Source organism: Giraffa tippelskirchi, chromosome X (genome assembly GCF_054371585.1).
Source record: "Giraffa tippelskirchi isolate mGirTip1 chromosome X, T2T-mGirTip1v1.2.pri, whole genome shotgun sequence".
NCBI classification, from domain to species: Eukaryota; Metazoa; Chordata; class Mammalia; order Artiodactyla; family Giraffidae; genus Giraffa; species Giraffa tippelskirchi.
The window spans coordinates 45,712,545-45,856,723 of NC_137289.1; the positions used below are offsets into that span (position 1 = coordinate 45,712,545).

At 42.1% G+C, this 144,179-nt stretch overlaps 1 protein-coding gene across 11 annotated transcripts; it reads left to right on the top strand.

Moving 5' to 3' along the window:
• Positions 1-38,861: 38,861 nt before the first annotated feature.
• AMOT (angiomotin) lies at positions 38,862-103,006 on the top strand. 11 transcript variants are annotated; one of them, XM_081566402.1, is made up of 14 exons: positions 38,862-39,293; positions 46,988-47,063; positions 54,225-54,373; positions 56,013-56,946; positions 63,662-64,160; positions 69,135-69,279; positions 70,202-70,294; positions 72,951-73,096; positions 87,071-87,220; positions 87,963-88,153; positions 95,590-95,712; positions 96,607-96,839; positions 97,956-98,639; positions 99,207-103,006. In XM_081566402.1, the coding sequence occupies exons 4-14, from the start codon at positions 56,075-56,077 to the stop codon at positions 99,302-99,304; spliced, it is 3,234 nt and encodes a 1,077-aa protein (XP_081422528.1). In that variant the 5' UTR covers positions 38,862-39,293; positions 46,988-47,063; positions 54,225-54,373; positions 56,013-56,074; the 3' UTR covers positions 99,305-103,006. The 11 variants fall into 11 exon arrangements, with proteins under 11 accessions (XP_081422528.1, XP_081422536.1, XP_081422530.1 ...); XM_081566410.1 differs by having other exon boundaries at positions 56,057-56,946; XM_081566404.1 differs by having other exon boundaries at positions 38,862-39,175.
• Positions 103,007-144,179: the final 41,173 nt, after the last annotated feature.

Consider the following 144,179-nt stretch of genomic DNA (forward strand, 5'->3'; position numbering starts at 1 on the left):
ATTTCAATAATTCATTCCTTCAACAAACATTTATCAGATTCCTACTTTGTGCTGGGCACTATGCTAGACATTAGAAACAAAACTGTTTGCAGAAACATACAGTGCCTTCCTTACTTGGGGCTTGCTCTGCCACCAACACAGAACACTATAAATTGGCCAGGCTCCACTTTATTGGTTCTTATCAGATTTGTCCCTTCCAACTCTGGCTCCTGTTTGCTTTTGTTCAGACTTGGAGACACAGTTTCTTGACATGGGTATCAGAGTTTGGCTCATCAATAACTCTACTTTTACACTACAGCCAGTCTTTGGTATCCTGTCTATAATATTCATGGAATCTGCCAGTCTGGCTTTGCTCTTTCTACCTGGCAGTAACAGTTCAACTGGTCTGCAAGTCAATTATTGAAACTAAGATACAATCCATCCCTCCTTTCTCTGAATTCCTCCTCTTACATCTCTCTTTTGTTTTATTATCCTGTCATCCATACTGGTTTTGTTTTCCCATTCCATCCCTCTTGCTTCACGCTCTTTGTCCTTTAAAACCCTGGTAATCTCTCAAGTCACTCTATGAAAAGGCCTGGAAACCCATAACACATTTCTTAATGGACTGTGTATATTTTTCAGACCTCCTGGATCCCAAGGCTAAGATAACTATGATGGAGTCCAGCTTGCCCAACCAAAGAAACCTCCTTTAGTAAAGTTGTCAGAGTCTCTCGAAGCCAAGTGATCTTCTCTGGAATGTGGGGATCGTCTTCTGTAACCAGCTTTTCTACAAACATCATCATTTGGGTCATTTGCTCTTCATGGTCACCACTATCATTGGGCAAATATCCAAGCGTCTTGAATTGGTAGAAGTAAGGCTTTGGAATTTGGTCCTCTCCAAGAGGTTGTGAACAACTACCTCTCAAACTTCATGGCATAAGAAGATGTCCTTATTGCCTCCATCAACATTTAGGGTCTCTAATACTTAAACATCCCCTGGAAAAATGTAATGTAGTGAAATGAATACAGATTGGATGGCAGAAAATCTAGTTTCTCCTCCCAGCTACACCACTGGTTTGCTTAGAGACTTTGGACAAGTCCTTCGCTGTAGGCTTCTGGTAATTCACACACAGACCGTAGAGGCCATTTGAGGTCATATTATGGTTGTTTTCAGCTCATCATGTCCACAAATCTATTTCTGTAGTCTCTGTAAACAATAAGAATTTCTGTAGCCATTTTATTCTGTTTGAAAAGCCACATAATGGTTATGGTTTCCTAGACCATTGTGACTGTGCTGGGTAGAGATACATTAAAAACAAACAAATAAATAAAAACACAGGATAAAACACGGGCTGCAGGTGCTTCTGTTATACATTCAGACACAACTTAATTCCAGAATAGCAGAGTTCACAGTGATCAGTGTCATGGAAACCGCCACTTAGGAGTGTCAAAAAAAGCACCAGTAAACTGAAAGCATCTTTGCTGGTTGATGAGCTAGAAGTGGAGAGGCCTCTGTGCAGACGACTTTCTTCTTTTAATTGACCCACCCCCACAGCAATAGCAGGAACCAAACTGCAACTCCCTTAAACATTTAAATGATGTTCATATTTTAGCCCTTGAACATCAGCTCTGTGAATACCTAAAATGGGGCTAAATGAAAATTGGATAACCATTTGCCTGACATTGTCCTTGGCCTTTCTCTAATGTCAAAGATGGATTTGCATAATTATGCTGAAAGCTAGGAAACTGCACACAGCAGGAGGCTTCCTGGCTGGTGTTAGGTTTTAGTCATGCTCCAGCTGTGACTCTCAAGATGAAGAAAATTCTCCTTTCAGAAATGAACAGACAGAGTGCACACTTTCTAAGACAGTATAGTAACAGCTTAACGACAATTTAACTTGCACACTGATTTCCAAGGTATAGTTAAGATAGGCCTGATAAGCAACTGATCAACTGAACAAACTTTTCCTAATTAGCCTCCAATTAAAATAAATACTTTTTTTTAAAAAGGGCTTCAGAGAGGAGAGTCCACATGATGTTATCTTGTAAACCTTGTCTTGACCGAAATTCTTTCAAGTTGGCCAGATGCCTGATAGAAGCAAACTTCTCAAGACTGTGCCATTGTAACAGGTGAGTGTAATTGTGCAATCCTGTCTTTCCAAGGTCACAGCAACCATAAAATGTCTCTTCTGAATATGTCTACAAGGGGAAAATATTGATGCTGAAATAGGTGAGACTTCCCAAATTTCACCCATTCCATGAGTGAAATTGCCTCAGGCTCTGTTTCCCCAAATGCTTTTTCATGATCCAACCTTGCTCTCATGAAAGGATTTACAGCCCCTTAGACTAGAGGATCTGGAGAAGGCAATGGCAACCCACTCCAGTGTTCTTGCCTGGAGAATCCCAGGGACGGGGGAGCCTGGTGGGCTGCCGTCTATGGGGTCGCACAGAGTCGGACACAACTGAAGCGACTTAGCAGCAGCAGCAGCAGCAGACTAGAGGATCACTTCTTTTCATTTAAATTGTCAGGAGATCATCTTTTTTACTTTCAGTTGTAAATAACAGTTCCATTTTCTATAATCTTGAATAAGACACAAGTACTTGGAATACATTAATAAGAAAAATTTATTGTGTGTGTGTGTACTCAGTCACTCTGTTGTGTTCAAGTCTTTGAGACCCTCATGGACTGTACCCCACCAGGCTCCTCTGTCTATGGGATTTCCCAGGCAAGAATATTGGAGTGGGTTGCCATTTCCTTCTCCAGGGGATCTTCCCAACCCAGGGATTGAAGAGTATTAACAAAGTTCTTAAGATCCTAGAATGAAGCTTCAACTAAAAGGGAACATCCAGACTTTCTGTCAACTAGGGGACGGGAACATTTCTGAGGTCAGCAGGCTCACTTGGCAACCTGGGAAATCATAACATCTGGCTAAACAATAAGATCAGCTTTCCAAAGGAATAGTTTCATGCAGACCTAACAATATGTTGCAAGTTGAGATTTCATGGGTTGCAGAGTCTTAAGTGCTTTTTGGGCTTCCTTTGTGGTTCAGCTGGTAAAGAATCTACCTGCAATGCGGGAGACCTAGGTTCGATCTCTGGGTTGGGAAGATCCCCTGGAGAAGGTTTATAACACAATCTATATTTGTCATTATCCCATTGACTAACAGGATTTCTGTGATGTGGTTTTCATTATGGAATTGATAAATATCTAGGATTATTTCATGAGGAAAAGCAAAGGTGACAAGTTACCCTTTTTCATTTACTGGCACTACTTATTAGGTTCAAAACATGATTTGCTTCTTTGGTTATTCTGCTTATGTGGCACATTGAGTAGAATCTACATATGAAATTCTGCTCTAACCACATTATCCTGTCCTGTACAGAAAGAAATTTTATCAGACTTCAAATGCCACAGAGCACACCTTCCAACTTATTTCTGGTTTGAACTGGTGGTTGCAGCTTATGCAATTTGCTAAACGGCAATTCACCTTGGAACAACCTCATAAACACAGAGTAGGCAGATAGATGGCTTCAGAATTTCTGATTTTTTAAAGGGCAAGAGGGCAAATGTCTAGCTTCTCTAAGGCAAAAAGGCTGCAGCAGAAACAAAGGCCACCACCATTTTTTAACAGATTGTTATTATTAAAACATCGCACTTTTACAACACTGTACAATTTGCAAAGCCTTTTTATGACCATTATCTCATTCGATAGGCACACCAACCCTGTGGAACAGGTGCTCATTAATACAGGCATTTGACAGAGGAAGAAATTCAGGCACACAGAGGTTAAGCGACTTACCCAACCAAGGTTGCACTGTGAGTTGGTATGCATAAGAATCAGTTCCCTTTTGTGCAAGGTAAATGAGGAATGGAGGTGTGTGAAGAACTCACAGTTCTACTCCCTATGAGCCTTGATTATGAAGAAAATCTCACCGCAGTGTGTGGCATGCTCATCTGTATTTCAACTAGGGTTTTCAGCATGTTAAATGCTGTGCAGAAGCAGCAGACAGGCAGGTGGCTCGGTGAAATTGGCAGGTGTGAGAGCTAATGCTCAGTAGTGAGCTGGGGCTCCGCGTTACGTGCCAAATAATCAATGTGCAGTGTGACCGAAACACCACAAAATACCCTGATCAAGGTGGGACTTTGTTTGGATTTCATGATTGTTTAGTTCCTGGTACTTGGTAAAGTAAAATCTACCCCTCAAGCAAGTCAGGGAGTAATTTTCTTTATGGCTTTAGTTTTATTAACCATCAGCCAACCCACATAACAAAACGTCAAACATTAGCCTGTTGTTGCATATTCAGTGTGAGAGACTCATGTCACAACAGAGATAGTCTATGAGCGCTTTGGCGATTAATGTCCAGCATCTAAAATAGGCACGTTCCCCAGTCTCTCTGGAGTCTTACACCAAATGCCAATTAATGAAAATGTGAGGCTACTTCCTGCTCCTCATCCGGCTGATTTTTTTTTCCAAAAAGAAAAAAAAAAAAAAAAGAAAGGGAGATTCTAGCATATTCTATAAAGGCAGGCTTTCAAAAATAAGAAATAGGAAGTTTGCCATATTTGTAGCAAACCACTTTCCTTAGAGATGTTTCTAAGGTAACTTGATATTCTGTATTTTAAAGGCTATTTCTACAAGAGACAATGAGGTTTATTTACTAAATTTTAGTTTTGAAAAATAACTACTAAACCTACCAGCTGAAATGTGTTTATGTGAAAAGCTGCACTTGGAAGAAGCTAATTACTACTTTAATGTTTGCATTGCCACTGCTCAATTCTCATTTTCATAGATTAAAAAGAAAAACAGGTTTAAATAATGCAATGCTTATTAGCGTATGAATATGGACCGAATTGTCCCTTTTTGACTCTCAGAAGTAATTGGCAATGTCTTCTATGTAAGTGGGTTAAGGAATGTGCTACATATGCAATTATAACTAAAAACTTTCATTTGGAAAATTGCAACCTTATCTTTATTGTCTTTTATTAATAGTAGCACAATAGCTGCCTGTCACTCTGCACTTTCCTTAGAAGATCTGTTGTAAGAATATGTGCAGAACTGTAAAAATGAGTAGACCCAGTGTATTGAATTATAGCAGAATCAATCAATGCCTGTGGCACACCGTAATACCTCACATACTCAGGTTGCATCAAACAAAGCCAAAAGGATAGTTGAAAAATAAAAGCAAAATAGTTGTTTGGCATGAAGTAGACCCTGAGATAACCCCCAGTTTTGTTTTGTTTCATTTCTTTTGGATTCAGTTTCGTTTTCAACTGGACATACCGATTCAGGAAGTAGCATAGCCTGAATGTTCTAGAAGTTTCTCAGAAATCTTTCCAGTGATCTTTTCTAAGACTCAACAAAAAACATTTCCGCCTAACCCTGCAAGTTTTTCTTTCCTACCAGGTTAGAAAATGCCTGTCATATTTCAACACATGTGCTAGAGATTGATGAGATTTCAGTTAAATTTGCTTGAGGATTATAAACAAACATTTTAAAAACATTAAGTTCATTTTCTATATATGATTGCTCAACGTGTAAAAGTGGGAAAGTCTCTCAACTAAATTTTTTTGGTTACATATTGCCAAATATTAGTTCAGCTAATTGTGTTTGCATGGTTGGTTGGATTTTCATCCAGAATGACTAATCACGAGTGCAATTTTATAGACCCCATATATGTGAATTTCAAAACATCTTTGCTATGCACACTTTATACTCCATGAACCACTTTTCAGTATATTTGTTTTATGTTATACTGACATCTATGGACTTCATAAAAGAAATTCAGCTTTTTAGAAAAATTCTGTTGGCTGCTTACAAGCAACTTAAAATGTGACTCAATTATGTAGAATAAGGGTCTTCACATCCACTGAGAGTAAGCCACGGGTTGATCATTGAAACTCATCATTTAGATCAAAATCATTACAAATTTCTACCTACCTACAGTCAAAACTTAAGGGAGAAGCACTGAGTCTCTATTAGTCAAGAATTAGCAACTTCTCTTTCATTAAGAGTGATTCTTATTAGTGAGACAATAAGGAGGAATGCTGTCAGTTCATATACACTTGTTTATTATATTATTATATTCTTACAATATATCCATTATTGTAATTATTAACCCTGCACTAAATCCTGGGGATACAATAATGAATAAATAGACACCAGCCCTGACCTCCAGGAACTTACAGTCTTAATGGAGGAGAGAGAGAAATAAAACAGGCAATTTATAATAGTATATGATAAGTACAATGATAGGATGAATTTGTCAGGATAGGCTAAATACTGTAACAAACCTCAAGATATCGGTGGCTTAACTCAGTAAAGTTTTTGTTTTTTTTTTTCATTCAAGTCAAAATCCAATGTGATCAGGAGGAGGCAGATGAGCCTCTATTCTAACCAACCATTCGGGGACCCACACTCTTTCAATCTTACACCACCACCATCTTTAACACATGGTCTCTAAGATCATCATGGAGAGGAAAGAAAGAGTGTGGAGAAAACATATCCACTGCTACCTGTTTCTGCTCAGAAGAAACACATCACTTCTGCTCACATTGCCTAGGGAAGGACCAATCAGGTGGCTCCACTTATACAAAAGAAGACTGGAAAAGATAGTTTACGTCCTAAGAAAAGTAAATGAGCTTGGTGAGCAAATATTGATAAGTAGATACAGCCAGTGGCAACTTGGTAATTTGTTAGCTAGAGGTGACTAGAGATAATTAGATGAAGCCAAGAAACTAAGGAGAAAAACCCTCTTAAATATAATTTCATATTTCTTGTTAGAATAAGTGAGAACTATTTAAAACTAGAAAAAAAGAGGAGGAAATTAGCCAGTAACTAACTAGGTAACTATAACTGGGAGTAATACAAGAGGCTCAGAATGATACTTTATTTTCTCAACTCTAAATTCTCATTCTTGCTGGAATAACTATTGGTAACTAGATGTAACTAGTGTTCATTAGCAATAACTAGAGTAAACCAAGAAGCCAAAAAAACTCATTCCTCTTCATTCTTTTTGTTTATTAGAACAACGAGTGAAAACTTTTCGAAAACTAGAGACAGAGACATTATATAATTAGTCAACTAGTAACAAGCTAACTAATAGCTATATATTACAGACAACTAGAGTGAGCCAGAGGATCAGAAATACACATTCCACTCAATTCTAATGTCTCAGTTCTCATTTGAATAACTATGGGTTACTAGGTACAACTAGAGTAAGTAGGTAAATAGTTAAAGCTAGGATAACTACAGGACATAAAAAAACCTGAAAATCGTCTTTCTCTCAACATTAACTTCTTATCTTTGTGTTTTGAGTATTGCCCATCTCTGAATTTCCTCATTATTGTAATATGTTCCCTATTAGAATGACCCATTGTCTCATCATAAACACTATTTGATTCTACTTCACACTACCCTGATGTTAAAAAGCAATTTATTGACTAGATAGCTACTTCCAAAGTGTCTGCTCAGTTACCAGTGGAGTCTAATACTGCTGGACTGGTACCCGGTGGCAGAGCCAGATACAGTCTGGCATCCTGTTTACACAAAAGGAGAAGGAGTTGCTGGAACACAGAATATATCTGAAGTGTGGAGAGAGCCAGGCAACCAGACAGACAATGGAAGTTATGAGAAAGTACATTTGCAAATGACATAACCCCAAATCGACGTCACTTGAAGAGAAAAAGAAAATTATTGGCTCATATAACTGGGAAATCTTAGGTAGAGCTAGAATATCTGGACCAGACACTCAAATGACACCATCAGGGATATCTCTATCTTTTGCTTCTCTTTATTTCTTGGCCTCATTCTCTTCTAATGAGGGAAGTTTTTAACCTCATGATAAGTATGATAATGGCTTATAGCTTCCTTTCTTCTTCTAGATTTATGACCTAAAAAGCAAAACCATTTTTCTCTAGCTCAAAATTGAAAACCTAAAGGAAAGACTTAAATTGGCTAAGCTTGGTCACATGCTCAACTCAGAACAGTTGGTGTGGTGAGAGGAATGGAGCTTTGTTTGGAAGGGCCTGGATCAGAAGCCAACCTTGGGGCCAGTGAGATAGGGCACTAGCCTTCCTAGCAACTCCTTCACAAGAAGCACATAATCACATGATTGGAGAGCAAGAGGAGCAATTTCTCAAAGGAAGTGTGAGTGCCAGGTAGAAAAATCAAGATGTAACCATTACTGTGTCCAAGCACTTAAAATCTAATTTTCTGAGTCCAGATTCAGACCTCTATTCAGATGCTCTCCAGGAATTTGACACAAATTGGAACTGTTTATTCTAGAATGTTGCTTGCTGAAGAACATTTGTGCTGTTACAATATTTGTCAGGTAGTCATGTCTAATGAAGACAGCAGTGGATATAGTTGGAATTGAAAGATACAAAGGTGAAAACCAGTCTGGTGCAGAATGGAATATTCTTGATAGAGATGTAATCTGTGAAATATATATCTCATTAGAAGTCCAATGAAGGTAGTAAGGCAACCTTACTACCTAGTATATTTTGCTATAACAGGATTAGAAATGGAATCATTTCTCAAAGATCTGGTGATAGTGAACAGAAGTGTGATGTCATGAGTAAGATGTCAAAGATGAGCCCTCCAGATCCAGGAGATGAACTTGGGTTGCAACTGGAGTTTTAATAGTCAAGGAAAGATAGGGAGCAGGACATTTGCCTAAGGGTGCATATATGTGTGTATATTTTTGAGAGAATCCAGTTTCAAGACAATAAATGGCATCACAACTCCAAAGTTGTGATACATCCATTTTCACACCCAGAATTATGAAGGATCATGAACAAAATGATGTTAGATATATTAATTTATATAATGCATATAAAGTACTTAGTACAATGAGCCCATATTAACTGTTCAGTTAATGGTTCTATTATTATTATTACTATGCACATGGTATTATGCCAGGTGTTTTTATATACATTATGTGACAATAACCCTATTGAGATAGGTATTGCTACTCTATTTAAAATAATTGGCTAAGATATCAGAAGCATTCATTTTCAGAGTTGGAATTTAAATCTAGTTTATCCAGCTCCAAGGTTTGTGTTCTTACCATTATGCCACAGACTTCCCAAGGAATGCTGGTAATATACCATGAAACCTGAAAAGAACAGGAAATTTGTGGTATATTTTTAATGCTTAGAGTATAATATAGACCTTGGTAGTTAGTATCTTCATTTGTTATAGGATGAGAAACCTGACATTAGAAGGTTGAATTGACATTTCCAGAGTTTTGTGGGTTTTTTTTTTTAATAGAATTGATGCTGTCATTAAGTCTATCCAGAATGAGGTGTTCCAGTCACTCAAGCAAGGGCATTGGGATACATCCCATTTTTGCTAAAGTAGACTGATAATCCCATGCTATTCCCGTCCCTGATGAAATACAATGTTCACAGATCTCTGGGAGACCTCAGGGCTATTTCACAGAGAAAAGTGAAATTGTATTCACATTGACTGTATTCAGTTGGAAAGTGGTTTTTTCCTCATCTTCCTTCAAAATTCATATCAATTTGTATGCTTTTCAGAGATCTAAGTAAGAGAAAATGTAGCCTAGGAAGGTGTGGCTTATTGAAGCTTCAGCAATAGTTATGGAACTGGAGTGGGAAGTAGAAAGTGGTAAGCTGGCTCTGTGTAAGCAGTTTAAAGAACTTATGGATTTGCAAACAATGTGATACACCACATTAACAAATTGAAAGATAAAAACCATATGATTATCTCAATAGATGCAGAGAAAGCCTTTGACAAAATTCAACATCCATTTATGATGAAAAGCCTCCAGAAAACAGGCACAGAAGAAACATACCTCAACATAATAAAAGCCATATATTATAAAACCCACAGCAAACATTATCCTCAATGGTGAAAAACTGAAAGTATTTCCCCTAAAGTCACGAATAAGACAAGGGTGCCCATTCTCACCACTACTATTCAACATAGTTTTGGAAGTTTTAGCCACAGCAATCAGAGAAGAAAAAGAAATAAAAGGAATCCAGATTGGAAAAGAAGTCAAACTCTCACTGTTTGCAGATGACATGATCCTCTACATAGAACACCCTAAAGACACCACCAGAAAATTATTAGAGCTAATCAATGAATACAGTAAAGTTGCAGGATATAAAATTAACACACAGAAATCCCTTGCATTCCTATACACTAACAATGAGAAAACAAAAAGAGAAATTAAGGAAACAATTCCATTCACCATTGTGACAAAAAGAATAAAATACTTAGGAATAAATCTACCTAAAGAAACAAAAGACCTATATATAGAAAACTATAAAACACTGATGAAAGAAATCAAAGAGGACACAAATAAATGAAGAAATATACCATGTTCATGGATCAGAAGAATCAATATAGTGAAAATGAGTATACTACCCAAAGCAATCTATAGATTCAATGCAATCCCTATCAAGCTACCAATGGTATTTTTCACAGAACTAGAACAAATCATCTCACAATTTGTATGGAAATACAAAAAACCTTGAATAGCCAAAGCAATCTTGAGAAAGAAGAATGGAACTGGAGGAATCAACCTGCCCGACTTCAGGCAATACTACAAAGCTACAGTCATCAGGACAGTATGGTACTGGCACAAAGACAGAAATATAGATCAATAGAACAAAATAGAAAGCCCAGAGACAAATCCACGCACATATGGACACCTTATCATTGACAAAGGAGGCAAGAATATACAGTGGAGAAAAGACAATCTCTTTAACAAGTGGTGCTGGGAAAACTGGTCAACCACTTGTGAAAGAATGAAACTAGAACACTTTCTAACACCATACACAAAAATAAACTCAAAATGGATTAAAGATCTAAATGTAAGACCAGAAACTATAAAACTCTTAGAGGAAAACATAGGCAGAACACTCTCTGACATAAATCACAGGAGGATCCTCTATGACCAATCTCCCAGAGTAATGGTAATAAAAGCAAAAATAAACAAATGGGACCTAATTAAACTTGCTTTTGCACAACAAAGGTAACTATAAGCAAGGTGAAAAGACAGCCTTCAGAATGGGAGAAAATAGTAGCAAATGAAGCAACTGACAAAGAATTAATCTCAAAAATATACAAGCAGCTCATGCAGCTCAATTTCAGAAAAATAAATGACCCAATAAAAAAAATGGACCAAAGAACTAAACAGACATTTCTCCAAAGAAGACATACAGATGGCTAACAAACACATGAAAAGATGCTCAGGATCACTCATTATCAGAGAAATGCAAATCAAACCACAATGAGGTACTGTCTCACACCCCTTAGAATGGCCACTATCCAAAATTCTACAACCAATAAATGCTGGAGAGGGTGTGGAGAAAAGGGAACCCTCTTACACTGTTGGTAGGAATGGAAACTAGTACAGCCACTATGGAGAACAGTGTGGAGATTCCTTAAAAAACTGGAAATAGAACTGCCATACCACCTAGCAATCCCACTGCTGGGCATACACACCGAGAAAACTAGAATTGAAAGAGACACATGTAACCCAATGTTCATCGCAGCACTGTTTTCAATAGCCAGGACATGGAAACAATCTAGATGTCCATCGGCAGATGAATGGATAAGATAGCTGTGGTACATACACACAATGGAATATTACTCAGCCATTGAAAAAATGCATTTGAATCCGTTCTAATGAGGTGGATGAAACTGGAGCCTATTCTACAGAGTGAAGTAAGTCAGAAAGAAAAACACCAATACAGTATATTAACGCATATATATGGAATTTAGAAAGATGGTAACGATGACCTTATATGCGAGACAGCAAAAAAGATACAGATATAATGAACAGACTTTTGGACTCTGTGGGTGAAGGTGAGAGTGGGATGATTTGAGAGAATGACATTGAAACATGTATATTACTATATGTGAAATAGATCACCAGTCCAAGTTCGATGCATGAAACAGCGTGCTCAAATCCGGTGCCCTGGGACAACCCTGAGGGATGGGATGGGGAGAGAGGTGGAAGGGGGGTTCAGGACAGGGAGACACATGCACACCTGTGGCTGACTCATGTCAGTGTATGGCAATACTGCTACAATATTGTAATTAGCCTCCAATTAAAAGAAATTAATTAATTTTTTAAAAAAAGAACTTATGGATTTGAAATTTAGTGAAAACTTTTAGAAGAAGCCATCACTCCAGCATTTTGGAGATAGTCTAATCACACTTGAAGTTGAGGACATCTCTTTGACCTTTTGCTTATTGAGCCTAGTTCAGAATCCTGTATATCTGAGTGCTGCCTCAGGACAGCCTTTGTCAATCCCTGGATGGTTGATATAGCCTGGCCAAGATGCTGCCTAATTACTGTGTTTCTGGGTTCAATAGAATACTAGGGTCACAACCACATATATATTCATGTTGCTAAAGAGAAAAGAAAACAGAGTATGGTGGTCAAAATGTTTGGGAAATGGTGGTTTAAAAGTTTAACAGGTTTATTATTTATTACAGGACTTCCCAGAGGTCTTAATAAGCTGACATGTCTTATGACTCTTTAGAAGAAGCATCTAGCGAACTGTTTTCCAAGTGTATTTGACTAGGGTTTTTTGTTTGTTTGTTGTTGATAACTACATATTAACATCCCAGAGAAAACCAGTATGTTTCCATGAAGTACAGTTAAGAATACTAGTTTAGGCTAGTGTAAGTGACAGGTATGACATAGATTAATTGATGTCTATACTGGAGGACCGAGACACTGTCAGAAGTTTCTGGCAGCCAACCTAAAAGTTCTTAATTCAACCCAGAGAAAGCTCGAATAAGAACATCAATCCAGGATTTCACTGGTGGTCCCGTAGTAAAGACTCTGTGCTTCCACAGTGCGGGGGCTCAGCTTCCATCCCTGGAAGTTCCACATTGCCTCACTGCGGCCCAAACAAATCAAAACAAACGAAAAACCATCAACCTCACCATGGACCATGTCTGACCTGATAAGTCTTTAAAACTCAAGAATCAGTGTGACTGAGAAGGGTCCTGTGAACTCCAGGCCCACCTGGGCAAACAACTCTCCCCCTGCCTTGCTCTGTCATATTCAGTGTTGGAGGCTGGGCTTCGTTGGTTCCCAGAGTGTATTCCAGTGCCCTCACCAGCATAGAAGCTCTTCTCTTCTCTACATGCTAGTCCATATGGCACTCACCCTGACTGCTTGCCTAGTTCTTGTCAGACCCCTGTCCCTAGGGACTGAAGATGCTGAAATGATAAAGTATGATGAGTAAATGAAATCACATATGTTTTAAGGGGCAACTTACATTACACATGTAAAGCATGCAACACAGTGTCATATGGCATACACTTAGCAAATGTTAGTTCCCAAATTGGCATTGAAAATCTCCCTAACAAAATCTACCAGCTGTTTCGTCCTTTTACTTTGCATTTTGCAGATTTTGATATTATTTGGAATTTTTTTAAAGCCACAGACAACCATCTCCCTTACTTTAAAATGAATATAACTAAATAAGCCAGTTACCAAAGGACCAATATTCTATGATTCCACTTAGGTGAGGTCCCTAGCGTAGTCAAATTCATGAACAGAAAGAAGAATGGTGATTGTCAGGGGATAGGGAAAGAAGGTGAATGAGGAGTTGTTATTTAGTGGGTAAGGAGTTTCAGTTTGGGAAGATAAAAATTTCTAGAAATCAATGGTGTTGACAGTTGCACCACCATGTAAATGTACTTAATGTCACTGAATTGTATACTTAAAAATGGTTAAGAGGGTCGATTTTGTATTAGATGTATTTTACCACAGTTCAAAAAAATTTTAATTAAAATTTGAAAGATTAAAAATAAGTAAATGAGGGACTTCCCTGTTGGTCTAGTGATGAAGACTCTACGCTTCCTATACAGGGGGAGTGGGTTCGATCCCTGGTTGGGGAACTAACATCCCACAAGCCCCAAGGAGCAGCCAAAAATTTAAAAAATAAAAAATAACTAAACTAAAATGTTTCTCTTCCTTCTTCTTGTCCTTCTTAAAAGGCCTCTGCCTCCCTTTATCTCCCACTTAATCTGTTTTTCACATTGTCACTCAAATGGTGCATCTGATCACAACACCCCCCATTAACCACTATAGAATAAAATGCAGTTTTCAGCCTGACATGCAGGACTCTTCACCTAAAGCTCTTGTCTAGTCCCATCTCCAAACACTGCCCTATGTTTTGTATCTCTGGCCAAATCATACCAAGTTGCTCTTACTTTTTCAAACATGGGGTATTTCACGACTTGTTTCTGCCTAAAATGCCTTCTCAGAGTCTCTTATGTCCCTGACCAACACCTCATCCTTCAAGACTAGCCTCAGTGTCTGCCCTGTGGAGTCTTCTTTGACAACCTCCCCCGCCCTCAAGCCAGCAGAACACTGCCCCTTTTGTCCAACCACTTTACCTAGTCTAGCCCTCTATTGCTGCAGGTAGCATGCTGCATGGCAATGGTTTGTTTGTGTCTCTGTATTCCTCGTTAGACTGGTGTGGGGGCTCAAGGGCTCATTCATGTTTGTATCCCCAGGGTTTAGACTGAACTGGAATGCTACCTAGGAACTGATTAATGCATTGCTGAGTGAGTGAATGAATGTAGAGGAGAAGCACAGATTTGTTCATTTGTATCCCTGTTGCCACCACTACTATCAACAAAAGTCCTAAAAGAAAAAATTCTTAAAGAGACTGTGTTGTGAGGGCAGTAGGCAATCCAATACCCGATGATAGAGAAGAAAAGGGGTAGCGAGCCTCCATTGCCTGCTCATTCCTTCTTTCCTGCCCCTAAGGAAATCATATCAATCTTGGAGCCAACTGCCCTGAGTGATAAAGGATTCAGAATTGGGATAGGGGGCAGCACTAGAGGGAAGGTCACTGAAGAAATGGGAAATATGTTCTGGTCTTCTCATGTTGGAACTGGACTTTTTTTTTCATTGACATGTGGTACACACACTACTTTGCTGCAAGCACATTATGGGTTAAATAGCCTTAGGTAGACTAGTTTGGGAATATGCCCATAATTTATAACATTGTTTATATGGGAAAATTGTTTCTGAGTTAAAAAAAAACCAAACTTTTGGAACTTAACTTGGGGACTTCCTGAATTCTTTTTGGAAGTACAGTGAGTGTATCAATAGGAATCTAGAGATGTATGAAAATGAAGAGTTTTAATCAGGGAGGGGGAGTGATCATGGCTATATTTAACTGTAACATTATAGGTATTATACCAATCCTGTACTGTAGTTCACAAATGACCCATTACTGCAACTAGTATTATATTCTATAACAAAGTAATTGAAATAAAGTTGAAAAAATGCAAGTTTCCATTTTAACCCAGTCTCATAAAGGTCCTTCATCCTATATAACCTATGTGTGTCCTACACAATACCTGAAACTTTGCTTCAGGACACAGCAAGCCTGTAAAAGTAACGTACCCTCTCTCAAGCACTTTTACAGCAAAATGTCAGACCATGAAAATGACTCACTGACTTACAGTTTGTCATCCGGGTAAAATATCCCCTGAAATAAAACAGTCTTCTGTAGGGACCCTCTGCGCATAAACAGATGCATTTGAAAGCCCATATGACCTAAATGGTTATTTCTGGCCATTCCCTGCCCACATCCAAATGTTTGTGATATATTACCAAGCAGTTGAAGGCTGCAAGGCAATATGCATGATTTGAGAGGAAACAGTTCATTTACTGACACTACACAGAAAAGTTGAAGAAAGAGGCTTTCTTCTTAAAAAAAAAAAAAAAAAAAGAAGCAGGAATCTAAAACTGCTTTTAAAAATCACCATTTTCCTGTTAGAAAAAACAATCATGGATATCTGTCAAATATTAATGACAGTCTGTCAATCACACCCCAAGCCCGCCCCTCTCTGTTTTCAAGAACTTGTCTTCTTATTGTAAAACTAGCTTTTAACTCTTTCCAAAGCAACAGAATTATATTGCTGTTATGTGTGACTGAAATGTGTGACAGGTTGTTTGGATTGCAATTCCAAGGCCCCAGTTATGACCCTACCAGTGAACACACTTTCCTCATTCAATAGAGCCTTGTGGCTACATAATGTCAAACAAATGGTAGGGCACTAAACAAATAATGAGCTGATTCAGTAACCTGGGGAGCGTCTCAGGTCGTGCCTATACTGTAGGCAACTTGAAATTATTCTGAGAGGCACAGTCAAGCCTGCCCCACGGCAACACTGTGAAGTGGAGGAATTGTCTGGGCCACCCTCCCATGTCTTGTCTTGATACACCATCCTGAACACGTACAACACATTCATGCACTAAATACTTAACGAATGAACCTTAAGGAAAAATTCAGGTCGTTATGAAATGGACTAAAGTTGCCCATGCAGTATTTTAAGTATTTCCCCCAGGGACATCTTAAGCTAAGGCAAATTAAGCAGACTGCTCTGGTTGTCTACTGACTCAGGACACAGTGGGATTGAGAGGAAGCGATATATTAAGGGTGGGGCCTATGGAGGATAGAAGATGTAGGCAATGGGCTGAAGTGTACAGGTAAGGTGACAGAGAAGATATTGGGCCTTGGACCCTGTTTTTTAAGAGGTAAACTTCTCCTGTCTACCTTTATTTTTATGAATTCATCTTTTCATCTTTCCTGCCAATCTCAAAAATCCCACTACTGGGCATATACCCCGAGAAAACCACAATTCAAAAAGACACACGAACCCCAATGTACACTGCAGCACTATTTACAATAGCCACCACATGGAAGCAACCTGCCGAAATGTCCATCATCAGATGAATGGATAAAGATGTGGTACATACATACAATGGAATATTAGCCATAAAAAGGAACAAAATTGGGTCATTTACGGAGATGTGGGTGGACCTAGAGTCTGTTACACAGAGTGAAGTAAGTCAGAAAGAGAAAAACAAATATCGTACATTAATGCATATATGTGGAATCTAGAAAAATGATATAAATGATCTTATTTGTTGGGCAGGAACAGAGATACAGATGTAGAGAATGGATGTGTGGACATGAGGAGGGAAGGAGAGGGTGGGATGAATTGGGAGATTGGGATTGACATATATACACTATGTTTGTAAAATAGGTAGCTAGTGGGAATCCTGTATAGCACAGGGAGCTCAGCTTGGTGCTCTGTGATGAATTACATGGGTGGAATGGGGTGTAGTGTGAGAGGAAGGTCCAAGAGGGAGGGCATATGTGTATACATATAGCTGATTCACTTCGTTGTACAACAGAAAGAAACACATCATTGTAAAGCAAATATACCCCCCCCTCCAAAAAAGATGTGTGCCCAATCATTGTTCAAGCTCCATCTTCCTGCCTTTCCTGTGATCATTTCAAGCACTTATCATCACATTTGGTAAAGGCAGCTCTACTGACTATACAACCAGCACTATGGCTTGTCTGTACAACTAGATTATAATCTACCTGAAGACAAGGACCTTGACTTCTAATTCTCAGGATAGCTATAGAATGCTGGGCATCTCTTCTCTCCCTACTCCAGTTAGATGTTTTAACTTGCTCTTCTCCACTTACTTACATGCACAGGACCTTCTAACTGGTAAAAGCAATAATAAAAACTTGATTCTGCCTTCCCTAAGCTTTTATAACCAAACTGTTTCTCTTCTTACTCGATTCTTTTCCCTAGGTGATATCATCTCTCAGGATTTCAACTATCAGTTATGAAGCTGGCTTCTTAAGTGGTGGTCTCCAGCTCTGATTTTGCCTCAGAATCCTAGGCCCACCTCTCAAAAGTGACTGATGACTCATTGCCATCTCATACTTGGCTAAGGAACAAAATCCCCTCCATCCTCCCAAACTGAATTTTTCCTCCCTGATTTCTGATAAGGGAGCACAACTCTCCAAATTATTCTATTAAGCTCAGTTTATTTCAACAAATAGTAATGGGCTGGTTACCAGGAAGAAGACATTGAGCCCAGAAATAATGCTGACATCTTTAAATATTCTCTCTCATTCTGTCTTCAGTCTATCCCAAAGCTCATTAAGTTCTTCCTTTGAAATGTCAGCCATATCCAAACCTCCCTCTCTAGTCTCTTTTTCAAGGATTCCAGCAGTCCCAGAACTCATGGTCTTAAGCTTGCATTTTGGGCTTCTCTGGTGGCTCAGCTGGTAAAGAATCCACCTGCAATGTGAGAGACCTGGGTTTGATCCCTGGGTTGGGAAGATCCCCTGGAGAAGGGAACAGCTACCCACTCCAGTATTCTGGCCTGGAGAATTCCATGGACTGTATAGTCCATGGGGTTACAAAGAGTAGGACAAGACTGAGCAACTTTCACATAATAGCCTTCTAACTGATGTCCATGCCCGTATCTCTCCTTCCTCCATTACTGTGCTCTCAAACTTTGTTGCCTATTAGGAATACCTGGAGATCTTTTTAAAATCCTAAGGCCCAGGCTACATCCCACACCATTAAATCAGAATCTTGGGGTTAGCAACAAGGACGTACTATATAGCACATGGAACTCTGCTCAATGTTATGTGGCAGCCTGGATGGCTGGAGGGGTGTTTGGGGGAGAATGGATACATGTATAGATATGGCTGAGTCCGTTCACTGTTCATCTGAAACTATCACAACATTGTTTGTTAACTGGCTATACCCCTATACAAAATAGAAAGTTAAAAAAAACAAACACAGAATCTTGGGGTTAGGATGGAGGCATCCAACAGTGCGAACCAATGCTTATTCCATTCTACTCACTACTGCCAGGACTTCTACAAGCACTGCTCTCATTATGCAACTTTCTGGTTCAAAACCTTTAATAAGCCTCCATTGAGCAACTTCAAGGCTCCTTGAAATCTGATTCAATTCTATCTCATGAAACCTAGGCCCTCTCACCCTCATGACTATATGCTGGAATGCCTTTCTTCTGCCTATCCAAATCTTTCTCATTCTTCAAAGTCCAGTTCATCTAAGAAACATCCCCTAAGGAATTCAGACCATAGTGATTATTTACCTTCGGGGCACCTATAGAACTTTTGGCCTATGTAGTCATAACCCAAGCATTGGCTTGTATTGTAGTAATATTTTCTGTTTCCATGTCTCATTTTCCTATTTAGTTTAAGCCCTGGGGACCTAGTCTATGTCTACCATATATTCCCACTGTACCGTGTTCAGTGCTGTAAATATTGTAGGCATTCAATAAATATGTTGATTGGTTTATGTCCCTCCCATCATCAAGTATCCTTGCCTGGAAGATCTCACGGACAGAGGAGCCTGATGGGCTGCAGTCCATGGGGTCGCAAACAGTCGGGCCGACCAAGTGACTAACACTTACTTACTTATTTACATCATCAAGGATGTTTCAATCAACCTGTAACTAACTTTCTATGTTTATGCTGTGTGTAATATTGAAAATTAAGCAGTATATTTAATCTCTACTCTTGTCAGTACACAGACTGATAGAAAACAGGACAGCATTACTTTCAGGTGGGAGTACTTGTCTTGAATACTTCCTAGGTATAGCTAAGGCATGTAGATATTGAGCCTCCCTTTTTGGCTCTTGGGGCTCAAGGCTATAATCACTAGCAGCCAGAGAAGGGAGAAAACCCTCCCACTGACCTTCTGACCACTGGATCTGAAAGTCAGGCTGATAGCAGTTAAAGATGTCTATGTTCAGAAAAGTTGAACTGGGCCATATGTAATTGGAGGTAGCTGTAGCATAGTGTAAAAAGACTTAGTCCTGGGGTCAGAGAAGCCGAATTCACATCCCAGCTCTGTCACACAATTGTCCTGAACTTTAAGCAAATCACCAGGCCTCTATTGATATTAGTTTCTTTATCAGTAAAATAGGATTAGAAATAAATAGCATAGTGTTTGGGGGAATCATTAAATAATTTTTATAACTCTTTGTAGTACAATAAACGTTAGCATCTTTGAATAATGTTAGTCGATCAGTCATGTCTGACTCTTCGCAACCCCATGGACTGTAGCTCACCAGGCTCCTTTGTCCATGGGATTCTCCAGGCAAGAATACTGTAGTGACTACCATTCCCTTCTCCAGGAGACCTTCCTGACCAAGGGATTGAACCTGTATCTCCTGCATTGCAGGCAGATTCTTTACTGTTTGAGCCACCAGGGAATATGTTACTTGCTTATTTAGCATAAAATGCAAATATTTTAAAAAAGGGGAGTCATCCAGTTCCCCTGTAAATGTTCTATACATTTAAAAAATGTATTTGGGGATAATTTTGAACTTAGAAAAGTTGCCAGAATAAAATGGCACAGAGAATTCCCTGGCAGTCCAGTGGTTAGGACTCAGCACTTTCCCTGCCATGACCAAGGTCTGATCCTTGGCAAGGAAACTAAGATCCTGCAAACCATGCAGCACAGCCAAAAAAAAAAAAAAAGAGAGAGAGAGAGAAAAGGCACAAAGGATACCCACATACCCTTGATCTAGATGCACTTTTTGTTAGCATTTTACCCCATCTACTTATCTCTTTAATCTAAGGACATTCCTGAATCGTTTGAGAGTAAGTTGCATCCGCCATGACCCTCTGTCCCCAAATGCTTTGGTGTATGTTTCCTAGGTATAAGAATATTCTCTTACACACCACAGTACAGGTAACAGCTTCAGTGATATTAACATTGATACAATGTTTTATCCAATCTACCATCTGTTTTCTAGTTTTGTCAAGTAGCCCAATAATGTCCTCTCTAGCATACTGTCCCAATCCCAAATAAAGGACCTAGTCTAAGATGGGATATTTTAACTAGAAGTAATGTTTTTTTAGCCTCATTTAACCTGGAATATTTCCACAGCTGTTCTTTATCTTTTACGATGTTGGATGCTCCACTTAGAATAGCAGTGAGTACATGCTAAGTGCTCAATAATGTTAGATATATCAGTATTTCTAAAATTCCAATGTCAAATCAAATGTACAAAGTTTTACCGAGTCCTTCTTACAAGCAAGGTGTTTTACTAAGGCCAAGTAACATTTACCTCACCAGTTACAGAACCACAGAATGGTGGACTTCAAAAAGCTTTAAGCATCATTGGTTCTAAAGCTTTCTCTATATCACAGATATTTGAGAATCTGGTAAGCTAAAAAAAAAAAAAGAGAGAGAGAGGAAGAATCTGGTAAACTCTTTGGAACTGTTCCAATAAACAACAACAACACTTTAGTGGGTTGATGGTGGCTCCCTAAAAGATATGTTCATGTTCTAATCTCTAGAACCTGTGAATGTGACCTTATTTTGAAAAAGTGTGTTTGTAGATACAGTTAAGGATTTTGAGATGAAGAAATTATCCTGGATTAAACAGGTGAGCCCTAAACCCAACAACAAGTGTTCTTATAAGAAAGGCACAGAGGGAACTGCCCTGGTGGTCCAGTGGTTAAGAATCTGCCTGTCAATGCAGGGGACACGGGTTTGATATCTGATCCGGGAAGATCCTATATGCCACAGAGCAACTAAGACCATGAGCCACAACTACCCAAGCCCATGTACTCAAGAACCTGAGCTCCTCAACAAGAGAAGCCACGGCACCTAGAGAAGCCCAAACCTAGAGAAACTAGAGAAAGCCCTCATACAGCAGTAAAGACCCAGAACAGACAAAAATAAATAAATAAAATAATTAAAAAAAAAAACAGAAACCCACACAGGATACAGAAGATGGGAAGTGATGTGAAGATGGAGGCAGAAATGTGGCCAAAAGTCAGGGAATGCCGGAAGTCAGCAGAAACTGAAAGAGCCAAGTCAGAGAATCTCACCTAGAGCCTTTGGAGGAAGCAATGAAGGAACACAAGAGATGCTGGTTCAATACCTGGTTGGGGAAGATCCCCTGGTGGAGGGCATGGCAACCCACTCCAGTGTTCTTGCCTGGAAAATCCCATGGACAGAGAAGCCTGGAGGGCTACAGTCTCTAGGGTTGCAAAGAGTCAGACACAACTGAGCATTCACACGCACACGCACGCATGCACACACGTGTGGCTTTCCAGACACCGTGATTTTGGATTTCTGACCTCCAGAACTGCGAGAGAATAAACTTCTGTTGTTTTTAAGTCACCAAGTTTGTGGAAATTTGTTACATTAGCTACAGGAAACTAATAGAAACATACATCTTCACTCACAATGTTGTAGATTTCAGTTAGTCTGTGAACCTTGAATTGAGAAACCCTGCCCTTATCCTATTTTCTCATTTACTGATCAGGAGCCAGGGACTCAGGCAGGCCCCAAAGCTAAATATTCAAGTAGGAGGAGGGAGGGCTGATTACAGAAACCCAAAGGTCATGATATGGGATACAGAATATGGGCTTCCCTGGTAGCTCAGTGGTAAAGAATCCGCCTGCCAATGCGGGAGATGCGGGTTCCATTCCTGCATCTGGACTATCCCCTGGAGGAGGGCATGGCAACCCCCTCCAGTATTCGTGCCTGGAGAATTCCATGAAGAGAGGAGCCTGGCGGGCTACAGTCCATGAGGTCACAAAAGAGTCTGACACGACTTACTGACTAAACAACATTCTTGCTTCAAGGCAAACTTGTTTTCTGTGATGGATTAGGACACTTCCAGGGCCCCACAGATGCCTTTCCCTACCCTGTGACCTGGCAAACATATTTTTGGTCTTATTTGCTCATATACAGAGAGTATGCAGGTGCTCTACAGATTGGATTTCTCCTGGCATTTCTGACTATTCCATTTATCCAATGACACATTCACATAGCCCTCTGTCCCTCTGAGGTGGCCATGGAAGGAGAGTGGGGAAGGAGAAAAGGGAAGGTTCCAAGACAGCTTTACATTTGGTTTCCTGCCCACATCTTTCCCAGTGAATCCATATTCCCAGTGATATATCTCCTACTTGAAAATGAGGAGTTCCTCACACATTTTATGAAACACTATGCAAGGACCACACTGTGGCACTGTTTCATTCCCCAAATTTAATAAAATACACAGTTCATTTCATGTCATACTATAAGCCTTCACCCCATGGTTTATGGTGTGGTGGAGGGAAGGGTGCAAATCTAAGGCCAATTAGATGCCACCCTCAGTAACAGAGCCCAGGCCAGACCCTGCTGCCACCATGGCAAGGCTTTGTCAAATTGAAGTCCGCAGTGTTTGTGTTTATTTCAGTCCCATATTCAAAGACCCTCATTAAAAAAAATTATTTATTTATTCTTCATTGCTGTGCAGGCTTTTCTCTAGTTGTGATGAGCAGGAGCTACTCTTTAGTTGTGGTGCATGGGTTTCTCATTGTTGTGGCTTCTCTTGTTGTGGAGCACGGCCTCTAGAATGTTCAGACTTCACTAGTTGTGGCATGCGGGTTCAGTAGTCTCAGCTTGAGGGCTCTGGAGTGCAGGCTCAGTAGCTGAGGCTCACAGGCTTAGTTGCCCCACGGCATGTGGAATCTTTCTGAACCAGGGATCAAATCCATGTCTTCTGCATTGGCAGGTGTGTTCTTTACCACTGAGCTACTAGGGAAGCCCCCAATTTTTTGTCATGTTCCACCCTCTCCCTTCTGCCTACCGCCAGGAAGGTGCCCTTACTTGTGTCCTTGTCACATTCTTGCTTTGTCTGGCTGTGGTAATTTTGCCCATGGAGGTACTAACTGATAACAAGGTGTAAGGTTGAAGTATGACCCCTTCAAAGAAATATTTTATGTTTAAACAGGTCTGTCTTGGAGATAAAAGAGCACTCAGAACCAAAAAGAATATAGCTCTAATGATGGACTGACATGTGGTGGATGAATCCTTTGGGGTGGGAGGTCTGTAACCTCTCATATTCATGTATTCAGTTCCAGCTGGCATGTACCGAACATGTGTTCTTTCCCTGATCAGACCAGGCATTTTCTTTCACTCAGCTCATTGTCTTCTTCACAACAACCTTATGAAGTGGATATTTTGTTGTTGTTTAGTCACAAAGTCATGTCTGACTCTTTTGTGACCCCAGGGACTATAGCCCACCAGGCTCCTCTATCCATGGGATTTCCCAGGCAAGAATACTGGAGTGAGGTGTCAGTAGATAACAACATCTCAATTTTAAAGAAAATGAAACTGAGGGACAGAGGATTGAGGTGACATTCATGTTCAGACAGCAAGCATGTGTAAAAGTTAATACTTCCCAATGTCTGTCGGACTCCCAGTCCAATGCTCTTTCTTCTATACCCCACTGTCTCATTAAACATAATTTGAAAGAACACCTCCTTAGGTTCAAGACTCTGCCTTGAGCTTTATGGGATGACACAGAAATGAGCATGCTCATGCCCTCTAAGAACTTAAAATCTATTTCCTTCAAAGCATCTTATGGAGTTAGTACCTCAAGTACAGTCCCACATCCCTCGAATATCTTTCCTGGACTGTCTTACACAGGTCTAAGGAACTCTCATTTCAGAGAGTCAATCAGGGGAAAGGTAGTTGGTGATGCATTCATTCAGATGCTTTCTTGTAACTAAGAATCTGAAAGTCTTCTTCCTTCTGCAAGCACTGTCTATTTCTGACTCAGTCAGTAGTAGTCTCCTGTTTACCTCCAGCATCCTGCTGACCTCCTACCTCCCAGGAAGTCAGCTGGCTCTGTTAACTAGGCTGCACTCTTTCTCTGTTGTCACAGAAATTCCTAGATTGCCACGGCTTGTCCTCTCCAACGATGGGCAGTTTCTATGGAACATTCAGTATGATTTTTTTCCTCTGCTCATAGCATCCCCTAATTCTCCATATATCAACATTTCTCTTATATTTTCAATCATCATGATTTCCCTGCTCTGTGCCTCTCAAGCCTGTTCTCCAGAGGGATCGGGTATTGAACCTTTACACATCACCACAGTGTGTATGTGTTAGTCGCTCAGTCGTGTCCGACTCTTTGCGACCCCATGGACTGCAGCCCACCAGGCTCCTCTGTCCATGAGCTTTTCCAGGCAAGGATACTGGAGTGAGTTGCCATTTCCTTCTCCAGGGGATCTTCCCAACCCAGGGATCGAACCCGGGTCTCCTGCACTGCAGGCAGATCCTTTACTGACTGAGCTACAAGGGAAGCCCCACCTATATCACCATGAATACATTCAAATTCATTTGTTCATCCATTCCAGTAACAAATACTTTGAAGGGTGTACTCTTCAAAGATATTACTGATAGAAAAAAAAATCATGGACATTTTCCTTCAAGAAACTCATTTTCTGGTGGGAAAGACAGACTACAATAGAGTCAAGTGTCATTATTTTATATTCAAAGTAAAACCATAGCTGCAGAGGAACATCTAACCTACACTAAGAGAATTGAGGGAGGGCTTCTCAAGGAGGTAAGAACTTCTGGAGAGAGAGAGATTTTTGAGGTCTTTGGTGATTCTGGCTTGGATAATTAGGCAATAAGGTAGATGGTGGTGTATTTGTGAAGATAGTAATATAGAAGAGGCAAATGAGAATTATGGGTTAGGATGGAGGCAGATGATATATTTGGCTTTACACATGTTAACTGTGAGATGCCTATGAAACATTCAGGGGATTCCAGCATGCAGTCTGATACCTGGATCTTATAAGAAATATGACAGGTGTATTGATTTTGGAATCACTCAACATGTCCCCTTGTTGTTCTGTGAGATCATGAAGTCTTTGGCTTCTGACTCGTCAATAGCAGGTGAAAGAGACATTGTTAAGGCAGGAGAAACTTCCAGGTATCTTTGAAATATCTTCACCACTGGTCGGCCTTGTGTACACCCCAGCCCCCAACTCAATCTAGCTGCTCTTGACCCAGGATAGAAGGACAGGTTTGTGGACTTTAGCTATGAAATGTGATTAGCACAGTAGTTAATGTACTCTGCAAGGGGTGGAAGATGACCCAAGAAAATCAAACGTGGTATCTGTTGGTCTTGATCCTTCACTAAATAGCATTTATGCATCAAAGAGAATTGGACAGAATAAACAAGAGGTTGTATGCTCCTGATTTTGGGCTTTTTTGTTCTCAATGCTTTGTAAAGTCTTCCTCACCCCAGTTTATAGACCTTCTAAACCATTCTGTACCACCACCAAGTTACTCTTCATAAAACACCACTTTCATCAGTCTCCCAAACCTCCAAAAGAGCAAGGCCCAGTTGTCATTCAAGTTCCTGAAAAATCTAGTCCAGTCTTACACATTTGAAGTTTCTTAGCCTCTACCAAACTATCACTCACATGTACTGAAAACAAACCAGAGTTTTTCAGATTGTTAACTCTTGCTAATGCAAGAGTTGAAGAGTTGTTCCATGAGCTTGAAATGCTGGGTACTAACTTCTTTACCTACAGTCATTCAAGGAATCTTTATTGAACAGATACCTGAGCATACACACACATTTAAGGAATCTTTATTGAACACATACTACGTACTTTCTTTGCCAATAAAAGTTCATATAGCTCTCACCCTTCTCTTCCATATTATATCACAATCATGGTTACAGTAACCATATATTTGGGATAAAATGAGAATTTGATAAATATATATGTGTTATGGGACAATCAGGAGAGATTATTTTAAATTGAGGCTATTCATACTCAATCTGGATTATATCAGAGAACTCCTTATAGACTTATTTAGCATTTTGTCTTTATAGCTACACTGGAGATTTTGGAGGCTCAGTCCAAGTTTAGACTTCTTTGTACCCCACATGGCACCAACAACATGCTAGCTATCTAGTAGTTTTTCAGTAAGAATTTGTGTTTGGACTAACTACTAATGTTCTTTGTTGGAGTCTGGCAACATTTTTTAGGTGTGACCCACCCTCAGTAACTAGGAAGGTAGTGCACAAGGAAAACTAATGAGAGGATGATTAAATTTGACAGAAAATACAGTTTAACAGAGATCAGCCCTTCTGCTGAGTAAGCTGAGCCTTAGTAAACTGAGCCTGTCTTCTTCCTAAGAGCAATGGAAATAAATCACCTTGTGGGTGAAACAAAGTTAGTCTCCATTTGCAGGGGGATTGTAAGTGTCTCCATGGTTTAGTCCCCCTCAAAAATCTCCCCGTATTTAACATGTGCTCTGTCTTCAAATTACCTTGGGCATTTTTCTGAGACCCTGTGAAAATGAGCAAGGAGCTCTCACTTTCCAAAATGTCCACCAAAGGCAAAGAAATATTAATTAGAGGTAGGAGGGGAGGGAAGAGGGAGCTAGTCTCACCAAAGGAAGTTCATTTATTCCCAGGGAAAAAAAATGAAATGTGAGTTCAGGAGGTAGAGGGGAAACCTTTTAAACTTTGCAGGACCAGACTAGAAATTGAATGACAGAGAGAGATGAGATGGTAAAATGTGGCAATAAATAAGTCAGAAATTTCCTGTAGCCTTGAAAGACAAGGTGATGGGGTCAAAACTGCTTCAAACTCTGTTTTTGGATATTGAGGAAAACTCTACCAGTCAGCAAGCTTTTTTGTAGAGTCAGCTAGTAAACATTTTAGGCTCTGCAACCTACAGAGCTCTAGTCTTGATTGTACATTCTTCTTTGTTTCTTTTAACAACTCTTTAAAGACCTTTTTAAAAGAATTGTTAGTAGCAGTTTGTCTGCCTTGCTCTGGAAGGTGGTGTATGTGTGTGTGTGTGTGTGTGTGTGTAAATTTCAAGTCCATTTCAACTTGAAAAACACTTAATGATGAAGAGGATTCTCAAGGAGGAAAAGACTAAACTCCAGGCTAAATAACCAGTGATTCTCAGCCTGAAAACAGGACAACACTCCCAGCACCAAGAATTAGCTGGAGGAGAGAGCCAGATTTGAGTGAATCTAACAGTCTGTGCAAAAGCTACTCAAAGTGGAAAAAATTTGTGAGTGTGATTTGAGCAGGACACTGAGCATCTGGCCAAATTAAAGCTGGGGAACTCTCCCAGGAGCTTTCAGAGCAGACCCAAATGCAGTCTGGAAGCTGGGGTCAAGGAAAGGCAAATGCTCAGGGTGTTTTTTTTGACCACAAAGGCAGGGGAAGTCCTGGGCTTTGTAATTACCAAGCAGCTGGGACTACACTTTGGGAATAAGTAAAATCTCTGCAAAATGTAACTTACCTGCCTGGGATCAGTCTAGAATACCTTATAGGGTAGACCCTGATGAATGTAAAGAAATTAGGCCTGAAAAATTGGAGTCTGGGGACCCTGGGAGTTCAGGTGCAGGAGAGGGGGAGGTTAGAAATATTCCCTCCCCCTTCCCCTACTGGAACCACTTTTCACTAGGGAAGACAAAGCGGGCCTGAAGGTAGAAAATACCCAGTATCTAAAGAACACCTGACAAACAGCTTTTGAGAAACCAAGGGAGGGGCTCCCCTCCAGATGTTGACTGAAAAGACCTGAGGGCAACAAGTCTTAAGCTGAGATCAACTTGTCAAGAAGATAGTAAGAACAATGCTTCCCCCACCCAAATGTAGCCTGGGGCCGGCGCATTTAAGACTAAATAAATGCTTGGTGCCTAATTGGGAGGAGGAAGGGTTAGAGTGGGTTAGTGTGGGTGGTAACCACACTAACCACAGGTGTCCTGAAAATAACCATATAGTTCAGCCTCCAAGGTGTTTTCACCACCCTTGTTTTGATCTGAAGCTCACAATAAGCCAGTGTGGTCCTAAAACATGACAGAGATTATTCTCCCAATTTTTATAGATGAGGAAATTGAAGCTCCAAAGGGTTGAGCTACTTGCCCAAGTTCTCACAGCTTGTAAATAGCAGTTACACACTCATCTCTCAAGAGTTCATACCTAATGCTACTTTTACACTACTGCTGGTGTTCTTAGTGACAAAAGGTGGGAAATGGCTGGCAAAGAAGTACATCCATGGGGAGAGGTGACCCACTGGGGAGCTGGAGAGGTGAAAAGAGAAATGAAAAATGAGAAGTGAGGATGGTAAAGCTGTGGGAAAAAGTTCAGGCTTTCAGAAGGCTAGGAATCGAAAAGACTTTTACATTAAAATAGTTGGGAATCCAGAGTCTTTGTTCCAAGGAAACGGGGAGATGAGTTTTGAAAGTATTGAGAGCATCCTGGGAAAGCTACCAAGATGGGATTGGAATGGCTTCGGGGTTGTTTTTTTTTTTTTTTTTTTACCTGGGGCAGAGGGGTACACTGGAGCAATGACTTTGCCTGCTCAGTTGTCACAGGTGCTGATAAAAATAGTTTTGATTTTGGTTTTAAAGACAAAGTAAGATGGGGAATTGGAAAGGAATTATAAATGACTCCTTTACACAAAAAGCTGTGTTATGAAATATGTTTCCTTCACCCAGCAAATATTTCCTAGGTACCTTCTATGGGCCAGATACAGCATGTGCTAGGTTTGGGGGATATAGCACTGAATAAGAGACTGTCTGTGACCACGGGTGAACCTAAAGTCTATCTGGGCATCCAGAGTAGAAGTAGCTACAAGACAATGTGACAAGTAATCTAATAAAGAGAGGAACTAGGAAGAGACCTGGAGCCTAGAGAAAGAGGAAGGGATCTAGGGAGGAGGTGCTGCTCGCCCACAGCATACCCTGACTGGATGCCTGCCCCACTCCCAAGGAGAGTGTTATTGAAATGCTGGAAATGGGATAGTACATGAAACATGATACCCTGTGAAATGAACTACATATATTGTAAACGTAAGTTGCAGTTCTGTTGTTCTGTAAAGAGGCAAAAAATGCAATTTCTTCTTTTCAAGCTAGAAACTATGAACCATGAAAAACTATGAACAGCCTTCCCTTCTTTCCCCCCTCTGACACTATGCTTCTAGAAAGGGAGCTATGGGATGAGAGGGATGGGACATCAGACCTCTGTTAAAAAATTCGGTTGGTTAATGTCACCTGAGGAGGAGCATGACCAGAGTGGTTGGAGGGGAATGTCATCATCCCAGATTTATGCTCTTTGATCTCCTGGAGATAATGAATGAGGAAAGTTTATCCAAATGGAGGTTAAACCTATGGCTTAGGGCCACCCTGGGTGAAATTTTGCCACAGAGGGAACTGATACTGAATAGTTGTTTAGTTGCTCAATCGTGTCCGGCTCTTTGCAACCCCATGGACTGCAGCATGCCAGGCTTCCCTGTCCTTCACCGTCTCCCAGAGTTTGCTCAAGCTCATGTAGGAAACTCAAATAGGAAGAAAATATTGCCACTTGGCGTAAACTCATACAAATTGCATGGATCTTAAGTACTTTGTTCAAGCCATCTATAATCTCTTATGTAGAAATTACCTGACTTAACCTGAGTTTTCTTCTTTCTTTTAAACAACCCTTTGTACAGACATTTGAGTTTGTATAGAAACTACCTGCCTTCACAGATGTTGATTGCTTTGCTAAAAATATAATAATAACTATAATATAATAACTACTACTTACTATTATTATTTACTGAGTACTATCATGTTTCAGGACTATGCAGACAACACCGTGAATCTTCACAGATCTTTAAATATCTACTCACCATTCCCGCATCCTTCCAAAATGTAAGCTCCGTAAGGGCAAGGATATTGCCTGTTTTTTTCACCAAATCATCCCAAGTGGTTAGTACAGTGCTGAACACATAGTCGATACTCAATACATATCTGTCCAACCAACAAATTATAGTTCAGACTTGTGAGGTTAAGTGATTTTTCCAAGGTCACATAACTACTTGAATGTGGAGATCTTAACCCAGTTGGGTCTGAATGAAAAACTGCTTTGTTTCTTCCACTATACTGGGCTGCCTTTGGGTGAAACTCTTCCTGGTTTACAGTTCTCATGGGAATACAGGAAGCGACACCATTCATAAACCCATCGGGAACCATCTTCTTGCCATCAAAAGCCTTCAGCCACTCAGTCACACTCTAATGAATCGACTTCCTCTCATGCCTGGACTGTCTTCCCTCTGATCTCATAGCACTCATTTACTAGCCACCAAATAAATAAACCACCTTGTGCTTAAACAGTTCACACCCACATTTCCTTGCCATACTTCAGAACTCCTCGTTATACACTGAGATCAAGGAACTGGGAGGCAGGAGGATATGGATGACACTTCTGACATAGATTTCCATGCCAGCATTAGACAAACTTGTCAGCATCTGACAATCGTCAGCAGTCAAGAGTTGCAAGGAACCCTAAAGATCATCTAGTGCAATGCACCTGCCTGGCACAGGAAGCACTCTAAAACAATGACTAACTCAGGTCAATCCATGGGTATTCCTAAGGAAGTAAGCAAAAGGGTGCCAGGCCGTACACAAAGCTATCTGATAAGCCTGAAGTTTCTTCCTGAACCAATGATTTTCTACATTGGAAGACAAAATTAAATAATTTACCTATGAAATAATTTAAATATTATTTGTATACTAAAACCACTTGTGATATAGTTTATCACATAGAATATTCAATTCTCATGAATGTTTAAAGAAAAACAGGAGACTAGGGTAGAGGTTACTGTTTAGGGAATTTTTCCCTGGAGAAGTGACATTTAAGTTGAGGCCTGAGAAATAAGATTGAGTCCATGAGGTTAAGAGTGGAGCGAAGGGAGTTATGTGTTTGTGTCCTTGGCAGAAAGAGTAGTATGGGCAAGAAATCTAAGGCAGGTACATGTGGGATTCAAAGAGCTGGAGGCCTTAGTGTCCTCAGCCCACACTCCACAACGAGAATATTCTAATATCTCAGGATCTCCTGAAACACCTCCTAGGAATTCTTCCTCTTTTGCTCATATCCTGTGAAAACACTGTGAAAATCTTTGTGGGGGGGTGGGGGTGGGGGTGTGGAGAAGTTCCAATTGCCTGGAACTGAGATGTCTGCAGCTACTCCAAAAGCACCCCAAATTCCTTAGCCAAAACCCAGAAACCAGGAACACATCACTGTCATTGCTTAAGGATTTTCAACACTCTTGCTAAAACCATTCACTAGTTTAGATTAGAACTGCTTGGTATAAAAGTAAACTCTAGTCACCCCATGGCACAGAATATTGCAAATAACCATCTCAGCTGTTAGTAATATCTGCATATGGCTGTCATTTCATCCTCATCATCCTCCCCCTCTCCCAATGAAATAGGTGCTATTATTATTATTATTATTAGTGAAGGACAGGGAAGCCTGGCGTGCTGCAGTTCATGATGTCGCAAGAAGTCGGACATGATTTAACAACTGAACAACAACAATTGCTCTTTCTACAAATGAGGAAAACAGGCTCCAAATGGGCCCAAAGTCACATAGCTAGTGAGTGACAGAACAAAGACTCTGATACTCGGTCCTTGGTGCTGAAGCCCATATGTTTAGTACCACACTGCCCGGCTGAGCAGGGTTAGGAGGGAAGAGTGATAACCAGAGTCTTAATCCCAGCAGGCCCCTAAGCAAACCCATTGTCCTAACCCCTGGAATTCCCTAAGAACACTGAACAGAGGGGCATAAAGAAAGAAACGGTGTTAAGTGACTACTAAAAGCCAGGCATGGTGACAAGACCTCTCAATGAGTTATTTCATGGAATACTCACAGCAACCCCCTCATGGTGGAGAAATTATTACGGTTCCCTCGACTTTACAGATGAGGGAGCTGTGGCCCAGCATGGTTAAATAATTACCTCATTGGTAAGCATTTGAGAAGGGACTGAAATCCAGGCTTGAGTGACTCCAAAAGTCTACACCCTTTCCATCACAGTACACCAAAGATGGCTTAATGTTTAACCCTTCACAGGTTACATATTTGCACTTTAACAAGGGTCTTTCCTGTGTGAATCTCACAGGACCATGGCGAACGTGAAGAGAAGGCTAATTGGGGGCTGCAAGGTGAGTGTGCCTTAAATCACACTGGAATGGCATTGACCTGCCCTCTCCCTGTAGTTCCTGAGGTGGGGCAGTGTGCCAACAAAGATAAATCTCTATTCCAGTCACAGCCTTCTTCTCCAACTGGGATAACAACTCTCAGAAACTCTAGCAACTAGAGAAACAGAGTAAGTTCCGAATCAATCAAGAGTTTATTTGCAAAGTGTAATGTCAGAGGATGAACTTCCTTTAAATCCTGCTAACTTCGTACAGTTCAATAGCTCACTGGCTCAGGAATGTGATTTCTCTCTGACTTGCTTTCAGCGATTTGTTCTTTATCATTGACTAAATCGTCTGCTTCCTCTCATCCCACCACCTTTCAGAAGTGCAGACTTTGATGTGTGCCTCTTGGTCTCCCCACCTCCCTCTTGCACCATCTAACACAGGACTTTGCAAACAAACCCTACTGAGAAGTATAGACAGTCTGGGCCTTTCCAGAAACTCAAGTTGCTGAGGGAGATACGATATTTAGTTAAGCTGAAGTGAAGCCCTGCATAAATCTTAAAGAGGTGAACCCAGGTTACTCAAACAGGACCCTAGGAGGTGCTTGGGGAATAGACTTGCAGGCAGCTTTATTTTTCTACAGTCGTTTGACTTCCAAAATGCTGGGGCCCACAAGTACCCCAGGAGTAACTTGGCTCCCAAATGCTGGAGCAGGTCTTGGCCTTGGAGCACAGTTCTTGTGTTGTTTCCTGAATTCCCACATTGCTGTTTTCCACGCATGGATCAGGCTTCAAACTTCCTGTGTCTGGACCGAGTGTGTGTGTGTGTGTGTGTGTGTGTGCGTGTGCGTGTGCGTGTGCGTGTGCGTGTGCGTGTGCGTGTGCGTGTGCGTGTGCGTGTGCGCGTGCGCGTGTGCGTGTGCGCGCACGTGTGTGTGTTTATATGCTTGGGAAGGGTGGATAGGGGGAAGGAGGGGAACCTAAAAGGAAGAGAATTTAGCTCAATGCTTGTACTGCATATGTATTCCTTTGATCCTTTCCTGTTCAGATAAAGTAGCTATTATCTATTCAGCTGGCTTCTGTATGTGCAAGGGATAGAATCCTTGGGAATAAATGAGAGACTGACTTTAAGAGGTGTCCTGGAGAAGGTTGCTTCTCAGTGTTTGTCAAATATATCTGAAGAGTGTGTTCTTTTCTTCTGGAGTTGGGGGAAGAGCGAGAGTCATGTGGAGCCATAAATCCTTAGGATTTATTTTCCCTGGTGTATATGCTTGCCTCTACTTTTGTTTCTAAATACATTTAAATGATTGAGTTGTTCACCAGGCAATTAGAGAAAGATGTGCTCATTTCACACTCCCAGTTGACTTGATGGGTGGGGAGAATGTCATTCAATACAAGGCACTATGGTTTTGTGGTCTTTCCTTCTAGAAGAACCTAGCCAGGGATCGAGGAATACACTATAAACCACATTCTCCTTCCTACTTTTCCCATACGTTGGGGAAAATATTGTGTGCAAAAGGCAGATTTTTTTTTAATTAAAATATTTGGTAGTTGCCAAAATTAAAAACCAGGAGGTTTTACACTGAAACCTTCGACTTCTGCTTTCTCTTGAAAAATCAGAAGTCCTGGCCAAATTGTGCCTGCTTTTCCCCTGGTGATGACCAAGCTGCCCCCTTTAGAGGGGTCCTGCCTTCTTCCTGGCAGCCTCCATCATTGGCTTTGTCTCCTGACACTGAGCCTGAGGGTTGGTATCTTAATTGTTTTTATCTTGGTAAAATATATGCAACATAAAATTTACCATGTTAACTATTTTTTAAGTAAGTAGCATTAAATACATCCACAATGTTGTACAACCATCACCACTATCTTGTTCCAGAATTTTTTTTATCATTCCAAAGAGAAACTGTGCTCATTAAGCAATAACTCTCCATTTCTCCCTCCCCTCAGTCCCTGATAGCCACTCTGCTATTTTCTGTGTCTGTGAACAGTGCCCATCCTAGGTACCTCCTCAGATGAGCAGAACCACACAATATGTGTCCTTTTGTATCTGGCTTCTTTGGCTTAGCATAATATTTTAAAGGGAGACCTTGATTTTTTAATTGCTTTTTTCTTGCACATGTGGCTGTGGCTCAGTTGCCAAGTCATGTCTCACTCTTTGCGACCCCATGGACTGCAGCATGCCAGGCTTCCCTGTCCTTCACTATCTCCTGGAGTTTGCTCAAAACTTATGTCCATCGAGTCAGTGATGCTGCCTAACCATCTCCTCCTCTGCCACCCTCTTCTCCTTTTGCCTTCAGTCTTTCCCAGGATCAGGGTATTTTCTAATGAGTTGTCTCTTCACGTCAGGTGGCCAAAGTAGCACACTGACATTGATTTTTACTGTATTTTTTTTGGGGGGGCGCTGCACCCCATGGCTTGCAGGATCTTAGTTCCATGACCAGGGATTGAACCCAGGCCACGGCGAGTCCTAATAACTAGACCACCAGGAAACTCCTGATTTTTATTGCATTTTTAAAGGAAGAGTTGCATTTTATTGAAAAAAAAAAAAGTGTCAAATAGGACAGGTAGTTTGGGATGGAGATTCTTGACTTCTAAACTTAAAATGTTCGTAACATCCATTATCGATACGTGGAGGTTGTTCATGTACTCAGGCAAGCCGGTGTCTTTACACAGGTGTTCTACAGTTAGTGGTTAATTCTTGTGGTATCCCCCAGAGGCTTCTCTATATAGTCAGGATATGAAGACACAGGGATGGTCCAGGGATTAGTTAAATGTGTGTGGCAAACTTGGCTGTATAAACTCACTCTCTGGAGCTAGTTTTCACTCCCTGCTCTCAACTTCTACAGCTTTTATTGTCAATCCCACTCATTTAGCACTTAGCATATGCTTGTTAGTTGTCTTTTTCTGTATATACCCTTGAAGGCAGGAGCCAAGTCTCATCCCTCTTTGTTTTTTCAGTCTTGTCCATAATAGCGGCTCCATCAATGTTTGTTGATGTTTGCCCCCCTCCCCCTTTCCTTTTAAATAGAGCAGGCAAAGCATAGCTTTACACTGAAACTAAGTTTAAACAAACTGAAGGGTTTTCAGGGTAAAAACAGAAGGAAGTCTTGCGTGGCAGGACAGAAGGAACACCTAAGACGCTTAGAAGACTTGGGCGAAGATGAGGTAGTGAAAAACCTGTTATTAGCCACAGGCTAAGAAAGTGACTCACACAGGGCCTGATCCACCATGAGATTCAGAGCTGTGCTCTGTTCTACCCCATCAAAATTCAAAATCGGAGGAGATCAGTAATGCCCAAGGTAGGATTTGAGAGGGGGAGTGTTAAAGGAATTAAGTGTTTGAGGAGTTTCCAATGTACGAAGGCCCCAGTAGCTGTGAGGAAGGCAGGTTTGGAAAAGTCTTTGAAAGACAACTTCAAGCCTGGGGTCAGGCATTCTGCAAACAGTCACCAGGCCTTTGCTACCAGGATTTGTTTTCCAGTATTTTCCATAATGGCCTAAACCACCTCTCAAGAGGGGCATGAGTAAAAGAATTTTGGAAAATCTATGCAATGGAACACTGAACAGTCATGAAAAAGAATGAGGTAAAGGAAGTTACCCTGATATGGAAGGATGTTTAAGAGACATTACTAAGTAAAGAAATGCAAAATGTGTGTGTGTGCAAATAACATATTTGGAAGATTATACCTAGGCACAGAGAGAAAGGGACTAATGAGAACAGAGCTAGAGAGGAACCCTTTATGGTCCTGCTTTCAGCATTGTTTTCATTTTATCATGTGCATATTTATTTTTCCCACTTTAACAGCATTGTTAATTTCAGCAAGTATCCCATTACCATTATGATCAGTAGTCGTCTGCAGCATATACCCACCCTATCCAGCTCTGTTGTCCACCCCTCCAAACAAGGCTGGAATAATCTTCCTTTGCTTCACAAACCAGGTGTCTCCACGTCTTTAACACTCAAAATCTCACCTTTCCCAGGAAAAAAATCCCCTAAATAACTTCACCTCACACATAAACTGAATCATACCAAGAACCTTGTTGCCCCTGTGCTTGCTTCTGAATCTTTCAGCAGCTCTAGCAGAGCCCTCTGCACATTGAGGGTACCCCACTACTTTTTCTGCACCTGGTTACAGCCTGGGACCCTGTTCATGGTGAGATGGTACTTCCTTGGAGCACACTTTCTCTTGCATGTTGGTCCACAGCACCTAAGAAGGTTCCCATTAGGCAGGCTTCAATTGGGTGTCATTTTCTCATTGGCTTGAGTTCTTTGTAATAGCTCTGCATTGTCAAGGCCTTACATTTAGACTAACTTCCTCCTTGTAGTGTTTTCTAGGAAATATGGATCTGTAGAGAATGGTGGTTTCCATGGTAAATGTTCCCTCACATTTGTTTTCTTAAGTTCTCTTCAGAGATACACAGTATGATTTCCTCTTTTAGTACCAACATCACAATAGACTTAGGTAGTGGCGCCACTGCAGAACTGTTTAAAAAAGAAATCTCACCTACCCTGGTTAGATAAGTAGTAATTTATTATGCTAACTGCAGGGAGCCACTTTCATATCCACCCTGAAAACTGTAGGAAAAGAGCTGACTTTCAAAAAAATAAAGCCACAGGGAGGTGAGATATATATATATATATATATATACACACACATATATACTTATGACTGATCTGCATTGTTGTATGGCAGAAACCAACAAAACATTGTAAAGCAATTTTCCCCCCAATTAAAAATAAATCTAAAAGAAGAAAAAAAATAAAGCCACGAAACCTACACACCTTGGCTATAAATGCTTAAAACATTTGAATATTTGATTCCCAAACACATGTGGAGAATCTCCACGTGTGACAGAAACAAGTAGGAACATATACACGTATGGAGTGCCTTGTGATTTAGTTTTCACACACAATTCGTTTTATTTTTCATATATCAGTGCCACTAGGTTAACAGGACATGTCTCATAGCCTTATTTACAGATAGGAAAATAAAGGCTCTGAGAAATTAAGGAACTTAACCGAAGTCGTTGCACCACTCGCTAATGAGTGCTTGAGTCTGAAGGAGTTCTTCCTTTAGTTCCGAATTCCATCTTTTCTGCTATTACTTTGTGCTTTCGTTTCCTGGCTGTAAAATGGTTGATTTTCAGTGTCCCAGGAGGCTGTTCTCAACCAGGCTGTGTTTTTCAAGCAATACCATTTTTTTCGCAGCCGGGAAATGTGAACACCACATTGACACTTCTCATACTTTTTTTCCCCCTCTGGGCCTAATGAATTAAGGGGGAAGAAAAGTTACCTATTCCCGGAGGACCGGGAAGGTGTACCGGATCCAGCCAACACACTGTCGTACTCTCTTAGGAGACGGAAAAACCAAGCGTCTCATCTTTCTTTTCTCGGCAGTAGCTTGGAGAGAACCGCGAGCAAGACAATAGCCTCTTGTTTAGTTTTATTAATTTTGAGGGCGGGTGGGACCAAAGAATCCGAGCGAAGACGCAAGTGACCAATCATAAGAGAACCTTGGGCCAGGATTCGCCAACCGGTAGCCGTCAAAAACTGGTGGGCGGGATTTACTCTTCTAGCCCGGCCCCGCCCAGACCGGCCCTCTCAGCCCGCCCAAGAGGCGGAGACTCGGTAGAGCCCCGCCCACGCCACCCCCGTTGCCAGCGCGGCCCTCCTCAGGGACGGGGGCGGGGACGCAGGGTGGCGCGGGGGAGGAAAGGGGTGGCTAGGGGGAGTGGTGGCTGGGGGAGTAAAGGAAGAGAGGAGGGTGTCTCGCGGAATTGTGACCTGGGTGGGGGCCTCGTGGTCATAGGAAGCAAGAGGGGAAGGAAAACGAAGGTTCGCTGCTCCTTCCTGAATTATTTTAAGCAAGCTTCTCCAGAAGCTGCTTTTCAGCATTTCTGTTATTTGTTTTTCTTCCTCCCGCTATGGGGCGGGGAGCAGCACTAGCTCTCCCACGCGACTCCGCTCTGCTGTTGCCGCACACTATTTTTGGAGTCTTTGCACAAGCCTTTCCTTCCTCCCAGCCAGTCCTTGCGTAGACTCGGGGCTACTATAACCGAATCGTGCCACGTTCGTGGGCTACCAGAGTGAGCGTCCCTGCTTCCGTCGGAGCTATCCGACCCCGGCGTTCAATTGTTTGAACTTCCCCGCCCCCTAGCCCCGCCTCTCTTCCGCCCCCCCACCCCCGCGCCCGGGGTCCAGGCCGACTCCCTCCCTTCTTTCCCCGCCCTCTTCTCCGCCCCACTGCCTAGTCCACCGCCTGCCCGCCCCGACTCCTGGGCGGTCCTAGCCGCTCACCGCAAGAAGAAAAGCCACCCGTTCGTCCCCCTCCCCTACCTCTAATCCTTTGCCCAGGAGCTGCCTTCATCGCAGTCACGCCCCTTCCTTCCTAGGAGCTTTCTAGCTGCCTAAGCTGGTAGACCCCCTGATTTATTCCTCCATCTCCGCTCCCTTTCGCCTCATCTTCTCTTAGTTCTCACCGCCCCCTCCACCCCCACCTCCAGTCTGTCTCGCCTCCGACCATCCGCTGCTCCACCTTCCGGCCCGGTATCCTGCCTGTCCACTGCCACCAAGGAGAGTCCGGACGGAGCGGTGAGGAGGGGAGCAGCTGGGAGCTGGGGCTTCCCTCCTGCCTACCCCTGGCCCCTGGCCCGGGACCGAAGCCACTTGCGCGAGCAGAGTCGTCACCTTGTCTTCGTTGCCTTCAGGGGTAGGAGATGCGTGGTTACTTTTCGCGGGGAATTGGGGCAGGAATCCATGGTGGCATGAACTTGATCATAACCTCGGCGTGAGTGAGTCGATCTAGATTTGCGTGGGGATGCCTGTGTTCTACTTTCTTTGCAGCTGGCCACAGTTTTCCGGGATGTGCAGTAAGTTTAAATAGGTTAAAGAGTGTGCGCTCCTTTCCCTGTCCTACAGAGATGCGAATGGGTACCACTACTTGATGGTACTTTTACTTTGTTGCCTCCTGGGGTCCTTGTAGGTCTCTAGGTAATTAAGCACAAAAGGAACTCAAGAGCAGAGGGAACTTGAAGTCTACGTTTAGCTCATCTGGAATGTCTGGGTTTATCTCAGATTGTTAGATGCGTTTTTCCTAAATGCTTGGGGTTGGGGTGGGAGCTCACACTCCTCTTCCCCGGGGCAGTGAATTCTTGAAATCTTAGCCTGGAGGAGTAACCTACAGTGCTATACTCTTTTAGGTATAGGTGTGTGTGGTTGTGAGGAAAGGGTTGCCCCTTGTTTGCGTTATGGATGTTGGTGACTAGTTTTGCCTGATCATGCAGGTGTCTTGAGGGTCCCAAGGCTGGGTCGCTGTATGCAGATGCTTCAGCAGCAGGACGGCTTTATCAGGGTAAGCCAATGAAGAGAAGAAAAGTGAGACACAAAGTGACAGTCTTTGTAGACTGAGCAATCCCTGGTTAATTGCTGCTAGTAATAATATAGTAGTAATTTGCAGCAAAGGACTAAATACGATTAAATGAGAGAGGAAAGGACAGTTTGTAAGAAATGGCATTTCCAATCTCTAGCATGTATTTTAGAAGGGATTTTCTGACACCTTGGAGTATCTGATTTAGTTTTCCTTCCTCCTCCCTGTCCTCCCCCACCCCCATGAAGAGTGGAAGTTGGGAGGCAGATTAAAGCTTTAAAAAATATAACCCTCTTCTCCCATTCAGAGAGGAAGATAATTAGTCACCATAATCTTCCATAATGTGGGGCTAAGGGTATTTAAGTCTCCTTGAACTAGGCTTTGTGAAAAGCCCTTTCTCAGGACAGCCTTTGTGAAGCCTTCTGAGTTAGACCTTTCAGCACCCTCATTTAGTAGCTAAGAATAGTTTGAAATACCATTTTCGATGCAAGATAAATCTTCACCCATCTCCCACCTAACCTCCAATCTAGCAAGCATGGCAAACTTATAAGAATGGTGGTGTTCAAAGACCAGTTACCAAGATGGCTGCAACACATTGCTTATTGGGGAGCAAATTATTTACTTATCATTTTTACCTGATTTTATTCGTTGATTTTAATGCGGGGAAAGAAAGCAGGAAGGAGAGAAGGAATGCTACAGGGTGACAATTTTAAAGGCTATCGTATTTCAGATCAACTGGGAAGGAAAAGTTGGCCTGACGAAACTACATTTTATAACTGGCCTGGGACATTTTAATAGCCAGGTGGTTGTAGAGTAGTTGCATCTATTTACAGATGATAACTCAGGTTCCAGCTATTCTGTATGGGTTTATCCAGTGTCATTTACAGACACTTTCTGGCACTACATCATACTTCATTTTAAGATACTTCTTTCTTTGGAAAAGTCTGTGGCTACGTAAAATTGAAAGCGCTTTTTCTTACTTCATAGTCTAGATATGAAGTAAATCTCTAACCATGCTTATATGTAAAGTAACTTTTACATGAAAGTTGTGGGTCCATTTACCTATGTAAAAGATTTTAGAAGGGAATTTTAAAATTCACATTCAATACTGTTTTGGATTTGGAAATTGAAATCTCATTTCTGGTTTATGAAGTAGGATTTATTAGACTAATGTATTACCAAGGTGTTTTGTGGAGTTGCTTTTTATGAAGTTTTGTAAAGACCGAATCAGTCGCTTTCTAGAATGCATAAGGAACAGTCTATTCAGAAAGCAGAGGGATGGATGCTATGACCTTGAGGTTCCATTGAGTGCCAGAATTAGAAGTGGGTACATCTGCTTCTGTGCCTCGCCTAAGAGCCCTCTCCAGGGCCTGCGCCTTCTTTAAAAGGGTGTCTTTGTAATTAAGCAGCCCTTCTCCCCCATCCCCCCCTTTCTTCCTTTGATCCAGCTTTTTTAAGGCCTTTTTTCCATTTTGGAGACGAGAGTTGTTTCTCACACTCTCCTACTCCCCTCTTAGGGTTTCTTTTCCTTTCTTCCCTCCCCCCAAGTTCTCAGGATGGCTAGAAATTGTTTTGTTTTGTTGGGGTGGGGGTGTTACCAATGAGGAGGTGTTGACGATATAGTCCCTCTTGAGAAATGTTTGTGACCAGGTAGCCTCTTCCATGGAGACTGAGTATTTGGAATGCATGAGAACAGTTTATTCTTAGGGGCTGTCTGGAAGAAATTGTCCTTTGCACCCATTAAGCCCAGCTTAAACCCACTGAAAGGAGGGGAGAGAGGTGTGTGTGGTCAGTAGCTAAGCCTTTTAGGATGGTAAATGGGTAAATGTTCCCAAATCTCCTATTACATCACCTCTTTCCTCCATGGATTCAGGGGGTTTGGAGATCTGCTTGACAAGTTAATTAGCTTGGGACTAAACCAATTTGTTTAGAATTGTGCTCCATTGAGTTCCTGTCCCCAGGAATTTTTGTTGCTGGTTTACTATGACGTGTTGTCCTTAGTCTTGCTTACTTCTTCGTTCTTTGCTTCCTTTTGTGGACTTTGGTCCAAAATCTAGGGTCCCACCCCTAAGTCAAAGGTTAGAATTTGGTCCCAGAGACTAACGGGGGCATTAAACAAGCTGCCCATATGGCATTACTCTTCTCTATGGTGGGCTTCTGACCCCTTTTAAAACAGAGAAAGGAGAGCCGTCTCCCCTTCCATACACGAAATCTGAACTAGGAAAGAAAAAAGGAAAAAGAAGGAAAATAGGAGGTCATTTGTTTTATAAAAGAATCCACTACAGTTTTCTTTGAAAGAACTAACTTTCCTAGTTAGTGCCTTTGAACTATGACTTGATATATAAAAATTCACTCTGAGACTGCTCAGAAACTGTCAGAAACCTTTATTGCGTAAAGAAAGGTTTTAGAATTTTATTGTAATGATTATTGCTTGAATAAGCGAGGCCATTATTTGGTCTTGGAAATCTTTTTGTTACATGGCATGGAGTTAATTGTCTAAATCATTCTGGCTTGTAATAATGCTGGCCACGTTTAGCCTCAGCGTACATCCACTTGTAGAAGAAAGCTAGTATGACTTTCTGAAACAATATCAGACTTCATGGATTTTGAGAAGTCTAAGGATGGGCCTCTATCCCATATAGGTAGAAGATTTAAATTCCAGTTATATTTGAATAACCCAAGGATTCGGAATTTTTTTTTTCTGGTAGTCTGTTCATGTATCTAGTAAGGGTGTCAAAAATAATAGCAACTGATGCCATTTTAAATAAAAATATCCACAATAAGTTTTCCTTGTGAGCCTGTTGGTGAGTGGGACTTGGTTCTGAGCCCATTAAGTTTGCCACCCTTAGCAAGTTTCCTCCTCTGTAAATTGTGGGGGATCGGACAAGGTGATTTTGAGAACCAGTTATCAAAAGTCTAGGGTTCTCTACTTAGGCCTTGATTTCTGATGTGAATGTGAATGATTCCTACTAAATGAGGTACAGCAGTTGTTAGAAATACAATCATGTAGTCACCTGAATATATTAAGAAAAACCCTCTAAGAATATATCAATAATCAATATATTGATATAAATGCATTGTGTTTTGTATTTTAGCAACATATCAAACTAAAAGGCTAAGATCCTGCCCAAAACTTTATCAAGAATCCCATCATCCTAACAGATCACCTGCTTTCATTTTTTGTAGTTCCTTTCAAGTCCTTGTTTCTGTACTAATGTGAATTTTACAGAATGAGAGTCCTAGAAATGTACACTGTTGCTTTTAAATTTTGAAAAAGAGCCCACCTAAGACTTTGTAAACCCATGCGGAGGAACGAAGTCAGAATCTGAGTATATGTGAGGAATCACATATGTTTGTTCCTCCAATGCCAGGAGAAACTAACAGATTTAATAAGTAATCCCTAATCCATTTCTGTAATTTAGGGTGTTCATGTATCTAGCAAGGCTCTTAAGTGTACTCCCTCGACCTCCTATTACCCTTCTCCCATTCTTTTTAAGCAAAAGGAAAACTAGGGTTCACTGTTTACTTTGTCTAAGTCATTAGCAATGATTCTTAAATCACTGTATCTTGATATCCCTTCAGGAGAGTACAAATATGGGTAGACTATGAAATCTCCCAAACAGGAAAGGAAAAGCAAGAGAACACAAATTTTTTAATAGGTTTGAAAACAATATTAAACTAGAATAAATAATAGTAAGGAAACTAAGGGCTTTAGATAATTAAATAAAAGACATAGGTAGTAAGCAGGATGACCCAGACATAAGAGGTTCTTCATTTGAGGCTTTACTGTACAGTAACAGTTCAGTTACACGGTCCTTTAATTTTCCTTCGGTAGGCTCTTCATAAATTAGATTAAATTTCATTTAACCAGAATAGGAAAGTGAAGTATATGGGTTTTTAGTATTCAGAAAGTACCAAGTCAGATATAGGAACTTTTTTAATGATATGTGTTCATGGGGAAAATGCAGATGGATATATCTGCTAACATCTCCTAAGGTGATTTTTGAAAATCTGCTTAAAAAAATACTCTGTAGGCTGCCCTTGACATTTGTTAAGTCACTTTCACTATTGCCCCAACTCATGAAATATCATTAGACTGCGTGACTTGAAGCCAGGCTCTGGGTTTCTCTGCCCAACCCTTTCTGACTTGCCATGTGACCAAGGGTGAATGAATTAGCTGCTCTGAGCTTCAGTTACCCTTCTGGGAAGCAAGGATATTAATATTTCACAGAGGTGTTTAGGCATGCTTCATATTGGGCACATGCTTTGAGGTCATTGGATGAAAGGTGTCTGCATGATGGCCGAGCAGGCTTATTATAGGGTCCTGAGCAGGTGTTCACTTTTAATGAGCTTTTTCTCTCTTATAACATCCAGAGCCCTTCGGTGCCTCAATTGCCGTACTGACTATAATTGATTGTCCCAACATTTGTATTATTGGCCCTCTTGACTTTTATAAAAAAAATAAAACATTGTCATTTATATGATAAGTTGAGGCTCTAATCAGAGGACTCCATCATCTGCTGGGGTGATGAAAAATAGCTTCAAAAAGAGACCTTAGTTGGAATGTGCCATGGAGATCATTGAGTTCTTCAAAGTTCTTACAAAAAATTAAAGAGTAAAGAAAATTTCTGCATGTATCTGTGTGTGTATGGATGTGTGTGTGTGTGTTTTAAGGGAGAAAGTTTTGAGTAATAGTTGCTTGTGACACATACTGATGATAGCCAGTAACTGAAACCCAGCCATTGTAGTGTTTTATACACAGCTGGTTTTTATTAATGGTGGAATATTTATGTTTGCTGTACAATTCGTGGCTCATGTCCATGTGTATGTCAGAACTTAAATACCCCCTAAAGCAACATTAAGATAACATTAAATATAAATGTGGCCAAGCTAGAAAGGGTGGATTGGGGGAGTCCTCTTTATCCTTATTGATGTTGCTTCAGATCACAATAACTGCCTCCCAACTTTAGGCATTGATGCTGATCTTTATTTTTTCCCTTTATATATCCCGTAGCATGCTTCAAATTTTGATCCTTTTGATATGGACAAATGATTGCCCCCCCTTCATAATGCAGATGAAACTGATGTATGTGTTTTTTAAGAGCATATTTTCCCTGCACATGCTTCTCATTATCCGAGAGGCCTGGACTCAATCAGTAAAGGAGCAGAGAAACCACATAATTGAAAGGAGAATGACGGTGGTGCATACTTGGAATATTTGTGGGAAGGAGATTGCTGACATCAGAAAATGTAGTGGCCTGAGTGTTAACAGCATTGAAGAGAAATAAGCTTTCTGTGTTTCTGTGCATTGAGAATTATTTTTAAGGGGATAAAAATATGGGCCAGGTTTGACATCCTTTTATGAAGTTGCCCTGGAAACTTTGATGAAGGTTGTTATAGAATTGTTCAATTAAAACCTTCCCCATTAGGAAGCTAATTAGTACATCACTTACTCATTTCGGTTGTTTTCAACGGGCATGGATTTGCATTGAATTAATGACATTCTTTTCCATGTGATAGCAAAGTAAGATAAAAATCACAGATGGGGAAAATTATTTAGATTGCCTGTTTTGAAGAAACCTAATTTCCTCTTTATTACATTTAGGTTTTCAGTTCAGATTTTTCTTTCACTCTGTTTATATACAGTGATCACATTTTAGTTTAGTAGCCTGTTTTACTTTCTGGATCATGGGTTGTAAACCAAAGCTTATTAATTTGAGTTTCCCATATGAATTGGAGAAATACGACAAATGACAATAAACCATTTTATTAAGGTAACATTTGGGTTCTTTTCTCCTATAGTTAGTTTCTCTTTGTTGTGTGTGTGTGTGTGTGTGTGTGTGTGTGTGTGTGTGTGTGTGTTTGGTGGAGGCAAATTGCTTTCTTAGGAAAAAAAATTTTGGAGCTAAGAAAACTTTGATGACCGCCCCCCTCACTCCCTAGAACATTTTGTCTGCCTCAGGCTCTCAGCTTGGCTTCCATTAGGACACTGGGATGACTTTTCCGACCTGGTACTTTTTGTGAGTATGCTAAGTGGTTCTCCCATGGCAGCTTGAAGGAGAGCGGTTATGATGGGAATTGGAGTGCAGAATTTCTAGCATGTTCTTTCTACTGTACTCCATCTTATTTAGGGAAATGAATCCTTGCTCCTGAGGGTTGAAGGCCATTTGCAATAGAATAAGTGTTCTGTAGTTAAATAAATATGTAATATGGGTCTGCTGTGGTCCTCCTTTCCCTCGTAACTAGTAGGGGACAGCCATTCTGTACATATGTTCCCTGATGCTATATGCCTGTGACCTGTGCCTGCACCAGTTTGGGACAGTAAGTGGGGACATTGGCTGGGTTATCTGATTTGTAGTTTAATTGATTCCACCCTCGCCCTTCCTGAGAAATCAGGGTCTAGATTTTGTTTTTCAGTAGCAACTCAGTGAAGACAGGTTCCTGGGGCTTGCAAGTCAGAGGGAGGAGAAGAGGCTGCCTTTGGGGAGTGACTCAGGCCCTTTGGTATGAAGATACGAAATGCTGGCTTCTGTCCATGCACCTGCTGGATGCCGCACCTGTAGTCAGCACCTGAGCCCCACTCAGACACAAAAACCAGACTGAAGGCAAATGGAGCTCTCTTCAAAAGGGGTTCAGCAAAACAGAGAGCTCCTGATTATGTTAGCAGAGCACCACTGTGAATGATTACATTGAGCCATTCCAGTGTTGGTATGGGGAAACGTCTTAAATATTTTCGTATAGGTGCAGTGCACTGGCTTGCTCAAGAGACTGTTGGAGTCCCAGAGGAATTTGCTTTCCTGATGAATTTCTCCTGGGAACTGTCGTCTTAATAATCAGAGAATCAGTTCTGTAGAAGTTTGTGTCTAGTAACACAGCACAGGGCAGGAAGTCACAAGACCTGGGTTCTGATCCTGGCCCCACAAGTAAGTCAGAATGAAACCTTGGTCAAATTAATTATCAAAAACTATCTGTCCTGGACTTAAGCTTCTCCTGTTAATAAAATGGAATTAATTACATCAGGCTTTATTTCCTCGCAGAGCTGCAGAGAAGGACAAATAAGATAACAGAAGTGAAAGCTTCGATCTCCTTAGAAGAAAGGCTGAGAAACTTAAGGTAAGAGTATTATTGTTATTGCTATTCTTTTGTCTTTCATTCCTTTTCTTCTCTTTCTGTTGCCTCTAGCAGAGTCTTTGGAAAGTTATTTACTCAATAGGCAGTTATTAAGCACCTAATGTTTTAGGTGTTGGGAAGTATACAGAGGAAATCATGCACTCAGCCCATGCCCTCTAAGATCACAATTTCCATTTCTGGCTCAGCCTATTATAATGATTTCTATTGGGGCTTCCCTGATGGCTCAGGCGATAATCTGTCTGCAATGCAGGCGACCTGGGTTCCATCCCTGGGTTGGGAAGATCCTTGGAGAAGGGAGTGGCTACCCACTCTAGTATTCTTGCCTGGAGAATTCCATGGACAGAGGAGCCTGGTGGGATACAGTCCATGGGGTCGTAAAGAGTCAGACATGACTGAGAGTAACATTTTCACTTCACTTCAACCTGGATACTTAGAAGCATAAAAGAATAAGAATGAACTTTCTTCTCTCTGCATTGCAAGTGGGGACCTCTGACCCTGGAGCAGTGTACTACAAGGTCTCGATTAAAGGTATATGGGGGAAAAGCCATGCAGTACATAAGGGAATTTCTCTCTCACTCCCACATTTGCAAAGCACCTGACTCTTTAATGATCACTTTTTTGAGGAGTCTATCCTTAGCTTCATCCTTGTTCTGTTCTGCTCCTGTTCTATATGATTCAACCCACTCTTTGACCTTAGCTTTTATCCATATGCTAATGACTCTGGAAGATATATATCAACCTATCTTTGACTTCTCCTTTTTCAACTTCCCCAACATTGGTTATCAGATTCCACGTCTCCTACTCAGCTCATGAGATTTTTCCCTGTAGGAAGTTTTGCTCAGGTGGCCCAGAGTTGTTTTTTGTTTTTTGCAGCGTCCTCTGCATTGCCTGAGCTATCTGCTCATACTTCTGGTTTCCCATTGAATTGTGCCCCCTCTGCTTGACTGGGAACTCCTTGAGGACTAGACTCTTTATTACTTTTTTTTTTTTTTTTTAATCCATTCTAGGGCCTATTCAGTGCCTGGCTATAGTAAAGTGAAAGAAAGTGAAAGTTGCTCAGTCGTGTCCGACTCTTTGCGACTCCATTCTCCAGGCCATAATACTGGAGTGGGTAACCCTTCCCTTCTCCAAGGGATCTTCCCAATCCAGGGATCGAAACCAGGTCTCCCGCATTGCAGGTGGATTCTTTACCAGCTGAGCCAGGAGGGAAGCTGCTATAGTAAGTGCTCAATAAATGTTTGTGGAAAATATGGTGCGATAAGTGTTGTAATAGACATGTGTCCAAAGTCCAGCGGGGAGACTAAGAGAGAATTAATTTTCCACATTGAGCAGAGTTGGGGGCAAGGGGAAGATGGAGATGGATTGGGAAAAGTCTTTAAGGAGAAGATGGAGAGAGGAACTGCCATCTTCTGAAAGCTCTGACTGAGCAGCCCAGAAAGAAATGCTTGTTGTGTCTGCTTTTGCTAAGCCAGGGGCATCTCTGCCCCATTGCTTCCTCTGCCTTAAGACTGGATGACTTTTATGGTTGGATCTGCAAATAAACCTCCGTCTATAACACACTGACCACGTAAGACAGGTGCCACTTAGTCATATAATATTAAACAAGACTGACCTTAAATGTGCCTCCTTAACTGTGGTTGAAAATAGAGGTATACACACAGGCTCATTGGTCATGTACACTTATTTCTATATAGCAAAATTGCCTTTAAAATATACTGAAGATTGGTTCTGAAAATTAACAGATTTATTTCTCAGAATGTACCATGTTGGGTCACTGGAACTGAATGTTTTTGAGCTGTCAGATCTTTCCAAGGGCAAAAATGAAACACGATATAAGCCATTACAGGCCATGAACCTGTTCTCACCCACCTGATGCTTTTACCAATTAGCTTCTTGGCTGAATGGCAATTTGGGGCAAGTGCATGCAAGCTGGATTCACAGGGGAGCCCACATTCCACTCTGCCATTTCGCAAGCCACTAGGATACTACACTGGCTTCTTTCCCTCCCAGGAGTCCTGCTCTGCCCTGGTGGAAAAATGGGAGCAGAAGAACTTTTCATTAAATGAAGGAGAGATTTCATGGGGCTTTGGTGTTTTGTTAGTTTTATTTATTTTTTTAGTGAGTTGTCTGAAAACATTCATGTTCCTTGACCCATTAATTTCACTTCTGGGACTCTATTATTAGGAAAGAATCCAAAATATTTAAAAAAGGCTAAATCACAAAGATGATTTTGTCGCATTATTTAGACTAGCAGAAAGTGAAAAAATCAATTTAAATCTCTTAATAGTTGGAGAATGGATTAGGGAATCTTGATGCACTCATTTAATGGACTATTACATGGCCAATTGCAATGTTTGTTAAGAAGTCTGTGCCACAACATAGAGAAAGTGCTTATGATTAAGTGAAATGGAGGAGCCAAAATGATATGTATGTTAATATTGCATTGCTTTGTGAAAAATACAAAAACACATAGAAAAAAACTACAGATAATATTTTATAATGCTAACAATGCTTGGGCTGAGGTGCTGGGATTATGAGTGGTTTTTTTCCTCTTTGTTATCAGTATTTGCATATTGTGCTTGTATTATTATACTGGTAAAATAAAAGTGGGTAGTATGCCACTGAAAACAGGAGATTGGTAAAGCTGGCAAGTTTCAGGTATATTCTTAAACTTTTCTCAGTTTATGCTCAATCTGATTCCATGGACTGCTTATACTTTTTCTGAGGCAAGAAGAAATGGGATGTGATGGTGTGATCTATTCCTCCCTTGGAATGGGTGTATGTGGAGGGGAGTGGAGGGTGGCAGCATCAGGATTCTCCTTGTTAGTGTTTCACTGCTCATGTACTCTTTAGGGTTAATCACCTTTGTTGACTATTACCTTGTTCAAGTTGATTGTTTTAGAATCCAGAAGAGTAAAACTGCTACCAAATTGACCATGCCTTGAGTTACCATTTGAGAAACAGATAACTGACACTGATCCTAAGAGTTGGAAATGCCAAGGACTTACTGTGATTCTTAAAATAATTTTCCAACCTAATCTAGATAGAAGTAGAGATAGGAGCAAAGAGGTGGGGCCAACTCATAACCTGTTCTTAAACTAGTGCTAGACTTAAACCACAGTAACTGCCAAGTTGGTACGATGTTGACAAGACCTGGAACAGGGGCCTGGAAATATTGATCAGTGGAGGTTCCTGTTACTCTTCAACCTACCTGCATATCATAGCCTAAAGAGGAGAGATTTTGCAGGGTCTTTCTGCCATACTTGTGGCTAAACATATCCCACTTACGTCTTTGAATTTTCCCTCCTCCTATTAACATTTTACTTCCAGTGGAATTGGAAAATTGATGGTAGCATTAAGCCAGGTTTATAATCTCTTAAAACCAGAGTCAATTCAATTTAATGAATATTTATTAAGCATCTTCAATGTACAAGCTAATATACTACATAATATATTGTAGTGTGAATGTGCATGCTAAGTCGCTTCAGTCATGTCCAACTCTTTGCGACCCTATGGACTGTAGCGCACCAGGCTCCTCTGTCCATGGGATTCTCCAGGCAAGAATCCTGGAGTGGGTTGCCATTTCCTTCTCCAGGGGATCTTCCTGACCCAGGGATCAAACCTCTCTTATGTCTCCTGCATTGGGAAGCCCATATATTGTAGTGGAAGTGCTGTTACCCTAGGAATAATAAAACCTGCATTCTGGCCCTGGCTCTGATCACTTTTAAGCTCTGACATCTTCATCTTTAGAAAGAGAGGGCTAGACTACTAGCTGGTCTCCCAAGAGTCTTTCTAGTTCTGGCCTTCACTTATTTAAGGATGTGGGCATAGAAGATTTGAGTTGCAAATAAAAGGTTTTTAAAAACTTACTTCATAAAATAACTGTACTCTTCTAGAAAAAGACCACTTTGAAATAGTAATAGTAATAGCTAACTTTCATTGAGCCTTTACTATGTACTGGGCTCTGAGCTTAGCATTTACATAGACTACTTCCCTTAATCTTTATAGCAACCATATGAGGTATGAGCACCGTTAGCCCTATTTTGCAGATGATGAAATTGAGACTTGGGGAGATTGAGAGACATGGGTGAGGTCAGTTAGTAAACCATAAATCCAGGATTTGGATTTGGGCAGTGTGATTCTGGACCCAGGCTCTTAACCATGATATTTATACTGCCTGTCCATTACCCACTGAAAGTTTTAGGGATAACCTACAAAGGGACCATTGTTTCTTACCTCCCAAAGGAAGCAAATTAGTAGCTTGCATTTCAAGACTCTTGGGAAAGGTGTTCTCTAGAACACTTTAGGCCACAATATGGACCAACATGAGAGGACATGAGAGAATTCAATGGCCTGTTTGGCATCTTTGTGTGGGAGGTTGTGTGTCTGCGTGTGTGTTGTGCACAAATACATGCACACAGATATAGGGAAAACTTTGAACTGGCTTCTTTTCCATTTAGCTGGAAGTAAAATGGTATGAAACAAGTTGACCAAGATTTAGCAGAGAAACAGGTTCCCTAGACTCAGATTCTTCATCCTGGTTGGTAGAGTGAGGGGTGAGGGCAGAATCGGAGGAGGAAGTAGAAGGGATAGAAAGAAGATCTTATAGGCAGATTTCAAAATTTATGTGAAGGGTGGGAATTTGGTGTGTCCTGGCCACGTTGTAAGGCTGATTTTCTGGGACTTAGCTTGGGAAACACCTGAGTTGTCACAGATGTGTTTCATTTTGGCTCACCCTCTCAGGTACACTGGGAGTGGCCGATGACTGCAAATACAGTGAGAACTTAGCTTGGCCTTGCTGCCCTGTTGTTGTTACAAAACAGTTGAATATATAGATTCAAATTGCATTTTTAAAGAGAGAACCACAGAAATCCTTTCTTCCCCTATCAAATATCCTCAGGAACGGTCTGTCTGTACAGGAGAAACAAGGTTGTTTTATTGATTGAAGATGATGTCAGACCCCTGGCAGTGGCATGATTAAAGCTGTGGGCAGATGAAAGGTTGTAGAGTTCATACCATTTTAGTTCTTGCGCACGAGACAAGGAATCTTCCTATCCTTTCTCTAATAAAAAAATGGAGTAGTGTTTTCCTTCTTATGTGACTCTGAACATGTAGATGAACATAAATTTTGTAGGGGAAAAAAAATCAGTAAACTGGAAAGGAATCAGCAAAGCTTTTTTCTTAGACTGATTTCTTTTCCTCTTTTAAACAGAAACAAAAAGGCCAGGGGATGGGGTGCTGGGAAGGGACAGTCTGTGTCTGGTTGACGCAAAGTGATTTGGGTTTCGAAAAGGATATGGAGGAGAGGGGACAAAATTGAAGGAAGAGAGCAAGATGTTGGATAAGTTTTCTTGGTGAGAAACGGGCTGTCAGGAGCAAGCCAGTCAAAATCAGCATGAAGAATCTAAATAGTCCTGGAAAAGGGTCATGGTGGTTTCTCACCAGGGGCTCAAGTTTAAAAGCCTGTTTTCTGCGTGTTTCATTTGAAAAAAAAAAAAAAAAGACAACTGTTTTGTTCAAAATTGTACAATAGAAACACAGCAGTTATTTGCCATAGCTCTGTTAACAGCCCAGGTTTGATTCCAATTAGAAGTTGTTCCTCTGCTTTTGAAATTAGGGGAGACACCCTAAAACAATTACCTTGCATACTGGAGATGATTTTGCTTTTTGATTGTCAATTATACATTGGACCGAGACAAGATGGAAAGACAAATTTCCGTGTTTGTTCACTCTATATCTGTTCACTTTATTTTTGGCAACATTGCAAGGAAATAATGTTAAATTAATCACTGTGCGGTTTTGTTGATTTTTTTTTCAACTTGAATGTTTTGGACATGCTCCCAAAGCACGGGGACACGGGTGTGCTTCCTTTGCATTGCTTTGCTCCTCAAATGGCGTCCCTGGTGCAGATTAAAGGCTTTCCTTTTAGTGATATGAATGAGTCATGGCTAGTCTGGGGCAGAAAATAGGAATGTAGATCATGTGCCTCTCACCTCAACTCCTCAGTTTCATAACCATTTTGGTTGGACCTGCAGGGCTTTTTGCTGAGGGTCATTTGAAGTGAAGACTATCTGAGATCCATACCTGGTGGGCATTTGTATCTAGTCTCTATAATGTGAGTCTTGTAGTTTCCTTTTGTGGAGATACTGGGGCAGTAGAAGCACTGAGAAAGCAAGTGGAGCCATCTTCTCAGAGAAGAGTTGCTGCTGTGTGTGGAGAAGGGCCATCACTTTTGCTACTCCAGTAAGAATGGATGGACTGTGTTGATCAGATTGTAAGCTCTGTGAGGGCAGGAACTATATATTGTGTGTCCTTTCTATCCCTCATTGTGTCTAGCATGAGGCTGGCAAATATCTGGAATAGCCAGGATGCAACAAATACTTAATGGCTTGGTTGACAAGAAGTTGGGATTTTCTTCTGGCCCTCTGAGGCTATAGCCATTAATCGGGAGCTTCATCGAGTGTTCTTTTTTGACTAAAATCTACCTTCTAATGACTGCTTTTCCCTTCTGGGATGTGGGCTGGTGAGCCCCACTCACCTCCCCTGCTATTGATAGCAGTTTAAAGGTCGCACTCTCAAGGTGATGGTAGTTACAGCTTTTGTCATCACCTACCATTCCAACTCCATGGTAGCTCAGTCAGTAAAGAATCTGCCTGCAGTGCAGGAGACCTGGGTTCAATCCCTGGGTTGGGAAGATCCCCTGGAGAAGGAAATGGCAACCCACTCCAGTATTCTTGCCTGGAAAATCCTATGGACAGAGAAGCCTGGTGGGCTACAGTCCATGGTATAGAGTCTGGCAAGAGTCAGACACGACTTAGTGACTAAACCACCATTCCAACTCAGAATGGAAGCAGCAGCTCCTGAGAGCTGTGAGGCTATGACAGAGCCATCTTGCATATTTCCCTCTCCAGGAGACTGGCTGACCTCCTGAACACAGCCACCAGAGTGAGACTGCCTTTTGTCCTTGTGGAAATGGACTCTGCCACTCACATAAAAGGCAAAAAAAAAAAAACAAAAACCCCAAAACAAAACGGGAGGAGAAGTCATCCCCTTGGAAGAACTGGTTTGGTTAACTGTTGGCCATTGGTGGCAAAATAGAAACGACGTTTTTGTTTTTCCCCCTCCCCCTCCTGACCATTTCAGAGTGACCAGTGGTTGGACTCTTGGCGACGCTTACCCTGAACCTGAGTGTTAGGGCAGAGGGAATCTACTGTTGCGGTTTCTGGAGCTGCTCATAAGCAAGAATTCCCTATCCTGAGCAAGGCTTTAAGCCTAAAAGAAAGCAGAAATAGGTATGGACCATCAGTGTGTGTGGGTGCTGGTGTGTGTGTGTGTGTGTGTGTGTGTGTGAGCTTGTGTGTGTGCAGGGTGGGGTGGGTGTGGGGTGGGAGGGGGTGGTGTGCTCTTTAGAGTCTGGGGCAGCTCACTGTCTGGATCTCCCTGCCTTGCAGGAGAGGTTTCTGAGTGGTGTTGTTTTAACCATACACACTCCCATTTCTATTTTTCTTTCGACAGAGGAGAAGTAATTTGGTAATCATCTTTCCAGTTTAAGGCACCAAGAGAGATTTATGTTATACTTGTCAGCCTAATAGAAAATCTCAGTCTGACAGTTGAAATACAGGAGTCCCTGAGGGTCACTGGCAGGGAGGGAAAGGGGACTTAAGGGCAGGTTGCTCAGCTCCTTGGTGCATGCTTCCCCCAAGAATCTGATGGAAGGGATTTAAAGGGGGCCTCTGGAAGGTTAACTGTGGAGTCAAACTGCTAACAATTAGAAACCAGGTAGCAGTAATCAGAAAAGAAGTAGAAAAGGAAGGGGGACGACCTTTCTCCAGCTACCACACAGATCTTCTGGGTCAGTCCCTGTAAGACTGAAGGCAAAGGGGATCATGTTTCCAGAGACACTGGAAACTATTTCATATCATAGAAATCAGGACCTGGAAGCCAGGAGTCCAAAGTTCTCCTCTAGGAACCTGAGGCAGATTAGGTTGACCTAATTGTGACTTGGTGTGACATCATGTCCATTCTCCAACACTACTTAAGATCCTTGGGGTGAAAGTTTTCACTACTGAAGCTTAGTATCAAATTGCAGAACTTAACATGACAGACAGATTCTGTCCAAAGATTTAATGAGCTTCTAATGAATTTGCGGATACTATACTACTATCAGAGGCACACTTCAAATGAAAGAGGGCTTCCCCTTTAAACTCCTCGTACCCAACAACAACAACAAATGCTCAATGACTATTCCTGGATGGCTGAAAGAGAAACTTTGTCAATAACAATTATCCCAAGCTCTTCTCTTATTAAGCCAAGGAGCATCCAAAATGGACAATACAAAAAGGATTTTTTTTAAAAAAGATATGTTTCAGAGTTTTATGAGATCAGAGAAAAAGATTTGCATCAAGCAGAGATCATTTCTATCTGGTACAACCAAGCTCTCTCGTCACTTTTTATTTATCTTAGTTATCATTAGACATTTTGTAGCTCCCTCCACATGCTGAACTGTTTTACAGATTCTGCCTATGGGGTTAATTTCCTGCCCCCACTGCCACAACCTTAAGAGTTGAATTTTTCATTTCAGTAGAATACAGAGAGATGAACTTGATAAGCGCCTAGGAAAATTGCACTCCCTGACCACCTCACTTGACTGCTTCAGGTTTCCCCAGTCCTTTTAGGAGTTAAGAGTGAATACTTCCTTAACTCAGGCTAAAAGTAAAAGAGGAAACAGAGGGCTCGTATGCCTCCAAGTTCCTCCTCATGTCAATGCTAGAGCCAGAAGTGGCCAACAATTAACTGATTAATTCTAGATTCAGTTCTCTACTTGATCTCTGCAGAGAAATCCTCACCCCCCCCAAATACTCATTTTCTCCCCTTTTAGAGGACTGATTTATCCATCAACTGGGTGTTAAGCTTCCTGTTTCCCCTTCCCAGGTCAAGGGCAGCCCAGGTGCCCAATTTCTCTCTCTCTTCACAAGGCACCACCAGCAATAGAGATGAGAAATTCTGATGAACAGCCAAGTGGAGGAACCACGGTGTTGCAGCGTCTGCTACAAGAGCAGCTTCGCTATGGCAATCCCAATGAGAATCGCAACCTGCTTGCCATACACCAGCAAGCCACAGGGAACGGCCCTCCTTTCCCCAGTGGCAGTGGGAACCCAGGCCCTCAGAATGATGTGTTGAGTCCCCAAGACCACCACCAACAGCTTATGGCTCATGCTGCCCGACAGGAACCTCAGGGGCAGGAAATCCAGTCAGAAAACATCATCATGGAGAAACAGCTGTCTCCTCGGATGCAGAATAATGAAGAACTCCCGACCTATGAGGAAGCCAAGGTCCAGTCCCAGTATTTTCGGGGCCAGCAACATGCCAGTGTCGGAGCTGCCTTCTATGTTACTGGAGTGACCAACCAGAAGATGAGGACTGAGGGACGCCCATCAGTTCAGCGGCTCAATCCTGGAAAGATGCACCAGGATGAAGGACTCAGAGATCTTAAGCAAGGACACGTTCGCTCCCTGAGTGAACGACTCATGCAGATGTCACTGGCTACCAGCGGAGTTAAGGCTCATCCACCTGTTACCAGCGCTCCCCTCTCCCCACCACAACCCAATGACCTGTACAAGAATCCCACAAGTTCCAGTGATTTCTACAAGGCCCAAGGGCCACTTCCCAGCCAGCATAGCCTGAAGGGCATGGAACACCGAGGCCCCCCACCAGAGTATCCCTTCAAGGGCATGCCACCCCAATCTGTAGTGTGCAAGCCCCAAGAGCCAGGGCACTACTATAGTGAGCATCGTCTGAACCAGCCAGGGAGAACAGAGGGGCAACTGATGAGGTATCAGCATCCCCCTGAGTATGGAGCAGCCAGGTAAGACAGTTCCCTTTCTGTCATTCCCTGACCTCATCCCCAACCAGCTTCTGCTGTCTGTTGGGAACCTTTAAGGGAAGTAATGGGCAGGCATTTGGTGTAACAAACTCTGCAATGCATGGCTGGCCCTGGGCTTAGTAAATGTCCTGCCAACCTGAACGTGTAGCCTTCTTCAGCCATCATTAGTCCTGTAATTAACATACCCTTGACTTTATAGGTTGAGCATGGCCTCAACTGCCTAGCGGCCGAATGGGAGCACAAGTCTTGATTTCAGTAGCATTTCACTGTCTGGTCTCCTAGGAGATTGAAGGAAGAGTCAGTGTTCTCTTCTTGTGCGTTATTAAGCCCTCCTTTGAGGGGAAGTAAATTATCTTGCACTTGAGTCTGGAATATCCTATCACTTTCATTTATTCTCTTCCACAAAATTCTTTTCACTAATTTCTGCAAACAAATCTTTCTGCAGAATTAGCATGATTCGCTCAGACACTAAACAAACATCTGGATATTATTGTTGGGAGAACTCTGTATGTGCAGGTTCAGCATGTGACTAGCCTTGTACTTCTTGTAGTTCACGAAGTCTGGGCTGCTTAATCTTTCTTCTGTAGCAAGTTCAGTAGTTGCCGGTGACATTTTTAAACATCTAAGTTAAATTCACCTCGTATTGTATAGAAGTTTTGGTCAAATGCTAAAATGCAGAAGAAAAAAATATTCCCATGGCTTCTGTACAACTTGCCATTAGTTCAGGAGGACTGTTTTGAATATTCATTAATCCCTAAATATAGTTCTGAATTATTCAGGGCCCTGTTGACTTATTGCTGTATCAACTAGACCTTATGATTCCTTGATTCTGTTCATTTTGTTCCTATTGGGGCCATGTTTCCAGTCAGGAGTATTTCAGCGTATGGGACAGAGGGAAGGTTTCAGTGTTGGACAAAAATGATGACAGTTATATGTGGTATTCCTGCCTGATCACCATGGTTAATTATGGGTGGCTTTTTTTCCATGGGCAGCCCCCAGACGAGGCCTGTGATCTCTTTGATGTCTAACTTTTTTGTCTCCTGTCCCCTCTTACTCATTTGGGAAAGAGTCTCTTGGCTTGAAGTATAGTGGGTGACTCAGGAGAGAAAGAAGGCAGTCAAGGGGTGGAGTAGGGTGAAGGTAAGAGAATGCACCTGGCATTTCCTGGTATTTTACTTTTTTTCACCTTCGGGTCCTGTTTTTAGCCAGAGGCAATTCACTTTGGGCTCCACCCCTAACTTTGCTAGTTTAGGATTTTTTTTTTCCTTAACTCAGGTTGATTTCCTAACCCTTTTCAACCTCTGCTGTGCAGCTTTCAAAGGGCAGGAGCCTAACTTCTGATAAGTGGCTTGGAACAGGAAATGGGGTAAGGGACAGGGCCCTTCCGGTTTAAATGAGCAAGAATCCGATTCCCATCTGCCCAGTGAAAGACCCAGGGAGGGGTTGGTCCATTGGACTGCTTAGCTTAGTGGAGACCTATGCGAGCCAGCAACATGTCAATGAAGCTGGAGGTTTTTGTTTTCCTCTTCTCATCAGCATGGAAGGATCTGGGGGGACTCCCTCCTGTATGTGGATGGGATGTGTGTGTATTGCCTTGTGGGAGGGGAACGCGTCGGCTGGGGTGTGGAGCAGAATCCAAGCCCCGCTCAGCACATGGCCCGCCTTCCCAGGAAAGCTATTTTCAGAACTCATTCACGAGTATTGTTTGCGATATGAAATGACTCCCACAGTGTTTGAAGCTAGATGGAAAAACCCTTTGATCTGCCTAAATAAATACTAAGGAGCCCAAAGAGGATTTTTTTTTTCTTTCCATACTGATTAAACCACCAGAGAAACTTAGTTGCATATATTTAACCATAAGAGATTTGTATTTTCTCCTCGCTCCTGTGTTATCTATGGATCTCTTGCTCTGTTCCCCAAAGCATTAGACCCACGCTGATTATCTTCTCTTGAGCAGTATTTTAACACACAGGTTTGCGGAAAGTTTTGTTTTTCTTTTCTCTATGGGAGAGAAATGGTGGTTTGGTGTTTGTTTTTTTTTTTTTTTCCCTCTATGGGAGAGAAATAGGGTGCTTGATATGCTCAATGAATGTGCCTGCATGCTCAGTTGTGTCCGACTCTTTGCAGTCCCATGGACTGTAGCCCGCCAGGCTCCTCTGTCCATGGAATTCTCCAGGCAAGAATACTGGGGGGTTGCCATTCCCTTCTCCAAAGGATCTCCCTTACCCAGGGATTGACCTGCACCTCCTGCATCGCAGGCAGATTCCTTACCACTGAGCTACCTGGAAAGCCCATGCTCAATGAATAATCAAGCCTAAAACAGTCCTAATCAGAAGATGCTCTTTGTGAGTTTTGGGTCTGCAGCGGACAAACTGGCAATAAAATTTTTGCAGAGCCTGGGATGAGGGTGTGGCATGTGTTGACAAATGCCTGCCAAGGGGAGGACCTTGAATGGCTTTCCATAACTGTACCATTTTAGGTGGAGGCACGTTTTTCCTCCTTTATTTCCTTTAAACCAGCTAGCTAGACAGTTTGTGAGTACCTTTCCAAGTAACTACTGCTAGTGCCAAACAATTAGAAGACAAAATACTTAGTTCTTAATCCACAAATTACAGATCAAGATTCAGAGCAAGCTCTTTGAGCAAATTGTTGTCCAAAAAAATCCTTTGTTGACCTTCAGAAGTGAAGTGAAGATGCTCAGTCATGTCCGACTCTTTGCGACCCCATGGACTGTAGCCCCCCAGGCTCCTCCATCCATGGGATTTTTCCAGGCAAGAGTACTGGAGTGAGTTGCCATTTTTTTCTTCAGAGGTGCTGTGAAATGCTAGAGATTTGCTGTTAAGATGAACACAGTGCTATAAAGTCTTTTTTATTACTTCATTTTCCCTATGCCCTCCTCCCCACTTAAAAAAATAAATATCCTGAATGCCCTGAACTCCAGATGGGAAACAAGGCCAAGCCATCTGAAGAATTAAAACTTTGTTGAATCTTTGTCTAAATGCTGAGCCTTTTCTGCAGCCGGGGTTTATACATTTATCAACTGCTTTTAAAAATCAAATCCTTTCTGTTTGTAAAGCAGCAACCTCCTCTCAGTTGTTGACATCGTGCCCAGATCTGAGGTTTCTTGAAATCCTTGTTTAGTGGAATCTAAGGGTGACCTAACTCTGTAGCTCAGAGCAGAGTTGGTTGTGCAAGAGAAACAATCAGGAATTTGCAGCCCTCTCCAGGCTGCAGAGAGTGACCATCACAGAGCCTGGGAAAGGCAGTTTCTGTGGGGAGAATAAATTGGGTTCCAGGCTGTTGGCACCTGATCTGGTGAGAAGGATGTATGGGGGAGCTTGCATACGTGTAGGCCAGGACTGTCTTGCGTGCATTGGGGGTTGGGGTGGGGGGTTGGGGTGACATGTGTCTGGGAAGGGAGGGGGCTCCGGTCAGCGAGGGGGCAGGGTAGAAGTTGCAGTGTCAGTTCGATTGCTTTCCGTTTGTGTCCTCACAAGCTGCCTCTGGGTGGGGATCTTCCCCAGCTTCAGGGAGATGCTGATTTTGGTCCCTGGCCTCTGTCCCGCGTGTCTGTAAGGTCTCCTTTTCCACTGAGAACGGGAGGCCCAGGTTGTCTTAGGAAGAAGAAGAACAAAGGGAGAGAAGGGGCAGGGAGGCAGGTCAGGGCTTCCATGGGATCATGTGATTCTGTTGTCTGCATGCGCCTTGTTGTTCCTGGTTAATATGTCAGTGGAAGGAGCTGGGGAGAGTGTCACTCACCCAGCTGACATCCTTATTACCATTATTGCAGTTACTCTGTGTTGAGTGTAGGTTTGCTTCCTCTGACATTCCCCCAGCTCTCTCCCACACCCGTCGTTCCTCAGTCCCCTTCTCTCAGGGGAAAATTCACACAAGCATTAATACTGTCCTGCTTTTTCATGGTGGGTGGATGCTGAGATCCAGATGGAGTTCATTCGCTGGAGGGCTTTCTCTTCTTTTACAGCCTCCCAAGCCTTGCTTCGTGTTTGCAAACCTGCCAGGGTCGGACTGCCTCGGTTTTCCCAACATCACGGTGCACAGAAATCTGCTTGCTTTTCCAGCCTGGGGAATATGAAGGGCAGCTGCCTCTTCTCCACTTATCTCTAGGCAGAGCCCACAGTCGTGGCCATGGCCACTGCCATCCTGGGCTTATCCAACTCTGGAGTCTCCTTCCAGGCACCTTGTGGTCACCCCTTCCGTGAGGCCCCTGGGAGGCCATGTTCTGTCCAGGGCATGGGGAGGCCTTTCGGTCTACAGGTGGGATAGAGGTCAGTGGCTGGTCTGTTTGAGAGAGAGGTCTAGGTTGCTGGTGGGACCCAGGGGAGCTGGGGGGAGGAAGCCCAGTTCACAGCTGGGCATTCAGTCTTTAAAAGAGAACACCTTCCAGGCCTTGGGTTTACACATCCTGGCAATGAGGATGAACGTTAATATGGTCATTTTCCCCTTAAAATCTGAGGACTGGATTAGGGAACATGAAATTTCAGCCCCTCTTTTCTGCCTGAGACATAAGCCCCAACAGATCCCAGGATGCCATATTTTAACTCTTAATGATACATACACACACACACACACACACACACACACACACACACATAGGGTTGGCCAAAAAGTTCATTCAGGCTTTTCTGTAAGATGTTTTGAAAAACTCAGATGAACTTTTTGGTCAACCCAATTTATAATAGCTCTTAATCAAAGTGGAAGAAGAGTACATAGCCCATCTAACCTCTGAGGAAACTAAAGATCCACAGTATGAAAAATGGAGAAAGACTCCCCCCGCATAAGTCTAAAAACCGCTCCCATGCTTCTGATTGCATGAGTGCTTTGAACTCTCAGACATAAAGGTTATGTAGGGTAGGAACTTTCCAGTCGTCATCATGAAAACCATGTCAATTCTTCTGTCCACAAGTAGTTTTGCCCACTTCACTATTCAGCAATTATTTATAGTGACAGATATGTGAAATTGGAAGAATGTGGGTACACCAGAGGCACTGATGGGGCTGAACGACAACCTTAGACTTGAATAGGTTTGAGGGCTCTGGTGAACATCTGGGTTATTGGGTATGTGTGAGCAAGTGTTTGGAATGGTTTTGTAGCTGTAAAAATCCATCATAGTGAGGATCTCTTGTAGTGATAGATAAATGAAGAGTAATGATAACTGGAGTATGTGTGGGAGGGAATGTGCTTTAGCATCAGGAATTCCAGTTAAAAGTTAATTGCTCCTGGTGATTTGTCCCAGTTTCACCACAAATTTTATGCAATTTAGTGCAAAGATTAAGTGGATATCCCATAAGTAAAATCACTAACAGGGTCAACCATTCTCATTGCGAGGTAGATAAGAGACTGTTTGTAATTTCTGTGGAGCTCAACACTGAGAAGAGCCTAGTATTTTAGTAATTCATTTGTGATCTGGGGAACAAAATAGGCTCATGCAGATGAAGTAACTTGAGCAAGGTTACACAGCTAGTAAGCAGTAGGAAAGGTCTCCAAACTCTGTTGGATCCAAATCCTGTGCTCTTAGCCATCTGTCTTCCCTGGATTGAGAAATACCAACTGTAGGACAGGCATCCACTGGATGTGGGAGTATATTAGGTTAACTGGGCAGGGGCAGGGAGGTGAACAATTTTTTGTGTGTGCTTGGTGTATACTGACAGATATTCTTCCTGGTTGTGGCAATGGTGGAAATGATCCATTTGCATATGCTGTTTACATTAATGGCTCATAGTCCAGTATTAGGTACCAAAATGGAAAAGTCACATTAAACCATGTGCCAAAGTTCTCTTTCTGGAACTTTCTATAAGTAGTAGGTTGGGAATCTGAACATCACTACAAATCAGTGCATTATATTTAATAGTAGTGGAAAGAACCTGAAAATGGCACTTAGGTTCTACCCTGGCACTGCTTCTAACTCACTCTGCAATATTTGGCAGAATACTTCTCCTCTCTGGATCTCAGTTTCCCCCTCTGTCCACTGACAGAGTTGGACTAAATAATTTATTTAAGGTTTTTCCAGTCCTTACATTTTGTGATTCAGTACATCACAAATTGTATGATAGTGTTACTTGTAATCCCTTCCAACTCTTGGGATTATTGCTGCTAAAAAGCATTATTCGGTTATTAACAACTGTCATCAACAATAATTACTTGTTGTCTCTAATGTAGTAAGTACCTGTATATCCTCAGGTAGTTTTTTCTGACTATATGAATTATCCAAGAGAGTTGCAGATAACAAGATGAGGGGTGGATTTGATGACAGTTTGCTCTTTCCTGCTGGGCAAGTGGAATGAACTTTCTGTGACTCTTTCTGTGTGCTGGGCCACATACAGTATGCCAGAAAAAGCTTAGTTTAAAATTGTGAGGTGACAATTACGTGGTCAAAGATGCATTTGAAATGCTTAGACTTGAGAAACAAGTGTATAAGGATGCATTACTTTGATTTTTACAAAGCAACCTTTGAGATCATCTGATCTGTCCTCCATAGGATCACACATCTCTGTGGGTCATGTATTGAGAGGGGGCCAGGCATGGAAGGGACTGGGGAGGTCTTGGCAGAGACCTTGTAGTCCAACCCTGCCTGCTTCTCATTTTGCACCTGTTCTGGGGAGCCCGGGAGCCTCCATGTCTCCCTTTCTTGTGCCTTCAAGTGGGAGCTTAACCTGAGTACACCCTCCATGTTTTCCAGGCCAACGCAGGACATCTCATTGCCTTTGTCAGCCCGGAACTCTCAGCCTCACAGCCCTACTTCTTCCCTCACGTCCGGGGGTTCCTTGCCCTTGCTGCAGTCTCCACCATCCACTAGATTGTCTCCTGCCCAACACCCCTTGGTCCCCAACCAAGGAGACCACTCGGCTCACCTGCCTAGGCCACAGCAGCATTTCCTTCCTAACCAGGCTCACCAGGGAGATCATTACCGTCTCCCCCAGCCTGGCCTGAGTCAACAGCAGCCACAGCAGCCGCAGCCACACCATCACCACCATCACCAGCAGCAGCAGCAGCCAGGAGAAGGCTATTCCGCTATGCCACGAGCTCAGCAGTCGTCTGCCTCATATCAGCCAATGCCAGCCGACCCTTTTGCCATTGTTTCCAGAGCCCAGCAGATGGTGGAGATTCTCTCAGATGAGAACCGGAACTTGAGGCAGGAGTTGGACGGATGCTATGAGAAGGTGGCGAGACTGCAGAAGGTGAGACCTCTGTATGGGGCTATTTGAGTCTTTTTGAAATCTTATTTAATATTGATATAAAAGTCTCCACTTGTGGGTCCCTGAATGACTTATGGGTGAGTCTTTAGGATTCTTACATCTGAAGGTTAAATGGAGCAAACTTTAGAAAAACCTTCTGCCTCTCTTTCTTGGAGTAACATTTCACAGAAACCATAGCCCCCAAGAAAGCTTAACTGAGTGTTTGAGAATTACAAAAGGCAGGGGAACTGCTTCAGAAGGTCAAGAACACTGGAGAGGTCTGTGTAGGAGAAGGACCTGCCAGCATAAAGACTTTTCCTTTTGATTATATTTTCCCAAATACAAAATACTGAATTTGAATCTTAACTATAAATCCATAGTTCCCAGAAAAATCTCATCATTGAAGTTAGATCCTGCCCTGCCTTGTTCTGGAAGGGCCTAGAGTACTTTTCCAAGTGGTAGTTCTCATTGTAACTCTTTTTCAATACCCTTTCCTTTCCCCCTTTCTTGCTTTGGTCCTTCCCTGCAGCTGAAGTGAAACATCTGCTCTCCTTCTCTGGTGTGTGTGGGGGGCAGGAGGGGTTTAGCACATCACAGATGGGTGACAGGTGACAGCCTGAGGCTAAGGAAGTAGCAAAAGGAGTGTATGTCCCAAGTTCACATTCTTCCTGGGGCCCCTCCTGAGTCTCTTGCAGCTGGCACTTTAGGTCTTGAGTGCCCTAAGCTAGGAACCTTAGCTCTTGGCTTCCTGTGGCTGGTGGTGAATAGGGTTCTGCCTTTGGCGGCCTCTTTGCAACTTCTGTCATTGTGGAGCTCCTTTGGTTTGATCTCCCAGGCAATGCAGACTGCTCAGGGATGTGAGGATGAAGGTGGAGGAGGGAAGGGAGGTTGCCTGGTATTGTTCAGTAACTCTGTCCCTAGGAGACACCCAGGAGTGGAAATTTCAGGGACCTGAATGAAGCTAACACTATGTAAACACCAGATCTGAGTCCTAAAGGAGAGGAGGGCTTATTATCAGCTAAGTATTTTTATGCAACAAAAAAATGCCTTTACCCCACCTAATGTTCCCAAGTCTGGATGGGGGTTGTTGAGTGAGAAATGTTTCTTCCTGGCTTAGCCCCCAATTTAAACGTTTCCCTCTTCTCTCATACCTGCCCCTGTCCCATCACATTGGTACTCACACACTATAAGCAGACTGGTCCAGTTTGGCTGATTAGGTTTAACAGTTGACACTGCTCCCTAAACTCTCTCTTCGTGGTGGCCCTGGCCCCATCTTTGATGCAGTAAATGAAGGGTGAACCCAGATCTTCTACAGACTCTCTTCTCTAGAGGATAGTGAATTTTTTTTTGAGGGGGAAGATGGGTGGCAGGGAAGTGGAGCAGAACAGAGTCTGGGTGGTTGTTTTGTTCTCCAATATGGGGAAAGATGCCTCAACCAAGTGAAATTGGGACAGCTGAGTGCTGGGAGAAGTGAAAGCTGACCCAATGCTGCAGTGGGTTAGAGGCACAGGTGGGTTAGAAGAGGACAAATGAGGGGAATAAGGTAGATGCCAGCTGGTGCTGGAAAAAATAAGAAGGCCTGAGGCTCATGAGGGGAATAAGTAGATAGAATCAACCTGGAAACCCCCCACCATCCTCTGTCTCCCCTCACCGCCCACCACAGACCAAACCAATGGATATGTCCTTCTGTGACTTCTTTTCCTGTTGACAGATGTACAACTTGCCCTTTTGGTGGGGGCAGTATCTACAAACGGTGTAGGGAAAGGATTGGTACAATGTCTTGAAATAGTACTCTGAACAACTTGAGTAAAGGGACTGCCTTCCATGAGGATGCGGAACAAAAGGATCCCTTGTACACTGCCAGTAGGAAGGTAAATGGATGTAACCACTATGAAAAACAGTATGGAGGTTTCTCAAAAAACTAAAACTAGAACTATCATATGACTCAGCAGTTCCACTGCTGGGTGTATATCTGGAAAAAAAAAAAAAAAACACTAATTGAAGAAGATGCATGCACCCCAGTGTTCATAGCAGCATTGTGTATGATAGCCAAGATATGGAAGCAACCTAAGTGTCCATCAACAGATGAATGAATAAAAAAGATGTGGTGTATATATATATATACACAATGGAATACTGCTCAGGCATAAAAGGAACGAAATTCTGCCATTTGCAACAACATGGGTGGACCTGGAGGGTATTATAATAAGTGAAATAAGTCAGAAAAAAATACTGTATGATATCACTTATATGAGGAATCTAAAAAAATACATCAAACTAGTGAATATAACAAAAAAGAAGCAGACTCAGAGATATAGAGAACAAACTAGTGATAACCAGTGGGGAAAGGGAAAGAGGGAGGAGCAACATAGGGGGAGGGGATTAAGAGGCACAAACCATTAGGTCTAATAAAGTAAGCTACAAGGATATATTACACAACACCAGCTTCCCTGGTAGCTCAGCTGGTAAAGAATCCACTTGCAATGCAGGAGACCCCGTTCGATTCCTGGGCTGGGAAGATCCACTGGAGAAGGGTTAGGCTACCCACTGTAGTGTTCTTGGGCTTCCCTGATGGCTCAGATGGTTAATAATCGGCCTGCAATGTGGGAGATCTGGGTTCGATCTCTGGGTTGGGAAGATTCCCCGGAGGAGTGAACAGCTACCCACTCCAGTATTCTAGCTTGGAGAATTCCATGGACTGTATAGCCCAGGGGGTCGCAAAGAATCAGACACGACTGAGTGACTTTTACTTCATGAGGAATATAGCCCATATTTTATATAACTATAAATGGAGTATAAAATAGGGAATCACTATATTGTACACCTATAACTTCTACAATATTGTACGTCAAAAATACTTCCATAAAAACATAAACAAAGGGGACTGCCTTCCAGGTGTGGCATTCTACAGGGCACTAGAAAACCTTGTACTCTGAAGACGGCCCAGAGCAGACCAGCACCAAGCCTGCTCTTTCAAATAGAAATGTTTATTTTCTCTACCAAGTGCTTGAATTTCATGAAAAAGCTTTATTGGGCTCAGGCCTTGCAGATCTTGTCTCTAAATGCCATTCACCAGTTTTCACCTTCTGTGCTGCTATCTTGGTACCATCTGCAAGGAAAAAAACACTCTCAAGTCTGCTCTTTTCTGTGGTGTAAGCTTCATTTGTTTGCAGGCAGTCCCGCTTCAGGCATCGTGATGGAGCTGGGGCAGGTGCAATCAGAGTTGTTTGGTAACCCCACCTTTCTCTGAGTCTCCCATGGGGCGGGGGGGGGGGCTGATAATTCTCCCCCTAAAGTAGCCTGAGCTTTGTTAAAGAAGAATAGTGGAAAGCTGAGAAGGAATGCAGAATGGTTGCAGGAGTCAGATTTAACTTGAAAATTACTTAATAGGCCATGGGGTTTACTTGTCTTATACAAATTGTATGCAAATATCTCTGTGGTTGTGATGTGTACAATGAAGCTCTACTGGTTCCAGAGAGACTCTGGAGTCAGATTTCTTATTTTCTTCCCAATTCGGGCTGATTCAGGGCAGGATCCTTTCTCTTTGAGGTTGTGTGTGTACGTATACATTGTGTGTGTATGTGTGTGTGTTTACCTTTTACAAGATTCGCTGGGGTGTCATAAAGCACAACTCTAATCATGAATTTCTGTTAAAAAATCTGTTATGGTGTCCCACTGACTACGGGATAAAGTCCAAATGCCTGGCATTAAAGCCCTTTTATGATCTGACTCCAATCTATCTTCGCAGCCAGATCTTACCAGCTTCTCCCTGTGTACCCCACAGTGTCCAGCCAAACGAGACTACTGGTCATTCTGAAAATGCATTTGCTCACTTAGAATAGAATACCCTTCCCCTCACCTCTGCTCATTGAAATTTAACCCAGCTTTTAGGATCTGACTGTAAATGCCACCGCCTCCCTGAAATTCTTCTCCTCTCCCTTCACCCCCAAACAGGAACAACCTCTTTCTTCCCTACAATTTATAATACTACTCCAACTTTTCTTAATAACATATCCTTCCTGGTATTCTTTACTTGATTAGATTGAAAGTTTCTTGAGGGCAATTGTAATGTCCTTATTCATATGTACACACCCCACAGTGCTTTAAAGAGTTCTTGTAATATTTGGCCCCTGGTAAACGTTTTTTAAATTGAACTGAACTAACTAATGAGGCTGAGGCTTAGGGTTTTTAGGTTTCGTCTCTGCCTCTGCCTTCTAGTCGGAGAAGGCAATGGCACCCCACTCCGGTACTCTTGCCTGGAAAATCCCATGGACGGAGGAGCCTGGTAGGCTGCAGTCCATGGGGTCGCTAGGGGTCACACATGACTGAGTGACTTCACTTTCACTTTTCACTTTCATGCATTGGAGAAAGAAACGGCAACCCACTCCAGTATTCTTGCCTGGAGAATCCCAGGGACGGGGGAGCCTGGTGGGCTGCCGTCTACGGGGTCGCAGAGTCGGACACGGCTGAAGCGACTTAGCAGCAGCAGCAGCTGCCTTCTAGTAAAAGGCCATTGCAGTCTTCTCTTTCCTAAAATGGGGGAGAGGCACTCTTGTGTAGGCCAATATTAGCCCGGATCGAAATAAACATATAAAAACCCTTTGAATGCTTTGCAGTAACTATATACATTATTGTTATTTTCTAAATTAAGAAAATTCTTACTCGGAAAGGAAAATCATTTGTAATTATACTTATGAAATTTATCTTCTCCTACAACCTTCTCTGAAGACAGATAAACATATGTGTTTTTAACCTAAGGAAATCTTGGGGACTGGTGAGTTAATTACTGAGCTTGAGGTTGAACTTAGAAATTTTTCCAGGAAGCTTTTCTTATCTGACTGTGTTATGCTTGCCTCCTGACCATCCATAAATCCCTGGGAGAAGTTGTCATTAAGGATTTGCATATATGTTTTCAGGTCTTCTTCCCCCATCCACTTTCTACCATCATCACTGTCTTTCATTTTTGTTGTTGTTCAGGTGGAGACAGAAATCCAGCGAGTCTCAGAGGCATATGAGAACCTTGTCAAGTCATCCTCCAAAAGAGAGGCCCTGGAGAAAGCTATGAGAAACAAGCTTGAGGGTGAGATTCGGAGAATGCATGACTTCAACAGGGATCTGAGAGGTGAGTGAATCACTGAAGGGCATCAGTCAAGACGTTGAAGGGAACAAGGTCCTACTGTAAATAACAAGGTCCTACTGTATAGCACAGAGAACTATATTCAATATCCTATGATAGAAAGGGAGGTCAGAGCCCACCAGTACCTCTAGCAGTCAATAAAAAAAATTCCCTTTGATAAACCTCAGTGAAAAGAATATAAAAAAGAATATGTATATATATATATATATATATATATAGCTATATCTCAGAATCACTTTGCTGTATAGCAGAAATTAACACAACATTGTAAATCAACTATACTTCAATTTTAAAAAGGGATGGTGAAGGGAAGGGCTAAGCTAAGGAACACATGGTGAGGCTTCTAGGTCTTGTCAAGCGCACTGGGATGGTCAGCAAATTGCAGAGCATACACAGGCTAGGTTTTTGTGATTACAGTTGTGTCTAGTCCTAAGCTTTCTTAATCAAAGTGGGATGAACTGATGTGTAAATCAGACGGTATTCCTCTCAGGTCTCCTGGACCCAGTTGGCCTGCCCCCATAGTCTATGCTACTTGTCTTCCTTTCTGGCTTTAAAGATTTTATAAAGGTTTAAATTTAAACATTTTATAATAACTTTGGTGCTCTTTTTTCCCAGTGGATGAAAAATATCATATATTCAGGGACAGATTCCTTGGGTGGAATCTAGAAATCTGGACTTAGGTTTTGTCAGTGAGGAGTGAAAGTGTTAAAGTACTTGCCTCCTACTTTCCCGTCATGGTCTAGTGTTGTTTTGGGATCCACATTTGCAAACCTTTGTCTGTGTCACCCCTTCTTGTGTAATAAGAAGAGACAGGCTTGTTTTGCTCAAGATCAGTATTTAGAGGGCAAATAGCTTGTGCTTGGAAGTTTGTCCTCAGGGCCCTGTTGATTGTCTCCAAATTCCACAGAGCGTCTGGAGACGGCCAACAAGCAGCTTGCAGAGAAGGAATATGAGGGGTCAGAAGATACCAGAAAAACCATCTCTCAGCTCTTTGCAAAAAGTAAGTCTGAAAGCTTCAGCAGTAGGTATTCATGTACGAGTGGGAGTGAGGTGTATGAAAAGGTTATGCAGTTCTATATAGCCTCCTAAAACAGCCAGGGAAGAGTGAATGTCATCTAAGGATTCTTTTTCCTGTTCAAGCATCAAGTTGGGAGATTGTGTTCTTTTCCTTCCAGCCACGAAGGCTGCTTGCCACAACATCGAGTCACATCAACATAACTCCTTCTGTATTAAAACAGAGAAGCCCCTTGGAATTCCGGCTTTTTGTCATTGCTAGCTGAAAAGGACCTCGGTAAACTTGGGGTGCCTTAATATTGAAGGGACTTATCATTGAAGGCTGCATCTGCTGGTTCTGGAAGAGATGAGATTACCATGTAGGACTGAGACTAGTGTTCAGAATACCTAACCTGTACCTGGGGCTCCCGTCAACACCCTTTTTATATCATATGATTCCATATTGGAGGATTGCAAGGGGAACTAGAGGGAGACCACAGCTAAGGCCTCAGCTAGTGACTCTAGTGTGGAGTTGGAGGTTGTGTGGGAGGGCAGAGCTAGGTCTTCCTCCTAATAGTGTTTCCTTTGTCTGGAAATACTCCTAGGACCCGGACAATGAATTAATCTTTTTCTTTATCGGGTCCCTAATGGACTCCACCCAGCTAGACAATGCTTCATTCTTCCAACTGCCACAGTAAAAGCAGCAATAAAAAACTACACAGTGGATTGAGTCCATAGGGAGAGACAAGTCTGGAGGAAATAGATGATCTCCTCTGACTTCTGCAGATGCCCAAGGCTTGGTGGCCGCTATCCTCGGCCTCCACCAGTGTGGTTCTCAGCTGGAGAAGTGTTTCGTGGGGATCCGTCGGGCCGCATCTTTGCTGGGCCTCCACATGACCCTTTCAAGTCATTCCATGCGGCTTCCAGTCAGCTTTTACAAGTTTGTTTGATCTTCACTTACAATATCCCCCTCCCTTCCTGGGTTGCTCTCTTGTGCTTTGGCTTCAGAACTGGGGTTTTTTTTTTCCCCTTCCTCATTTCCCTGAGCTTCCTGTTCTTTTGTCAGTTTGCCTTAGAGGAAGGAATGTCGCTTTTCTGGTGTCATCAGTGCTTAGTGTAAATTGTCGTGAAGTTGCTTTTGTGGTTTCCCTTGGAAGTTCCTTAGCTGGTGGAGATGGTGGTGGCCTCCCAGTTTAAAACAAACCAGAGAATGTATGGGTTCTTGGCCCTTGGTCTGCGACTTCACACTTCTCCCTGTGTGGAGATGGTATTTCAGGTGTCCTGAGAGTTCTGCTACTGGTTTCTCAAATGTGGTCATTTAGTAGATCAAACTGTATTAGCAGCAGGGTCCAAGACTGTCAAACGGTTCTAGAAGGAGCCTAGTAGGAAGGGAAAAGGGCATGACTTGTGTGGCTCTGTCATTTCTTTTGCCTTTGGGCATCCACAGAGGGCTACATGGTTGAAAGTGTGGCAGGAGCCAAGAAAACACTCTTGAAAAGGCCCCCTAAACAGGCCAGACCAACCTAATCCTAGGAGAAGGCAGTCTGGTACAGTACAAAGAGCTCAGAACAACCTGGCCTTAAGGGTATGGGACATGGTACAAGTTACTCAAGCTCTCAGAGGCTCTGTTTTCTCATATGCACAATGGAGAAGAGAATAATACAATACCTGCCGTGTATGGTTGTTCTGAGGATTAAGTTAGTACAATACTTGGTATGCAATAAGTATTCAACAAATGTTTATTTCTTCCCAAGGTACATCTGAATAGGTATGTAAAGTCAAGATGGGAAGGAAGGTAGGCTGCCGTATTAAAGTCTCTCCTACAGGGACTTTCCTGGCAGTCCAGTGGTTAAGACTCGACGCTTCCAAGGCAGGGGATGCAGGTTTGATCCCTAGTCAGGGAACTAAGAGCCCACATGCCATGCCTTGTGGTGCAGCCAAATAAAGTCACTCCTAAAGACTTAAGTATCCATGTCTTGAGAGGAAGGGTACTCTTCCTGCCACTGAGAATCAAAACTGGTCATTTGAGTTTTTGTGTGAGGTCTGTCAGAGTTAAAAGCAGAGGGATCTAGAAAGGCATGGGGCATAACTACTTGTGTCATGGTCATCTGTACCTACAGTGTGATCTCAGATTGACCTCAGTTTGAAAATTATGTTAGTGAATAAAGGGTGGCATTGCCAGTTTTACGCATTTTTATGAAATACCATTTTTCTGATCGATTTAATATCGATGTTTTTACTGGTTTAATAGACTGTCTATTGAGGAAACGATGGGGAAAATTTGTGGAGGCTCAATGGCTCATTGGCCAATACAAGACTGTTTGAAGAAATAAAATGGAGGAGACAAGCCTACCTGTTCTTCTGACATATGTGTGTCTGTATGTGTTTTTGTGTTCACCTTTGTATAATATTTTTTCACAATACTTTTGGCATCTGTTTTCTCATTGCTTCTGCACAAACCACCATTGTTAAGTGACTTGTGAATTGACACAGCAATTTAGTGGTAGAACCAGTGGTAAGAGTCCAGATCTTGGCATCCTGCTTCTTGTCGCTGGGTGTTAGAACACTAGAATGTCCAGGAATGGGTATGACTGTCAGTTTTTCTCAGGTAAGGTTTTGAGCCAGCTCTGGAATGGCAGTATTGATATTTCATGTCCTGATAGATAAGGAGAGCCAGCGTGAGAAGGAGAAACTGGAAGCGGAGCTGGCCACTGCCCGTTCTACCAATGAGGACCAAAGGCGACACATTGAAATCCGAGACCAGGCCCTGAGCAATGCCCAGGCCAAGGTGGTAAAGCTGGAAGAAGAGGTATGTGTAGTTCCCTCAGGTGGCGTGTGAGCTTGAGGGTAGAAGAGCTAGAAACTGATGGCACTGGGTTGGGGGTGGGGGGTCCCATTTTGGCAAACTGGCTGCTGCATCATGCCCTGACAGGAAGGTACCATCTGCTACTTCTAGTTATAACTGTGCTAATGTGACTGGACTTGGATTTTTTGTCTCTGCTCTTCAAGTGTGCCTTCCTTTTGCTCCAGAATTTAAAGTTACCAAGGTGAAGGAACCATTTTCATTTGCTCATTTATATAATAAGCTAACTACCCTCCCTCTCCAAATTCTGACTATGTATTGATAGCTAACCTTGCCTTAAATTAATCTAATGACAAATTTTGTGTATATATCTGTATCTATAGGTATTGATAGATAGATATACATATATATCTATGTGTATATATATATATGTTTACATGTTTGTATTTTGTGTGTATATATATACACATATATATGTATATGTGTGTGTATATATACACAAAATACATATACAAATATATGTGTATATATATATCTCACTGACTTGTCTATTCTGAAATTGGAATTAGTAGGAAAAAAATAGCCTCCGTTATAAGATAAGTCGGAATCTTTACAAACTTGAGATTAAAAAAGAAAGTGTTCAGTTACAAAGCCTTAAGCATTCTGGCTATTATAGGTGAGGTGCCTCTCCTACTTTCATTCATTGCCTGCTTCCTCTCCCTCAGTAAGAATGTTCTAGTTCTTAAAGATCTTCTGACTTACAAATACCCTTTGAATTCTTTTGTGGGTGTTAACATGCTTGTTGGACATGCATTGTGGGCTCATACTTTTCTAATAGATGGTGCCATCTAACCTATGATGTCCTTTAACCTGAATTGTTTAATCGTTAAACTTCAGGTTGCATCAAGTTAGGCTAATGTTCTGCTTCATCAGTTGTCTAGATCAGAAATACTGCCAAGTTTCTTTTTTGAAAATGAAGGATACTTGTACATGCCTGGTGTCCAGGTCTTAGGAGCTTAGCACACCCTCTAGCTAGCCCTTCACTACACCTCATGTATTCCCTTCCTTTCCCTATTTGCAAGGAGATCACAGAGTAAATTACAGGACAGTGTTAAGACTGTGTTCTTTTAGAGAAGGGAAAACTGAGAGACCCACTGAGAAGTAGCTTGCTGGTAGTCACATGGCAACTCTTGACAGAGCCAGGAATGAAACTGGAATCTCATGACTCTTCATTCCCTAGACCCTGCTGCCTGTCTCCTCATCTGAATCATCCCTTGGTTCCACTCCCAAAAAGAAAATGTGGGCGGTTGTTCAGATTTAGTAAACCTCTGCATCTTTTAATTTAAAAAAAAATAATTGCTTTACTCATTGGGCCAGCCTTTTTCAACAGACTGTGGGAAGCTTGTCCAGACTGCTTTGAGATTGGGGTATATATACAGCCCACTGCTTCTCCAGGAAGGATGCCCATCCAGTTGGAGATAAACTGGGGATAAAGACTCTGCAGCCATCTTGGTTTGCAATGTCTGAGAGCTCAGTGGTAACTGGCTGTTAATCATGGAAATAACATACATGTATGGAGACGATGTTAATCTGTAGTTCCCACTGGGCAGCCCTCACTGAAACAGTTGCCTGAAATATATTTCTGGCTTCAGACTTCTGAGGCTTTTCTGGGCATTTGTTGCAGATATTTTTTGTCATTTTCCAGGACCCTACTCCAAAATATGTAGATTTACAATTTAAAGAAGAAGCTCTGAATATTGGGCTAGAATTGAATGATGGCATCTAGTGGTCAGAGATATTTCACATGAGCTCGTCAATTATAGTTAATTTTTTAGTCTTCATCCAACTGGTTGTCTCACAGAGTCTAGTTGTTGGGAAATTCTCAGTTGCTGTGGCTAGAGGAGGCAGGACATGTGACAGCGAGTGTAACCTGGGAGGGAGCCTTGTACCTGACGGAGTTGCAGAGGTAGAGGCCATGAAATGTCTTCCAGAATCTCAGGCTAGATCACCTCTAGCACATGTCCCGGCTTAAAGCCACGTCTCAGGGAAAAAATCCATGGATTCCTGTTTACCTTTTCATTTAAGTAGTCCATAAGGGCTAAGTTTGCTCCTGGGTGATGTTTGGCATATCTCCTCCACTATATTCAAAGGAAAACATTCCTTTTCCTTATCTTCAAAGACAGGAATTGATAACTGAAGTTTTGCTTGTTTTTGCTGTGACTCAGCCCCCACGAGGTCTCATTTTTCCTGGGGTAAAAATTTTAAGTAGAGCATTAGGGAGGTATTTAAGGTGTAAGTAGCCTTGGAACTAATCTAGTAAGGATTCTTCATTGTGATTTCTTCACAAAAATGGTGGACATTTCTAAATGAAAAAGAGTATTCCCAAACAAAAAATATATATCTATCTGTTGGAGGTGGCTGAAGTCAGGTCATGGTGGAAGGCAGAGGGATATGGCAGATGCCTGTCTATGGCTCATAGAAACAGATAATTTAGTCATGGCTTACAAATGGTACCATGAATTTTCCTTAGAAGTTCTTCCAGAGAAAAACTCTCTAGTCTACTTTGTAAAAGAGAATTAGGGAAATTTTCCCAAATTAAGCTTTTTTTTTTTCCCTAGGCAATATTTTCTTAGCCTACTAAGTGCAAGGTCACTGAAGTTTACCTATTCAGCATTGCATCAAGATGGTCAGGTTGACACATACTATATATTGAAGCATAATGTTGTACACCTGAAATGCATGTAATGTTACAAATCAATTATATCTCAATGGTATCACCTGCTTTACAGATGCAAAAATTGAAGTGTAGATAAGTGAAGTGACAGGAAGCCCTGTGAGCCCATTGACAGGTGGCTCAGTGGTAAAGAACTGGCCTTCCAGTGCAGGAGACATGGGTTTGATCCATTATCTAGGAAGATCCCCTGGAGAAGGAAATGGCAACCCACTCCAGTATTCTTGCCTGGAGAACCTCATGGAGAGAGGAGCCTGGCAGGGTCGCAAAGAATCGGACATGACTTATCACCTCAACAACAACAAATGAAAATAAAGATGGTCAGGGAACAATGAAGACTACTTTGATGGTCTGAAGACCCTTGCATCTATTCACATCTTTCTCTTTTACAACATCCTCATTTAGGTAGTTTCCCTGAAATCCATTCCTTCTTTCTAATCCTATTAAGTCTCTTGCCCATGACAGTCACTGTGCTCTAAGCTCTATACAGAAAGGGTCCCTTGGCCTTACAGAGAACTTTCTCCTGCAATCACAACCTCCTTCCTCTTCCAAGTTTAGCACAGATTTTCTCACGAACCCTGCTCTGCTGACATCAAGGGATATGGTATCTTGCTAGGAAGGGGATATCATTCCAAAGAGCAGACCTGTTTTTTGGTGATTGACTATAATCCTGCCTGCTTATGCAATACGCAGCTGGCCAAGGTAAATGGGGTCTTTCCATCCCTGCCCTTATCTTTCAGGACACATAGGTCCTATTGAAGTGGAGCCTCATTAAACTCCAAGTCAAAAGAACTCTGTGTCCTACAGCAACCATGATATTCTCACATTCAAAGAGACTTCCCTCTGCCCCCTACTAATTTGACCTCACTGGAGAGTTTCGACAGATGCCTGGCATATCCACTCACAAGGCTCAAGGCAGCCCAGGCTTCTGGCCGGCTGCTGTCTTATGATGATCCAGAGCGGAGCCACTGCTTGGGTAATTGTTTCAGGGATGGTGGGAAAAAGGCCCTGGCAAGATCAAAGAGGGAAGATGCTGCGGGTGGGCTGCTTACTGAGCAGAATGCACAGGAAGGGATAGAGTGGAATGTGGGAGGGCTGGCAGAAAGAGCCAGTGAGCCTTGTTCTTTGGCTTTAGGCTAGATTGACAGCCACAGAGATTCAGGGGCAAAAAGGGCCCAAGTGTTAACCTTTTCTCAACTGCAATGTCTGGTACAGATATTTCGATACTGCAGTGAAAACCCTTAGTGGTTGTGCGTTTTCCAGAGTCCTTTTGCCACTCCTCTCAGTTCTCCAAAACTAAATCCATGTTGTTTCATTTCATTTCCACCACCATTCTTCATGGCTCATATTTTCTCATTTCTTGATCCCCTGCCACTTATTTGACTTGCCTTTGGCTTTAGAGAGACATAATTTTCACTATCACACATATCCACAGGGCACCTTAATAGTCTCCTTCTTGCCCAATATTAGAGGAAGATGTCCTAGGGATAGACATTTATATGTCTCATCCAAAATAATCCTCAAACAATAGGTTTTTGCTGTGATAGGTAAAATTCATACAGTGGTTATAATGGATTATAAATCTGAGAGTACAAATTATGTGTGCATTGAGAGTATAGATAGGAATTAGATAAAATATGTATATAGCAAGAAATCTTCTTGAGTGCTCTGCTGATGGATTGTTGACTCATTTGAAGGATGTTTCATTTAAGAGGACTTTTTTCCGTATTTACGGGCAGCATGTTTTCTTTAAAGTAGGTATAGCTCCACTCAATATGAGAAATTATGTCCCCACTCCCAACATAGGTCGAGTTACTTCTCAGAGTTTGATATTCTGTTTTTCTCCTGATTTTGGCATTTGAAATTCCCAAACTAAAAGTCTTGTGTATTTTTATTTAGTCTCCTTAACAGAATGAACTCCATTCCCTTGGTAGCAAGTTTCTAGACGTGGTTTTATTTTTTACTCTGCAGTTCTTTTAATATCTACCAGTGGACCACAGCTTCTTGGCAATGGACACAGGCAACTTGCTAATACCAGGGTAATGTTACCAAATTGCTTCAGAGGGAACTCTTACTTGGAGCCATGTGCTCCTGGGTAAGACTAAATCAGATCAAATGGAAATCACTGGAGGCTCACGGAGCAACATGCAACATATAACTTAGTTGTATGAAGGAGAGGAGCAAAGAAAGTACATTTCAGTTGTGACATTTGTGATACTGTGAGTGTTCGGAGTTCTGGGAGATAGAAGGGAAGATAAAAAACAGATATAATGAAGGATGACCTCTGTGACACTGGACTTAGTGCTGTATTATTAGTCTGAATGTTCTTTAGTCATTGGGTGTGTGTATATGTTGGTGTTCATCTAGCTCATAATAGTCCACCCCCTCTGCCTATCCATATTATATATTTTTTATTATTTATTAAGACTACTTTTTTTAGGGCAGTTTTATGTTCACAACAAAATTGAAGGACAGGTACACAGATTTCATCATATACTCAGTGGTTACACACATGCACAGCCCGCGCCCCCCCACCATTATCAACATTGCCCACCAGAGTGGTACATTTGTCACAACTGATGAACCTACATTGACACATCATAATCACCCAAAGTCCATAGTTTACATTAGGGTTCACTCTTGGTAGTGTATATTCTGTGAGTTTGGTAAACATACATAATTACACATATCCATCATTATGGTATCATATAGAATATTTTCACTGCCTTAAAAACTCTGTGTTCTCAGTATACTAATGCATATATATGGAATTTGAAAGATGGTAACAATAACCCTATATGCGAGACAGAATAAGAGGCACAGATGCATAGAACAGTCTTATGGACTCTGAGGGAGAAGGTGAGGGTGGGACGTTCTGACAGAATAGCATTGAAACATATATATTATCATATGTGAAACAGAACACCATTCCAGGTTCGATGCATGAGACAAATGCTCAGGGCTGGGGCAATGGGATGACCCAGAGGGATGGGATGGGGAGGGAGGTGGGAGGGGAGTTCGGGATGGGGAACACATGTAAACCCATGGCTGATTCATGTCAATGTATGGCAAAAACCACTACAATATTGTAAAGTAATTAGCCCCCAACTAAAATAAATAAATTTATTTTAAAAAAAAGACTAGGATAAGATGCAAAAAAAAAAAAAAAAAAATCCTGTGTTCTGCCTGTTCACACCTACCCCTATGTATTTCTTTAACCTTTTGAAAATATTTCCAAATACTTAATATATCCCCACTGTGAACCTTGAAAGTTTCAATAGATTAGGAAATTAAAGTGCAGACAGATTATATAGTTGGTAATACATCTAGAAGAAAACCCAGATCTCTTAACTCCAAAATATCCCATATTATGCCTTGTCTACCAGTGAATAAATGGAGAAGGTTGATGATGAAATCACTTTCTTACAAATGACTGAGACAAATGGGTAGCTTTCAGGGCCCTAAAAGTAATTTTGTATTTAGCCATCCTTGAAAAAATACATTTGAAAGACATCTGCAGTTGTTGGAAGGAGGGAAGAGATGCCATCACGTGGTATTCATTTGCAGGGATCAGATTTTCCTGAGTCAGAAGGGGGTTAAGAGATCTGCCAAATGCTTGGGAATGGGTTCAAATTATTGTAGAAGTGTGATGAAAAAACATGATTGATTGAGCTCAAGAGTATTTGTCTTATTCTTCAATAGGTTGCCTTCTTGAAGTTCTTCCCCCCAATTTTATGATTCCCCTCTAAAAACTTAACTCTTAATAGAAATGACTTGAAGCCCTTATCTTGACTTTCCAAGCAAAGTAAATACATTTATGAATGTGTTTATTGTTTTTTATATCTTAGCGTTATAGCTAAGCTATGCTCTGCTCATTTTTGTTCCTGTATTTGACAGTTATTTAATATTAACTGGTCACCAAGAGTACAGTGAAAAATGAACTAGAATTAGAACCTAAGAGAGAGATGAAGGAAATCTCCAGCAGTGCTGAAGTGGAGAGCAAGTTTTCTCAACTTCAGCATTATTGACATTTGGGGCCAGATCATTCTTTAGTGATTGTGATGGAGGAGGCTGTCCTGTGCACTGTGGGGTGTTGAGCAGTATCCCTGGATTCCACTCACAAGTTTCCCATAGCAACCTACCTCCAGATCTCACAATCAAAAATGTCTCTGCACTTAATGTTCCCTGGGGACAAAATCACCCCCAGTCTAAAATCATTAGTATAGAGGTAAAAGAGTAAACTACAATAGACTGGACCTTTGAGGTACAGCAGGAGGTGACAATGAAATTGGAAGAGAAGGTGGGTCTAAAAGATCAAGGCAGAAAGTAAGAATGATTTAAGGAACCACATGAGGAGATCATAGGATTAGGGAAAGAAAGGGAAGGGGGAACTTTGACAGGTTTTTGAAAATTGGCCTTGGGTAAGAAAACTTGATTGAATGCAGTGAGTTCCCCCATTCACTGAATATCCAGAGGGAATCTGGTTTATGGTTTAAATGATGGATTTACCTGTCTTCTTCTAGGGGTCTATGGGTACTCGTCTCTAGACCTGCGCCACTTCTTGGCTTTAGAAACTTTTCACATGAACTTTCACTTCCTCAAACACTGAAGACATAGGAAAATAAGTCATCTAGGATCCTATGGAGCGTACACACCTTATATGTTCTGTCTCTTACATGTATATACGTATAAACTAAGGCAGGACCTTTATTTTGTTTTTACTCCAAGAATATGCCTATACAGAATTCTAGGATACCATTTTGTGTCTAGTCCTCTTAGTTACCAGTCAGTAATGAAGGTGAAGAAGGGAAGCTTAGATTCATAAAATGTTTGTGAGTTGAAAGAGTTTTAGAGATCATCCATCTATCCTAGTGTTGCTGTTTTTTTTTTTTAACTTGTTAAAACCTAGTGGGCAAGGTGTTCCTAAGGGAGAAAATTCCATATCCAAAGGCAGTGAGGGCTGAAATACCAGGGGCTCATCAGGAACTTGAAGTTATTATATTTAACCATGTTAAAGTGTCAAGTGTATTCGAATAGATGATGAAGTGACATAAGATGAGAAGCCCATTCTTTAGGGCAAACAAAGCACAAAAAATATATATATACAGTGGACCTTTGAACAACACTGATTTGAACTGTGTAGATCCATTTATATGCAGACTTTTTCAGTAGTAAATACTGTAGTAGTATACGATCCTCCAGTTGGTTGAATCCATGGATATGGAATTTTGGGTATAGAGGAACCACATATATGGAAGGCTGACGATAAAGTTATACATAGATTTTTGACTGCAGAGAGGGTCAGCTCCCCTAACCCCTGTGCTGTTCAAGGGTCAACTGGATATTATATATATCTTCAAAGATGTAACAGTCTCTCTTTTGAAATGAAGTTTTATATAGAACTGTCACTATAAAACACATAAAAGAGGGGACTTCCCTGGTGGTCCAGTGGTTTAGAATCTGCCTGCCTATGCAGGGGACACGGGTTGGACCCCTGGCCCAGCAAAATCCCACATGCCGCCGAACAACTGAGTCCATGCTCCACAAATACTGAAGTCCATGCTCTAGAGCCTGTGAGCTGCAACTACTGAGCCCATGCCCTGCAACGACTAAAGCCCTTATGCCGTAGAGTCTGAACATTGCAACTACTGAGCCCTCATGCTACAACTACTGAAGCCTGCATGCCTAGAGACTGTACTCCACAACAAGAAAAGCCACCACAATGAAACGCCCATGCAACACAACTAGCGAGTAGCGCCCCCCCTTGCCACAACTAGAGAAAGCCCATGTGTAGCAAGGAAGACCCAGCACAGCCAAAAATAAATAAAAGAGGAGCCACTTGCTACAACTCACCAATCGCAGGTGGCTTCTGAAGCACTCCTTAGAATGCTAGGACTCTGGAACAGTTTGAAAATCACTCTGGGGGCAGGCACCTTATCTGTAAAGGATCAGAGAGTACATATTTTCAGTTTTGTGGAACATATAATTTCTTTTGCAACTGCAGCTGCTCAACTGTGCCATTACAGCAGGAAGACAGCCCTAGCCAATATGTAAATGAGTTAGCATGGCTGAATTCGGCCCACTGCTGACCATTTTGGTTTGCTGGCCCCCAAAACTTCTGGAGAAATATCAATAATCTCAGATATGCAGATGATACCACCCTTATGGCAGAAAGTGAAGAACTAAAGAGCCTCTTGATGAAAGTGAAAGAGGAGAGTGAAAAAGTTGGCTTAAAGCTCAACATTCAGAAAACTAAAATCATGGCATGTGGTCCCATCACTTCATGGGAAATAGATGGGGAAACAGTGGAAACAGTGACAGACTTTATTTTGGGGGGCTCCAAAATCACTGCAGATGGTGATTGCAGCCATGAAATTAAAAGACACTTACTCCTTGGAAGGAAAGTTATGACCAACCTAGATAGCATATTAAAAAGCAGAGACATTACTTGGCCAACAAAGGTCCGTCTAGTCAAGGCTATGGTTCTTCCAGTAGTCATGTATGGATGTGAGAGTTGGACTATAAGGAAAGCTGAGCACCAAAAAATTGATGCTTTTGAAGTGTGTTGTTGGAGAAGACTCTTGAGAGTCCCTTGGACTGCAAGGAGATCCAACCAGTCCATCCTAAAGAAGATCAGTCCTGGGTGTTCACTGGAAGGTCTGATGTTGAAGCTGAAACTCCAATACTTTGGCCACCTCATGAGAAGAGTTGACTCATTTGAAAAGACCCTGATGCTGGGAAAGATTGAAGGCAGGAGGAGAAGGGGACGACAGAGGATGAGATGGTTGGATGGCATCACTGACTCAATGGACATGAGTTTGGGTAAATTCCGGGAGTTGGTGATGGACTAGGAGGCCTGGCATGCTGCAGTCCATGGGGTCGCAGAGTCGGACATGATTGAGCAACTGAACTGAACTGAAAACCTCTCTCAGTTTTTACAAATGGAAGAACAGGGAAGGAAATTACCATTAAGAGCGGAGGTGGGACTAGAACCCAAGTCTCCTGATTGCCACCTTGCTCCTTTACCTTTCAATTTACTGTCAAATGGAAATTTCTGATGTGTTTGTACAAATGTGTGTGGTGGGGCAGGGAATGACGTCTGCCTAAGTGTCTTTAGTTGAACAGTACCTTTGACTATAGGTAAAGTATTTCTCGGACTTTCGTGGTGGCACAGTGGTAGAGAATCCACCTGCCAATGCAGGAAACTCAGGTTCAATCCCTGGGTTGGGAAGATCCCCTGGAGAAGGAAATGGCAACCCACTCCAGTATTCTTGTCTGAAGAGTTCCATGGACAGAGGAGCCTGGTGGGCTGTAGTCCATAGCATCACAAAGAGTCAGACATGACTTAGTGGCTAAGCAACAACAAAAATATTTCTCATAAAGCAGAAGTACCCTCCAAATTGTATCATTTTGAGAGAATATGGTGTCCTTACAGCTTCTAATTGTATTTCCAGTGAAAGGTCTTGCCCTCTAAAGATACGTGAAGCTCTGTTGCACAAGGGGTTTGAGGCCTCCTTGTTATATGCCTTCCTGGGGGAAAATGGCTATGTTTTTAATGCCTTAATTGATGTGATAATTAGAGTTATTGAGATAATGAGAACCATGTCAAGGCTATCTGGAGTGAATGTTCCAAGTTGAGAGGACTAGAGCATGTGCGACTTGGCATTAACTTTTTCTTTAAAACAGAAGAGCAGCTCTGAGTACTTTTTGTACCAGACACTTTACTAAGCACTTCATTTTTATCTCATTTGTTCCTTCTAGAGGTATACCGAATTATCATCATCTCTATGCTACTGATGAATGAGTAAATGGAAGTTCAGGGACATTAAGTAGCTTTCTTCAGATTTCATACAGTTAGTAAGTGGGAGAGCCAAGATTTGGACTTGGGTAGCCTGAGGCCAGAGCCCATGACCTTAGCCACTTTCCTGTATGGCCTCTCTCTTTACCTGGAAGGAACCACTGACATTTCTGATGGCATTGAAACGTGAAGTTGGGGACTCAGGATGTCTTAATTACTGAGCTAACATTTGAGGAGCTTAGCATATAAGATAAGTTTACAGAAGAGAGGCAGAAAAAAAGGGGGATTTACCATGATGAAGGTAAAAATAAAGTCTAGGATAATAGAGGAGTTAATAAGCCTAATAGACCTGTGTTATTTTCTGTGTATAGATGAGACCTAGAAAACATAGAATATGTAACCTTGAAGATTGCTGACTTCATTGAGTGCATCTTTATAGGGTCTTACACTGGTAGTATCCACTGGTAGTATCTAACAGTTGTCCTTTTGTATCCTAAATTATCTAGGGGTTAAGCATTTACTAGGTGATCTTGGTGTTTATAGGGCTTCCCTGATGGCTCAGATGGTAAAGAATCTGCCTGAAATGTGGGAGACATGGGTTCAACCCCCAGGTTGGGAACATCCCCTGGAGAAGGAAATGGCAACCCACTCCAGTATTCTTGCCTGGAGAATTCCATGGACAGAGGAGCCTGGTGGGCTACAGTCCATAGGGTTGCAAAGACTTGGACACGACTGAGCAACTAACACTTTCACTTTCTTGGTGTTTATGTTTGAGCTGCACTGTTTCTTCTTTTAAAGAAAGTAGAAGAGTTATGCCAACAATGGAGATCCTGGTACCTTATGGAAAACCATCCCGGTGGCAAAGCATAATGGGATTTTTCTTAGCCTGCTTGTGGAAGTTGTCTGACTTGTACAACTGTCTTCAGCCAACTCAGAAAACTCTAGGCCTTTATTGCTTTTCCCTTCCAGATGGTTGGCTCGGTGACTTCTACTGCTAGGGATTCCTTAGCTAAGACATTGAGGGTACCTTTCTGAAGAAAGACAGGGCATGGAGAAAGACACCTAGCCCTGGACTGCTTATTTTTAAGTTCTCTGAGCTTACATTGCAGTACTTTACCATCAAGGCAAGAACTGCATGCTATCTAACTTTAATTGCCTTTAAGTATAACTTCTGTAAGCCTCAGTAATTATAGTTAACATTCTCTGCATTAACATTGCACGGCTCCCCTAGGGCTTTCAGAGTGATTCACAAGTAAATGCATTCAGCTTTAAATAGCTCATCAGGACTATGGAACCCAAAAGGTGAAGGATAGAGGATATTTTCTGCTCTCCAATTATTCAAAGCTTAGCAAATAAGAAGGCAGGGGTATCCATGGCCTAAAGGTCTTGATTGCCCTAGTCCATGTTATTACAAATAGTCACATATCCCAGGAAAGAAAGGTTTAAGCTTATTAACAGAAAGAGAATGGCAATTTTTGTTTCCTTTATTTCCTAGGCAAAGGTCTAATGGATAAAAGCATTTAGACTTAAAACTCGCCTCAACTGGTTTACAAGGCTAGATTGAACTAGGCCTTGGAATGAAAGGAAATGTCAAGGAGTGTAGTGCAATTTTTTTGTTTTCCCAGTCACCTAGGCAAAGCATAACACAAGTCTGGTAGGAAAATAGAAGTTTTCTTCTACCTAGAGAAAGTTCAGCGATTCTGATTTGGAGAGAGCAGGTATGAGACAAGGAGAGGTTCCCAATTGGCATGTACCATTGTTGTCTAACTGGACATTCTAGAGAGCAGTGATTTGGACAGCCTTGAAGCTGTTGCCTGGTTTCTGCAGTGAGGGAGTCAGGTTGTTTCTGCTGTCTTGGCTCCAGCTAAATGGATGGGGGCAATGCTGGTAAAGTGGGTAACCTCTTACATTGCAGCTGTCTACCTAGGTATCTCAAGCGCTTGGGAATTTGTTGGAAAGCTAGAGTTGAACTGAATTCTTGAACTTCCTTTGGACCATGTTATCAATAATATCTTCACATTTAAATCTTTGTAGTGAGATTTCAGGAAAATAATAACAACAGATGTGACCAGCTGGAAAGAATTTCTGCTATAGAAAGAGTCCATGAGTTGATTTTATTAGCAAGAGAGGCACTCCCACAAGCATTTTAAGTATTAAGAAGCATCATCTGCTCATTCCTAACAATTTGGGAAGGTTGTACTTTCCCCTATCTTCTTAGATGTTGAGAGTCTATATGTTGTTGGTGGTGGTAGTGTAGTCGCTAAGTCGTGTCTGACTCTTCTGCAACCCCGTTGACTGTAGCCCACCAGGCTTCTCTGTCCATAGGATTTCCCAGGCAAGAATACTGGAGTGGGTAAGCCGTTCCCTTCTCCAGGGGATCTCCCTGACCCAGGGATCAAACCCACATCTCCTGCATTGGCAGGCAGATTCTTTACCACTGAGCCCCCAGGGTCTATATGCCTTCTTTTAAAAGCTCTAGAATTCTCTTCATTCCTTCCTTCTAATGGAATCAGGGATTTGCCATGATGGAATTTGCCTTGGAAGTTACAAGGGTACAAAGAACTCAAACTCTTAGTCCCAGCCTGCTTCATCTTTTGGTTTTGGTTATGGTTCATAGACTTGCAAAGAGGAAGAATTATATGTGATCTCATTTAGTCTAAGATTTGATTCATTATTTGGCATCTTTAGATATCTTTAAAGGTCCCAGAGTGAAAGTTAAGAGATTACAGTCCAATGTTATCAACTCAGGCTCATGAGTGAGGCAGAAATCGCAAATGACCTGTGTTCTTTTAATATAGAACTGGTGGGACAGTGCTGGTCAATGAAGAGACTTCTAGAAGACTTTTGAACTGTTGCATGGCACCTTCACTTTTGAGGGGCAGAAGTTTTCCAGGAGCACAGTAGTGATGACACTGAGTAATTACTAGGACTGTAGAGTTCAGAAAGACAATTCTGGCCTCCTTGTTGACCACCCTTTTCCTCTCACTTGAAGGGGAGACTGCTATATAAAGGGGTTTCCTTTCTATTCCAAATTAAACTCTTCTCCATGGGGAGCCCCCTTTCATTCTTTAGCATTCCCCCAATATAACAAAAATAAGATATTCCTCCCCCAGAATATTACAGTTTAAAGAAGGAAAGAGGTGAGGACATCTATAGATGAGAATCTTAGGAGCTTGCTAGCAAAGACTCTCTTGATAGAAATAGACTTGGGGGAAACATAGATAGAGGGAGAGATAAAAAAGAAGCTCCTAATTCCTATCTCCTGAGACATTCTCTGTATGGTCAACACAAGGCAGCCTGCTACTCATGAAGGATCTTCTTGCCATTCATTCTTTCCTGGAGCTGGACAGGAAGAGATGTAAACACAAGTCTGGATTTTGGGGGCTCTGTATAACTGACCCTGTTGTTCTCTTTCCTTCCATCTTGCAATTCTCCCAATCTGGATTTTCAGCTAAAGAAGAAGCAAGTGTATGTAGATAAGGTGGAAAAGATGCAGCAGGCTCTTGTACAGCTCCAGGCAGCATGTGAAAAGCGAGAGCAGCTGGAGCACCGTCTCCGGACACGACTAGAGAGAGAACTGGAATCCCTCCGAATCCAGCAGGTACGGACAATTTCCAGAAAGTGAGATGGCTCCTGATCGCCCATTTGTCAGATAGTGTCTGACCTGAGAACCAAAAACACACTCTTGCCCCACCTGGTCTTACTCCAGAGCGGCTTCCGATTGTAAAGACAGAGCCGGCTTCCATAGCTTCCTAGTGCAGCACAATCCTTAATAAGAGGTAAAGATGCTATACAAACAGACTTTGGGACATTTTAGGATTGGAAATGGTCTTTAGAGTCATTTAGCCATACATCTTCTCACTTTTTTTTTGGCCCCATGGTTGGCATCTTAGAACTTAGTTCCCTGACCAGGGATTGAACCCATACCTCCTGTAGTGGAAAGCTTGGAGTCTTAACCACTGGACCGCCAGAGAAGTACCCCCATCTCCTCAATTTCAGATGAAAGAAAATCAAGACCGAGGAAAGGGGGCATGATTCACTTAAGATCACACAAGTTTAGGGGAAAGGTAGAGATCAAATCTCAGATTTTTAATTTCTGTTTCTATGATCCACTTTCTGAGCAGCATGACAATTTGATACAGCAGGCTCCTTTTGTGATCCAGAGTCACATACTCAAGCCTAAGGTAGAAAGTCCTAGGAATTTCCCTAGCTTCTGAATTGGAGTCCAAATTGCTGTGACTTGGGCACTAATCCTGTCCAAAAATAAGGGCTGTTCAAATGGGACTTGGCCCACCATGGTCCTAACTCACTAATGTCAGAGGTCTCGGCATCTCCCCCAACAGCGCCAGGGCAACTCTCAGCCCACCAACGTTTCAGAATACAATGCCGCTGCACTGATGGAACTCCTTCGTGAGAAGGAAGAGAGGATCCTGGCCCTGGAAGCTGACATGACTAAGTGGGAGCAGAAGTACTTGGAAGAGAATGTGATGAGACATTTTGCTCTGGATGCTGCGGCTACTGTAGCTGCTCAGAGGTAAGTAGTTGGCTGGTAGAATCTCGCCATGAAGGGCAGGGGTGGTGGGAAAAACAGAAAAGTGACTGAGCGATAGTTTTTCCAGTGTCCCCCCCCCCATCATGTTGTGTTTCTTTTTTCTTGGTTTCTGCTTAAGTGTGTGGTTTTTAGTTTTTTTAATCTGGTTATACAGAGGCTGGGCCTTCCCTGGTAGCTCAGCTGGTAAAGAATCCACCTACAATGCAGGAGACCCTGGTTCGATTCCTGGATTGGGAAGATCCCCTGGAGAAGGGATAGACTACCCACTCCAGTATTCTGGGGCTTCCCTGGTGGCTCAGATGGTAAAGAATCCACCTGCAATGTGGGAGACCTGGGTTCGATCCCTGGGTTGGAAAGATCCCCTGGAGGAGGGCATGGCAACCCACTCCAATATTCTTGCCTGAAGACTCCCCATGGACAAAGGAGTCTGGTGGGCTACAGTTCATGGGGTCACAAAAAGTCAGACATGACTGGGTGACTAGCACCTCACAGCACATGCAGAGACTGAATGACTAGAGGCTGAGGGTCCGGGATTTGAAAATTCAAGTTACTGATGAACTTTCTGGACTCATAGTTCAGCTTTCCCCAGGAGCCCAAACAATTGTAGACGGGATCAAGTTGTGTACATCTTTTTCCCCAGGGTCTCAGGTTTTTTGAGCCACATGTGTAGGTTTCTTTGTTTAGCCCCAGGACTGGAATGAAAGCTTCTCCAGAGAAATGCCACTCCAAAACTAAATGTCACTCAGGAGTGGCTACTGCCATTTGATAGCTCTGGCTCCTCCAAGGTATGCCGAAGGTTGTACTGAACCCGAATCTGTCTGTGCCCTTTGAGAAGGTCTATATTTGAAGCCCACGTTCTCAGTGTCCCTGAGTTCATCGCATGTAAGCAGTCACATTCCATTTGGTAAGGGAGAGAAAGTGGCAGGAGGCTGTTTCCTTTTTTTTTTTTTTTTTGCCTTTTATGTGTTTCCTCTCTTCTCATTATAAACATTTATTATTGGTCTTTGGAGGACATTGTGCTCTTATCCAGTTTGTCTGTCTTGCTGCTGTTTGTAATCATCCATTGGGAAAGAGACAAAAACTAAATTTGAATCAGGAGATGGTGCAGATTGTTGGAGATACAGACAGAGCCATGGTCTGGAGTTGGGTAGCTAAGGCAGGCTATAGCATATTGCACCCAGATAGGTCTCTACACAGAAAGTTATTAAAAATCCTGGTGTTGTTTTAGCATTCTCCTAAATGCAGTAAGCCAACAGAGTCTGGCAGCGCTTGCCAGACTTGGGCTGGAATATGTGTAGAGGGGGCGGTGGATACATTTATTTTTGAGTCCTTCTCCTGCCAAATCAGAGGGAGGTCAGTGCTTAAAAGCTGGACTGGTGGTTTGTAAATCTATTCCCAGTGCCCCAGGAAGATGGCTTACATTTCTCTAATGTGATCTGTCTGTTTTCACATACCCCCTATAAGCCTGAAACAAATTGCCTATGTCTTGATTTTGAGGTCTTCGTGGGCTTAAGCTTACCTGTCTTTTTTCTTTCTTCTTCTGAGAACAGTATGCTCAGTACATGCCAGTGTAGTAATAGAGTGCACAGAAGCCCCAGCTATGCTGGAAGATGGTCAAGAAGTTTGTAGGCAGCTTAGAAGCAGAATGAAGTGTAATTTTAGCTGCTGGTTCCCAAGAAAATACCTGTGCCCACTATTTGTTCAGAGGTTGTTCAGAAAACCCTAATGATGAAAGGGAGATGAGGGCATTTTTGTCATCTTTGGGCAGAAACTTAGAAAGCTAGAGCTCATGAAGGTGTGCTGTGTGAGAAAATCTTGGTGCTGGGAAGTTTACTATTGAAACTGACTTCAGAATAGACTCCAGGTCAAAATTCAGGAAAGGTAGGAGGTTGTCATTTGGGGGCCTTATATAAAGAAACTATCCCTTTCCTGCCTCCTTGGAAAGTTTAGAATATGAGGAGAATCCCCTTTCAGATGGATTTCTTTCCAGAGTCTGTTGGCTCCCATAAAAGAGATTTAATTTAAATTGAATTCCTTTAAATCACCAGGTAGAAAGTTTCCATGTAATCACTATTTTCAGTAAAATGTGCATGCTTATCATTTAATGATAAAAAGCAGCCAGTTCCCACCTAGTAGGAACACTTTGTAATATTTCCCTGGACAAACATTCCATATCTGGACTGTGTACCTTTTGCATGCCTATTAATACAACCCACAGGAGAGATTGAGAGATTGTATTTGAATTCCTGTAAAATGAGAGAATTGGACTAGGTGATTCCTCCAGACCCTTATATTGCTAAGATTATACTATTTTCCAAATATTTGCATCTTATGTTCTGCCATGGAGATTGGTCTCCTTTTCCTCCTTTCTTTCTTTATGAGATTTCAGATTTGGAAACTGGCATTCAGAAAACTTTATTTCAGAACCTGTGTGCTTTTCTGCCTTCCCTTCCAACTTCTCTTGCCATTTATTTTCTCTCCAATGATTTCACTTTCCCTCCTCCCAATCCTTAATGTATTGACCAAGGTTCTGCTCTTTGCCTCTTTCTGTAGTAAAAGCCTTTGTATCTTATTTTCTTCCAGAATAACTTTTAAGTGCCTAGGCTATTGGCTGCAGATGGAAAGTGCTCAATATATGTTTGAGTAATAAAGGAAGAAAAGAAAGGACAAGAAATGAAAGAAAGACAGAAATGATTTCTCACCCTACAACTTAAATCCTTAAGTCTAGTGTCACATTGTAATGGCCTGCTTGGTTTCTGTGTATTCTGCTAGTATCCCAAACTTAATATATTCCTAATATAATAGCTCATAGGTAAATAATAGGTTTCACGATTAGGAAATGTTGCTTTGGTGGTGTCAATGGTAGTTGCAGAATTTTTTTCAATTGAAGTATTAGCTACATATTTAAAAACTACTCATTTTAAGTGTCTGGTTTGGTGAATGTTGGTAATGATATACAATAATGTAAGATACTATTGTATATGTATCCACCATCAAAATAGAAGGCACATTGTAAAGTGTCCTTATGCCCCTTTAACTCGATCCCTTCCTCCCATGCCTGACCCCGGACAACATCTGTTCTTGGTCATTGTAAGTTTGCCTTTTCTGTTGGGCAAACTTGCAACATTATCCAACATTGGGTTGACCAAAAAGTTTGTTTGTTTTTGCAGAAAATCCTGAATGTCATATTTTTAAAAAGGCCATATAGTATGTACTCTTTTTTTTAAATTTCTTTCACTCAGCATGATTACTGTGAGCTTCCTCGAAGTTAATGTGTATATTAATAGTCTGTTCCTTTTTTATTGCTGAGTAGTGTTCCATCACATGGATGTACCACACTTTATGCATTCACTTGATGATGGATTTTGAGATTGTTTCCAGTGTTTGGCCACTGTGAATAATAAAATACAGGTTTTTAGTACAAAAATAGACATCTGTCTTTTCTCAGGTGAGAAGACATTAGGTTTTCTGTTTATACCCATTCTGGCACTTTGATTCTATGAAGCATCTCTTGTCAAAGGGAAAGCTGTCAATGCAAGAAATCACATGTAGTGTTTACTATAAGATACTCTTCTAAGTGCTTTACAATTATTGCTTATCTTCATGATAATTCTTTGAGAGAAGTACTAGTTTTCATTCTACAGACAAGGAAACTGAAGCACAGACAGATGAAAGACTTCCCCCAAGATCATACTAAAAAGCAGAAGAACCAGGACTTAAATCTGCATTTTTGATATCTTAACTGCTATACTCTGCTGTGTCCCATATAGGATGATTTCAAAGGTGGTGAAATAGGGCTTTATCCCCTTTCGAGAGTTACTATTTGAGGTTTATTTAGTTTCTTAGACTATTATAAATAATCTCAATAACATAGCCTATATTATAACTTCATATTATTGTGTTCCTAAAGATTCCTCTCTATATGCCTAATGTAGATGAGGGAAATTACTAGCAAGTAGGAGTTCATCTAAGAAGAACCGATTTGGCAATGCAGATTTTTAGTTGTAGCTCACAAATGGTGATCTCTTTCTGAATAGCAGCAAAAAGATAAAAAGATAACACACCTGATCAACCATGTAACTTATTTCTTTGCACTTACTAAATCAGGTTGTTACCATTCTCCAAATTTACAGTGTTTATCAATTTTATTTGGGACCAAGTACATCTGGGAAAGAGGGAAGTAAAGAAATGGATAGCAGAGGGTAGAAGCTGGTCACACTCGTTATGCATGTCTACCTAATCTTGCATTGTGGAGACCTTTCTCCAATTCCTTTCTCGGTTTTTCCTCTCATTCTACCTTCTGTCTTAGTAATCTTGCTCTCTACTCTAGCTTCAAATAGTAACTCTGACATCTCTATGATTAAAGTTAGAATTTTCAACAACTTGTTGTATATTGTCATGGCTATTCATAAGATACTTTATCTCCACTGTAACTAAAATCAAAACTCATAGCGTTTTCCAAAAAAGAGAGAGAGAAAAGTTCTTCTTGGTTTCCTATCACAGAAATAGAGCAGTATGCCATCTTTTCTAGTCATTTGAATTAGAAACAACAAAGTCCTCATTCATTCTTCTGTCTCCCTAACACCCACATTTCAATAGTCTCCAAGTTCTAGCAATTCTGCCTCCTGTAGCCTGTTTCCATTTCCTGTGCCACTTCACTGGGTCCCATTTTCAAAATCTGTTGCTGGGATTATAACCTTGCTGACTGGCCTGCCTGATTCTAGTGTTATGGTTCCTTTCATCTCTCCATCACATTTCAGCAGAGATAAAGCTATCTTCCTAAAACACAGCCTGGATTATTTCATTCCCTTTGAAAAGCTCTAATAATCTTCGGTGCCTATTGGAATAAAGTCCAAACTCATTTCTGTAGTAGTTAATTCTTTACTTTTTTCCCCCTCCCCTTGCAAGTTCCCTGCACTCAGGGACTAGTCTTATCCATGTCCATTCACTCTCCAGCCTCCCAGGAACTTCAAACACAGTGCTCCACTCATGGTTGAGTTCCCATGTTAAATAAACAAAAGGCTGCTACTGATAGGAAAAGATGGCCTTGAAGTTTAAAAGGCCGCTAGATGTTTTAATTAGGAGGTCATGGGTGACATTCTAGAAAGCAATGTAAGTAATGTGACAGGGATAACTTTGTCAGATAGAGGAAGGAGAGAGAAGATGATTGGAAGGATAGTTGCCAGGATCAGTTTACTTAAGAATTTGAGATGCAGGATAGTAAATTCAGGTATCTGGGTTTGGGGTCTGTAGGTTGTCATTTCAAAGTCCAGTATCTCTCTACTGGGTATGGTCAGAGTATTGGAAGTTAGCAGGTCAAGTTGCTCCCTCCAACGCTGTGTCTGCTTGCTTTGGCTTAAGCCATTGGCCTGGTAGCCCTGGTCTAGAAGGAAGATTGATGTGGAAGGCCATCCTGGCAGCTCTGTAGGAATTCACTAAGTGCCCCACATTTTCAGGCTCCATTCCTGAGGAGTTCACAGTGTCCATATCAATTAGCTGGCAGGGCTCTGTGTCCCCAAAATGGTCTTTTATGCAATGAAAGTGGCAGGAAGCCAGCACTGGCTCCCCCAGTGACAGACCGCAAACTCAAGTCCCCAGTCTCAGAGCCAGGCCATCACATGGGAACTCTGCACTGTGGGGAACTCCTCCAGGGTCATACCTAGAGCTGGAATTCATTCAACTCATACTCACTTGAAGGCAATTCTCTTTCTACCTATACTTTTCTCTTAATAATGGATAGTTTTGTTGAGAAATTTTCCTGTGCCTGGCACTGCATGTCGTATGTGCATACTTTCATTTTATCCCTCCCCTCCTCTATCCCATGAGATATGAGTATAATTATTATCTCAGTTTTGCATACAAGGAGACTGAGGCTTAGGGCATTTAACCAATTCCTGAGCTCTTAGAGTTTGTTAGTGGCAGAGGACTTGGGAAAGTGGAACTTGACCCTGACGGGGTCTACAATCAGGGTCTGTGCCCTCAACAGTACACAACGCTGCTTTCTCTTGCATACTTTGGGGCACAGGGGCCATTCCCAGTAGGATTACAAGCAAGTGAACTGCACTAGGGCAAATGTAGAATTCTGAGATGCTAAAATATTTTGAGTTTAGCAAATGATGAAAGCCACTGTGGTCCTTTCCCTTCTTGTTCTCCAATTACTTCACAATTCAGGTACATTGTTTCCACCTCACGTATAAGGGGCAAGCATTTGGAGGAACTGTAATTTTGTAGAAGCTCTCCAAAGTATCCCAACTTTAACACCAACTTTCTGCCTCTTCATTCCCCTGCCCCTTTACTGCCATCTGCACCGGTCACAGTCTCTAAGCTCACAGGACGCAACTAGCTGCCAGCACAAAAGATGCCTGGAGTTCTCCTGCAGATCCTCATTCTCAGAGGAAGTATCGCACGGCAGTGCCGGTCATTGTTTTCTCAGCCCATTGTCTGGTTTTCTTTAAAACCAATGTGATTACATCAACATTCTGCCTAATGCCTTTTTCTTTCCCTCCAAGTTACTCAAGTAAGATCCAGTTTTCTTCCTTCTCTTCTCTACCACTAGTTCTAAATGAACTAAAGGAAGATGTATGATATCACTTACCAGGAGGATATAGGATTCCCATGTGTCTTTGACTTGCGCTGTTTAAACATCAGCCTTGTCTATGGGTTACATCCTTTCCCTTCCTCTCCGTGTCTCTCCCCTACCCCTTACCTCTCTCACATACACATAGACACACATACTTTTCTCCTTGTTAGTTACTCTTTGAGTTAATGGCCTGAGACACTTTCAGATGGAACATGATGGTCCCTCAGGCAGTTGGGACTCTGGCAGGAGACTAGTCAGTTTAGGGGGACTCACTGATTTGGCACTAGAATGTTTCAGATGTAGCTTCGATAGGAATCAAGTGGCACTGACTCAAAGGCCCTGCTTCTCACTCAGTTCCCATGCCCTACCTGAACTGGTCTGTTGACATATCTAGAGTTCATTTTTAGCAAACACTCAGGTAGAGTTACTGCTGTTGAATGTAGCAACAGCAATTTGGTACATTTTCTGACTTCCTTCAAAGTCTAGTTTTTTCCCCTTCATGACTGTCATGAGAATAAAGTAGGCATTTCTCATATGTAATATAAATACTATAAAGTCAAAATATAAATATCTTCCTATTGCCCGGCCATGATCTAAAAATTCGAAGGGACTTTCTGCCAGAGGTTTTGGGAGGGTGTCTATCTAGTTCTGAAGGCAAGCCTGTGCACCTCTCATAGACTCCATCACTGATTCTTACCAGTAAGTCACCCAGAAAGCCACCATTCCTGATAAGCTTGATTTCAGTTTAGGACTTTCTGAAAATACGTTTGACTTAGGAGGGAGATAGGATTCATCGATTTTGTTGCCCTCCCATCATCACTGCCATTTTCCTTCCCAGGGACACAACAGTCATCAGCCACTCTCCTAATACCAGCTATGACACGGCTCTAGAAGCTCGCATCCAGAAGGAGGAAGAAGAAATCTTGATGGCTAACAAGCGTTGCCTTGACATGGAGGGCAGGTAAAATGCTGATCTGAGAGTTGGTGCAGAGACACCAGATAGGTCAGAGCAAGCATCTTCATTCACCACAGGGACACCTGATAAGGCAACCTCCTCCACCCCTTCCCCCCTCCCAGCCTGTTATTTAGGATTTGAGATGGAATGACCTTTACCTAGATTAGTCTCACTAACTCTGGAATTCCAAGTAATATTGCTTTCCTCATTGTCCTTGGTAATTGCTTTCCATAGGCCCTCTGCCAGAACTGAATTGTTAGTATTTGCACTCTGGGGTATTCTTTCTAGGATTGCATCTCAACTCTGTGGTGCCGTCAAGTGCTTGGCAAAAGAGCACCCACTTAAACTGGGAGATAGGGTATCTGATGTCTCTCATAAGCTCATGGTCACTTACTATGAGCCCAAGTTGTAGCCCATTCTTAGAAGTTCTCATCAACTGACTCATCATTTCCATTGACTCAGATTCTTATCTGTGATACCCACTGCATCAGTTTACTCTCTCATATACAGCCTTGCTTTTCACTGATACTTTTTCTTTGGCTTCCTAAGGTTTAATCGACAACTCCTGGGTGTTCTGCTGTGCCCATTTGGGCGTGCGTTAAAAATTGTTGCAAGACACTGTCTCTTGTCTTACAACTCAGAAATAAGTAGACCACCCCTTAGCTGAAAAGGTAATGGGGAACCTCCCTGGTGGTCCAGTGGTTAGAACTGCACTTCTACTGCAGGGGCCACAGATGCAATCCTTGGTTGGGGAACAAAGATCCCCATACCATGGCAGCATGGCCAGCCAAAAAGACTTTTTTAAAAAAAGGAAACAGAAACTCAAGTCCATGCAGGTATTGAGATCAGAACCTAGATGTGGCGACAGTGTTTTACACGTTTTTTGTCTTTGGCTTTTAGGATTAAGACCCTCCATGCCCAGATTATTGAGAAGGATGCCATGATCAAAGTACTCCAGCAACGTTCCCGGAAGGAGCAGAGTAAGACAGAGCAGCTGTCATCCATGCGGCCAGCAAAGTCTCTGATATCCATTTCCAATGCTGGATCAGGCTTGCTCTCCCATTGTTCAACCCTGACTGGCACCCCCATTATGGAAGAGAAGCGGGATGACAAGAGCTGGAAGGGGAGCCTAGGTAATGACAGTAAACACAGCAGATTAAAGTGACATGTTTAGAGAGAACCCTGACTTGGACACATGCCGACATGGCAATGCGATGGAGTGATGGTCCTGATTCTAGAGAGGAAGATACACCAGGTTGGGTTTTGTCATCCTGAGACGCTGACTGCGTATTTAGCAGACAGTGTGAAGTCTCACTGAGAGAACACTGGTTGAAGCCACAGGCTGATAAGAATTCCAAGTTCTCTTTGGGAAGGAAGATAACGTCAATTTCATCTTAAAAATTCTCAGCTTTGGCTTTTGCCACGTGGAACCTTTTGGCTCTGTCCAAAGCCCATGTGGCTTTCGTGTCATTCAACATTTCAAAATTCCAGCCTTTTCTGTGTTCTCTCCTCCCATATAATTGGAGGACGCAGACTTCTAGTTAACCTAAGTGGAGCTGGGTGGCAGGTTTTTGTTACCAGAATGTTCTGAGAACAGAATGTACTTTTTCATTCCATTCCTTCCCCTCTAGTCAAAACCCCAGAACTTTTGTGGATACCATGAGGCACATTTTTTATAGCCTGAGGAAACAAGCTCTTTATATTTTTTTTATTTTAGCTCTTTTTGTTGCTTCTAATACCTCTCTTGGTCCTCTGACACTTGCAGTGTCCTTTGGTTAGAGTAGGTATTTGGGGGACCATGGTCAGGATGAGAGCCTTAGATCACGTGATTACTATCACGCCCATCTGCGACCACAGAATCCTTGCCTCAGCTGTTTTCAGCTGTCTTCTAATGGCTAATGTTGGTTACAAGTGGAACCAAGTAGAAGCGTTCTGACAGCTTGTTGGAAATCAATCACCATTGGAAAAATAAACCAAAACAGATACCCAGGACACTTAAAGGTTTAATATGTTGTGCTGGGGGTTAGAGAATGAGAAGCAGAAGGGATCTGCCCAGTCTGCAAGAAACTTCAAGCCAGCCCTGGTGGGAGGTGCCTGACAAACTGATTCCTGGGTTCACTGGAGGCACGAGGAAAGAATTTGGAACTGTTGCTATTTCCTCCTGAACCTCCTGCAAGGAAGAAGAGGTCATCAGGTGTCTATTGGAATAGCCTGTAGTTTTCTAAGTTCTCTCCTCCTTTCCTTGGTAGGTATCCTCCTAGGTGGAGACTACCGTGCCGAGTCAGTTCCTTCCACCCCTTCGCCTGTGCCGCCCTCGACTCCCCTGCTGTCGGCTCACTCCAAGACAGGCAGCCGGGACTGCAGCACCCAAACGGAACGGGGAGTAGAATCCAACAAAACCAACGCTGTAGCTCCCATCTCTGTTCCTGCTCCAGTTGCTGCTGCCGCCATCACTGCCGCCGCTGCCACCACCACCACCACCATGGTAGCTGCCGCTCCAGTTGCTGTCGCTGCTGCCGCCGCTCCAGCCACTGCCGCCGCCACCGCCACGTCTCCAGCAACTGCCGCTGCTACTCTGGCTGCTGCCGTTTCTCCAGCTGCCACCGCAGCTCCGATTCCAGCTACTGCCTCTGCTGTCACTGCTACTGTTGTTGCTCCTGCTGCTGCTGCCGCCACCACCATTCAGGTTGCTCCAGCTGCTCCGGCTCCGGTTCCAGCTCCGGCTCCAGCTCCGGTTCCAGCTCCGGCAGTGGCTCAGGCTTCTGCTCCGGCTCAGACTCAGGCACCAACTCCAGCTCCGGCTGCGGCTGCTCCTCCAGCTCCAACTCCAGCTCCAGCTTTGGCTCAGGCTGAGGCTCCTGCAAGTCCAGCCGCTGGTTCTGGACCACGTCGTTTGTCTACACCAAGCCTGAGCTGCAATCCGGATAAACCAGGTAACGATCTCTGGGTCAGGTAGCTCGGGGTTTTGCCCTCAATTACGGATTGATTGGTGGGTTGGCCTGATGTATAGGCACAGTTAGATATGTGGGCCGGGCTTTTCAAGTGCTAAAGCGATTCATCAGAAGAGAAGAGGGCAGAGAGTCTGTCGAGGACTTCTACAGGACAGGAATGGGGATGAGGCAAGGTCATTCTCCGAGCAACAGTAAATACTCAGGTGAGCAAGATGCAGAGGGTAGTGGGCCAATCTTACTTTGCCATAGGCTTAAATATGGGCTCTAAAGCCATTTCTCAAATTTTGAGTGTTTCTGAGCTGCCAGCGCAGGGGGTGTGAGTTTGATCCCTGGTAGAGGAACTAAGATCCCACATGCTACACAGTGTGGCCAAAATTTTTTTTTTTTAAAGAAATGAGAACGTATACCTATGGCTGATGCTTGGTAATGGATGGCCAAAACCAACACAATATTGTAAAGCAATTACTCTTCAATTAAAAATAAATAAAATTTTTAAAATGTGAGTTCACCTTGTCCCTAAGTGTTTTCTAACCCTTTATTTCCATTTAGATGGCTCTGTTTTCCACTCCAATACTCTGGAAAGAAAAACTCCCATTCAGATCCTGGGACAAGAGCCTGATACAGAGATGGTGGAATATCTCATCTAAACGGTCGAATCAAGAGCTGCAGCGTATCAGCAAGAATGCTTTTAATCATTCTTCCCTTTTGTTTGTTCTTATTTTGAGGGTGAGGACAAGGGTTGGGGGAGGGGATTTTTTTAAAGGAACTTTTTATTGAATCAACATAGTACTTAGGTTAATACCATACGAACTCCAGTCTGTTCTGGTACCCTTAGGGAGTACCTCTAAAGCCAGATCCATTTGAATGTGCTCTAAAGTTTATTGTTTGGATTTATACAAATACTAGGACTGTTAATAGCTGGATATACATCAGTGTTCTCAACGTGCTGAAATTTGTTTCGCATTTCCATATTCAAGATCATTCTTTTATAGAAGAGCACAGTATGTTTGGAAGACAGTGTGTAACATGTTGTTCAAAAGTGGGAAGCCAGAGAGGATTGAGGTGTGTGCTGTTTTGTATGGTTACCACCTAGGCAGCATCCAGAGAGAGCTCTTGCTTTGGGCTCATGAAAGGGAATAGTTTTAGAAGCTGTGTAAACTGGAGAAAAGGTAGGGAGTATTGGGGTGCAGAAGGGTGCTGGAGTTAATTTCCCCCTCCCAATTTCCCAGCTACCCTGGGCCAGGAGATTGTGTTTATCTTTATTTCAGTGGTGCTTTGGAAGTGGGTTCTTTTGGTTCCCCTAGTGGAGGTTCATACATTCATATATATACTCTGGAGTAATTTATGCATTTGGATGATTAATATATTGCTTTTGGATGCTGGGAGAGTAAATTAGCTGAGTGATGCACAACTTCTCTCTTAGGGAGTTAGACCATCTGAGGCCTTGACGGACAGTTGCATGAGGTGCTGTAGGCAGACTTGTGTCGTCTGTGTGGAGCCAGGCACACATCTTGCTTGCCTTTCCTGAGACCAAGCTGCTTAGTGTTTATTTCTTCTCCAGCACAAATTCACTGGCTGTGTCACCAGTCTCAAATTGCTAATCATTGGCAAAATGAGGAAGCATTTTTGTTGATGGGTTGAAAGCTTTGAATTTCTGGTGACTGCGTTGAAATAACTCGTGTTGTTTTCCCAAATTCTTCACATATGTCTTAAAAGACAAATTTGGCTATCACCTCCGATGGAATAGCATCAGAAGCCCAAAGTACTATGCTGCAGTCGGGGGAGAGGGGGGCTGCAGCACTATTCTCAGCTACCTCTTCTCACTGCCAGTGACTCCATCTTGGAACACCTTTGGAGAGCAGCAGGAAACACACAGGTGGGCAGGGACCAACAAGGCCATAGCCCCAAGCTTTGCCTTTGGGCTGCCTCTAGGGACACAGAAGGGCTGTCTGTTGCCACAGGTCTCTGCTCTGTGTCACCTCTCTGCCCTTCATTAAGGTGACAGATCCACAGACAATGTCATTAAGATCAGTTTTCAGGGGTATCGGGGTGGGGGGCGAGGGAAGGAAGGGAGGTGTTAGATAAGGGTGGGGGGGATAGGGGTTTGGGGATGTGTTAGCTAGAAACCAGATTAATAGAGGAGTAGGCCTGATATATTACATTGTGAGGCATAGTGGCTGGAAGGAACTTTAGCGATATAGCCCTACTCCCTCATTTTAGTAATGAGGAATCTGAGACCTGGAGAGGTTAAGTGACTTTTTCAAGACCACACACTATAGCTTTCCACTCTGCCAGTTACCACGCTTATTTTGGGAAACATTTTTTCTGTACACAATACCCCAGTTTAAGAAGAGACACCGACATAGTCCAGGGCACATGCGTTTTGGACAGTGTCCCTGGCTTGAGTAATTTGTCCAACGTTTTGAATTCCTTGCTTCTCCTGCAGTGGCTTTTGCAAGGTTTTTGCTTTCCTGATCCTTATTTCAGAGTCACGTGAAACATCCTCCTAAGAAATCACCCTCACTTCTTCTCTTGCTATGGGTTTGGGTATCAGATCATTTTACAGTGTTCCTCTGCGAATGTAGGAATGGCATATTTAACAATATTTTTGTGTTGTTCCTGAAAGGAATTATTTTGTCTGTGGTGAGGGAGAGATAGGAGGGAGGGTGATGTGACTTTTCAGCCCATCTTGACTGAAATTTTAAAAACTGAAGTGATCATCCTACACAAGTCCTTAGTCATCAACTGAATCCCAAATAGAAATTAAAAGTGCAGTTGTGTTAATACTCACTCATACTACCCTTTAGTCATGGGGGGAAACCCTCACAATAGAAGCAACAAGTAGCAAACCTCAGGACTGCTGCTTTCTATTCAGATAAATAGAAAAGAAAAAGAAGAAACCAACATTTCATCTACTCCTTTCATGATTATGACACATTGCCAAGTTTTTGCTAGCTCTGGGAGCCATCGTTTTAATCACATTTTGTAAGGTGACAAATGTCATACATTCCACACTGTGTGGCAGCCATCTCTTTAGACTCCTACATTTTGAGGAAAAGAGGAAGTTCTTGGCCAACTACTATTTTGAACTTTCCACAACTTCTCTGCCCCCTCACACCAGAGGGAGTCCCTTTTGGCTCAGTTTTTAATCCCAGGTAATTTGCTAAAGTAATATGGAACATCTAAGAGATGGAAAAAGTCCATGTCAGTGTTTTCTGTTTACTGGGAGGATAGATCCAGCCTTTTCAGAAAATCTCTAATAGGTGTCATTTTAAAAATTCAGGTTTATGGGAGAAATCTCAAGTTAGCCACCTTTTCATGATTGTGTGGAAGTAATAACATTTGGGGGATCCTCCTGGACTCCCACTTATCTATGCATTTTACCGGCACCTCAGGACAGGAGGGTGACCTTGTTGTCTTAACTTGTACTGCCTGGTGGTCTCTGGGGACCTTCTGAGTCAGTTGTATACCAATGTCCCATGTACAGAAAAACTTCATTAGAATAAACGTTACTTGATATAAAATTCCTATTAACAATTTTTTATTAAATAAAACTAGCTTGAGCTGTCTTTTAAGACCATGTATCTGATTATTGTTTTAATGAAGGATTTATTCTCAGTGCTGCTTTTGAGCTTCAGGACGACAGGATAGTGGGAACCTAAAATATCTGATGTCATCTGCCATGGGAAACACACCCAAGAGCCCAGTCATGCATTCTTTTTCTTGTTACAGAGTGGGTGGGGACACCAGTTGGGAAACGAACAAACTGATCGTGCAGACTACTTTTTTATCAAGAGCCTAACCACTCATAATTCGGCAGCTTCAAGTGTATACATATGCACTAACTTTTATAAATGATATTCTCTTGTCTGTTAGCCATGCAATCTCATTATCTCAATTGCTCATTCACATTTGGAATGTGTTACTTAAAATGTGTGCAGTCTTGCTGAACATGTTTTCAAAGGAAGGTATCAGCTATGGGCTAATTGCCACCAATTTCAGCCCGCCATGATCCTTGGAAATACATCTTCCAAGTACCATCCATCATCAGTTAGACAAGTGTTGGGAGTTTGTTTATTTTTCTCTTGTAGCAACGATGGGTTACGTGGAGCCATCAAACTTCCTTCTGGCCTCCCTTGTGATTGATGGCATGTGTTTGTAGAATGGATAGCTGAGGTTGGCAGATGGCTGGACAGGAATCACCTTTGATTTAAAATGTATGTGGCCCCTTAATGATGGAGACCCTGTTCTGTAATCAACTGAGCTAGTTCCAATAAAGTTAAGCAGGTTTGAATCCACATTGTGCCTATCTTTTCACTGACAATAAAGTTAGCTATTTTAAAATGCAATACTGTGTGGAAAATGCTTTGGTGTTTACCCAAAAGAGGCTTTACTTACGCTGTATCAGTGATTACTTTCAATTCAGTGTCCAGTGAAATTGCCTTTGAAGGGCAGCATGTGGCAGACTTTGCATTTGTTTAAAGTATGGAATGTGATTATAAAGTATTAAGACAACATCATCATGGGCCACATGGTCTAAATGGTTCCTTTATATATTCAGGCAGCATATATTAAAAGCTTTGCATCTTTTTATCTCCTGGTTCCAAGGGATAAAATGATGGCCACCCAAAGCAGAGAATTCATCCTTGGGTTAGCATTTTGGAAGGCCCCTTGATGTTCCTTTTGTACCCTTGTTCTTATGCCAATTCATCAGTTTTGGTTGAGGGAGCTTGTTATTAAAAGCAAATCAAACCCACAAACAAGTTGGCTCTTTTCACTGAAAATGTTAAAGCTGCCTTTACACTGCCCTCTCTGTGCCTCCTGTTTACCATCAAGTCCCAGCCTGACCTGGGAGGATAAGATCCCCACAGGCTTTGAAATGGCCGTTTTCACAGTGACACTGGGCATGTTGAGTGGTGCAGAATGGATAGGGAGAAGGTATAGAATTCATCCCATTCTAAATTTTATTTTTTTATTAAATTGGGCTGAATTCCTCTATATTTATGATGAGTGCTTTAAAAACTGTGTGTGTGAAACCCCACTCCTCTTTTTCAGGACAAAGAAGATAGTATTAAAGTTAGCCACACCTTCTTACAAAGCTTTGTGAAGCATTCCTTTCAGAAATATATTGTGTCTAGTTCTTAATGAGCAGTCATTTGTGGACAGCAAAAGCAGGCGATTCCTTCAAAAGTGACTAAGATCACATTGTAGGACCATGTATACATATTATCAGTATTTTTTAAATTGGAGAATAATTGCTTTACAATGTTGTGTTAGTTTCTGCTGTACAAAGATGTGAAGCAGCTGTAGGTATACATATATCCCCTCCCTCTTGAGCCTCCCTCCTAAGCTTTGCATTCTACCCATCTAGGTCATCACAGAGCACCGAGCTGAGTTCCCTGTGCTATACAGCATCTTTATTATCCAGCATTATAAACAGTCTTCTTATCTGTGTGGTACTACACCTTCCATCCTGTGGGCCTCCTCCACCATGATAAGCAATCCATTCTATCTGTATGAATTACACACCGCAGGAAGAAAACACCTCCTGCTTCTCACCTTCACCACTTCCATCTGATCCTACAAGTTGGCTTTTATTGGAGGAAAAAAAAGTGTAAGTGACTGGATCTTGGGATAGTTTCTACATGGATTGGCAATCACCCTGGTGTTTAAATGAAGATTCCTGAATAATAGGACTTGGTTTCTAAAGAGAAAAATGCTCCCCACAGTACCACCACTTCATACCACATCCAAGTACTCACCTCTCAGATGCACCAACTGGTCAAGCCCAGGGTATTTATTTTGGCTCCCATGTATCATTAATTTGCCTATTGCCTCTACCATTGATTTTAGGTATGTGGGAGTTGCTGGATAACTACATATTTAGTTCAGTTCAGTCACTCAGTTGCGTTCGACTCTTTGTGACCCCATGGACCTGAATAGCTACATATTTAGTTCAGTTCCGGAGAAGGCAATGGCACCCCACCCCAGTACTCTTGCCTGGAAAATCCCATGGACGAAGGAGCCTGGTAGGCTGTAGTCCATGGGGTCGCTAAGAGTCAGACATGACTGAGCAACTTCACTTTCACTTTTCCTGTTCATGCACTGGAGAAGGAAATGGCAACCCACTCCAGTATTCTTGCCTGGAGAATCCCAGGGATGGCGGAGCCTGGTGGGCTGCCGTCTATGGGGTTGCACAGAGTCGGACACGACTGAAGTGACTTAGCAGCAGCAGCAGCAGCAGCAGCAGCAGTTCAGTTCAGTCAGTTGTGTTAGACTCTTTGTGACCCCATGGACCCGAATAACTACATATTTAGTTCAGTTCAGTCACTCAGTTGTGTTTGACTCTTTGTGACCCCATGGACCGCAGCATGCCAGGCCTCCCTGTCCATCACCAACTCCCGGAGTCCATCCAAACCCACATTCATTGAGTTGGTGATGCCATCCAACCATCTCATCCTCTGCCGTCCCCTACTCCTGCCTTCAATCTTTCCCAGCATCAGGGTCTTTTCAAATGAGTCAGCTCTTCACATCAGGTGGCCAAAGTACTGGAATTTCAACTTCAACATCAGTCCTTCCAATGAACACCCAGGACTGATCTCCTTTAGGATGGACTGGCTGGATCTCTTTGCAGTCCAAGGGACTCTCAAGAGTCTTCTCCAACACCACAGTCCAAAAGCATCAATTATTTGGTGCTCAGCTTTCTTCACAGTCCAACTCTCACATCCATACATGACCACTGGAAGAACCATAGCCTTGACTAGACGGACCTTTGTTGGCAAAGTAATGTCTGCTTTTTAATATGCTATCTAGGTTGGTCATAACTTCCCTTCCAAGGAGTAAGTGTCTTAATTTCATGTCTGCAATCACCATCTGCAGTGATTTTGGAGCCCCCCAAAATAAAGTCTGTCACTGTTTCCATTGTTTCCCCATCTATGTGCCATGAAGTGATGGGACCACATGCCATGATCTTAGTTTTCTGAATGTTGAGTTTTAAGACAACTTTTTCAATCTCCTCTTTCACTTTTATCAAGAGGCTCTTTAGTTCTTCACTTTCTGCCACAAGGGTGGTGTCATTTGCATATCTGAGGTTATTGATATTTCTCCCGGCAATCTTGATTCCAGCTTGTGCTTCATCCAGCCCAGCGTTTCTCATGATGTACTCTGCATATAAGTTAAATAAGCAGGGTGACAATATACAGCCTTGACGTACTCCTTTTCCTATTTGGAACCAGTCTGTTGTTCCATGTTCAGTTCTAACTGTTGCTTCCTGACCTGCATACAGGTTTCTCAAGAGGCAGGTCAGGTGGTCTGGTATTCCCATCTCTTTCAGAATTTTCCACAGTTGATTGTGAGCCACACAGTCAAAGGCTTTGCATAGTCAATAAAGCAAAAGTAGATGTTTTTCTGGAACTCTTGCTTTTTTGATGATCCAGCAGATGTTGGCAATTTGATCTCTGGTTCCTCTGCCTTTTCTAAAACCAGCTTGAAGATCTGGAAGTTCACAGTTCACTTATTCCTGAAGCCTGGCTTGGAGAATTTTGAGCATTACTTTACTAGCGTGTGAGATGAGTTAGATGTTGCTATTATATACAAGGCCCCAAAGTTTCATAAAACACAGTCCATGATTCTAGTTTTTTAGAGAAAACCACACACATACACACACACATTTACAATTCATTGTGATATATGAAATACAAAAACTGAACAAGATACAAAATTGGTGCAAAGGAGGGAATGATTGTTGGAATGGAACAAAGAGTATATGTGTGAGAAAAGTAAGTTGAGCTTTGAAGGATGTGCAGGTGTTAACCTGGTAAGCTAGAGGGTGGGAACAAACATTAAGCATAAAGGAAATAGCATGTACAAAGGCAATCTCACTTTGTCAGACCTGCAACCAAGTGAAGACTATGTTTACAAGATCCAAGTCCCTAGAGAACTCCTCTGAATTTTAACAATTTCTTAATGGAAATTTAAAAACTCACTTAATTAGGTGGTAGAACATACTAGTTCAGAAGTCAAAAGAACATGGAGTTCTAGTCCTAAATTTGCTGCTAAACAGATGTTTACCTTTGGACAAATCCCTTAACAGGATCAGAGATGTTAAATGCAATAATTTATCAGTAAAATGCAGATGAACACTTGTCCCTGTGGGTCTCTTAGAGAGCGGATAAAAGTTTCACAAAGTGAGACTATGGGAAAAATGCAAGGCAAAAGATTAGGCTGAATCTGTAAAGATGAGGCAGCTTATTTAACTTTTATCAAAGAAAAATTCAAACTCACACAAAAACAGAATAGTGGAAGGCACTTCCACATCACCATTACTGGGTTTCAGCAATTACCAACATGTGGCAAATCTTGTTTCATTTTGAACTCCCACCCATCCACTCTATATTATTTTGAAGCACATCCCAGACATCATAGCATTTCATCCAAAAATATTTTCATATGCATAAGATGAAATTTTTAATGAAAAATTTAAAGTGCTACTCCTGGAACCAAAGTGTATAACCCACCAAACAAAATGATACCACATTTGTGCTTCTTTGCTTTACAAACCTTGTCTGTTTGATCCCATAACTCCTGCTTCAAACTGACACTTAAAAGTCTCAAAAGTAGAGGGGTTCATTCTCCCACAATTCACATATCGAACGGGGAAGGGTTTTTTTTTGTACTTTTTAAACTTTTTATTTTGTATTGGAGTATAGCTGATTAACAATGTTGTGATAGTTTAAAGTGCACAAGGAAGATATTTTCTTTAAAGGCTCCCCAATGCAGGTTCTAAGCTATTATTACTCCTTCACTCGTATAAAAATCTCCAGCTCCTTTAAAGTCCTTGTCATCCAGCTATTCCTTGTTTACTCTCATCTACCAATTTGGTCACCATCCTAAGTGCAATGATGACTTTGGTCCCTGGATCACAGTTGCCCTCTCCAGCTCCACAGACCCCCAGATCCATTCCACTCGAGTCCGTAATGCCCACCACTAACCCAGACCTTGGCATCCTGCAGAACTCCTCCACGGTGGAAATCACATACACCAGGACCCCGCTCTCTGGGCGCAGTCTCCCATCCTCCCAGTTCCCCTACTCTCACTCTATCTGCCTTTCGACTTCCAAGAGACCATAAAGTCCTTTGATGTCCCCATTTCCTCCTAGGCTTTTAGCCTTGACCTACTTTGACCTATCTGAACCTCATGCTCAATCACCTGAACCCTCAAATCATTCACAGCCCCTTAAAATATCGATCATTCATCACAAGCCTGGAACTCATGAGTCATCCTTGAGCCTCTCTCTCCCTCACAGTGCCAAGTCACTTCAGTCGTGTCCGATTCTGCGACCCCATGGACCGCAGCCCTCCAGGCTCCTCTGTACATGGGATTCTCCAGGCAAGAATACTGGAGTGGGTTGCCATGCCCTCCTCCAAGGGATCTTCCTGAGCCAGGGATCAAACCCACTTCTTTTAAGTCTCCTATATTGGCAGGTGGGTTCTTTACCACTAGTGCCACGTGGGAAGTCCCTCTCCCTCAGAGCTGATATCCAGTTCATCACTGATCCTCACAAATAACAAAACTCATTCACTATGCTCCAACTCTATTGTCCGCAACCTATTTCAAGCTATCATTATCTTTCATTATCATGCTATTTCAATAGCATAATTTATATATTTTTTAAATTATGAAAGTATGATAACACATTTATAAGAGACTTGGAAAATACAGAACAAAGTTACATATAGTTCCTCTATATATTACGATTATTTTTTAAAGTAAAGTAAGATTTTTAGTTGGGGTTTCAATATCAAACTCTCAAAAATTAATAGAATGAATGGACAGAAAAGTAGGATATGGTAGACCCAAAAGGCACTATGAATCAATTCAACATAATTAAGATTTATACAATTTTCACACAACAGCAGGATACAAATTCTACTAAAGTTCCCATAGACTATAATCCAGGAGACACTGGAACATATCAAAGAACATAAAACAAGGTACAAAAAATTTCATGATCTAAAGGTTCAATAGCATAATTTTTGTGTGTGTTTTTAAAAAGTTTATTTTTCATGCTTATTTTAGGGAATAATTTAAATTTCTTAATACAATCTGTTGTTATTTTTATAGAGTGCAAATATCTCCTTAAAGTATATACTTAATTTTATTTTTTTATTAATTTTTGTTGGAGTATACTTGCTTTATAATGTTAACTGATCTGTCATGCTCATCCTTGTTTTACCCCTTTATTATATCTATTTAGCATGAATATTTATATTTATTCAGCAACAAATATAACTTATGTCATGTCATTCCCCTGCTTAAAATCTTTCTAAAACTTCCCTTTGCAAAGTGAATAAAATGAGATGGTGAGAATTAAACACTAACCCCAAATTTTATTGTTGATGGATACGAAACTAAAACTCAGATATCTTGGACATTTATTCCAGTAGAATCATTATCATGCCTTATTCTGAGTGTTTTCTTTTTCTTATAGGACACTACTGCTATCACATCATTATTTACTCTGATATGAATCTATTAATCTAGAAGAGTACTTCTTGAAGTCCTATCCAAACCATCTGTATCAGAATCAGCTCAGGCAGGCGTTTATTCAATGCACTCTCCCTGGCTTTGCCCCAGAGAACTTCTCTTGTAGTTCTAGGATAAGACCCAGGAATTTGCAATTTAACAAGCTTCCCCGGAGACTTTGATGTAGTTTGTTCTGAGACTACATACTTTGAGAAACATTGGCTGAGGATTTCCTGGCATTTATCTTACTTCCCTTCCCCTCTTCAGTTCCCCTGCTACATAATAGACTCTCAACTGCACACAGTTAAATAAGTCCAATTTGAACATGAGCTATCACACACACGGATACTTCAGTAGGCAGCCATTTTATTTTCTAAACTTTTTAGTTTGTGTTGGAGTATAGCCAATTCACAATGTGATATTTTCAGGTGAACAGCAAAGGGACTCAGCCATACATATACATGTATCCATTCTCCCTCAAACTCCCATCCCATCCAGGCTGCTACATAACATTGAGCAGAGTTTCATGTGCTATACAGTAGGTCCTTGTTGGTTATCCATTTTAAATATAGCAGAGTGTACATGTCCATCCCAAACTCCCTAAATATTCCTTTGCCTCATCCTTTCCCCCTGACAACCATAAGTTCCTTCTCTAAGTCTGTGAGTCTGTTTCTGTTTTGTAAGTAAGTTCATTTGTATAATTTCTTATTTTCTGCATGTAAGGGATGTCATACGATTTTTCTCCTTCTCTGACTTAATTCACTCAGCATGACACTCTCTAGGTCCATCCATGTTGCTGATAATAGCATTATTTTGTTCTTTTTAAAGGCATTTTATTTTCTTCATTCACATGTAGCACCCATGGTGAAATAGCTGCCCATTCTCCCCAGATAAAACTCTTAAGTGGTTGGAGTCATAGCTCTGATCAAACAAGACATGTTGGTTACTTTTGTTATTGGTTTACATGGTTTATGGTCCTTGAGGCCACCACCACCATATTTATGATCTTGGTCAGCTCTTTCAGCCTCAATGACTTCTATAATATAAAGTCACTGAATTTTGATCTCTGATGTCCCTTTTGATTCTTCTATTCCTTGATTCCATGAGACTAAATACTACCTTCCAAGTCGTAAATTCTTTCACATGGATCCAAAATTGGCTATGTGGCATAGATAAAAGACTTTAAATTCTAAATATATTGAAAATATACTACAGGCCTAAGAATCTATTCATCAAACTTCAATAATCCCCCCTCATTCTGCCTACACTTGACATTTTATTCCCCCATTTTGGCTATACCTAATTCATTCTCTTACTACACATATCATTTTCCAAAGAAGACATATCCACAAAAATCAATTTCCCAGAAAAACCTGAGATAAAAACAGAGGGAAGGTAGGATTGTTTACATAACTTTCAAGCTATGCATCTAGGTAGTTTGCATTTATCCAGTTGTGGGGACTAAGTCGCACAAACAAGGGAGAGTAAAAGAGGAAGTAATCAAGGCACATGTCATGTTACAGAAGATGGCCGAGAGAAGGATGGCATTAGCTAAGCCACCATGATACACCCATGGGACAAACTAGAGCTAGGAAAAGAGGAAAGGGAAATAAATTTCTTGTAACTTGTTGTTTTGTGACTGTTTTGTGACCACATGGACTGTAGACCTCTAGGCTCCTCTGTCTATGGGATTCTCCAGGCAAGAATATTGGAGTGTGTTGCCATTTCCTTCTCCAGGGGATCTTCCTAACCCAGGGATAAAACTTGTGTCTCCTGCCTGGCAGGCGGATTCTTTACTGCTGAGCCACCAGGGCTTGGTGTTAAAAACTAGTTGTGTGACAAACACGTAACATATATATTCTTCCCAACAGCCAAAGCTAAAAGATCCAAAAAACAAAAAGTAATGTATCTTTTAGGACTTCCCTGGTGGTCCAGTGGTTGAGAGTCTGCCTGCCAATGCAGGAAACATGGGTTCGATCCTTGGTCAGGGAAGATTCCACATGATGCAGAGCAGCTAAGCCTGTGTGCCAAAACTACTGAGCCCTGTGCACTCTAGAGCCTGTACTCTGCAATAAGAGAAGCCTTTGCAACAAGAATCCCCCACAGCACAACTAAGGAAAGTCCATAGGCAGCACAGTTAATAAATAATATATAAAAAGAAGTTTAAATTTAAAAAAAAGAATGTATCTTTTTGAACTCTTTTCTTTCACATCCAGAGGCAAATCCACATCATGTGCATTTTGAAACTTAAGACAATTTGGAAGGCCCTCTTTATGTTTTTTTTAATTGGAGGATAATTACAATATTGTTATGGTTTTTGCTGTACGCCACCAATATGAATCAGCCATAGGCATACATGTGTCCCCTCCATCCTGAACCCCCCTCCCACCTCCCTCCCCACCCTATCCCTGCAGGTTGTCCAGAGCACCGGCTTTGGGTGCACGCCTGCATCACACATCAAACTCCCATTAGCCAATGGGCTATTTTATATATGGTAATGTATATGTTTCAATGCTATTCTTCATTGGCAGATGAATGGATAAGGAAGTTGTGCTACATATGCACAATGGAATGTTACTCAGCTATAAAAGGGAACTCATTTGAGTCAGTTCTAATGAGGGGGATGAACCGAGAGCCTGTTATACAGAGTGAAGTAAGTAAGAAGAGAAAGGCCCTCTTTATGAAAAAGAATTTTTTAATTATAAATGTACCAGCAGATATTAATATATTTAGAATGAGAAATCACAAGTAACTACTAAGTTTTACAAGCTGACAAATACCATATACATAACAATAGAAAAGAAAATACAATATATTATTTTTACGAATTAACTGACACGTCTATAATATTTTTTTCCCTACACTCTTGGCTTCATATTATTGTTGGCTTCTTCATATGCCAGTGGTTTTGTAACAACGTTTCTATCTAGAGAATAGGAAGATAATTTACTCTTTCCACTAGCATGGTTGATCAATATGTATCATTATGATTGATAGTTTAAATGCTAAAGCACACAACTTCACACACTTGAAGCAGAACTGATGCTTGTAGAACTGATTCAGGTTTGTGTGCTATACACATAAGAATTCTGGTAATTGGATTTTATGCAACTCCCATCACAGAATAAATAAAAGTAGCGTGCATACTTGTATACACTGTATTACTGAGTACATTTTTAACAGAACAAAATTTCCTCTGTTCTCAGGCATTAGTGAGAACTGAATGCCCTGCTTACCATTTTGCACATCAGGGGACTGAAGAAAATTTCCTCAGATTAGCTTGTGAATCCATACATTGCAAACCTTACTTCAGTACCCACACACTTTCAGTGCCAAGTATCATAAGACACATTCATACAGTGATAAGACCTCCGGCTTTGCACTTTTGTATTACCATGCTGGATAGCTCAGCAGAATGAATAGTGGAGGTATTTCTGGAAGTCATTCCTTTACCATAATGGTTTAGCAATGATTTATCTGTACACAGGACTGACTGCAAACCACATAAATATGTCACTGAACACAAACTAAGTATATCTGCCACCGAACTTCCCTTTGCTGGATCTCAAACATGAGAGAAAGTGTAAGGAAGGGAAATGAGAGTGGAATCAAACTAGCAGTTATACTAGTGTGGGTTCTCCAGAAAAGCAAAATATAAGAGAGGGAGGAGAGGGAGGGAAGGAGACAGAGAGAGAAAGATAGATACTGAGAAGTTATCAATTTTGAAATATTCAGACAGAACTGCTTTTACTCTGCAAAACCTCAGCCTTTGCTCTTAAGGCCTTCAACTGATTGATAAGAACTACCCATATTATGAAGGGCAATCTGTTTGAAACAAAGTCTACTTATTTCAATGCTAATCACATCTAAAAATATCTTCACAGCAACTTCTAGATTGGTGTTTGACCAAACTGGCCACATTAGCAAAGTTGGCACATAAAGTTAATGATCATAGCAGTCTTTAACCAATGTTAACCAATAGGTTAAGCTCTCCTATTATATATTTGTTTCCTATTTGTCTCCTGCAAATATAGAAACACACTACCATATGAACCCATTGCTAGAAACTCTCTGAGGTCATTGGAATGGGCTCATGCAATTCATATTCCTCATCTAACTCATCAGTGAATCCCATCAGTTCCATCTTCAAAATATATCCATAATCTGATCACTTCTCCTGAGTTCTGCTAGTTTCACTTTCTTGTTATATCACTCTCTCTTCTGGAATTTGTTCATCTCTGCTTTGTATTCTTTATTCAGAGAGTTGGTTACCTCATTACTTTTTAAGTAGTTGGAGGAATTTTTGGCAAAATTTTTCATCTACTAAGTGGAAAAACTGTTTATGGCATTTTGTTTTTGTTGCACATTTCCACCTTTTAAAAGATAGTATACTTTTATCAATACTGTGTCAGTTCCTTTTTTGTTAGCCATCCTTGAATGATTTGGATTATCCAGTCTCAGTTATTTGCAGGAGATTGCAGTGTTGGAAAATGGGCCAGGGTAGCCCTCTACATCTCACTCTCCCAGAGCTCTATCCCTTGCAGGTAAACAGATGGGTATCTTACAGCAGGTCCCTGGCCATGGACTGGTACTGATCCGTGACCTGTTAGGAACTAGGCTGCACAGCAACAGGTGAACAGTGGGCAAGTGAGCTTCATCTGTGTTTACAGCCACTCCCCACTGCTCTCTGTCATCCCTAGATGGGACTGTCTGTTGCAGGAAAAAAGCTCAGGGCTCCCACTGATTCTGCATTATGGTACCAAGTTGTTTCAGTCACGTCCAACTCTGTGACCCCATGGACAGTAGCCCACAAGGCTCCTCTCATGCATGTGTGTGTGTGTTCAGTCACTAAGTTATGTCAGACTCTTTGTGACCCCATGGGCCGTAGCCTGCCAAGCTCCTCTGTTCATGGGATTATCCAGGCAAGAAATACTGGAGTGGGTTTCCATGCCCTCCTCTAGGGGATCTTCCCAACCCAGAGATGGAATCCAAATCTCTTACATTTCCTGCATTGGCAGGCAGGTTCTTTACCACTAGCGCCACTGGGACTGTATTATGGTGAGTTGTATGATTATTTCATTATATATCACAATATAATAGTGCACAACAAATATAATGCACTTGAATCATCCTGAAACAATCCCTCCTCACCCCCTCCCTGGTCTGTGAAAATTGTCTTTCAGGAAACTGGTCCCTGGTGCTGAAAAGATTGGGGACCACTGTCTTACAGCAAATATAACTCCTCTGTGAGGTTCTTTGTCCAGTCCCATTTTGTTGGCTTCTCTGAGTCAAACCTAGTCCACGTGGGTATCTGCCCCTGCTCTACTCATCCCAGTTCTTGGGTCTGTTGCTGCAAACCAGGGAATTAGCTTTCATACTTCAGAATGTACCAGTCAACTTCAGGAAGTATATTTTTTCTTAAGCTTCCTACGATCTATGTGTTCTTTCTACACTCCCAATGCTTCTTCATTTCCCATGACTTCTTTCCATTTGGCCCCTATCTCAAATACTTTTAGCAGCTGCAATTTGGAATCTGGAAATTATATCTGTCTTAATAGATAAATGGACTTTGGAGGGCATTTTTCCATTCTGTTCATTGTTCTTGCATAATTTCTAGCAAGTGAAAGGGAAAATGCTGACATATGCAGACATATTGATACTGTAAGTGATCCTATTTTTGTTCAATATTATATCCTCGGAGCCTAGGATAGTACCTGACATAAAGTAGGTACTTTACTAAATGTTCTTTTTTTGATAAATGAATGAATATAGCTGCATTTTCCATTCATGTATCTGAGCTTTTGTGACTGCTGAAGAAAGATAAGAAAATTGGTGCCACTATACACCTAAAGGCTTGAATTCCAGCTGAGAACTTCTGTTTTTGCCCTCAGCCAGTTTCCTATTCACCTCAGGAAGTATTCTGCCCATAGCTGTCTTCTCTCACAGCCTACAATTACCTGCCTCCCTCCCTCACAGCCTTAATTCCTACTTCTGTGTGAAATCTGAGTTTTCAACTGGGAACCCAAGGGTATTATTAAAAATACATAACATTACACAGCAATCAGAGCTGAAAAAGAAATGAAAGGAATACAGATAGGAAAAGAAGAAGTAAAACTCTCACTGTTTGCAGATGACATGATCCTCTACATAGAAAACCCTAAAGACTCTACTAGAAAATTACTAGAGTTAATCAATGAATATAGTAAAGTTGCAGGATATAAAATTAACACACAGAAATCCCTTGCATTCCTATACTCCAAGAATGAGAAAACAGAAAGAGAAATTAAGGAAACAATACCATTCACCATTGCAACAAAAAGAATAAAATACTTAGGAATATATCTACCTAAAGAAACAAAAGACCTATATATAGAAAACTATAAAACACTGATGAAAGAAATCAAAGAGGACACAAACAGATGGAGAAATATACCGTGTTCATGGATTGGAAGAATTAATATAGTGAAAATGAGTATACTACCCAAAGCAATCTATACATTCAATGCAATCCCTATCAAGCTACCAATGGTATTTTTCACAGAACTAGAACAAATCATCTCACAATTTGTATGGAAATATAAGAAACCTCAAATAGCCAAAGCAATCTTGAGGAAGAAGAATGGAACTGGAGGAATCAACCTGCCTGACTAAAGGCTCTACTACAAAGCCACAGTCATCAAGACAGTATGGTACTGGCACAAAGATAGAAATATAGATCAATGGAACAAAATAGAAAGCCCAGAGATAAACCCACTCACATACAGACACTTTATCTTCGACAAAGGAGGCAAGAATATACAATGGAGAAAAGACAATCTCTTTAACAAGTGGTGCTGGGAAAACTGGTCAACCACTTGTAAAAGAATGAAACTAGAACACTTCCTAACACCATACACAAAAATAAACTCAAAATGGATTAAAGATCTAAACATAAGACCAGAAACTATAAAACTCCTAGAGGAAAACATAGGCAAAACACTCTCCGACATAAATCACAGCAGGATCCTCCATGACCCACCTCCCAGAATATTGGAAATAAAAGCAAAAATAAACAAATGGGACCTAATTAAAATTAAAAGCTTTTGGACAACAAAGGAAACTATAAGCAAAGTGAAAAGACAGCCTTCAGAATGGGAGAAAATAATAGCAAACGAAGCAACAGACAAACAATTAATCTCAAAAATATACAAGCAGCTCCTGCAGCTGAATTCCAGAAAAATAAACGACCCAATCAAAAAATGGGGCAAAGAACTAAACAGACATTTCTCCAAAGAAGAAATACAGATGGCTAACAAACACATGAAAAGATGCTCAACATCACTCATTATTAGAGAAATGCAAATCAAAACCACAATGAGGTATCATTTCACACCAGTCAGAATGGCTGCTATCCAAAAGTCTACAAGCAATAAATGCTGGAGAGGGTGTGGAGAAAAGGGAACCCTCTTACACTGTTGGTGGGAATGCAAACTAGTACAGCCACTATGGAGAACAGTGTGGAGATTCCTTAAAAAACTGGGAATAGAACTGCCATATGACCCAGCAATCCCACTGCTGTGCATACACACCGAGGAAACCAGAATTGAACGAGACGCGTGTACCCCAATGTTCATCGCAGCACTGTTTACAATAGCCAAGACATGGAAGCAACCTAGATGTCCATCAGCAGACGAATGGATAAGGAAGCTGTGGTACATATACACAATGGAATATTACTCAGCCATTAAAAAAAATACATTTGAATCGGTTCTATTGAGATGGATGAAACTGGAGCCCATTATACAGAGTGACGTAAGCCAGAAAGAAAAACACCAATACAGTATACTAATGCATATATATGGAATTTGAAAGATGGTAACGATAACCCTATATGCGAGACAGAATAAGAGACACAGATGCATAGAACAATTTTATGGACTCTGAGGGAGAAGGTGAGGGTGGGACGTTCTGGGAGAATAGCATTGAAACATGTATATTATCATATGTGAAACAGAACACCATTCCATGTTCGATGCATGAGACAAGGGCTCAGGGCCGGGGCAATGGGATGACCCAGAGGGATGGGATGGGGAGGGTTGTGGGTGGGGGTTCCAGGAAGGGGAACACATGTAAACCCATGGTTGATTCATGTCAATGTATGGCAAAAACTATTACAATATTGTAAAGTAATTAGCCCCCAACTAAAGTAAATAAATTTATTAAAAAAATACATAACAATAGGTATAGGGATATGTCCTGCAACATGATAAAGATAATGTTGTATCTATATGAAACAATGGATGTTCACTAAACCTATTGTAGTAATCATTTCATGATGTGTATAAGTCAAATTATGGTATACACCTTAAACATACAGTGCTGTATGTCAATTATATCTTAGCAAAACTGGAAGAAAATATATAACAATAGGTAGAGCACCACCCTTTCTCACTCAAAAAGCACTTCAGCTTTAACAAAGAATATCATCATGTTTGTGCTGTGTGTGTGCATGTGTGTGTAGTCGCTAAGTTGTGTCTGACTCTTTGAGACCACATGGACTGTAGCCCACCAGGCTACCCTGTCCATGAGATTGTCCCGGCAAGTATACTGGAGTGGGTTGCCATTTCCTTCTCCAGGGGATCTTTCTGACCTAGGGATGGAACCCTCATCTCCTGCATTGCAGATGATTCTTTACCATTGAGGCACCTGGGAAGCCCTCATGTTGGTGTCAACCAGCTCAAAATCAACCTCAGGAACAATTTCAACTTCCAGCCCTCTCCAACAACAAGTTTACCAAGAACTCCATTCAACTCACTAGTTTCCTTAAGTCTTTGAAAATAGGGCATCCTTCTTCCAGATTAAGACCTATCCCATCATCTCCTTGGACTTCCCAGGTGGAGCTAGTGGTAAAGAACCTGCCTGGCAATGCAGGAGACCTGGGTTTGATCCCTGGGTCAGGAAGATCCCCTGGAGAAGGAAATAGCAACCCACTCCAGTATTCTTGCCTGGAGAATCCCATGGACAGAGGAGCCTGGAGGGCTATAGTCCATGGGGTTGCAAAGAGTCAGACACAACTGACCACCCATGCACGCATTGTCTCCACCTTTGTTCTGGACCTCACCCTTATCTCCTTGAGCACTTTGGTCCACCCGTGAAATCCCCTATTTTATCTGCAACCTTTCCTCTCCTCCTTAGTTCCTCCTCGCCTCTAACTAACATGCTGGAGTTGCAGGTTCATCTCTTGCTTTACAAACAAGGGTACAGGTGGGGAAGAGACTGGGGTTCAGAAACTAACAAAACAAGGAGGGTGCCCTAATGCAGAACCTCAAGGATTGGAATTTGGAATGGAGAATGCTCAGGCTGGCCACCTGAGTGCTTCTGACCTCAAGCCTCCCTTGCTCTGGACACGAGGGAAGGGCTGAATCCTTTGGGGTAAATTGTGGGCCCAGCTCTAGGGGAGCCAGGGTAGGCAGAGCCAGAGACAGGGAAGCTTAAGAGAGGGTGACTGACAATAACAGTTGCCTTCAAATATTTGAAGAGATGTCAAGTGAAAAGAAATTTTATATTATGTGGCCCCAGGACTACGTCTAAGAGCAAGGAGTGGAAGCAAAGAATATACAAGGTGAAGAAGAGCTCTCTATCAGAACTATCTGGAAAACAGAATGAGATAAGCTGCTTTGGGGGAGAATGGATACATGTATATGTACGGCTGAGACCCTTTGCTTTTCACCTGAGATTATCTCTACATTGTATAAACTTCATCATTTATTTATTCACAAGACTCCTTCAGGGTGGAGACACACACAATTTACTTTTTAATTCTCAGCATTTTAGGCCCAGTGCCTGGTTCAATGCCTGTTACATAGTAGGTATTCAATTCGTGTTGGTTATTCATGATAAAATGGTAAGTTCTCAGTGAATAGTTCCCAAAACAAAAGCATTAAAACAAGCAACATGATAATTAGAAGACAAAATGACCTTTCCTAAAATGATATTCTGGTGTTTGTCATAAAGATGAAATAAAATAATCTATGCAAGAGCCCTTGGCAAACTGTAAAGTGCTATACCAACATTTAAGTATTTTCAGTGAATTCACCCTCTTGGCCTAGTCCTAGGCAAAGCCTTACAGGCAATTCAATAATATACAAACCTAGGTCTCTGATTTTGTGAAATTAATAATTCAAGAAAACCAGATGAATGAAATATGAAACAATAGGAAAGAAATTGAGTGCTAAATTGTGTGGTGTTGTCCATATAACAGCACTTCTGGTGCCCAGGGGGCTAGTGTGACCCTGTTAATTTAGCAATGACTGCTTACATTCTTTTAGCCTACAGTATTGATTTCAACAGTAACTTGGTTTGTGACCTTGGCACTGTCATAGCTCATTTGTATTTGTTTCCTCATCTGTCAAATAGGAATAACAACTCCTGACTTACTTTGATCCAATGAGGTAATGTACTAGAATGTGCTTAGTCCAAACGCAATTATGATTATCATTTTGCAAGCATTTCATGTCTCTGCTCTTGTGATACCTAATCAATATTCATTTTTCTTATCATGCTAATAAGTGGTACCAAATTTATCCAATTTCTTCTTAGAGCAGGGGTCCCCAACCTCTGGGATCTAATGCCTGATGGTCTGAGGTGAAGCTGATGTAATAATAATAGAAATAAACTGCACAATAAATGTAATACACTTGAATCACCCTGAAACCATCCCACCCCTCTCCTGGTCCATGGAAATATTGTCTTCCATGAAACCGGTCCCTGGTGCCAAAAAGGTTGGGGACTGCTGCTTAGAGGGAAGAAAATTGAGCCTCAGAGGTATAAATAGTGTACCTGTTGAAAACTGAGTTAAAGCAGATACTCCTTAACAGAGTGTATACAGCTGGCTATTAGAGATGGCACCAGGGTGGTATTAGGGGTGGAGGGTGGAATTTGGGGAATGCAGACTGACTCAGTGGCAGTTGAGTATGGGCTCTTTCCCTCATGTGATATGTGCTTTTCTTTCCTGGCAGACCTTTCCAGAAGCTGCTTGCAGGGAGGTCGAAGTTGTCTGTTTTCAGTTTTCTTACACTGCCTTCTTGCTATGGACTGAATCGTGTCCCCCATTCCATCCTCAAATTTCTATGTTAAAACTCTAACCCCCAATATTTGGTGATAGGGCTTTTAGGAAGTAATTCTAGCTGAATGAGGTCATAAGAATGGGATCCTAACCTGATAAAGTGTGTGGCTTTATAAAAGGAGGAAGAGGCAGAGATGTCTTTTACCCATGGGCAAGCACTGAGGAAAAGGCCACGTGAGCACCCAGTGAGAAGAGGACTGTCTGCAGACCAGGAGGAGAGCTCTCACCAGAACTAAACCCTGCTGAACCTTAATCTTGAACTTCCCGGCCTCTAGAACTGTGGGAAAATAAACGTCTGTTGCTGAGGCCATGCAGTCTATGATATTTGTTATGGAGGCCCGTGCAGACTAAGACACTTGCCAACACGCTACAGGCACATGCAGATGTGCACATGGTGGCTGTGAAGGAAAGGACTACAAATCAAGAGGAAACCCCACCCCGATCTGAGGCCCTGAAACTTAGGGAGCAGTAGTGCGCGGTGTGTGAATGAGTGGTGCCTGTCTTCCCAGACAAGGAGCTCTACAACTGTTTTCCAGCAGGGGGTCGTTTGTGTTTTAAACTAAAGCCACATTTCTGAGCAAATCCCTGCATCCTTCTGTGGTACGACTGGCTCAACTGAACCCTGAGAGGCTGAGTTGTTGAAGCCAGCCACAGTCTTTTTTTTTTTTTAGTGGTCAAGTTCTGTAGAGGCCTTCTGTAGCAGATGGGGTTGTTTCTGCACCTTCTTTGGCTGCACTTCCCCACCCCTTCCGCCCAGTTTCTTCAGAACTAGAAAAATTAAAAATTGAACTGGGTTTAGAAATTACATGTTTTCTTTTTCTTCCATTTGAAAAGAAAATGAAGTTGCTGCTTCTGATTCTGTGCTCCGTTTCAGGGATCTATTTTTTCCCAGGCATTCAAAGGAACAGTGGCTCCTTCAGACTATATCGCTTTAGCCATCAATGCATCAAGATGGAATGAAAAACCACAGGCTTGGAGACTGCTTCCTGCGCAGGCTTCACCAGGCTTGCTTCACCAAGCTGACCAGGAAAACATTTGGTTTCCAGATGCTGTATATGACAGGGCCCTTGTTCTCTCTTATGGTCCATGTGACCTCAGCTATGGATGCTTTTGGGGTATGGTCTGAGCTACTTGCTATAGACAGTTTTCCAAGTAAGTCTGTAAAGGTTAAGACAACAGGACAGGTGGGTGACAGAGCCTAGGAAGGATTCAGTGACATCTACTGGCCAATCTTGACTATCTTTAAAGCACTACTTCATTTGTACAAATTTTTAAAAGTGCAAGGCTCTGGACGTCTGTTCCCAAAGGATATGATTAAGTAGTTCTTTTAGGGTACCTGGACAGCTACATATTTAATCAATTCTGAAGCTATCCTGATGCACAGTCAGGATTGAAAATCCTTGCCTTAGAGGGTCTTCAAAATTAAGAGGTGGACATAACCACAAAAGGCAACTCAGCTTTCCTCAGCTAGATCAGTTGCAGACCCTCAGGCTGCCATGATTTGAAAAAAGGCAGCTATTTCATGCTGATGCTGGCTGAGTAAAGCGAAATGAATGATATATCATGTTTGCTTTCAGATGAAGGACTATGAAGTAGTACACTGAGTTAAATGAAATGGAATATGCCATTTGCATATTGCTATTTAAGTGCCATTTATTAAATATTTAATAAGTCCCCAGAGGGGGCAGGAAGGAACTTTCTATTCTACTATTTGGTCAGAAAAATTGGTCATACCTGCTGATATTATATCAACCCCAGAATTTCAACCCTATTTTTCATTCTTCCATTTATTTATTCATGTTTTGATTTAGACCCATTCATTCATTCATTCATTCATTCATTCATCAGACCATGTTCCAGAAACTATGCTGGCTTTGGGGATATACTGAAGAAGTTAAGCCTCTTCCTTTAAGGACACTAATGATTAAAAAAAAAAAAAGCAGTAGCCGTCTGGCGCAGATGTCTGGCGCAGATGTTACGAAAACAAAGTTGCATATTTGGTGGTCCATATACACGGGAAGAAGAGGCAAGGGCCTCAAGGAAACATATTTGTTATCATAACCCAACAGTCATGTAGGCAATGTTCTAAAAGTTTTACATCTATTAACTCATTTCATTCTCAAAATAATCTTAAGAAATAGAGACTATTATCCCCATCTAATAGATGAAAAAACTGAGACACAGAAAGACTTTGTAACTTGCCAAAGATCACTCAGTTCTCAAGAGGGAGAGCTAGAATTCAAAGGTCTTTTCTTAACTACTTTTCTATATACCCTTCCCTTTGCTATCTGAAATCTCCACCACTGGAGTCATTGTTTTTATTCACTAGAGCAATCAACAACGGTAGTATTTATTAAAGACTTAATACGGATCAAGTTCTGTACTACTATACACTAGCACCTATTACTTACCTCATTTAATCTTTACAAGAATTATTCTTATTTTACAAACAGGAAGCTGAGAATCAGAGAGGTTAATTCACTTGTTCAAGGTCAAATAGCTAGTAAGTGACAGAGCTTCGACAAGCTCTGACTGAAGAGCCCATGCAGCCTTCCCCAAAGCTGTGACATAATTAAGGCGATGATTACAAGAGAGCTGTGGTTAAGAGTACACACTCTGGAGCCAGAAGACCTGGGTTTGTATCTCTACCACCTACGACCTGTTGTAACTGTTGATTTAGACTCATCTAGAAAATGGCGACGACAGGAGTACTTATCTCAAAGAGTCATCATGAAGATTATCTGTCACATGGTAAGAAGAATGCCTGTCACATGGTAAGCACAAACATTTTTTGACAAGAAGTCACCACCAGCCATCTCAGTATGAATCTCTATCAGATGTTAACTAGCTTGTCAACTAGCAAAGCTCTGACAAGCTGTGCTATAGGATTTGTTGAGGTGGGGAGTATGGAGTAGGGCATTCTAGGCAAAGGCATGAAGGTCAGAAATATTGGGTTGGCCATAAAAGTTCATCTGAGCTTTTCTGTAAGTCTGTTCAGGCTTTTCCACAACATCTCACAGAAAAACTTGAATGAACTTTTTGGCCAGTCCCATAGCATGATGTATTTGTAATTGAGGAATGAAAGGTGTTCAAGACAACTAAGGCAGGACATAATGTTTTTTTAACTTTTTATTTAGTTAGTTAGTTATGGCTGCACTGAGTCTTTGTTGCTGTGCACAGGCTTTCTCCAGTTGTGGCAAGTGGGGACTACTCTCTAGTTGTGGTGGGCGGGCTTCTCATTGGGGTGGCTTCTCTTGTTGTGGAGCATGGGCTCTAGGCATGTGAGCTTCAATAGTTGCAGCACGTGGGCTCAGTAGTTGTGGCACAGGGGATTAGTTGCTCTGCAGCATGTGGAATCCTCCAGACCACAGACTGAACTCATATTGGCAGGTGGATTCTTAACCACTGGACCACCAGGGGAGTCCCAGGGAAGGACATATTTGAAGAATAGTGTCCAAAGCAGAGGGCTTCACAGGTGGCTCAGTGGTAAAGAATCCGCCTCCAATGCAGTAGATGCAGGAGATGCCAGTTCAATTCCTGGGTCAGGAAGATCCCCTGGAGTAGGAAATCCCATGGACAGAAGAGCCTGGTGGACTACAGTCCATGAGGTTGCAAAGAGTCAGACACAACTGAGCACACACACAGGTCCAAAGCAGAAGTCATTTATAGGGAGCCTTACATGCCACACGCAGGGATTTAGACTTGACTTTCTGGAGAGTTAGAGGTTTCAAAGCAGGAAAGGGACAGGACCTGCTCTGCAATTTAGAAAAATAGCTGTGGCAGCAGCCTGGTGGATGGATTGAAAGGTTTAGACTTGAAGCAGATTGTTCCCATAGTTAATTTTTTTCTTTTTTGATGAGTAATAAGTGCCAGAACTAGGGCAAATACTAGAAATACGAATGGAGAGGAGAGGTGGGTTTCAGAGATAATTAGGAGGTGACGTTCACAGGACATGAGGGAGTGATTGACTATGTGGGAGAGGTATAGAGGGAGGAATCTGAGATGAGTCCCAGGTTTTTGGTCTGAGTATCTTGGGCAACAGGGGTGCCATGCAGTAAGGCACTTCTATTCTTCTACCTTCTTCTCTATAGGAAGAGAAGAAGGTTTGAAGGGAAGGAGTAGAGATAATAGGTCTAACTTGGGACATGTTGATTTGAGGTACCTTTGGGGTATCCTTGCTAAGGGGATGATGAATAAATGAGTCTGAAGCTCAGGAGAGAAATCTATACTAAAGATAAAGATTTTTGGATTCATCAGCCTGGATTCTGTATTTAAGGCCACCAGAGTGGTTGAGATTGTGTAGGAAGAGTGCACAGTGTGAACGGAAAAGGAGCAAGAAAGAATTTGAGGTCTCAGCAGCATGTCAAGGGTGGGCATAAGAAAAAGGGTTCATCATGGAACCTGGGATAGAACAGACTAAGATAAAGAGAGAGAACAAAGAGAGAAGGTTTGTGTTAGGAATTAGGGTGAAATTTTGTTCATATTTAAATGGCATATGTCTATAGTACCTGCGAATGTTGAAATTTCTTTGTTGCCAATTAGCCTTTATCCTCATGAGATTTCCCAGGGAAAGATCTGCAAGAACAGTAGCCAAATGGGAACAAAAAATCACTTTAACAAAAAGACTTAAAATTCACTGCTTGGTTCTCTAGGCAAGTTGGGTTGAATGACATAGCTTAGGTCAGAGGTTTAACTAGGGCTTCCAACTCCTTCTGGGGTCCCCAGGTGGCGTAGTGGTCAAGAACCCGCTTGCCAATGTAGGAGACATAAGAGACTCAGGTTCAATTCCTGGGTCAGGAAGATCCCCTGGAGGAGGAAATGACAACCCACTCCAGTGTTCTTGCCTGAAGAATCCCATGGACAGAGGAGCCTGGTCGGCTACCATCCATGGGGTGGCAAATAGTTGGACATGACTGAGCATGCATGAAAATGCAAAAAAAAAAAAAAGGAAAGAAAGAAATTCAACCCCTTCTAGAACCTATCCCTCTCTTGGTAGACCCTGAAAGATGCTGCAAGAACAACAGAGCCAAGGGCAGATTCTGTGGCCCAGATGCCTAAAAGAGTGGCGATAGGAGAGAGAGGACCCCAGTTTAATGGGAGAGAGAAAATGGACGAGAGAAGAGAAGCCAGAGAAAGAAATAATAAAACAGGCCACCGATGGAAAAGGAAGTGTGGAGAGTTCCAAGAAGAGAATGGTCACCGATGTTTAAGGCCACCAGAGAATTCACATAAATAAGGCAGTAGAGGGATGTGCTGACTTCTCTCCTTGTTTTCATTTCTAGTCCTCACCCCTAAGTCCTGCAGCATGTGCAGTGGAGCAGACTATCACCATGAGCTCACTTGTCCTTTGCCTGCATCCTTGGTTTGCAAGGATGGTGGAATGTGGGGCTCTGACTTTTACAACCTTAACTTGCATGTTAGAAGTCCTAGAAGGAGTCATTGTAAACTGGTAGCTGGCAGATAGGATATATTTGACCTGAGCAGTGTTTGCCAACATAAACCAGGAGAGTTCACATAAAAATCTGGAGTTTTTTGTCTTCTCTTGAAAACTCAAAAACTTTGGCAAAGCTGAGTCTGCATCATAAATGATCGCAAGCCTGGTTGTCACCTTGACATAGACACTGTGTTATGTCAGTTTGCCTCAACCCTCTCTATTGCTTGATGTCCAGGCAAGTTCATTCTTTTATCTCAATAGCCTGGCACTTGCCAGGTATAGAATTTGGGGATAACACTAGCAATTAATAGATGGGAATGCACTACAGCAAGGATGGCAAATGTTTCTCTACAGGGACAGATAATAAATATTTTAGGCTTTGCAAGCCATGCAGTCTCTGTATCAATTACCCAACTCTGCCACCGTAGTGCAAAAGCATTCATGTAAACTAATGGGTATGGCTGTGTTCCAATAAAATTTTATATATGGACTCTAAAATTGGAATGTCATATAATTTTTATGGTTATAAAATATTATTCTTTTTATTTTTTAAACATTAGGAAATATTTTAAAAAATTCGTAGTTCACAGGCCACACAAAAACAGGCTGCTTTAGCAGATTAGACTTAAATGCTGTAGTCTGCCAGCCCTTGGCCTAAGGAATCAATGTTTAACATAATAGGTAACATGTGGATCAGAGGCCCTCTTCCCCCAGTCAGAACATGTAATCATGCAAATCAGCTGGGAAAATATGGTTATGGCCATAAGAAAGGCAAGACTGGCTTAGGGACATAATTTTGGATGGATAGAGGTGGGATATTACTTGGACCTGGCTTTATAAATAGCCTCCCCTCTATGAAGTCCCCAAAGTAAGGCAAGCATAAAGAACTCAGAAAGAGATATCCATCTGAAACCACTCAGGAAGAAGAAAGCTGGTGGCAGACAACGACTCAAATTGGGCAGATTCTCGTTAGCCTCTATGGCTTTCTTCCTCCTGATCAATGGCAGGACTCTTCCCCAGGTCTTGTGTGTGACTGTGCTAAGTCGCTTCAGTCACGTCCAACTTTTTTTGAGACTCCATGGACTGTAGCCCACCAGGCTCCTCTGTCCATGGGATTCTCCACGCAAGAATACTGGAGTGGGTTGCTATGCCCTCCTCCAGGGGATCTTCGCAACCTAGGGGTTGAACTTGCATCTCTTATGTCTCCTGCATTGCAAGAAGGTTCTTAATCATTCATGCCACCTGGCAAGCCCTTCCCTAGGTCTTAGAGGACTTCAAGTGGACATGCATCTGAGAGAGAGAGAGAGATGCCAGCCAACCCTTATGAAAAATATACAAAGAATGAAAAAGCTATTAAAATGATTAAGTAGTCAACCTGACTAATCTAAACTAAAATGAGTCTGAAGGGTAGGTATGTGTGGAGACAGGGATGGGGAGGGAAAGGCTTTCTAAGGAAGGCATGATTCAACCTGGGCTGGAGTTTATAAAATAGTTACATGACAGAGCATACTATATGGCTAGCAATGCATCCTGGGGACCTTGAGAGAATTCTCTAAGATATCAAGTGGAGGAAAGTATGAGCAAGTACCAAGAAATGTCCCTATACTTCCATGTAGAGATGAAAATGACAGTCCTTCCCAATTTAGAGTAAATGTGTGCATCCCTTCAAAATTCATATGTTGGGACTTCCCTAGTGATCCAGCAGCTAAAACTCGGTGCACCTAATGCAAGGACCCCAGGTTCAATCCCTGTTCAAGGAACTAGATCCCAGATACCTCAACTAAAGAACCCGAGTGCCACAACTAATACCTGATACAGCCAAGTAAATAAATATTTTTTTTAAAAATTCATATGTTGAAATCCTACCCCCCTGCAACATGATGGTATTAGTAAGTGAAGCCCTTGGGAAGTGATAAAGTCATGAGGGCGGAGCACTCGTGAATAGGATTAATGCCTTATAAAAGAGACCTCAGAGAGAGCCCTGGTCCCTTCTACCATGTGGTGGAAGACACAGAGAGAAGGCACTGTCTACTGAACTAGAAAGTAGGCCCTCACCAGATACTGAATCTGCCAGCACCTTAACCTTGGACTTCCCATCCTCCAGAACTGGGAGAAATACATTTCTGTTGTTTACAAGCTACCCAGTTCATGGTATGCTGTTATAACAGCCCAAATAGATGAAAATATTTTCCTTCTAGCTGATTTTAGGGCAAAAGTCTTGGTCCTAGTTATCAAAACAATATAAACTCCCTATAGAAATGTAATAAGCATAATATAGAAGTGTTTCAAAGTAGATAAAAAACATTTCTGATTATTCCTCCACCTAGATGTAGACATTGTTCATGCTTTAGTCCAGTGCCTTTAAAACACCTCTGGATAACTGGGAATTGTATATGTAACTTTTACCTTGCTTTTTTCTCCACTTGATCTTAAAATTTTCTCTATATCATTTTGCAAACTTCAGCATGGTTCAGCGTTTAGACATTCTTAAAGGTTTGCTATTATGACTACTGTTCCAACTGATATTTTTATTCATAAAAATCTATATTTAAAATACTTTCCTTAGGGAAAAAACAGCTAAGAGGTGGCACTATAGGGTTGAATGGTATGCTATTTTCAAGTTCTTGCTACATATTTTTGTGTGATTTTTAAGATCTATGTGAGGACCTTCATGACCATGGTCATTATCTCATCTTTTTCATTATCTTTATTATTTAAAAAATATTTACTAGCACTATATGTCAGAGCTCTGAGGTTGATAACAAAGAACTTAAAGAAACAAACTCTGTTCTTTGGAGCTTGCAATTTATCCAAAAACCCAAGATCCAAACACATAAAAGTATACTGAATTCTGTTGGTAAGAATCTTCCCTACAAATAGAATGCAAAAAGTTCATTAAAAAATATGAAGAAGGATATTCCCTGCAACTTTGTAATTGCAATAAATGCCCCCCAAACACCAACACAAAATCAATCAAAATCCCAAAGCAGAATGTTACCAAGATGTCCATCAGTAGGGGACTTGATAAGTAAATATTTGTGCAACCATACCTTGGAATCTTGGGGGATAACAAAAAGAATAAGTTTGATCTGTATTGGCTGAAATTAAGAATCCCCTAATATAAGTTATTCAAGGGAAAAGGAGGCAAGGGCAGAATAGTATGTATATAGTAGTGTGTGTGTGTGTGTGTGTGTGTCTGTGTCTGTGTGTGTGTGTGTGTGTCTGTGTGTGTGTGTCTGTGTGTGTGTGTGTGTGTGTGTGTCTGTGTCTGTGTCTGTGTGTCTGTGTGTGTTATGAGAGAGAGGGAGAAACAGAAACAGAGAATGAATATGAATATAAAGACAATCCCTAAGACTTCTCTGGTGGTCCAGTGGCTAAGCCTCTGTGCTCCCAATACAGGGAACTGGGTTCAATCCCTGGTCAGGGAACTAGATCCTACATGCTGCAACTAAGATCCTGCATGCCACAAGTAAAACCCGGAAAAGAAAGTGAAAGTGAAAGTCACTCAGTCGTGTCCAACTTTTTGAGACCCCATGGAATTCTCTAGGCCAGAATACTGGAGTGGGTAGCCTTTCCTTTCTCCAGGGGATCTTCCCAACCCAGGGATCGAACCCAGGTCTCCCACACTGCAGGCGGATTCTTTACCAGCTGAGCCACAAGGGAAGCCCAAGAATACTGGAGTGGGTAGCCTAACACTTCTGCAGAGGATCTTCCCGACCTAGGAATCGAACTGGGGTTCCTGCATTGCAGGTGGATTCTTTACCAACTGAGCTATGAGGGAAGCCCTAAGCTATGAGGGAAGACCCAGTGCCGCCAAATTAAAAAAAAAAACAAAACAACAAACCACAATCCCTTTTCTGCTTTTCCTTAAGCCTAAAACTTCTGAAAACAGAACATTTCCCACCATACCCCAAAACTTGGCACAAATTTGTTTGGGGTAGAACCTGATATTAACTGACATGTGGCTATTTGTGATCTTCATTTATCTCAAAAACAGTGTGACAAGCTTTAATGTGTTTAATATTGAACATGTCTAATCTAGGTCTTTGATCTCCCCAACCCCACTATCGGAATGACGTGCTAAATGTCACAAGCACTATCTTACTATGTGAAAAATCTTAAAAATTTTGAATTCCAACATACTTCTGGCCTCCAGGGTTTAGGATAAAGGATTATCCTCTGTAATCTAGATATACATATGTATGCTGTATGGGAAGCCTAGTGTACTGCAGTTCATGGGGTTGCATGAGTCAGACATGACTTAGCAACTGAACAACAAATGTTGGTATATGTTGCTTTCCTTTTCTTATGGACGATATCATTTGGAGTATTTTATAGTGATCTTGGGGAAAGAGACCAGGGCAGCTTAGGAGAGAACTTTGCTTTTCATTTGGTAAAACCTTTCCATAGTTTGAATTTTCTAACCTTTATATGGGTACTAGTTTTACCAAAAAGATATTTAACACAGATTACGGCTCATTCCTGTTTGCTTCTTTGCATCCCTCCATATTTAAAATCAATATGAAAGTAATGAAATTTTAAAAGAGAGTATATTTAAAATTATAAAAGTAAGGGTGGCTAAAATGAAAGAGCGATCTATGATAAGAATTAAGAGGTGACATCTCAGGAGCTTAAGACTTTGCATTTATGTAGGATTTGGTTGGGCTTCCCTGGTGGCCCAGACGGTAAAGAGTCTCCCTAAAATGTGGGAGACCTGGGTTCAATTCCTGAGTTGGGAAGATCCCCTGGAGAAGGGAATGGTTACCCACTCCAGGAATCTGGGGAATCCCCATGGACAGAGGAGCCTGGCAGGCTACAGTCCATGGGTTTGTGAAAAGTCGGATATGACTGAGTGACTAACACACACACACAGGATTTGGTTGGCAGAGATGATAGGGGATTCAGGTGGGGAAAGTGAACTACATAAAGGCAAGAAAGTTCATGAGATCTAGAAAGTTTTTGAGACTGAGTTCGTGCAATCTAGAAATTTGGGAGATTGAGTTAAGTGATAGATACCACCTACCCAGAAGGTACAAAGGACAGAGGAGTGAAGGGCTGCCTCCATTTCCCACTTGTATTTGAGTCTGAGTGTTCTTCCACCAAACTGGAGGGTAGAAAGTTATAATCTGTCTCCTACTCTCAGTTGTCCCCAACCCACCACTTACTTCCCTTCTCCCACTCCTTTCACAGACCTTTCATTAAATAACCTCTTTTTAAAATTCTCAGGATGCTGGCTGATGTTCTAGAAACAGTTACCACTGACATTTCTGTGCATACTAAAAGATATGCACAGAATCATTTTGGGGGAAGAGAAAAGCCTTTGGATATCAGCTAGCCCACTCCCCCACCTTGTATACTAGGAAGGGACGATGAGGGGGTCATGAAAGCGGAAACATCTTGCCAAGTTACATAGCCCACTAATGCAGAGTTTCACATAAGGTCTTCCACCTTACAGACCAATTTTAGCTTACTTTTCTTCCCTTTGTGTTTGCTGGTGGTACATATGTTTCCCAGACTAGCCTGTGATCTGCTAAGACTCCAACATGTTATTTATATCCAGAGAAGGTGAAACCAAAACAAAAGCTAGGGAACTGGTGGTCACTAGAGAAGCATCATGCTTGTGTAGATGGGAGCCTGAGTACCAGCGAGTTACCATAGCAACATCTGGGCATGCATTTCAGGCTCAAGGGAGACGACAGAATTCTCACACACTGCCTGTCCTCATCAAGATGAGATCCAAAACTCCAAGAAAATGGGCCTCCAACTGTCAAGTGCTGGGGGTGGGGGAGGGCAGGGTTGGGGGGTGATAAGAAGGTGGACACTCTGTTTTCTTCCAGTTTGCAATGTCCTCTGTTTTAAAGGTGAAGGAAGGGAAGGAAGGAAGAAAGGAAGGGAAGGAGGTAGGGGAGAAGCTTCTCTTTTCATTGGCATTTTGCTTACAATATAAAACACTGTGCTACCATTAACCTTCCTGGACTGGAAAAAGTTGTTCTGGCTGTATCTCCTTCCTTAGAAATCCAACACTCCTTCCTGTCTCCTGATTCTACCAACAGTCTGACATGACTGATTCACAAGGTTTTCTAACAAAAACAACTATTATTTTTCTTAGAGGTTCTCCCCACTGTAGTCAGCAGTGAAGCAAGAAATTTAAATGATGGTAGGAATAGGGGTGGGGTAATGTTCTTACATGGATTTGAATTGCTTTGGGATCCTTAAGGTAGGGAATAGATCCACTTTAGTTCTGGCTTCCCAAGGCTGAATCTCCTGACCTGGCCTACACATCTCAGTGGAGCTGCTGAGGAGAGATTTTGTCCTTGGACACTCATGTGGCCATGGATCCCATGGCAGAGGAAGCCCAGAGGGACGACTTAGAAAGCCTGATCATCTAAAGTGGATAGACGAGGGCAGAAAAGCAAAAGATTGCTGCTTCTGGATTCTGGTGGCTGTTCCAGGACCAAGGTTCAGGTACTCAATCTGTGAGGTGGGAAGGCTAATGCTATCAGCCTGAGTTCCTGTCTTTGTCCATCACTGGCTTCTGGACCAGTTAGGACAGTCTTTTCCCTTTATACATGCCAGGGTCATGTCCACCTTCCATTTCATTGATCTCCTCTACTTGGATTTCTCCCTCCTCTTCCCCTTTGCTTATCTGAATGATCTAGGGGTCTGTGATCCAAAATCCGAGTTCTGTCTCCTCCATAGAGCATTCCTTTGTTGCCCCAGCCTGTGACAACCACCCCTTGTACAAATCTCACTTATGTTTTATATTACATAGTTATTTCATCTCTCTGTGCTTGGATGGGGTAGGTGAGGACAACAACATCCAGATAATGTTATGTAAAGTGTTTAGGGCAGGGCCTGAAATGTAGTAAGTGCTAAGTCACATCTGTTTTTATTAATGTGGTGGGGCAATGCACAGACCCAAGTTAAGGCCATCACACATTGCACTATATCAGTGGTTCCCAACCTTTTTGACACTGGTTTGGGGACTGGTTTTGTGGAAGACACTTTTTCCATGGATGGAGGAGGGAGGATGGTTTCGGGATGATTCTCATAAGGAGCACTCAACCTAGATCCCTCGCATGCACAGTTCATGGTAGGGTTCACACTCCTATGAGAATCTAATGCTGCCACTGATCCTGACAGGAGGCCGAGCTCAGGTGGTAATGCGAGTGATGGAGAAGAGCTGTAAATACAGTCGAAGCTTCTACTTGTTCTCTTGCCGCTCACCTCCTGCTGTGTGGCCTGGGTGGGAATGGGGGTTGTTGGGGACCCCTACTCTATATGATGCACAGCAATGGCCTTGAAAGCAGCAGGTAAGGTATCTATCTGTGCTATGGATACACAAGAGGATTCTTTGCCTCCCAGAATAGGTAGAGAATAATAGCTAACATTTTGATGAGTGCTAACTATGAGCCAGGCTATGTTCTAAGTGCTTTACTTGTGTTAACTCATTGAATCCTTTTAACATCAAGAGTTCAGGGTGATAGTTACTATCTCCATAGTAACTCTACTATACTTTCTACTGAGGAGGAAAGAGGCCCAGAGACGTTGGGTAACTGGCATCAGGCCACACTATTCAGTTAGCAAGCAGTAGTAGAGTTGGATATGAAGCTAGACAGCATGGCTCCAGAGCCTGAATTCTTCACCATTATATTCTCCCCTTCCAAACTGGAAGCTGAAACCCTAGGGAAGGCTATGGGGGGCAAGAAGGTCATTTAGAAGAGTAAAGGTGATTTAGTTGGAACATGTCCAGACTCTTAAAGAGAACACAGGCTTTGTGGGTGGCCCCTCTCTGTGGAGAACGAGCAAGCTTTGTATGTGAAATGGGTGTACTGATGCTCTCCTTGCTGCCTGCTCCAGAGTACTTTCAACTGCCCTCAGAAAGCCCAGCCTGAGAGTCTGGGGCCTTCATGACTCACCGTGAGGTAGGGGACAGGAGGTAGGGAAAGGGAAAGCGGTGTTCCAAGGTTGTAGGCACCAGAAGAGCCCTGGAAGACCCTGGGATGGTGGCAGTGAAGCTGGAAGACAGAAGTCTGCCGGCTGCTGCCTGGTCACTGCGGGGTATGAGTAGCCTTCAGAAACTCAACTTCATCAGTCAAACCTCACGGTCTTATCTCACCTCTTTTGGGGCTCCTTGTTGGCCACTATCCTGTTGCTTATCTGGAAGGAATGTCAAGTATTGCACAAAGTTGAGAGGAAATGTCAATACTTGGTTTCGATGAAATAGTGCTCACAAGGGGATTGGAAATCTCCTCAGAGCCAGGGCTGGGTGGGGGATTTTGGAGAAAGGGAAGCTGTCACAGCTCCCAGACTTTGAACCACAGGAGCTGGCTGGTTAGAAATCCTGGCCTCCCTCAAAATTCACAACTCTGTGGTGAGCTTTCATTCTTAGCTTTGCTTCAGGCTATTTTCAAATCTCTGGTGACTTCACAAGTACTTGAAATATGTGGTTTCACCTGAGGAACTGCTACAATCCTACAGGTCTTGCAGGAGGACACATGATTTTCAGTCCCTAAATTCCTGGCTGCCTCCATGTCTGTCATCTTACTGTTGGCATTTAATGTTTTTGAGTCTTAAAGTTTTTTTCCCATCTTCAGGGAACACTCATCTAAAAACTAGAAGAGCATCTGAAGTTCATCTGATCAAAGCCAGCTAACTTCTATTTTTTTTTTTCATTTTGTAAGTGCTTAGTTCTTCATTGTGAAGAAAGTAACTTCAAGCCTCAATGTCTTACATTCTAAATTATCTGTTCCGCCAATGTGAATTTATTGTTTTTTTATTTGTATTTTTTTTAAGTGTGATAACTCTTCGAAGCAGGTTGCACATATATTAACCTGAGGTTTGTGACTTCCCTGAATTCCCTGAAATTGTAGATAAAGCTGCCTGTGCATGTGTGCATATTTTTCCTTTTCCCCTTGCAAAGGTCTTATCAGGCCTAAGTGTCAGTTGAGCTGATGCTTGGGGTCAGTGTGGCACAGTGGAAGGCGGCATGGGCTTGAGAATCAGCAAGACCTGGCTTTGAATCCTGGCTCTACCACTTACTAGCTGGAAGATCTTGAACAATGGACATACCCACTCAGGATCTGTTCAGTTCAGTTCAGTCGCTCAGTCGTGTCTGACTCTTTGCGACCCCATGAATTGCAGTCTATCTATAAAATGGGGAAAACACTAGTGCCTAACTTGAGTTGCCAAAATAGGTGCTCAATAAATATTCATTCAATCATTCAACAAATATTTACTGAATGTTTACTCTGTGCCAGTTGCTCTTGTGTGTTCTAGATCTACAGCAGTGAACAAAACTCCCTACTCTCATGGTTGTTGTTGTTATTGTTTAGTTGCTAAGTCATGTCCGATTATTTTGTGACCCCGTGGACTATAAGCCTGCCAGGCTCCTCTGTTCATGGGATTTCCCAGGCAAGAATACTGGAGTGAGATGCCGCTTCCTTCTCCAGGGGATCTTCCTGATCCAGGGATTGACTGAACCTGTCTCCTGCTTTGGCAGGCAGATTCCTTACCAATGAGCCACCAGGGAAGCTATTCTCATGGTGCTTATGTTAAAACATCAAAGGAGTGCAATAGGGAAAACTATGATAAGGGCCATGCAGGAAGCAAACAATAGGGACTGAGAGGGAGGAAAATGGGCAGGCAGAGAAGAGATTCACTTTTAGTAGGATGGTCGTGCTTTGAATATGCTGACATTTAAGCTGAGATAAAGATGGGAAAGAGATAAGCATTAAAAGGGAAGGATGATGTTTTAGTCTTCTATCACTGTTGTAACACATCACCACAAACTTAGTGAATGAAAACAACCCTGATTTACTGTCTCATAATTTCCAGAGGTCAGTGGCTCAGGCAGAGTGTGGCTCAGCTAGGTTCTCTGCCCAGGGTCTCCAAGGCCAAAATCAAGGTGTAGGCTGAACTGCATTCCTTAGTGGAGACTCTGGAGAAGAATCCACATCCATGCTCGTTTCTCTTTCATGTTTACCACATGGCCCCCCACCATCTTCAAGTCAGTAAAGGTGGCTTGAGTCCTTTTCATGTGTCCAGTCTCTCTGACTTTCTTTTCTGCATCTGTCTGCTCTTAAGGGCTCACGTGATCACATTAGGCCTACTTGGATAATTAATCCAGGAAAATCTTTCCATCTTAAGGTCAGCTTATTAGTAACCATAATTATATTTTAATAATTCCTCTTGTTATATAACATTACATAACCACAGGTGTGACACCAGGGGCTGAAGGGTCTAGGGACCCAGATTCTACCTACCACAGATAGAAAGGATATTACACGCAGAGGGAACAGCATGCATAAGTTCAATGAGCTTGACATTGAGCGTGGCATATTTGAGGAGCTAAAAATCATATGTAGCTGGAATAATGTGAGCAAAGAGGATAGTAGGGCAAGATAACAGTGGACAGGTGGGCAGAGGCCAGCTCATAGTGGGGCCGTGGTCAGGAGGCTGTATTTTAGTCTAAGGGCAATGAGAAGCCATTAAAAAGTTAAAGCTGGAAAGTAACATGATCTGGTTGACATGTTAGGAACATCATTCTCACTACTTCATGAAGAATGAATTGGAAGGGAGCAAACATGAAAGGGAAAACGTCATCATGCAAAATAAAGACAACAATCCCAACCTTTAATTCTAGAGCCTCTAAACCTGTTTTAGTGACATAGCACTGAAAATTATAGAGCTCTTTGTGGAAAATCCAAAATACTTGTATCTAAATCATAAAATATCTACCAATATAATCCCATGCTACCTTTTATGTTGTAGTATAAGCACCAAGTATGTCAGCAAAATTTATGGGAACATATTCTATCCATCAGCTTATTGCTCTTTCTTAAAAAATTTGGGGGAAATACTATCATTTTGTTTCCTCTTCAGTGACACAATACTCTGGTTTTGTCTATAGATAGATTGAAAAACACTGTTAGCTGCTGCTGCTGCTAAGTCGCTTCAGTCGTGTCCGACTCTGTGCGACCCCATAGACGGCAGCCCACCAGGCTCCCCCGTCCCTGGGATTTTCCAGGCAAGAACACTGGAGTGGGTTGCCATTTCCTTCCCCAATGCATGAAAGTGAAAAGTGAAAGTGAAGTCGCTCAGTCATGTCCGACTCTTCACGACCCCATGGACTGCAGCCTACCAGGCTCCTCCGTCCATGGGATTTTCCAGGCAAGAGTACTGAAGTGGGTTGCCATTGCCTTCTCCAGAAAAACACTGTTAAGAGAAGAGCAATCTATTGGGGCCTAGATAGACACTGATGCAGTTTAGACTCAAAACCAGGGCTGTTTCTGCGTCCTTTCAGTCTCCTGGGGTTCTCATTGCCAGGATTTTTAGCTAGCTCTTTGAAATGCATTATTACAGTGGGAAGAAATGCAAGGTTCAAATGTTACACATAGCAAAAGCCTAGGTTCACAGTCCAGATTAACTATTAGTGGGAAGCCAGATCCTTTCAGCCTGATTCCTAGGTGAGTGCTAGGTCCCAGGTTGAAACTGTTCAGAATCTACCTGACAGCCTGATCAGCCAGGCTCCCATGGCCTCCTGTCCTGAAGCTCTTTAAGCATATAAAGCCCCTAGCTTTGAGCAGTTCCCCACCCAGGCTCTTCTCCTGCACTCTGGCTTTCAAGAATTCTCTGAACTATGCTCCTTGCAGGCACTCAGACTTCTTTCTCGACTTTCTCATGCTGTCTGTCCATTGACACACCTCTCACTGGGTCCTTCAAATGTCCCATTTTTTCTAAATAGCCTTTACGTTTCCTCTCATCATTTCTTGGCCCCCTCCTCCCAACATCACATATCTGGGGCTCTGAGACTCCTCCATCCTGACTTTGTTCAGCTCATCCCTGCTAGGAACATACATTTGCATGTCTAAAAGTCCCATTAACATTATGATTATGCCTTCCCCATTCATCCTGCCGTTCTCTCAACATCACAAACATTGAGAAGAGGGAAGGAGTTTCTATAGGAGCCAGGATGAAGGTGTCAGAATTGTGAGTGAGGCCTTAAAGGTGGCACTGTTGGATTCCTGAGAGCCGGGGCTCAAGTAGCTAGGAGTGGGCTGAAGAGGCACTGGAATGTCCACTTCAGGATTTCTGGGAGATTCTAGGGTCTGAGAAACAAAAGCAACATTGTCATCCTTTTTGGACAAGTCTCCTCAGCTTCAAATGAGACAAGGCCTGTGTACTGTCACATCTTTATATCTCTTTGGAGCACTGGGGACTTCTTTGGTGATGGCGGGGGAGGGGTGAGCATCAGAGAGCGTGAGAGAGCCCAAGAGGGCACTAGAGCGCAAGAGAGAGCAATTGATAAAAGAAAAACCTTTTAGTATTTTGAGAAAGCATTTGAAAAAGCATGGAGGTTATGGGCTAGTCCAGTTCTGGCAACCACTCTGCATGAGACAAGACATGTCTGCAAAATATATGGCCCAGGTGGCAGCTTTCTTGTTCCGAATTATGAGACTCATGCTGAACATTTATGGAGTGCCTGCGACTATTTGCCAGGCCTCTGATGTGTTCTTATCCATTTAATCCTCACAATAACATGAGGACATGGAAGTGGTTATTAGTTTACATGACATGGGAGAAAACTGAGGCACAGAGAGGTAGCAAAGAGTTCAAGGACACATATCTGGTAAGTGGCAGAAGCAAGCTTCCAGCCCATTGGCCAACTTCGGCACCAATACTCATCACAACACTACTATACTGGCTTTGTTGGCCAGTCAGGGAACCACTGCAGAGGCCAGGAAGTCCCTTCTCATCCAGCTCACCTCAGTTCTGAATCTCTCTCCCTTCCTTTGGTCCCAGCCCCAGGATTGTCAATACCTTCTAAGACCACCCCCCACCCACACACACAAAAAAAGCCCCATTGGGAATGGGAAAACCTTGGAGCAGAAGTCGAGTCAGTTCATGGCAGACAAACATCCTTTGGTGTCTGTACTCAGGCAAACACTGATGACAAAAGAAATCACAAGCTATATTCCTGGGAACCAAAGGCCTATTTTATATTCTTCACAGAGGAAATTAAAAATTTGTACACCCTTCCACGTCTGCTCCAGGTCAAGCATCTGCAGGATGTGTTAAAGCCCAAGACTCCATCTGGATTTCTTCAATTCCTTGTCCTTCACCCTGCCTTCTGCCTCTCTGTTCCTTTATCTGTTTCTGTCTCCCACTTCTCTCACTCCCTTTTCATATTTACTTGCTAAGCCCATAGCCAGAAGAGAGAGTTGTATTTTTACTCTCCAGGGTGATTTCCTGGCTGGTCACATTCTCCTCTACTGAGGCTCTGATCATCATATTCTCTCAGCAACCACCCAGACATATGTTTAAAATTTAGGAAGTGAAGGGGGCCCATTTCTGTTCAGCTGAAAATTAATCTCTTCATTGAAAAATGGTGTGAAGTGCCAATTAAAAATAATGGTGTCGCTTTCATAAAATACTGCTTTTAATTTTTCACAATCTTTCTTCAGTCTTTAGTATCACAAGGCAGAGTCAAGACTGTGGCCTACAGCACCAACTCTAGAACTTTCTGTTTGTACCACTCTCTTTCTTTCAGGTTATGACTCTGTGAGTGACTAGACAAGTATGATTAACCCCATATAGCTCCAGGCAGGTGACGTGCCTACAGTCATACTGCTAGAGAAAGGCAAAGATAGGACTCAGAGATCTCATCCTCAACTTTAGAGATATTTCCACTCTTCCATACCCCGTGGGAATATTCCTTCTCCCATGCATTCTGGATTTTGGGAGGGTGTAGTTGGAAGCAGCCCGTAGACGGTACTCTTGAGTGCCGGGAGACAATAATAAAAGCACTAACATTGTCTAGGAGTTTCCTGAACTTTACATGCACTTTTTCCATTTAATTCCTCTCAAACCAGATGTAATAAGTACTACTATTGTTCTATTTTATAGAAGAGAAAACTGGATTACAGAGAGGTTGAGAACAGGGGTACTTGGCAAAAGTACTCCTTGACTAGCTGATACTCCAGAGTCCAGAATGCCTTATGGGAGGTGTCAATTCCCACTTTACAGACAGAAGTACCCCAGCCCCTCACCTCTCAAAAATCAGGTAAGAAAATTTTACTCAGATTGCACATTTCCTCCAAATTGCAGAAACCATGAAGTGTACAGTTTAATAGCAATACCAACAATCTTACCTTATATATGTAGGAGCTAAAAGCTCTGGAGTCAGTACAGCGAGTTCAAATCCCTCCACTTATTGGTTGTTTGACCTTAACAGTTCAATTTGTTTATTATCCAGTCTCCCCATCTATAAAATGAAACAACAATAATGATGATAATCACTTTGAGTTTTGCAGGGATTAATGAGAAAACGTGGGTAAAGCTTCTAGAAAAATGTTAGGGCTAGTGTTATGATATCTGTCAGTATATTTTCTCCTGTTACTTCTCTTAAAAGTCTCACTGTCCATTTTGTGAGTCAGAAGCCGGGACACAGAGTGAAACAACTTACTCAGGACCACTCGTGCATGCATGCTAAGTTGCTTCAGTCATGTCCAACTCTTTGTAACTCTATGGACTGTGGCCCGCCAGGCTCCTCTGTCCATGGGATTCTCCAGGCAAGAGTACTGGAGTGGGCTGCCATTTCGTTCTCCAGGGGATCTTCCTGACCCAGGCATGGAACCTGCCTCTCTTTTGCCTCCTGCATTGGCAGGCAAGTTCTTTACAACTCAGGGTCCTGTATACCCTCTTGACTGGCTGGCATTGGCTCTGGGGGAAACAAGAGCTCCACCTCAGGGCTTGAGCTCCCAGCTGCCTGTGTGTTTTAAAGGGCTCCATTGAAAACATATGTGCTATGTTCCCCAACCCCCGCTCCTTTTTCCTTTCCTTTCCTTTTCTTTTATTCCTTCAGGGAGGAGAAATGAAACCAGATGCTATAAGACCAGGGGGAAAATCCCAGGAAAGTCTTGTTTGCAGTTAATTTTGTATATTTCATTGGCACAGTTTCTGTGTCTCTTCTTCCCCCTTTGCATCTCCATTGCCTTCATCCGCACTTAAAATGGCCCAGACCAACAGTGCAGTCAGAAGGCAGTGGGGGCGGGGAGGCCTCTTCTGGGATTCCAGGTCCGGACTGGGATAGATTCTGTGTCCGTGGAGAGCCGCTTTATTTCCTGCGAGGCTTGAAAATCTCTCAGTCTCTTGGGCTTCACACAGTCTCAGGTTCCTTCCTTCAGATGCTCTGGGACTCCTCTGGGGGCAAGGAACCTGGCCAGCCCCCCTGCCCTGGTCCCCTCTTCCCCTCCCCCAAACACCCACTTCCTTTATAGCAGCTGCAGCTGCGCGGGGTCAGCCTGGGCATTCCAACCCCTCCCCCACACCCCTTTCCCCCAGGTAAAAATAAATAAAATGTCAGTGAACCGATGGCTTTTTGGATTGCACCTCACCTCTTTCTTCCTGTTTTGAGTTTTCTGGTTTCTTAGTGGGAACTACAAACCTTGCCTGGATTCTGGTGTGGGTGTGATTTCCTCCTTCCAGGCTCTGGTCCCACTCTTCCCCCGACTCCCTCCTTTCCTGGCTTGACTCTCTTATCATTCTAATTGGGATTTCTCACTAGCAAAGGTTTCCATCTTCTCCAAAATTAGTAAGTGTCTGGAAGGGACGGTGGAACTAATTTTTCTGTAACCGAGCAATTGGAGCTGAGAAGTGGAAACTTCTAATTTATCTTTTACCCAAGACTCACTAGTGACGATGAGCTGTTCTCAGTGACAGTGCCATTTGGCTTGTGGAAGGGGATATTAGCCACCCTTGTTACCCTAAATCAGTTGACAGAAAGTGTGCTTGCTTGCTTGACAAATACACCTTCAAGGCAAATCCCTTAATCTTCACCAGCCCCAGCAAGCCCCGTCACAGAACAGTGAACAGAACAGTGTGTATACCTACACGCACACACACACAGGATAATTCCCTGGTGTCTCAGTGGTAAAAAACTTGCCTACCAATCTGATCTGTGGGTTAGGATGATCTCCTGGAAAAGAAAATGGCAACCCACTCCAGTATTCTTGCCGGGGGAATCCCCTGGACAGAGGCGTCTGGCAGGCTACCATACATGGGGTTGCAAGAGTCATGACTTAGCAACTAAACAACAACTATATATACATACATATATATAATATATATATGTATGTGTATATATATATGTATATATGGGGGTAGGGGGGCAGCTTCCCTGTATAGAAATTCTGGAGCCATCACTGGCCATCTGCTTTATAAGCTGCTCTCCTTTTCAAGACTGCAAAACTATACCAACATTTAGCATCTTTGGAATGGACTGTGATGTTTGTAGAATTGAGCTAGTGTGTGTAGGTCCCAGATTGTGGCCCAGACATATCAATCAGGATAACAGCCTCTGTGGTGCACTTGCAGCTCTGTTTGTAATCATTGTAAAACTATACGCCATAAAACAGTTAACAACCATTGACTGAAATCCTTACGCAGCGTAGAACCTCATTCTATTCACCTGAAGTGCACACGGGACTTCTCAGGTGGATCTGGAATGCATTAAAGGCTTGGAGGCAACCTGAAGGGGCAAAGAGGCAGCTGGAGACAGGCTTAGAAATGTAAAGCATGTTGTTGTTTAAGGTCAACGTGGTGGCTGAATAGCACGGGGCCGCTGATGGAGGCAAGGTAAACTGCTGGTTGCTTAAGCAGAGTTGAGGGCCTGAAACCTGTGTCCCTCTCTCTCTGGAGCAGAACTGAGAAAGTTAGAGATTGTGAGTCTGTTTTTTAGTTCCTGTCTTAAAGGAATTTATGTTTAGGGATGGGAAAAGTATGCACAGGTGTATTGGGTTGGCCAAAACTTTCCTTTGGGTTTTTCCATAACTTGTTACAGAAAAACCTAATAACTTTTTGGCCAACTCAACATAATGGTGAAGAGGGGCTTCCCTGGTGGCTCAGTGGTAAAGAACCTGTCTGTCAGTGCTGGAGATGCAAGTGACTCTGGTTCAATCCCTGGGTCAGGAAGGTCTCCTGGAGGAGGAAATGGCAACCTCCTCCAGTATTCTTGCCTGGAGAATCCCATGGACAGAGGAAACTGGAGGGCTACAGTCCATGGGATCACAAAGGGTTGGACATGACTTAGTGACTAAACAACAATATAATGGTTAAGGACATGGCTCTGGTGCCAGGTCACATGAATTCGACCAGATCTTCCACTAACCAGCTGATGACCTTGAGCCAGTCATTGTCTACTCTGACTATTGTATCCTCATTTAGAATATGGAGGCAATAGTTGTTATCTACATCATGAGGACAGTGAGGTGAGCTCATGCCTGTAAAGTACCTAGCACACAGTGAGAACTCTACTGATGGCATGTGTGTGCTCAGTCAACGTATGACTCTTTGCAACCCCATGGTTTGTACCCCACCAGGCTCCTCTGTTCATGGGATTCTCTCCAGGCAAGAATAATGGAATGTGTTGTCATTTTCCACTCCAGGGGATCTTCCTAACCTAAGGATTGACCAGCATCTCTTGCGTTTTCTACCTTGACAGGTGGATTCTTTACCACTGCGCCACCTGATGGCAGCTACTATTTATTCAGCGCTTACTAAGTGCTACACTCTGCACTATATGCTTTCCTTGCGTTGTCTCCTTTTAATTCTTACAACTATCCTATAATGCAGAAGTTATTATTATTCCCCAGTATCCAGATGAGGAAACTGAGGCTAAGAGAAGAAGATGATGGTAATTGAGTGTAGCAGGTGGAATAATATGCTATGCTCAGTTGCTCAGTCGTGTCCAACACTTTGCAACTCACCAGGCTGTAACCTGCCAGGCTCCTCTGTCCTTAGGATTTCCCAGGCAAGAATATTGGAGTGGGTTGCCATTTCATCCTCCAAGGGATATTCCCAACCCAGGAATTGAAATTGTGTCTCCTGCATTGGCAGGCAGATTCTTTCCCACTAAGCCACCTGGGAAGAAATAGGTAAGTGCGATAGGAATACAAAGATGGGCCTGTCTAATCCCTCCTGGGGAAATCTGGGGAAAGCATCACAGAAGAGAGCTTATGTAAGATGGGCTCTGAAAGCTAAACAAGGATTCACCCAGAGGGGCAGAGAGCATGCAAAGACAAATGCACGATAATTGAGCATAGTTGAAGTGCAGATGTGGGCAAGGTGGGTATCATCAGGAAACAGGCCTGAAGGTTGACTGAGGACCTTTTATGTCTGCCATGCTGAGGAATTTAGACCTCACCCTCGAGAGAATCATCAAAGATGTGGAAAGGCTGCATACAGGGAAGGAGTTGAAGTTAGCGATAATGAGGGTCCATACTAACATAGTAGCAGTGCGAACAGAGATAAGCCCAAGTGCTATGTAGCCTCTATTCTCATCTCAAGGGCCTCACAATATAGTGCAGAATACAGTTCTCAAATCAAAGGCAAACCAACCGTTCTAATACAATGCAGTATGCTCAGTGAGAGCACCCCACACGCAGGGCGCTGGAGAAGA

What these genes read in the sequence shown, in the direction of transcription:
- AMOT (XM_081566402.1), top strand. Translation starts at nt 56,075, where the DNA reads ATGAGAAATTCTGATGAACAGCCAAGTGGAGGAACCACGGTGTTGCAG. An exon ending in CTTCAACAGGGATCTGAGAG is followed by an intron (nt 69,280 to 70,201) that starts GTGAGTGAATCA and finishes CAAATTCCACAG; the next exon opens with AGCGTCTGGAGACGGCCAAC. An exon ending in CTCTCAGCTCTTTGCAAAAA is followed by an intron (nt 70,295 to 72,950) that starts GTAAGTCTGAAA and finishes ATGTCCTGATAG; the next exon opens with ATAAGGAGAGCCAGCGTGAG.